General features: G+C 43.0%; 4 protein-coding genes and 1 long non-coding RNA gene across 10 annotated transcripts in view; 3 read left to right on the plus strand and 2 right to left on the minus strand.

The window, feature by feature from the left end:
• Window positions 1-48,181: 48,181 nt before the first annotated feature.
• Window positions 48,182-86,222, plus strand: Ppp3r1 (protein phosphatase 3, regulatory subunit B, alpha). The gene is given in 6 exon segments (NM_017309.3): window positions 48,182-48,430; window positions 67,577-67,616; window positions 80,681-80,857; window positions 82,018-82,077; window positions 82,436-82,620; window positions 83,954-86,222. Coding segments are annotated over 6 exon segments (513 nt in total). The 5' UTR covers window positions 48,182-48,427; the 3' UTR covers window positions 84,002-86,222.
• LOC134481791 (uncharacterized) lies at window positions 69,614-77,043 on the minus strand. 2 transcript variants are annotated; one of them, XR_015637155.1, is made up of 2 exons: window positions 76,839-77,042; window positions 69,614-73,469 (listed from the first exon to the last, which is right to left on the minus strand). It is a non-coding gene; the product is annotated as an uncharacterized LOC134481791 (long non-coding RNA). The 2 variants fall into 2 exon arrangements; XR_015637154.1 differs by lacking the exon at window positions 69,614-73,469 and adding an exon at window positions 75,628-76,130 and having other exon boundaries at window positions 76,839-77,043.
• Window positions 86,223-89,561: 3,339 nt separating the features above from the next.
• On the minus strand, window positions 89,562-98,052 carry Pno1 (partner of NOB1 homolog). The gene is given in 7 exon segments (NM_199083.2): window positions 89,562-90,347; window positions 90,858-90,928; window positions 94,989-95,106; window positions 95,337-95,397; window positions 95,575-95,658; window positions 97,541-97,690; window positions 97,812-98,052. Coding segments are annotated over 7 exon segments (756 nt in total). The 5' UTR covers window positions 98,016-98,052; the 3' UTR covers window positions 89,562-90,279.
• Window positions 98,053-98,420: 368 nt separating this feature from the next.
• Window positions 98,421-119,668, plus strand: Dnaaf10 (dynein axonemal assembly factor 10). Its single transcript, NM_001127559.2, is given in 8 exon segments — window positions 98,421-98,645; window positions 104,356-104,456; window positions 106,787-106,917; window positions 109,002-109,103; window positions 111,312-111,427; window positions 112,293-112,427; window positions 114,803-114,900; window positions 118,521-119,668. Coding segments are annotated over 8 exon segments (1,074 nt in total). The 5' UTR covers window positions 98,421-98,462; the 3' UTR covers window positions 118,729-119,668.
• Window positions 119,669-140,771: 21,103 nt separating this feature from the next.
• C1d (C1D nuclear receptor corepressor) overlaps window positions 140,772-144,179 on the plus strand; it is a 12,210-nt gene continuing 8,802 nt past the window's right edge. For 2 of the 5 annotated variants that reach the window (XM_087582667.1, XM_087582668.1), the window contains exon 1: window positions 140,809-144,141. The gene's annotated coding sequence lies outside the window, so the exon portion shown is untranslated. 5 annotated transcript variants of the gene reach the window in all.

Consider the following 144,179-nt stretch of genomic DNA (forward strand, 5'->3'; position numbering starts at 1 on the left):
CTTTCATTGTGTCCCATAAGTTTGGGTATGTTGTACCTTCATTTTCATTAAATTCTAAAAAGTTTTTAATTTCTTTCTTTATTTCTTCCTTGACTAGGTTATCATTGAGTAGAGCATTGTTCAATTTCCACGTATAAGTAGGCATTCTTCCCTTATTGTTATTGAAGACCAGTTTTAGGCCGTGGTGGTCTGATAGCACGCGTGGGATTATTTCTATCTTTCTGTACCTGTTGAGGCCCGTTTTTTGACCAACTATATGGTCAATTTTGGAGAAAGTACCATGAGGAGCTGAGAAGAAGGTATATCCTTTTGCTTTAGGATAGAATGTTCTATAAATATCTGTTAAGTCCATTTGGCTCATGACTTCTCTTAGTCTGTCTACGTCTCTGTGTAATTTCTGTTTCCATGATCTGTCCATTGATGAGAGTGGGGTGTTGAAATCTCCCACTATTATTGTGTGAGGTGCAATGTGTGTTTTGAGCTTTAGTAAGGTTTCTTTTACGTATGTAGGTGCCCTTGTATTTGGGGCATAGATATTTAGGATTGAGAGTTCATCTTGGTGGATTTTTCCTTTGATGAATATGAAGTGTCCTTCCTTATCTTTTTTGATGACTTTTAGTTGGAAATTGATTTTATTTGATATTAGAATGGCTACTCCAGCTTGCTTCTTCTGACCATTTGCTTGGAAAGTTGTTTTCCAGCCTTTCACTCTGAGGTAGTGTCTGTCTTTGTCTCTGAGGTGTGTTTCCTGTAGGCAGCAGAATGCAGGGTCCTCGTTGCATATCCAGTTTGTTAATCTATGTCTTTTTATTGGGGAGTTGAGGCCATTGATGTTGAGAGATATTAAGGAATAGTGATTATTGCTTCCTGTTATATTCATATTTGGATGTGAGGTTATGTTTGTGTGCTTTTCTTCTCTTTGTTTTGTTGCCAAGACGATTAGTTTCTTGCTTCTTCTAGGGTATAGCTTGCCTCCTTATGTTGGGCTTTACCCTTTATTATCCTTTGTAGTGCTGGATTTGTAGAAAGATATTGTGTAAATTTGGTTTTGTCATGGAATATCTTGGTTTCTCCATCTATGTTAATTGAGAGTTTTGCAGGATACAGTAACCTGGGCTGGCATTTGTGTTCTCTTAGGGTCTGTATGACATCTGTACAGGATCTTCTGGCCTTCATAGTTTCTGGCGAAAAGTCTGGTGTGATTCTGATAGGTCTGCCTTTATATGTTACTTGACCTTTTTCCCTTACTGCTTTTAATATTCTTTCTTTATTTTGTGCGTTTGGTGTTTTGACAATTATGTGACGGGAGGTGTTTCTTTTCTGGTCCAATCTATTTGGAGTTCTGTAGGCTTCTTGTATGCCTATTGGTATCTCTTTTTTTAGGTTAGGGAAGTTTTCTTCTATGATTTTGTTGAAGATATTTACTGGTCCTTTGAGCTGGGAGTCTTCACTCTCTTCTATACCTATTATCCTTAGGTTTGATCTTCTCATTGAGTCCTGGATTTCCTGTATGTTTTGGACCAGTAGCTTTTTCCGCTTTACATTATCTTTGACAGTTGAGTCAATGATTTCTATGGAATCTTCTGCTCCCGAGATTCTCTCTTCCATCTCTTGTATTCTGTTGGTGAGGCTTCTATCTACAGCTCCTTGTCTCTTCTTTTGATTTTCTATATCCAGGGTTGTTTCCATGTGTTCTTTCTTGATTGCTTCTATTTCCATTTTTAATTCCTTCAACTGTTTGATTGTGTTTTCCTGGAATTCTTTCAGGCGTTTTTGCGATTCCTCTCTGTAGGCTTCTACTTGTTCTCTAAGGGAGTTCTCCACGTCTTTCTTGAAGTCCTCCAGCATCATGATCAAATATGATTTTGAAACTAGATCTTGCTTTTCTGGTGTGTTTGGATATTCCATGTTTATTTTGGTGGGAGAATTGGGCTCCGATGGTGCCATGTAGTCTTGGTTTCTGTTGCTTGGGTTCCTGCGCTTGCCTCCCGCCATCAGATTATCTCTAGTGTTACTTTGTTCTGCTATTTCTGACAGTGGCTGGACTGTCCTATAAGCCTGTGTGTCAGGAGTGCTGTAGACCTGTTTCCTGTTTTCTTTCAGCCAGTTATGGGGACAGAGTGTTCTGCTTTCGGGCGTGTAGTTTTTCTTCTCTACAGGTCTTCAGCTGTTCCTGTGGGCCAGTGTCTTGAGTTCACCAGGCAGGTCACTTGCAGGGGAAAAGTTGGTCCTACCTGAGGTTCTGAGGCTCAAGTGTGCTCGTGGGGTACTGCCTAAGTCCTCTCCGAGGTGGCAACAACCGAGGAGATCTGTGCCGCTCTTTCCGGGAGCCTCCGTGCACCAGGGTTCCAGATGGCGTTTGGTGTTTTCCTCTGGTGTCTGGATGTGCGCAGAGTGCAGTGTCTTCTGGTTTCCCAGGCGTGTCTGCCTCTCTGTAGTTTTAGCTCTCCCTCCCACGGGATTTGGGTGCAGAGAACTGTTTATCCGGTCTGTTTCCTTCAGGTTCCGGCGGTGTCTCAGGTGCAGGGGTCCTGCCGCTCCTGGGCCCTCCCCTACGGGAACCCAGAGGCCTTATACAGTTGCCTCTTGGGCCAGGGATGTGGGCAGGGGTGGGCAGTGTTGGTGGTCTCCTCCGCTCTGCAGCCTCAGGAGTGCCCACCTGACCAGGCGGTGAGGTCTCTCCTGTCATCCAGTATTTTAAGCAGCTTCAAACTTCTCATGAAATATGTGAGACACAGAGGGAGAGCTACTCCCCAAAACAGACCATTCTGGATCCAAAATACTTAAACAATGGCAGCTTCCCACCCTAAGAACTTCAAGTTGCTCTCTGCTCCTCCCCAGACCTTCTTGTCTCCTCTGCTTTCTCTAGAGCTAATAGCTTAGGCAGGAAAGTTCATGGACTTTCCTCCTCAAAGTTCACAGCCTTGAAAGTGGGAACTCTTGTAACATTTTGCTCATGGTGGTGTTGATAGCCAGCCTTTAACTCGTGAGACACCAATCTCTTGTCTTTAACTGTAGATTCTCACTGTGTATATGAGTGTGATGACGACATAACTGGTACCTGTGGAGGCCACAGGAAGGTTTCAGATCACCTGTAACTGGAGGTACAGAGGGTTTGAGCCATCATGTGAGTGCTGGTAAGCCTGTCCTCTGGGAGGCCAGTAAGTGTTCTAAACCACTGAGCCATCTCTCTAGTCTCACAGAAAATATATTTAAAGACACCACAGTATGTATATAGTATATTTCCATCTATATTTTTACAAACTATGTGGAGAGAGAGAGAGAGAGAGAGAGAGAGAGAGAGAGAGAGAGAGAGATTAAGAAAAGGGAAAGCATTAGTCACTGCTAATGAGGAAGAGCAGGGTTGGGAGACAAGAGGACTGAAGAACATTTTACAGTAGACCCTAATGTCTTATAACTTTCTGGTTGTTTTTAGTAGTAAATTTTCATGTAATTTGTAATTTTTAGAAGTACATTTTAAAAAAAAATGCTTACACATCTTGGCTACCCCTAGGTGGTACTAATGGTACAACAGAATGGATGGATTTTAAGCCTCCTGTATTCACCCATGATACCTGGATATGAGTCTAATTTCAGACACATGCACGTAGGTCTAGGTTTCTAAAGTTATAGGGTAAAACAAATGCCTTTGCCAGTTACTACTGGTGTGTTTCTTTAGAACTCCCAGTAGAGCGCCCCAGGACTTCATATTACTCTCCTGCAGATATGGGATGCAGAATTTTGGTATACTTTCCTCTCTAATCTAATTGACACAGCCCCGTTACATATATCAGCATGAAGCTGTGTGCCTACAAAGTGATGCCCATGCCAATCTAATATGTGCACAAGGAAAACTGAGAGCACCTGTGATGGCTGTTTCCCGTTGCCTACTTGACTGTGTCTGGAATGAACTGCAATCCAGAAATGGAGGGCACACCTGTGGTCCAGGTCTTGAAGCATACTGGGCATGAAACGCTTAGGCTCAGGCAAGGTGGCGCACACCTTACGTCCAAGGAGACAGAGGTAAGCAGATCTCTGAGTTCAAGGACAACGCGTTGGTTTGAATTTGCTTGGCACAGAGAGAGGCACTATTAGGAGGTGTGGCCATGTTGAAATAGGTGTGGCCTTGTTGGAAGAAGTGTGTCACTCTGTATTGGAGTGGGCTTTGAGACCTTGGCCCTAGCTTTCTGGAAGTCAGTCTTCTCCTAGTTGCCTTCAGAACTAGAGCTAGAACTCTCAGCTCCTCCAGATCCATACTTGCCTGGATACCGTCATGATTCCTGCCATAATGATTATGGACTGAACCTCTAAACGTGGAAGCCAGCCCCAAGTAAATGTTGTCCTTTATAAGAGTTGTCATGGTCATGGTGTCTCTTCACAACAATGAAACCCCAAGACAATCCACCTGGGACAGAGCAAGTTCCAAGTAAATAATAGCTTATATCCAGGCACGGTGGTACACACCTTTAATCTGAGCCATACCCTTCTGCTGGAGGCCTACATAAAGACAATGGAAGAAGGAAGGCTTGCTTCTTCCCTCTTGCATTTATTTCCCAGCACGTCTGTTAGAACTTCTTCAGGATTCCAGCTTACACAGAAGACCAGCTGAAACACCCAGCCTCATGGGACTGAGCAACTGCTAGACCTTGGACTTCCCATTCACAGCTGCCCATTGTTGGGTTAGTTGGACTACAGACTATAAGTTATTCCAATAATTTCCTTTAATATATAGAACTTCCATAAGTTCTGTGGCTCTAGAGAACCCTGAATAATACAGCATCCTTCACTTGACTCTCCAACTACGACTAGTGTGACTTCCATCGCCTCAAGTGACATGGGCATGACATAAGTAGTCCATCGTTTTGCCTTCTGAATGTACCTATTATTGAGCTGCATGTATGATTTTTCTCTCTAAGCAGGATCTATTTCTAATTATCAGTTGAGTCAATCGTTTAGATCAAACCAAAGAAGAGATGACCAGTCTCTTAAAAGTAGTAATTACATATACACACAGCCAAGTAAGCCACCAAAAGATATTAAATTTTAGTTGGACAGCTGCTATCTATAATTCATAGCAATGAAGCTAGTGTTTTTTCAAATTCTTGTTTGTTGATATGCCCTGTACTGAGTGCTTTGTTTCTTTAACGCTTTTGATCACCCTGTGAAGTAGAATTATCCCTCTAGTCTTACAGATATAGAAGTATAGTTAAAAGATGAAGGTGCCCATATTTGTCTTCTCAATCTAAAGATAATTAAGGGCTCTGAGTCTTCAAAGACCTTTAATAGGCACTTAATGAACTATTAAGGACATTAACCCTTTCTTCTCCTTTACCTTTTTCAAGGGGCAAGGCAAAGTCAAGGCAAAAAAACAGTGGGAGAGGGGGTAAACCTGTTCACATATTTTATTTTTAAAACTTTTTTAACTTTAAAAAATATATATATGGATGTTTTGCCTATGTGTGTGTGTGTGTGTGTGTGTGTGTGTGTGTGTGTGTGTGTGTGTGTGTGTGTATTGCTACATGCATGTCTGATACCTACAGAGGTCAGAGAAAGGCTTCAGATCCCTTGGAAGTAGAGTTACAGAACCATGAGCCATCATGTGGGCGCTGAGAAATGAACTAGGGCCCTATGGAAGAGCACCTGGGCCCCTCCAGCCCCTATTCAGCTCATTTCTAGTGAAGGGGAATATTAGCCAAAGTGTTATTTTCCTCATTTTGAGAATATTTGCCTCAAGGTTAATCTTTCCCTCACTCATTTTCCCTAGAAATTAAATGAAAATGAATTGAAATATTAATGTATGGTTGAGACTAATTTTATTAGGTGAATTAAATATTATTATTTCGAGAAAAGCTAATCAAGGGCTGGAGAGATGACTCAGCAGCTGAGAGCACTGGCTGCTCTTCCAGAGGTCCCACAGGGCTGATCTTGGCTCACAACTGCCTGTAATCTCCACTCCAGGGTATCCAGCACCCTCTTCTGATCTCTGTGGGCTCCTAAGTACATATGGTGTACAGACAAACGCTCAGGCGCGCGCGTGCACACACATACACACACACACACACAAAATAAACACCCTCTATAAGTAAAGAAAAGCTGACCAACAGCGGCTGCTTGAAAATAGTAAACAATATATCACAAAGTTCTTTGCTAGAAACTTTGAACTAAGATTATCTTCAGCACATAATTAGGCATGGAGTTCAGTGACAGTTTAAAGGTCTGACTTACAATCACACACACACACACACACACACACACACACACACACACGCATGCGCGCACGCATGCACACACGCACGCACTTTTTTGTCTTTTGTTTTTTTTTCAAATATTATTTTCTTCTTCTACCCTTGGATGAGCCTGGCTCTGCTACTCCAAATTCAGTGATGTCAGGTCATCAGGGACCAAACTCAAGACTATAATTTTCATCATCTGTTAGCAAGGGACCTATTTTCATCCCCAAGGTCCAAGTTCAGTTCTAAAGGGCATGTTTTCTTTTGTACATATGTGGTTATCTCTTGCTAACAGTAACAGGCGCTACCCATGAACGTACAGAAAACACTGTGCCCCTAAGATTGGCCCAAATATAAATTGCATGAGGCCAAAGGAAACACATTTTTGTCTCATGGTGCCATTCTCCTTCGTGTTAGGACAAATGCTGCTACAGAATGAGAATTTTAACCAATGAAATGCCAACATGTATTGCTTGTGCTCATAAGAAACAACTTTAAAATGTGTTTTGTTTTGTTCTGTGTTTTGTTTTCTTCCGTGTTCAATGATGAACCCGAGATCCATTACAGCCTTAGTGAATCTCTTAGGTGAAGAGATATTTCTAAATGGTTTTTTTTCCCCTGTGCACATTTCTCACAACTTGTGTTAATTTGTCTTCATTTGATTTCATTGCTATCAGATCCTCTGGTCATAAAGTGGAATTACAAACAGGTGTGGGGAAAAAAAAATCCCCGAATTGTGAATGCAAAGCTGTTGGAGACAAAACAGCATGTTCCAGAAGGCTGGCTACAGTTGAGAGTTGTGTGCCAAAGCCAAATCAGCCAGAGTAAGAGGCAGTCTTGTTTATACAGGACTTAATAAACCCCGGAGGGACGAAGGACAGCTAGCTTAATGAAACAATATCTTGCCCAATTTTAAAAATTAGGTTCTTAATTGCATGTAACTCCTGGTTTAGAAATATCTGCAAAACACAATGATTAAAAGAATGCTGCCCTGGCAATCCTCTCCAGGTTTGTTTAATGCGATGCCGTTAGCTCTGTCAGAGCAAGCCAGTCAGCAGCAGCAGCCAACATGTTTCTGGTTTTCCTCTGGCTGTCCTGGAACTCACTCCATAGACCAGACTGGCCAAGAACTCAGAGATCTGCCTGCCTCTGCTGCCTCTGCTGCCCGTGTGCTGGGATTACAGGCATGCATCACCACTGCCTGGCTCGTCTAGCTTGTTTTTCAACACGAATCTTTGTATGTGATGGGTATGACTGGGCTGAAGATGTAGAAAAGTTGTAGAGTGTATGATGAGCCTGCCCAGCGCCCTTGGGGTCAATCTCAGACACTACCCCCCAACAATATATTAAATTGGAGTTCAGCCCTACTGGAATGTACAAATTACTCCATTACCCCATAAGAGAATGTAAGTTGGAAATATTTCAAGTGGTGGCAGTAACAAGGTCTCCCTAACAGACACTTGCATTTTTCCCTTCAGTGATTTGAGTATTAGGACAATAAAAATCCAAAAAATCTGGAATTTCCCCAGGAGTCTCCTGCTGAGAAAAGTGTGGCCCAGAACCATCCTCCACCAAAGAGATTTTACCTCATTTTGGCAACATTCAGACTACTTAACAGGAGAGACTGGACCAAAGGCAACAGTGGGCAGGACACACCTTCATCAGGACTGGTTAGCGACACATACCTCCTGTCCCTTTTATTTCAACCTAATATGGGGTCAGTATCCTGAAAGTGGACCTGAAGACGTCACTAGGCAGAGACAATATAGACTAGGGTCATAAGTTAACATTTAGAAACTTAAAGGAAACTCTTACATATGGAACTTTCAGGCCCATGGTCCTAGTGTCTTAATTTGGGATTTATTGCTATGAAGAGACACAATGGCCATGGCTACTCTTATAACCAAAAACATTTAACTGGGGCTGGCTTACAGTTTCAGAAGTCCCATCCATTATCATCATGGCAGGAAGCATGGCATGGCAGCATGTGTTATTGTAAAAATAAAAAATATAAAAGTATCTTTTATCCCCACTAGGTCTACACTGCAATGCCCCAAGATATCTGCTGGATATCTTAGTTCTCAGTCAGCAAAGCCTCTCATATCTCTCTGCTCCATGCCATATCACACTGCCCATGGCCTCTCTCTGAGCCCGGCAGCAATCTCTCTACCTATCTAGTTCCCAAGGCAGGTTTCCATGCCAGAAACACACATCCCAACTCTGTGGCGGCCCAGACCAGCCAACACACACTTTCTTACACTTAAATCACTACATGAAAGAACACACAACACCTTTGGCCCAATTGAAAAGACATAATTGCCCACCTAAACATACAAAACCCAATATACATCCAACCCTTAAAAACATTCATAACAACCTGTAAAGGTACAGTGTGGAATCTTATCATCACCCGCCATGTTGTCCTGCCATGGCCTCTCTCCCTCTCCCTCCTGTCTCTTCCTCCTTTCTGTTCCAGTCTCCTCCTCTTCCTTCAAACTTCTCTCCCACCCATTCTTCCTTCTCCTCCAATGACAGCCCTCCTTCTATCCTGTACCTGCCCCTCACCAGTATTTTACAAATTCAATGGGGAGAAGGTTCTGGTGAAGTCACCTGAGTCCTGAGTAAGAGACTAGGCAGCTGTCCTTGGGCAGTGGAATTAGCATCAAAATACAGATAACTCCAGGGCAAACCACAACAAGCATGTAGGTAGGTACAGTGCTGGAGGAGGAACTGAGTGCTGAATGTTCTGAGAGCTGAGAGTTTTACATCTTGATCCACAGGCAGCAAGGAAAAGACTGCGTATCACACTGGGCATAGCTTGCCCATATTTGAGACCACAGTCCACCTTCACAGTGACACACTTCCTCCAATAAGAAAGGCCACACCTACAACAACAAGGCCTCATCTCCTAATAGTGCCACTTTCTGTGGGCTAACACATTGGGGCAATACCTATTCGAACCACTACACCTGGTAAATGGGGAAGGGGAGGAATTCCAAGACCAGGGGGAGAGAGAGCCCATCCTCAGGAACAGGTAGGTGGGGAACACAGGCTGCACTTCTCTGGAGTTCATTTGACTTGTGGCAGGTGGATCCAAGTCTCATGACTTCTTTGACTCTGAGGTTTACATGAATTTTGAGTATACAAAAAGAGGTAAAATTTCTAGACATATTATCATCAATATATTAATAATTAATCTATACTGAAATCCACATTGTAAGACAACTGGGATAGACACACAACTTTGAGTTCTAGCAAAAACTGTAGCTTTGGGGTTAAAAAGCATGAACATTTTCCCCCTGTCCAGAGAGCCAGATATATAGATTGGACAGAGCTGTGTTTAGGCCAATGAGAAGCACTTTTAAGTCGATACTTAGACAACCAAAGGAAATTTAAAATCTTGAGCTTGTAACTGAAAAGGAAGTAGTCAGTCCTCTACCAGCTTATGAGAACGCCACTGATCAATGTTAAGACTCTGAGCCTTTGAAATCTTAGCATAACAAAGCCTTTTTAATACCTTTATCACTGGTATAGATTTCAACCCTTTCTCCTTCTGTCTCGTCATTTATAGAGACATGAGTAGTTTTTGAGAACACTCACTGCAAGGCATGGTTCTTTAGTGAAAAGTTACAGCTGAAACCTGTTTATCCTTTAATGTCAACCCTGATAGCAAGGCAAACCTGTTTGTCTTTTCTCAACCTGATAGCTTTAGCTGAACTAATGAGGTAGATTCAGTGTCTGTCAAAGGAGCTGGTTTTACCTCATGCTGCCAGGCTGACAAAGCTACACTTACCCTAGCCTTCAATGACACCAGAGATCTGAGAAGGATAAATTATAGTAGGAGATATAACCCAAACGGCCTATGTATAAATTAAATGACAGAGACTGCTCCATAGTCCACTATCTAGACAGTCATCCCAAGTTCCCGTGGCTTTCATGGCACTGGGGACAGAGGAACCAAGACAGTGTTAGCCTTTGACTGTCAGGCCCAGAAGACAGAAAGAAGCTTTCCTGTGGGGAGGAGGGACATGGGGGACTGACCTTACTCTGCCTAAGCAAATGGGGCAAACATCTCTCCATCATCCTGCTTGTCTACAGTTTGAGCAGGATCCTGGTGGCAGGCGAGCCATTGGACCAGTCTTCCCCAGTGGTTAGTGTTACGATCCAGGTGGAGTCACTGTCATGCCCCATCCTCTTTTTGGAGACTTTGGGGTCACTGCTAGGATCTGGGGGAGTGTCTGTCACAGTAAGCTTAAACATCTTAAACGCCGTATTCAGCAGATTTCAGACAAGTTTGAAGACCATTACCCATTACGTATATATGAGCTGAACAGACCTTGCTTGGTTTTTTAGTTACTTGCTTTAGACTCTATCTTGAAAGCATGTGGGGTTGGGGATTTAGCTCAGTGGTAGAGCACTTGCCTAGCAAGCGCAAGGCCCTGGGTTTGGTCCCCAGCTCCGAAAAAAAGAAAAGAAAAAAAAAAAGAAAAAGAAAACATGTACAGGAGACTAAATAAAGCTTTTTTCCATGATGAATTATGTTAGAAGTCAGCATGACTACAAGTATAGTTCTAAACACATCAAAGCTTAATCGTCATTAACAGTTCAAAACAAAAATAACAACTTCTGGATTTAAGCTCTTTTCATAAGTACAGTCAACAGGGAGATTGGCATCTTTACTTTCCTGGTCCTTACAAAGTGTACCATGATAGAATATAACAGTTTCTTGCATCACTCAGTTTATCAAAATAGCTACAGCTTAACAATGCTAGCAAAGACAAGGAGGTTTGACATACATTCTAAATCAGTATCTGTTAGCCCCGACCAGACCTCAGGTAAGGAGAGACCCTTTGCCAGACTCTTCAGGGCATTGACTTGCTGCATCATAAGACATGAATACCCTAGTCTCTGCTGTTCAATGTTTGCTTCTTGTAGATGCAATCCTACTTCTAACCTTTTTAATTATCCGTTTGTCAAGATCACATATTAAAAAAGACACTATAATACAATGTCTTATAAACTTTAAAATGTCCCCTAGCCTTATAAACTCAATTTTTAAAAGCCTAAAGGTTCAAGGAAGTTTAAAAATCTCTCAACTGTGTGTTCCTCCAATATTAAAATAGACTACCTTTTTTTATTATTATTAAATTTCAAGAGTGAAGAGCAGGGTACAACCATAATCTGCACAGGGCAAGACAAATCTCTAACAGTGGAAACAATTCATTATCTTTAAAACCAATAGCATCTGGGTGACTCTTTTTTTTTTTTGGAGCTGGGGACCGAACCCAGGGCCTTGCGCTTCCTAGGCAAGCGCTCTACCACTGAGCTAAATCCCCAGCCCCTGCATCTGGGTGACTCTTATGTTACTAAGTTTGGCTACCAGCAAGGTACGTTCCTGTATATAATGCAGAGAGGTGTGGCTTTAATACCTCATGAAGCAAGGATCGTTTTTAAATCCTCTCTTTCATAAACTTTGTTTTCAAGACAAGACAAGAATTCTACAAAAGTCCATCCCATTCCAAGAGTATCTCCTTGGTTGACCCATACATACCACATGGTTGCCTTCAATCGAGAGGCAGGGAAGCCATAGGACATCTTTCCTCTGCAACCCTAGAACAATGACTGCTAACCATGTGGCTGCCTAAGGTGGCAGGCCACATGTTACTTATTTGCCAAAATTGCAGCAAAGCACACAGTTCCTTTAAGATTGCCTGCGCATAGGTTTTCAATTACCAACACTGTGTTACAAGTTTTAAGTTAACTTTTCTGTTATAGACAATGGATTTTTTTTTTACCATATAAATTTTATACAATAGTTTTAATCCCTTAATAGCTGTTTTGTTTTGCTATTTCTCCTGTCTTGACTCTTGACTCTGGACATAGAGCCTTTAAAAGCATGTCTGGGTCTGAGAAAGGGAGAGACATAACCTAATTTCAGGGCTAACCTTTTCCATAAAGTAGAGCTGTATAAAACGACTTAATGATACCCGTATCCAAATGACATTTGCATTATGGCATTAGATCCAGTGGCAGAAAGTCCGGAGATAAATTCTGAGCCCCGGGAAGCTAGAGAAGCAGCAGAGTAGCCTCACACATTCAAGAGCAGTCAAAAATAAACCCGCAGTGGCGATATATATACACGCTCAAAAAAGACAGAACTTTCTTGATCAAATCTTCTCTTCCAATGGTATGACTTGGGGGTGGGGTACCTTGGTAGCTGCTGCTCAATCCAATACCCCACAGGTCCTGTGGTGCTGTACTGGGGCTGGACCCTGGCTTCACTACAGGGACCCTGGGTTTTTTCAAAACTTCCCATGGGCCCGAAGCATTGTATTCTACCAAGACGCACTGTCATTGAATCTTATGCCCTCAAAGCTCCGCCATTTCCGGAGTAACCTCTTTTTTTTTTTTTTTCTTTTTTTTGGAGCTGGGGACCGAACCCAGGGCCTTGCGCTCGCTAGGCAAGCGCTCTACCGCTGAGCTAAATCCCCAACCCCCGGAGTAACCTCTTAAAGCAGCACCACCTTATCGGTCTAGTCCATCCATCCAGTCGCCCCAAGTCAGAACATACAATGGCAGTTACAGCTGTAAGACAAGAAACAGTCCAAACAACAGAAAACATAGAGCCAAACTACAACAGAAAACAAAACAACGATGAAAATGGAGTCCTCTGCGTAAGCGGTCTACCAGTCTGACCAAGAGAAAAAAATTATAGCCTTCTTGTACAGCCCAGATTCTAGAAACCCATCAGAGGCCAAGTCTCTCAGAGTCCTCCTCGGCTTCCAGATCCACACTGAGGCCTTCCAAACACTCAGCTTGCCCCACACCAGTGTCATGGAATGCCCACCTATGGTTCCTCAGCTCTGGCGTGCAGCCTAGGCATTGGAATCCTATTGATGGGTGCCAAGGACCAGGCGTCTCCAAGTACTTCAGCTCCTGGTTTCACCAAGGGGTTCTCAGGGCCCAAGGTCAGGAGAGAGAAACTGGTGGTTCTGACTGGATTCTCCCAACTGGCCATAATTAACCAATGGGCTGTGGGATATCTCCCTTTGTTCTGAATAGGGGAGCATAAGCTCCATAAGATCCTCCCTATTCCCAGATAGGGGCATCTCATGACCAGAATACAGAAACCAGGCAGAAAAATGTCACAGGAAGCAAGCTTTAAAACAAAAAAGCTTCTATGACTTACCTAAGTTCAATCCTTAAAGCCCATGTAAAGGTAGAGAGACAGACTCAACTCCACAAAGCTGTCCTTTGACCACCACATACATGCCCTGACTTGTGTGTGCCTGCACATAAGCATCATATACACACAATAATAATAAATTAAAACATAGTAATAGAATGGACTTTGGCTTAGGCTTTCATTATTGTGAAGAGACACCATGACCAAGGCAACTCTTACGAAAGGAACCATTTAATTGAGTCTGGCTTACAGCTTCAGAGGTTCAGTCCATTATCCTCCTCGTGGGAAGCCTGGCATCTTACAGGCAGACTTGGTGCTGAAGGACCCAAGAGTTCGAAGGCAGCAGTAGGAGACTGTCTTGTGCACAAAGATAGGAGGAGGGTCTGAATCACACTGTCCAGACTTGGAGCACGTATATGAGACCTCAAAGTTCTGTCTCCACAGTGACACACTCTAACAAGACAACATCTTCTCCAATAAGGCCACACCTCCTAATAGGGTCACTTCTCATGGGCAAAATATATTCAAACCACCACAGACTTGGAACATATCTCAGTGGTCGAGTAGTTGCCCAATATGCACGAAGCCCTGGGTTCAATCACCAAAAATTCACCACACAAAGAGGGGAGGAATGACAGGAAGATGGTTCAGGAGCATGTAGTTCTCTTACAGAGGTTCAAATTGGGCTCCCAGCACCCACATTAGACTGTTCACAACCATCTGTAACTCCAATCCCAGGGTAATTTGACCCACCTGGCTTCTGCCTTAAAAACACACACACACACACACACACACACACACACACACACACACACACACACACTTTTAAAGAGAAAATGTTAGGAAAGTTGTCTGTGTGCTGTGTGAGTGTGTATGTATGTGCAAACCATAAACAGGGAAATGATTTGTCTGCCAAGTGTGGAAGTCCATTTCATTTTTCCATTTCCACCTTAGTTCTTGTTCTTACTAAATTCCATTTTTAAAATCCACCTTTAGAAACAATTCAAAGCTTACTGAATAAGTATGGATCTGAAGGATTGAAGCTCTAAGTCTAAAAATAAGTTTTTGACTCCAGGATCAGCTGATGAGCAGGTGACATTAGGAGAGGTCTGGATAGTACAGACAGCATATTTCCTCTCCAAATACACCACGCAAGGAAAAGCAGAAAGTTTACACATGAGGAAAGAACTCTTCTTCCGACAATATACCTATAGATATATAGCATGCCCCAGCCTGCTGGGACCCTATTTCTGGCTATTAGTTAGGGTTTTAATACTGTGAACAGACACCATGACCAAGGCAACTCTTAAAAAGGACAACATTTAATTGGGGCTGGCTTACAGGCTCAGAGGTTCAGTCCGTTATCACCAAGGCAGGAACATGGCAGCATCCAGGCAGGCGTGGTGCAGGAGGAGCTGAGAGTTCTACATCTTCATCTGAAGGCTGCTAGCAGAACACTGGCTTCCAGGCAGCTAGGTTGAGGGGAATTTAAACCCATCCCTACAGTGACACGCCTACCTCAACAAGGCCACACCTCTTAGTAGTGCCACTCCCCGGGCTAAGCATATACAAACCAACATACAACATATAACTTGGAATTTATATGGAAGCTGGCCATTATTTAAAGTTTTGAAAACAACCCCCTTTTTGTTTTTCAACGTAGGAAGTGAATACGTCACTCTATTTTGTACTTCAAGTAGTATAATGCATAGAAGAATGGTTTTCTCTTCTAGCAACAATTATCTAGCTGCAGTGAAATACTAGCAGGTTACAAAGATTTCCTCAGGTTTAGGCTGTAAATTGAGTAGCTTTCATTTATAGTTTGTAACAGGCAAAGGGAAAAATTCCTATTTAAAAATAAAAAAAACTGATATTTGAAATCTATAATCCAAAGGATATCTCTTAATACATTTCATAATGTTTAATTTTTAGATGATGATCGACAAGGGCACACATGTGTCACAGCACACATGGGGAAATCAGAGGGCAATCCTCAGGAGTTAGTTCCTTCTCTCACAGGTCCTGGGGATGGAACCCAGAAGCCATTGGTTCAGTCTCTTTTGCCTGCAACCGTGGTGCTTCACGTCTGCTTTCGAGAGAGGCACTTTAAGAGTTTGTTTATTTATTTGTGTGGATGTGCAAAGGCACAGGTGCAGTCAGAAGACAGCTTGTGGGAATCAGCTCCTTCTTCCCACCACTGGGGTTGCACAGATTGAATTCTGATCATCGGGCTGGATTAGCAAGCACCTTACCTACCTGCTGAGCCATCTGGCAAGGGCCCAGAACTCTCATTTTACAGGGGATATTGAGAAACAGAACAAAGGATTAGATCACAGCCCATCCATTCCCTTCTACTATCTCAAATAGGCATCTCTAGGAAGTAGTTATACCCAAAGCTGCCCTAGGGACTCCGGTAAGAATTTCTTCTGCCCATCCCTGTTATCTTTCTAAACTTGAAAATTAAAGCAAGAATTTTTAACAAAACCTCAATTATACCTTTGGAAGCTTTAAGAGATTGCCGAAATAATGAGTTTATAGGCATTTTGAGGGACACAAATATATAAAATAATTTTTGATTATTTAATTTTGTATAGATTCTTTGTGAGTTTCACATCATGCACTCCAATCCCACCCATGCCTCTGACTTCATACCTGTCCTCTGCCCTTGTAACCACCCACCTACCCCCAAAAACATCTCACTGTGGAAACTGTAATGTGTCACAGTATGTTGTGGTGAAATTTTAAAAAGGTTTCTTTTACTCCGCACTAGTGCTGGCACTGTAAGGCCACGTGGCGTCTGTTAGACATCTTCATCTCACTCAGCAAAGCCTCTCACCCTCTCTGCTCCATCCCATATCACACTGTCAATGGCTACTCTCTGAGCCTGGCAACAATCTCTCTACCCATCCAGTTCCCAAGGCAGGTTGCCACCATGCCAGAAATACACATCCCAATTCCGTGGCAGCCCAGTGTGTCCAGCCACCACACACTCTCTTGAACTCAATTAAATCGCCACGTGAAAGAACACACCACACAATAACCTCTGACCCAACTGATAAGATATAATTGCCCAGCTAAACAAGATATATTTTGTTTATCTAGACACACAAAATTATGTATACATCCATCCCTTAAGAATATTCATAACAACCTGTACATGTGCAGAGAGAAATCTTCACATCCGCTGCCATGTTCTCTCAGCTGCTCCCCTCTCCTCCAATCTCGTCCTCCTCTCTAAAACTTTTTCTCCCGCCCATCCTTCCTCCTCATCCAATGACACGCCTCGTTCTATCCTGCACCTGCCTTCACCTGCGTAATGACGTCACCCTACAGCAGTATACCCTTTTGTCCACAACTCTTTGCAAATGTTCACTTCAATGAGTCAGTGGTCTGGCTCAAAGCCTCTGGCTTCTGCCACACTGTCAGTACTGGATCCTCACTGGGACTCCTCTTGGATACTCTGTTGGTGCCTTGAGTCATAGAGATCTTGCAGCTTTGGGTTTGTAGACCGGCCCTTTCACTCGTTCCAGCAGTTCAACGATAGGGTAAATATTAGTGTGGGCTAACTCAAAGCCCTCCATCTTGGCCTAGGTGATACCTGAGCTGGTTGCCCTGCCAGCTCTCCTGCATCCACACCACCAGGGATGGCTCTTCAGCACTGCCAGGGCTTGCTATCCAATGCCACAGCCAGCTAGTAGCCGGGCCAGGTCTCCCATGCTCATGCCCTTGGGGTTGACTCACCTCCAAGCCCCACAATCAGGGCAGGGTCTACTATGCTCTCACTTCTTCAGGGTCAGCTCTCCCAGGATACCCAGGTAAGGGATGGGGTTGGCTCTGCACAGACATTAGGCACCAAGATGGCTCCAGGTGGCAGCCCAGAGACATCCACCAGGGTGATATCAGACCTCCACTGCTGTCGGATCATGGATGCAAATATGGCCCTGGGAAGAAGGATAGACCAGAACCCCACCATAGCTTTAGCAGGCATTACCAGCTACTCACATCGGGCTATTCATAACTACCCTGGAGTCTCCAGTTCTGCCTCTCTTCGTTGTGCACATATCCTTCTACTTCTCTTCCTCTTCCAACTCTCTACCACTTACTGGCTTATTTTAGTGGTGCCTGGGGACTCTGGGTGTCTGGGGTCATCTCTGGAGCGGTCTATACCCAACCCATGCGGTATAGTACCAGGCAGGGGTCTCCTTGGACATAATCTGCCCCCCCAGGCTTCTGTGGCATTGACGAAGGGTCTTCTCTGCCTTGCTCCTGACCCAAGCCATGTGGCCCTGGACTGGGGCAGAAGGGGAGGGATTCATGCATAAAATAATTTTCAAGGGCCTGTCAGGTAAAACTACTTGCCACAAAAATCTGATAGAGATCTTGCAGCTCTGGATCTGTAGACTGGCCCTTTCACTCGCTCCAACAGTGAGGTAGATCATCGATGGGGTAGATATTGGGTGGGTTAACTCAAAGCTGTTCATCTTGGTCTGGGTTGACACTCGGGAATCACAGCAGGAGAAGAGAACTGAGTCCAACATGTCGTCTTAGGACCTCCACATGTACTAAAATGTGTACATAAAATGTGTTATTTACACATTTATACTCTCAGACAGGTAGACATGATGATAATAATGTTTATGCTTAGCAATTTTTAAAAAAAAATTAAAAAAAAAAGAAACAGAGCAGAAGGAATGGCCAATGGGTAGGAACATCTGAAGCTCTTGCAGGGATCCTGGTTCGATTTCAAACAAGCACATCAAGCAAATCTGACACCCTCTTCTGTCTTGCACAGGCCTTGAATGCATGCAGTCATCATATAGGCCAGCTGGCACATACATGAGCATAAATAGAAATAAATGGATTATTTTAAAGTTAAAAAACTGTTTTTAAAATTAATTTTAAAATATGCTTTTGTGTATCTTCTTGAAAAAAGCACATCGAGTTTGTGAGCCAATGAAATGCTTAGTGAGTAAGGGTGTGTGCTCCCAAGTCTGATGATTGGAGTTTGATCCTTATTTTTTTTTTCTTTTTTCGGGGCTGGGGATCGAACCCAGGACCTTGCGCTTCCTAGGCAAGCGCTCTACCACTGAGCCAAATCCCCAACCCCCGAGTTTGATCCTTATAAACCACGTAGTCAAGGGAGAAAACTGAATCTTGCAGGTTGTCCGCTGACATTCACATGGATGATGTGTATATATATATATATATATATATATATATATATATATATATATATATTATTATTATTATTAAAAATAAATAGAAAAAAATGCTGTTCCTGTTTGAAAGAACTGCAGGAACAAAAAATGGAGAAGAGCCTGAGGAAAAAGAGGCCTAAATTGAGATCCAGCTCAGGGGGAGGCCCCAAGGCCTGACCCTAATACTGATGTTATGGTGCGCTTACAAACATGGGCCTATCGTGACTGCCCTCTGAAAGCCCCAACAAGCAGCTGAAAGAATGAGATGCAGATATTTAGAACCAACCAACGGACAGAAGAAGCTATTGACCCTTGTGGTTAAATTAGAGAAAAGCTGAAAAAAGCTGAGGAGGAGGGCAACCCTATAAGAAGACCAGCAATCTCAACTAAACTGAGCCCCCTGGACCTCTCAGACACTGAGCCACCAACCAGGCAGCATACTCCAGCTGATATGAGGCCCCCAACACATATACAGTAGAGGACTACCAGGTCTGGACTCAGTCATAGAAGATATACCTAAACCTCGAGAAACTTGGGGCCCCAGGAAGTGGAGAGATCTGGTGAGATGGGGGGTGAGGTGGTGGGGAGGTGAGGAGGTGGGGGTGTGGGGGTGGGGGGTGGTGGATGGGGGGTGGAGGGTGGTGGATGGGGGTGGGGTGGGGTGGATGGGGTGGGGGGGCGTGGGGAGATCCTCTTGGTGACAAGAGAGGGGAGGAGATGTGGGATCTGGAACAGTCTGAGGGTGGACCAGGAGGAGGACAAAGTCTGGGCTGTAAAAAAAAAGATTAAAGAATAAAATAAAACAAATAAATATATAGAGAGAATTTTAAAATGAAAAAAGAAATCAAGTTAGTTCACTCAGTTTTAGTGATTTTTTTCAATTAAATTAACTTATATTGACAGACTTTAAAACTTCATTCTGAAATAGAATAAAACAAAAACGGAGGGCGCAATCAGACAATTAACATTTTGTATTTACTGCGGGAAGGAGAGCGGCAGGACAAGCAAATCATGAGCCCCTGATGCTTTCTCTGTTTTAGACCTTGTGAGTTTTACTCTGAATCCAGCCTGACCAAACCTCAAGTACCCCTCAACTTTTAGGACTGGAAAACTATTCAAGTCCCCCCTAATCTCAGCCAACAGGTGGCCAGAGTGCTCCTTAAAGTTCCCAAACATGGGGCTAGAGATGTATTCCCCTGTCCCCCAACCCTTCTGCCCCCTTCTCATCCCCACAAAGCCTTTAACAACTTCAGGCCAAGCTCAAGTGACTGAACCATCCTCTGTCCTGGGGGGTTGCTGTGGGAAGGCAGTGTTCTCTCAATGTGGAGGGCTCTGCCTTCCTTCCAAGTCCTCTGTGGTCTGGCCAAAGCTGAGAGGAGGAAAGGGAAACCCCACATTGGTTAAAAAAAAAAAAATACACAAGGAAAGGCCATAAAAGGCCATAAACAAAGACAGACTTGTGGTTTGTTTGCTTTTGTTTTAGTATATGTGCTGCCGAAGCGAGCACATGCTTTTGTTTTAAATAAATACACTTTACATTAAAATAAAATAAAAATGGAAACGGTATAGGAACTGAATGATGGGGCACAGGAAGGACTCCTGGAGAGGATTAGGCAAAAATAAAGATGGATGAAAAACTTCAATGGGAAACTACCTACTTTGTAAGCTAATTTTAAAACATTTAAAGGAGTGTTCTAGTTTGCTTCATATTACTGTGATAAATCACTAAACAACAGTCACTTGGGGAGGAAAGCGTTTACTACATCTTGTAACGTCCAGTTCGTCGTTCATCACTGAGGGAAGAACAGTATGAGACTGAGGCAGGACCAAGCCACAGACTGTGGTAGAGCGCTGCCTTCTCGCTTGCCCTCAGACTCATGCTCAACCCTTCCTATAGAGCCCAGGTTCACCCATGCAAGGGAAGCAGTGCCCGCTGTGAGCCGAGCCTCCCATACCAAATAACAATTTCTTAAAAATGTCCCCAGAAACAAGGCTGTAGGCCAATCTGATGGAAGCAGTTCGTCAATTGGGTCCCCCTTTCCCAGGTGTGTCAGATTGACAACGGAAGCTAACCATGGTGAGGAGTTTGAGCAGAAGCACACTGCATGGGTGGCCAATGCCAGTCTCCAGAAGCCATAGGTTATTAAACCAACACCCCAGTGCTAGACACAGGAGACACCCGCATGAGTTGTTGGCTAGAGAAGTCCTCCAGGCTCCCACAGCAGTTCAGGGCATTGCCATCGCTCTTGGTTGCCCACGAGAACTAGATGGTAAGAACCCATTAATGAATAGCCCTATACTTTCATTACTAGATATGGAGAAATCAAGCTGGGACTAAGCTAGAATCCCTCTCCCTGTTGGCCAGATTCCATGGGGTCGGAAGGAAATGTGGCCACCAGAGGAGAAAAATTGTCAGTCGTTTTAATCCAGCAGTGGACTCTGCGTGTTACAGTCCAGGCTTTCCAGGCAGGAAGTGACCATTAGGGCAATAGTGGCATGACTGTTATGACGTAATACAATGCTGTCTTATGGGATGACACCACACTGTCTCATGGCGTGATACAACATAGTCTCATGGGATAATACCACACTGACTTTGGGATAATGTAAGAACACTGTCTTATGGGATAATATGACACTGTTTCATGGGATGATACATCACTGTCATATGGGATAATATAACACTGTTTTTTAGAATGACATAACACCCCTGATTGCATTGGAGGTCCACACCACAGAAGAGAATTTATGCCTAACACTGTAAACATGTCAAAAGCTCATGGCTGGAGAGGTCACAGCATAAGACCCTTGACCCTCAGTCAGTGGTACTTACTTCAAGACGCCCCCCCCCCCCAAGTGAAACACCAAGACGCAGATGAAAACAAAAGCAAGAGGTTTATTTCCCAGCACAACGGGGTCAACTTTCAATTAGTCCCTCGAGGCAAGTGACTAGAAGGTGACCCCAAATGACTATTACAAGCAGTTTTTATACTTTTTAGGGGCATAGGTTACATCAGCAAGGTTACGGTTCAAACTTATTGGCTAAGCATATTGACCTTTAAATCTATTGGCTAGCAAACATTAGTCAGTACATTCTGAGAATTTTCTACTCCAGAATGTTCCTGTGGGTAGAGAATGGAACTTGGCCTAGCCTTAACCTGGCCTAACCTTGATCCAAGGCAGGTGGGTATAAGGCTGGTGAAAGCCCCTAGGATCCTTCAACTGGTCATAGGAGGTAACATACTACTGTTTTTTCACTAGATGGATGTGTTATCAAGCTGTCTTTTAAATGCTTACATTTATAGAGTAGCAATACTCTTGGTTTTGGTCAAAGAAGCTTCTTTTTGAAGTAATCAGCGGTTGAGGCTGACTCATAACTAGTTAAAGTGCTGAGAGTAAGTGGCTGAGTGCTGAGACTTAAATGGGACATCCGCATCACACACCCACAGAGCTCAAGAAACATCACAGAGTACATAAAGTCAGGGAGAATATAAGAGCTCCAGGGTGGAAGAGTGTGTTGTGAAACACTGTCCTCTGGACATAGCATGGTCATTGCACTCATGAGTTCATAGCAGCTGCACAAGACCTGCGCAATAGCATACCAGCGTCAATGAGGGAAGTTTATGAGGCCCCACTCCCAGCTAAGGAGCTATTGACAGTTCATGGCTAGTTGGAGAAGGATGGCACTGGTAAGTTTCCCATTGTCTAAGGTTCTTTGTTTGTTTTCTTCCTACTACTGCACTAAAATCTTCTGACAAGAGCAAATTTGTTGGGGAAAAGATTTATCTTGAGTTACAGCTCCAGAGGGATACAGCGATCCTGGCAGGAGAGGCGTAGTAGCAAACTAGGAAGGCACAGAGGTAGAAGCAGAAGGCTGCCAGGTCACATGGCATCCACACTCAGGAAGCAGAGAATGAATGGAAGGCTTGCCCCCAGTGAGTCACTTCCTCTAGTGAGGCTCCACCCCCTAAAGATTCTGCAGCCTTCCTCAGACAATGCCACCCTTGGGGTCCAGGCATTCTAACATGTGAGCCTCCTGGGGACATTTCACATCCAAATCATAACACCGTGTTCCATGCCCATGCTTATGCAAGCAACCCTAGATTAAACTCAGTCATTTAAGAGGACATGAAAGTAAGAGAAAACTTGCCTTGCCAGGAAGAAGGGTTCTAGAAGGACTGGGAGGAAATGAGAGAGGGTGAAGCAGGGCTGACTACAACCAAAATACATTACCTACTTGGATAATATCACCAGTGAATAACAAAATAGTCTTTAAAATAAAAAAGTAAAAATCAAAACAGTACGCTTTTCTTGAAATGTCTAAAATACCACTCCTGCTTCATTTTGCAATAAACAGGTAGGAACGGTTTTCATTTTGCATCTCAGAATAATGTAGTATAGGCAATATTGCATTCTCTACATACATTAGCTTATATGCTTAGGAACACCGAATTAAGGATTAATCTTAATATTTAAATTCAATACGATGACAAGGTATTATTGTAATTCTGATTATCATTTTAAATGGCAATGATATAGTTTCGTATGTCTTCAAGCAACCAGTCAGAAAACAATGACAACCTTAAAAAGTTGACAGGTAGCCATTGCTCTGTACTTGCAGTCATTTTGTTTTAAGCGTTAGGCATTGAACCTTAGGCCTTACACATACATGTTGATGAACCTACATTTCCAACTCACGTTTCATTTTGTTTCTAATATACAGGGTCTCCTGCAGTTGCCCTGCAACTACTTATGACACAGACCTGGCTAGCCTCCTCTCTTTGCCTCCAAGGACCAACTTCTGTCTTAGTTAGGGTCTTATTGCTGTGAACAGACACCATGATCAATGCAAGTTTTATAAAGGACAGCATTTAATTGGGGCTGGCTTACAGGATCAGAGGTTCAGTCCATTATCATCAAGGCGGGAGCATGGCAGCATCGCAGCACCCAGGCAGGCCTGGTGCAGGAGGAGCTGAGTTCTACATCTTCACCGGAAGGAAGCCAGGAATAGACTGAGTATCCTCAGGCAGCTAGGAGGAGGGTCTCCAAGCCCACCCCACAGTGACACACTTCCTCCAACAAGGCCACACCCTCTAATAGTGCCACTCGCTGGCACTATTACACACTCCTACATACTACCATGTCTAGAAATTATCACTTTTTCATAAAGATTCTAATCCACAGAATAGATTATGAGATTTGGCTCACACAGTTAACCTTCACATAAATTGCCTATTTTAAAAACAGTCTGTCTTTAAAGTACAGAGCAACTCAAGAATAGAAGAGTAAATCCAAGGAAATCTGGCCCAAGTTGATGGCTCTCTTTGTCCTTAATTAATATAGACTCATGATCTTCCGCCTATCATTCACTAACTGTTCAGTGGTGAAAGTCATCACAGAGCTTGTGACACCAGCCTTTGTTGGTCAATATCAAACCTCTGAACACCGATGTGCACGGCGTTGTTAGGCAAGAAATACACGATTAATAGGAGTTTAGTCTGTCTGAGCATACAGCTTTTACTGCCCTTGACTCTACCACATTTTTCACTCCACAGTGAATCAATTCAGCCCTGTCTTTAACTTAGAAAAAGGACGACCTAAGTCTACAAAATACTCTGCTTTTTTTGCCAGTTACAAAAAGACTAAAAGCTATTCCTTCTGCGCTTTCCAAGATAAACTTAAAATTTAACCCTACTCTCAGGGTTGATTACGGCACAGCAGGCACAAGAGAGGACCAGCCCCCCTGGGACTGTGTCCCAGCTGGGAAGCTCACTCCTGATCTTGAGTCTCTAGCACCATTAGCAGAAAACACCCTGTGAAAGTTCCCAAGGGACTGAATTCAGCACTTTTGTCTGCCTGGTGAAAAACATAATAATTCTCTAACAATTCCCTCCGGAATACTCCCTCGGGAGTATCACACACAACACAAAACTGACCCAATTGAATAACAGGTTAACAAAGGAAAAGAGTGTCCCTTGAAGTTGCTGGTCTTTCAGGTTCAATTTGAGTTTAGTTTGATATCGAACGTTAATTACTACCCCAGGCCTGGCGTATTTACTGAGGCAAGCCTATATCCCCTGCTACTTTAGAAGCTGAGGCAGGAAAATTGCCAAGTCCATGGCTTGTCTGGTTGACTTACTAAGATCCCGTCTCAAAATAGAAAGTTAAAAAAAAAAAATGAGGATAGAATGTGCCCCAGTGGTAGAATGATTGCCTAACATGCACAAGGTCCTGGGTTTGACCCTGAATTCAATGATCAGTACTGAAAAGAACAAGAGAGTAAGGGAGGGGAAGGAAGGAAAAGAAAGAGAAAAGGATTTAGACTAGTAAATGTGCCTGAATTTGATCCCTGAGACCTGCCTGCTTGGTGGGAAGAGAGAAACGATGCCTGACCTCTGACCTTCCTGAACATGTACTGTGACATACAACCTCCTCCCATTAAGGAAGTCATGAAAAAAAAAAGGGAAAAAACCTCACTACCGTTTCAGACTTTATTATCATTTACATTTTAGGAAAAATATATTAAGACAATATTAAATGTAAGTGAGTGCGGGTAGTAAAAAATATCAGAAAACATTTAAGAGCTTTGTTGAGTAACTGTGAAATTTAGTGTAGGCCAGGTCACGAACCAATATTTTATTTTCCAGGTTTTGTCCTTTAGAATGCAAATTTCTTAAACACTTGCATTATTTCATGTGTGTGGTTGCTTTGCTTATATGTGTATATCTGTGTATCACATTTGCGCCTGGTGCCCACAGAGGCCAAAAGAGGATCCCCTGAAACTGGAATTACAGAAAGTTATGTGCCACCATGTAAACACTGGAACTTGAGCCCTGGTCCTCTCTAAGAGCAGCAAGTGTTCTTAACCACTGAGCCATCTTTCCAATTTCGTTGAAATTTTTACACGAATTCTATCTAAAAATATCTCTGGGCCAGTGAGACGGCTCAGGAATAGGAACATTACCAACTTGACACAAACATAGACCTATCTGTGAAGAAGAAATCTTAGTTGAAAAGATTCCTCCATAAATTTGCCTACCTGGGCAATGGCGGCCCATGCCTTTAATCCCAGCATTTGGGAGGCAGAGGCAGGCAGATATCGAGGCCAACATGGTCTACAAATTGAGTCCAGGACAGCCAGAGCTATTACACAGAGAAACTGTGTTGAAAACCAAAAACCAAAACCAAAACAAAACAACACAAAAAACTTGCCTATCGGTAAGTCAGTGTGGTATTTATGTGTGAAGACCCAGCACACTGTGGGAGCACCTCGGGCAGGTAGCCCTAAATTGTCTAAGAAACAGGCTGGGCAAGCCATGAGAGACTAGGCAGTAGGTGGCATGACTCTATGGTGTCTGCTTCAAAGTTACTGCTTCCAGGTTCCTTCCTTGAGTTCCCATCCAGGATTCCTTAAGTGATAAACTGAGATTTGTAACATTAAGTAGACCCTGCCTCCCAGGTTGCTTTTGGTATCGATATTTTATCACAGCCATAAAAACTCTATTAAGACAGACACTTGCTTCAACAACTGATGGACTGAGTTCTTCCCCTGGGACCCACAGAAGAGAACTGACTTTGTCAATTTGTCCTCTGACCTCCTCACGAGCACCTTTGCACATGCACAAACACACATACACACACACACACACACACACATACACACACACACAAATACACAGAGAGAAACGCAGATACAACCCCACACACAGTCACACACACTCACACAAACACAGACACACACTCATACACACATACACACACACACACTTTCACAAAATAAAATATTTTATCGAAACAGAAATATTTTAAATTTTTTTCATTTTATAAACACAGTACAGCTCCAGAGATTAAAACCTTAAATAATGGGGTTGGGGATTTAGCTTAGTGGTAGAGCACTTGCCTAGCAAGCGCAAGGCCCTGGGTTTGGTCCCCAGCTCCGAAAAAAAGAAAAAAAGAAAAAAAAACCTTAAATAAATGACCAACAAAAGAAGAGTTTGTGGGATAAATAGCGGGGGAGACTTCTTGGAACGAACCCATCAGTTACAAAACAAGTTCTTTCCTTGCTAAATCAGAGAGATTATAGGACAGCAGATAAAAAGGCTGTCCTATATAAGTGCATGTTCATGGAATAGCTCCCACCGCTAGAGAGCATTTTAAGGCATCTATTGTTTACGATAAAGAACGAGGAATTATTATTTACATGCAAACACTATTTTTAATTTTTTAACGTTGTATGTGTGCGTGTACGTGGAGGGATCCACACATGTGAAGGTCAAACGACAACTTGTAGGAGTCAGTTCTCTCCTTCCAACCTATGGGTGCCTAAGACATAGTTCAGGCTGTCAGGCTTGGTAGCAAGTGCCTTTACCTGCTAAGTCGTGTTTGCTAAGCTTGTTTGCAAACAACTGAAAATGAAACAGACATTTACATAAACCTATGGTACAGGTGAAATCTCTTGACTAATCCAAAAGCTTAGGTTCCCCACCCTGAATAAAGTCACTGGGTTTCTTTAATTTGCCTGGTTATATAATTGAATCTGTCACTTGTAAACAAACAGCTCTATTGCTTCACAGTTCTGGATCCGTGGGTTGGTAGCACTGTTTTCCTGTGGAGGCCGAAAGCTTCACGCTGATTTATTCTTTCCCCAACCCTCTGCCTTCCTTCCTTATTTTTGCCATTCCTCCTTTGTTCCTTTTTGGTAAAAGTGGGTTGAAGACAATTAAAAGGAATTAGATGTGAAAAGAAATGCAGGCTCTAGGACTTCCCCATACAGAGAATATAAACACGTAATGACTTTTAATATCCTCTGTCCGCCTACCCATATGCTTTCTATGCAAGGTAGCTGATTTCCCACACACGGAACTCTCCCTGGCTTTAAACAGAGCTCGGCATGCACAGGACACATGGGGGTGTAGTTCAGGAGGAAAATGGGGGAGTAGGCAGAAAGAGTGTGGGTGAGTTAACATTCACATGCAGTGTTGATTCCAAGGCCACCTTCTGCTGCTGTTCTGCAATAATTACTTTGACTGCTGGCAAACTAGAAGACTTTTTATATTGGTGTTTATGGGAAACATGTGTAAGATATACTGTCTTTTCTTTCAAGGGTGTTAAGCTTTCGAAATGTACTGTAGAGGCTTCCACAGCCAGATGCAATCTGCATCAATTTTCTCAGGTTTGCTGTTCTCAGTAAGAGACTGTCATCCCAAGGGCTGTGAAGTCTGGTCAGACTCATAAACTAGCCTGTCTATTAATCAAAGTACGGCTCAAGATTGCATCTTGTTCTCAAAAGTTGATTGTCACTCATCAACTGTGCCACTTTGAAGGTTTTCGTTTTTTTGTTTCTGCAGACAACATAAGAAAGTAAGGCTGGGACCTGAGCATGCAGAAAGAGAAGCAGAGTCCCCTGCGTATTAGGAATAAAACCCCAGTGGGACTTCTTTTGATGTGCCTGACTCCCTCCATGATCCCACTTAAGATGTGGCACCCTTAGGCAGAGGCCACTTTGCTTTGAATCATGTGATCATTTTCGTGAGACCCCCCCTCACACTCATTTCTAACAGCAATTAGTCCTAATCGGTTACCCACAATTAAAACGCAGGAGAGATAGATGGCTCAGAGGCTAAAAGCACTTGTTGCTTTTGTAAAGGACCTGGGGTTCAGTTCCCAGAACCCACAAAGTGGCTCCTAGCCACCCAGAAGTTCAGTTCCAGAACACCTGATATCTCTGATGAGTTCCTTTGGCACCAGGCGTTCCCACAGTGAAGACTTAACATGAAAGCAAAACACTCATGCACATAGAAACAAAATCAATAAACCTAAAGTTAAAACATCTCCACAGACGTTAGATGGTTAGGGTGCATATTTGATTTTTTTAAATTTACTTTTCATGGTGTAAAAGTAAATAGAGACCACAAACCTTTAAGCCCCTCCAACAATGACATGAAATTCTAGAATGTTCTCTATCCCTCCTGTGCTGCCGGTGTTCAAATATACACACAGATGTGTACCACTACATACACACATACCAGATTTTTATTTTCGAACATTTTCGAGCTCCTCCCGTACATCCCTATTACTCTTAAACCTCTGGACATGGTAAGTCATTTCTATGCCAAAGAATCCCTTAAAACATCCCGGTTTAATGTACTGATGGCTTTTCTTCTTCTGAAACAAAATGCTCTGGGCAGAATCCTAATGGCTGCGTCATCAGGGTGGAAAGAAGGATCCTTGGAAACTGAAAAGGGTTGCTCGAATGCCATCTTTGAAGGCTTGATCTTACGTCCAGGAATATAAGTAATCTAATAGTATAGGACATTTGATAGGGATGCTGGTCTTATAAAGTCATCTTGCTCTTGTAATGTTTTACAATAAACTATCTCTTATTAGTTGACAAGTTCATACATACAAATGATGCGTTTTGATCATGTCCACCCCCAAACTCATCCCATTCCTCTCCTCTCAGGAACCCCCCACACACTCCTCTTCCTACTCTATGTCTTTTGTTTTGCTGCTCTTTGTATTTTGGTTCTGTGGAACCTACAGAGTCCATTAGCATTGCTTACTGGAAAACTGTCTCTGGCAAACAGGATTTCAGTGGCCTAGTAGGATATAAATGTTGTTAATGAGAATTTGAATTTTAACAATGGCTTAAAAATAATGCACACAGCTGGGCATGCAGATACAAGTCTGTACTACAACACTCGAGAGGTAGAAATAGGAGGATCAAGAGTTCCAGGCCATCCATGGCTACAGAGTGAATATGAAGACAGTCTGGGCTACATGAGACTCTGTTGCAAAAGATGTATTACGGGGTTGGGGATTTAGCTCAGTGGTAGAGCGCTTGCCTAGGAAGTGCAAGGCCCTGGGTTCAGTCCCCAGCTCCAAAAAAAAAGAACTAAACAAACAAACAAACAAACAAACAAAAGATGTATTATTGACTTTACCCGGAGGCCAAGCAAAAGTTCCAGTCTCATAGAAAATAAGAGATATCAGTAGAATGTCTAATTACCACAATGTTAGAGGAATGTTTGTCATATATATAGTTTCTATGTTGAGACATCTTTCTGTTCTCAGAACTTTTAATGTGAAAAGATGCTGGAGTCTGTCTAAATGCCTTTCCTACATCTATGGAGATGACTGTGTGATTCTGTCCTTGAGTCTCTTGAGATAATTTATAATATTGATTGATTTAGTTGTAGCCAGCCATCCCTGGAGCTCTGGAGAAAACTCAAGTTGATCATGGTCATCTTCTTGAACTCACTTTGCAAGCCCTGGGGAAGTTTTAATGTTCACACATCTCCTAGATGTCTCTTTAACTTACATGTTCATATACGTATATTTGAAAAGGAAGGTTCATCCTCTAGGACACTGATCCATGTGACTTAGCTAATTAAGATGAGGTGCTGAAGTAGAATGGTTATGAAGAGTCTCTGAGAAACTAGGAGGAGGCTGATGAGAGCTGGACTTGGCTGCTCGGAGAGTTTCCTGAACTGAGGAGCGCACTCGTGGAGCAGAAGTTACGATGCTTAACAAGTGTGAGACTGTAATTTTATAGATGAGAAAATGCACCCCACAAAGGGACCCACACTGGACCTTGCCAAGTCTACCCACTGGCAAGGACACAGAACTAGGTTACTTTGGTGCTTTCAACAAGGCCTCTGAGAAAATTTTGGGTCAGCCTAGTTCTCAAGAGCTCTCATATAGCCCAGGGTAGATAGGTAGCTGAGGATAACATTATGCTAGTGATCGGTCTGCTTCCACCCCCAGGGTGTCGGGACTACAAGTATGTTCCTGTTGTGTGCCCCATTTCATGTGATGTTGGGAATGGAACCCAAGACGTCATGTTTACTAGGCAAGTGCCTGACCCTCTGAGGTACATTCTTAGCCCCTCCATAACTACCTCTGAGGACTCTTCCATTGAGTAAACTCCCTATAGTAACTCATGCCAGTAAATACATATTAATATTTATAATTATAAGATATGGTAGGTGTATTACATTCTGTCCTGCAGAATCAGGCCCAGTCATCGCTCCTCTTTAATTACACATCATCCAACAATTATCACAGTCTTGTGTGACTCTTTTATCCTCGGTGTGGACAAGGTAGCATTTCATTGTGTAGTATTAGCCAGCCTCAACATGCCATGGAGACCATATGACTTTGAATTTGCTGTTAATTCTATGGCCTCTGTTCTCCTCCTCCAAGTGCTGGGATTAACGTGTAATTCCTAGGACAATGTTGCAGTGTTTTATTCAATCTATATATAGGAGACAGAGCAGCATATGCACAAAATGTCACTTTTGAAGACTGGAGCGTTTTAAAAATTTAATTCAATTCAAGAATTCAATTGACATTCAAGCAATCAAGCAGTAGGGACTTAGCTCAGCGGTAGAGAACTTACCTAATGTACCTGAGTTCCACCCTCAGTACCAAAAAAGCAAAAAGAAAGGAAGAAGGGAAAAAATGGTAATTTTGAAACACACAAATCAAAAGGACAATACGTTTTATGATATCAAGTCTCAGTGGCCCAAATTTGTGCTCCGGGGCTCATAGCCAGGGCCTTGTACCATGACTGTCAGGCTGTGTTAAGTAAATATACAAGCCAGGCATGGTGGTGCATGCTTACAACCCCAGTATGGGAGACAGACACAGATCAGCAGCACGTGCTGGCCGGCCAGCCTAGGCTAATTGATAAGCTCCAAGCCAGTAGGAGACTCATTTCAAACCACAACGTGATGGTGCCCGGAAAGAAATAACACCCAAGCTTTCACTCATCTCCACGTACGTGCACACACGTGCATACAGGGATGCTTCCCCACTTTGTATTTTAATAACTTATTTCATATAGATCCAAACTCCACTTGAGCAGGGCACTTCATGCCTGTAATCCAGCACTCGAGAAATGAGGCAGGAGGATCATGTACTGAAGGTCACATAGCAAGTTTAAAGCTCACCTGGCCGACATGAGACCCTGCTCAAAAGAAAGGAAAAAAAACCTGCCAATTGTACAATATAATAATAAAATGACATTATGGAGGACTAAATGTTCAAACCATGGAAACATAGCATGTCTATAGTTAAAACTTTAACAGATGGTTTAAAATTTTACTTTTTCTTAAGTCAGACATAGCAACATACGGCTGTAATCCCATTGGTGGTAAACTAGAGGCAGAAGGATCCACTATACAAGGTCATCTTCAGTGAGATAGCGAGTCTGGGGCGGTCCCAGGATTCTCCATTGTACATGAGATCCTGTCTCAAAAAACAAACAAACAAACAAACAAACAAACATTTACTTCCTTACACATCTGTGACCCATGTACCCCAGACTCATGTAAACAAAATTGTAACGAGAAAAGTCTGCGTTACAAACAATACATGGTATAATCTAGTGAAGAGGGATATTATGTTAAAAAAAAACAGAGAAGTACATTTCTGCTATTTCTGTATGTAGCCCAGAACATTCTAAATGAGAAAACGGTGAGTTTGTGACTAAAATCTGTCTCCATGACCTGATCTGACCATTCTTTTACATAAAAACCTAATGAAGCTGCATTATTGGACCTTACTTTGTTCCCTCTCTTCATTTTTTCTTTCTTCCCTCCCTTCTATCCTTCCTCACCTTCATTCCCCTTCTCCTGCTCCCTCCTCCTTGTGGAAGGTGGGGAATGGGGCGTGACTTTATTTTGTTTGTGGGGTGGGCAAGATGGCGGCTTGGTAGTGCTAAGAACTTGAGAGCCCAAGGCTGCTTCCTCAAAGTTCCTTCTGTTGAGGCAACAAACGCCAGAAGGTCCACAGACAAAGTGGTGGGAAGCCTACTCCACCGAGGCCAGGAAGTCCAAATCTTGGGCCTCAGGCCCAGACCGCCTCCAGAAGAATTCCCTGTAGATTTAAATTCCTTCTCCTATGCTTGAAGCTGCACAGTGCATTCTGGGTTTTTTGCCTTCCTAGCATTTCTACAGGAGGACAGCTTCTTGTGCTTCTTGTTACGGCGCCTCAGGTCACTAACTGCAGTAGAAACCAGGCGGTCAGGGATGTTAGCCAGGTACATCATCACCTAGCAAGGTGCGAAGGCAGGTCACGGCAAAACAGCCGGAAGTCACTAGGGTTGTTTCCAAAGTATGTCTGAGCTTCTCTCAGCCTCTGCAGCTCCTTTTTGACTTCCTCCTGTCTTGCCTCCCAAGTGGCCTGTTAATGACTGGTTGCCTGTTGCCCCTCAGTAATGGCAGATGCCTCCTCCATCTTCTCCATTTGGAGGCGCGCGCACACACACACACACACACACACACACACACACACACACACACACACACACACGGTGGGGAGGGAGGAGCATCACCTTATAATGTGCCCTCTTCTTAATCCCCCAACAGCTCTAATAACCTTATAGATAAGAGGCCTCATTCCACATAGAGATTATCCACTAAACCTTTAATATTTACAAATTTAAGTGTGACAAATTCTACTACAAAATAGGTTTCATTTTACGCAATCTCTTTTTACACTCTACCATTGAGAATGTCTTGTGTTGCCCCACTATTTAGAAAATGTCAAAATATAAGACGTAATCACACGGTTCTAGGTTTCCCAGACACACAAAAGTTGTTTCTTGTATTACATCAAGAAGTGTGCTCAATAAATGGCATACTTCAATGCGTCATGGTGAGCAGTATTTTACTTTTTATTTGATTCAACCCTATCACAGCCAGTCTTGCTCGGTCTTATCTAAGGATTCACCCAGCACTGTAGACGGTACAATCTCACTTAAGTATTTCCTGTGGTCTGCAGCAGTGTCTAAATAAATCCAACCTCTTACTCTTGGGTAAATTCACTATAATTGCTATTTTCGTGCTTTGTGGAATCCAGTTGTTTTGGTTTGGTTTTGGTCTCTCAAAAACAATTAAAAATAGAAATACCATATGACTCAGTTCTTTCAGTCCTGAGCTTGTACCTGAAGATATGCTGCCTACAGAGAGTCAGCACAGATATGCACTGTGCTGCATTCGAAAATAGTGCAGAAATGGAAGCATCCCGATGCCCATCAATAAATGGATGGAAATTTCAAACAATGGTGTATACACAATGGAATTTTACTCAACTGCAAAGAAAAAATGAAAAATTCAGGAGAATGAGTGGATCAGGAAATTACATTAAGTGAGGTAACCCACACACAGAAAAAAAAGTGCATGTTCTCTCTCATGTGCATATGCTACATTGTAAAACACACACACACACGTACACACACATACACACATACACACACACATACACACACATACATACACACACACTCACATACACACACACATACATACATACACACACATACACATACACACACATACACACACGTACACACACATACACACACATACACACACATACACACATACACACACATACACACACATACACACACGTACACACACATACACACATACACACACACATACACACACATACATACACACACACTCACATACACACACATACACATACACACATACTCACATACACACACATACACACACATACACACACATACATACACATACACAAACATACACATACACACACACATACACATACACACACACAGAGACACACACACATACACATACACACACAGAGACACACACACATACACACACACACACACACACACACACACACACACACACACACACCACCGCTGGGGATTAAATGAAGTTATTCGAGGTTGATTGAGAAATGCTCCCAGCCTCCACAAACTCAATTTAAGTTCTTGGCCCCAGATGGTCTTACTGTTTGGGTGAGATACAGAACTTTTAGGAAATGCAGCTTTGCTGGAAGAAGGATGTCACTGGAGGCAGGCTTTAAAGTTAATAGTGTCACCCCATTCACTTCCTGTTCCCTCTCTCTCTGCTTCCTGGGTATGGATGACACTATTAACAGGCAGCTCCCTGATCATGCTGCCACGTGATGCCTTTTCCACCATGATGGATTCTATCATTCTAGAAATACAAGATAAACCCCTTCTTTCTTACGTTGATTTTGTCAAGGTATCTTATCACATCAGCATAAAGGAAGCAATACAATGGGTAAAGAAAGCCTAAAATACTAAAACAGCGGCTGACTTGATTACTTTTTTTTCTTGCTGTGATGAAATACTTGGACCAAAGCAACTTAAACAGCTCACTTCGGTCCACAATTTGAGATGCATAAAGTCCACCCTGCTGGGGAAATAAAGCAGGCGCCTGAAGCAACTGGTCATGTTGTAGCCACAATTAAGCAGAAAGCAGCTGAGGGAGAGGAACGACTGTGATCGAAATATAATGCACAGTTTTAAAAAAAAGATTTAAAGAAGCAGAAAGCAATGATTGGGTTTTGTTTATATTCTCTTTTTTATGACGTCGAGGACCCCAGCTTAGGGAATGCTACTGCCTCCAGTGGGCAGGTCTTCCCATTTCAGTTAACCTAAAAAGGAAAATTCCCGTAGGCATGTCTGGAAGCACATCTCCTACGTGATTCCAGATTTCAGGTCACAAATATACATGATGATACTCAAACTACCACTTTATCCTTGTTATTTTAATTTTTATTATTTGTTTGCTTACTTTTGAGACAGAGCTCCAGTCTGGTTTTAAACTTTCAGAGAGATCCATCTGCTTCCGCTTCCTGAGTACTAGAATAGTACGTGTGTGTGTGTGTGTGTGTGTGTGTGTGTGTGTGTGTGTGTTCCCTCCTTGTGTATTTCAGGGATTGAACTCAGGGTGTCGGTGTCTTGGCAGTAAGCACCTTGATTCGATGAGTTCTCTAACCATCCAAAACACGTCACTTTAAGTCATAACCTTCCAGCCCTTTCTGCTGAGGTCCTATCTTTATTTCATAATGTAAAATATAATACAACTTCAAAAGTCTCCATAGTTTGCAACCATTTCAGCAGTATGGAAGTCCAAAAGTCCAATCCCATCCAAAACTCAAAATAAGTTTTGTGAACTCCAATGAAATAAAGAACAAGCTATGAACTGCTGACAAAAATGGCGAAGAAGAGATATTCCCATTCTAAAATTAAACAATTGAGGCACGGCAAGGAATCATTGGAGTAAAGAAAGGCAAAAATCCATCAGGAGAAACACTCAATTCTGCAGCACTGTATTCAGCCCCTGGAATTCATGATAGAACGGGCCGTGCTCCACTTGGTTTAGGTGGCCTCGACCCTCTAACTCTGCAGCCTAGAATACATGAAGTTTATTAGTCCAGTTCCACTTCACACCTGCGGCTTCCATCAGTGACTGTTTCCTGCTCCTGGCATCTCCACTATCCTTGGCTCTACATTGCACCTCAGGCTCTACCTTCACAGCTTTACACAATGGCCTCTGTCCCTGCCACACATTGCCTGCCTCTGGTTACTTTCTGAAAGTGTTGCATCGTCCAGAACTACAGAGGCGGTTTCACAGGATGACACTGTGGCATTAATGTTTCCAGCTCCAGACATGGTTCCTTTGTATCCTTTGGACCACAGCTGTGTAAGCTTTTATGTGCCAATCCTTTGGAAACACTTCCCCGGACTCCTCTCCAAGAAGCAGTGGACCCCTTTAGTGTAGGCTTTCTTCCTTCAAATAAAACTTGATCATCACAAGACAGAGTCTCCAACGGAAGAGGCTTTGCCTTAGGATTCCTTTCCTATTTCTCAGTCTAAAGCAGGAGTTTTTTCCTTCAGTCTGATGGAACCATTACAATTACTTTCTCTGCTACCACCGGTTTCTTCCTGTGCAGAGTCCCCACTGGCAACGTAGACTGTGTCCCCTCAATCTGTGAACCAAAAAGATCCATCTTTCCTTAACTTGTTCATCAATACTTTTTACTCTAGTGGTAAGAAAAGTAGCTATACACACAAACAAGGTCTTTTCTTGGTGTTTACTCTTTCAAGATTATAAATGAGGGTACAGTAAACAAACCCCAGAAATGACCACTCCATAGTTAGGAAGGTGTTTATTGTAGGTGAGAGAGAGACAACAGTCAGAGGCATCTGGAAGGGTCCAAAGCAGAGAGAAAAAGAAGCAGACTGGCCAAACCCATGTCAAATTCATACATTTTACTATTTATTTGAGGCAAGGTCTCACTATGGCTGGCTTAGAGCTCTCTATGTAGGGGATGGAGGTGGGGAGAGAGGGGAACAGCCTGGTCTTGAACTCACAGTTACTGACCTGCTTTTGCCTCCTGAATGGATTAAAGATGTGTGCTACTATGCCCAGTTAATTCATATTTTAAGAGTATCATTTATACTATCAAGTTTCCATTAACAGATAAATAGACTGTCAGTCACTGTCCAGCTTAAGTAGGCTTTTGTAGGAAACCCACCGTCTGTGAGACAGTCTCTGTGCAATGGTTTCTATGGAACAATGAGTTTGGGGTGGAATTTAGAACCCGGCAGAATCCTTTTCTGCTGTGTACAGAAGGAATGCCCCATTTCCTCTGCCACTTCTGGCACTGGGAAACGCTTCCTCAGCCACACCATGGAGCAAGGAACGGACTTGCAGTCACAGATTTTCTTCCCTACAGAAAAGAATTTTTGGAAAAAAGGCAAAGACCACTTCAGGCAAAATAAGTACCCATTCTCGAGGGAACTTTATAACCTGATTTTTGCTGACAGAAAGGTACAAAGGTATTCTTAAGTCTGGGGTTCTTGGGCGGGGACCTATGCTTTATTTAGGTGGAGGAGTTGATGTTTCCTCTAAATCTTTCAACACCGCCTGTACCACAGCCTGACATTTCTGCAAGTGGTTCTAATTGACTCCCGTTTCTCTATACATGGCAAGCATATAAAATCAGACATGATTTCTAGTTTAGTAAGATCATGAACAAAGGTGAGTATTTTGGAGGAACAATATGCCAGAATATCTTAAAGAACAAGAAATGTTGTTTCTCCTTTAACCCAGATATTCCATATAGATAAATGGCAGAGATGACCGTTTGGACACCAGGGAACTTTCAGGTTATCACCACAATGCACAATAAGCTATGACGTATTGTGAAATTTCTCACTATTTAAAGGCAATTGTGGAGACACTGAAGCCTACTGTTGCTTATGATCAAAGATAGCTATCAATATGCCTCCCTTTTTCTTCTAAAAATTATCTTATATTTGAATTATGTATCCATGTATGAAGGCGTGGTGGACATGAGCACAGGTGCCTTCAGGAGCAAGTGGTGTCGAATACCTGGGAGCTGGAGTTACAGTTGGTGAGAGCCTGCCAGGATGGTGTTAGGAGCCTTCATGAGAGCAGCCCGTGTTGTTTACTACAACACCTTCTTTCCAGCATCCTTCTCCCAGTTGTTTAAAGCTTTCTTTTCCTATAATTTTCTTCTTCCCCCCAGTACCAATTATATCCCTGGGTTCTTTCTTCCATCGCTGAATAAGGAAAAGAGGTAGATATTTCAGGTCCAACTTATCCCAAGGTTGATTACAAGGTCTCTACTAAAATGACTTCCGACGTCTACTTGGGTGTTCCCATGAACTCAAGCTACTATCCTGCCTTTTCTTTTCAGTGCTGGGGATTAGGCCTAGGAGCTTTAGCACTAAAGGTTTACAGTTTGTCCTTGCACCAAATGTCCAGCTCAACACTTTAACATCTTCCTTTACATTCAAACTCACCTCTCCTCAAAAATAGCCAGACTTCCGACTTCTTTCTCTTAATGGTATCAGCAGTTTTGGTCCTCTTTATAAATTTTTTTTGTTTAGTTTATATGTATGAAATTTTTGTCTGCATGTGTGTTTGTGTGCCACATATGTATCTCATGTTCGTGGAGCCCAAAGAGCGTGTAAGTTTCCCTGGTCTCAACTGGGTTGTGATCCATCATGTAAACTCTGGGACTTAAACCCCCATCCTCTAGAAGTGTGGCAAGGGTCTTGACTGCTTCCAGCTCCTTGGAGTTTGAGGCAGCCGGTCACACTGCATCTGAAGCCAGGAAGCGGAGGAAGATGGTGCTGGTGGCCAGCTAGTTCTGTTTCCTTTATGTAGCCCAGTACCAGACCTAGGGAATGGTGCCTTCCTCTTTTAGGGTGCATCATCCCACTTTAATTACCCCAATCAAGCAAGCCCCCCCCCAAACAGGTGATTCTAGACCCTGTCTAGTTGGTAATCAACATTAACCATCTCAATGAGGTATTTCAAATGTTTGCTTTTATCAGGAACATTAGATTTCCTTTTGTACCATCACACCAAAACTTAATGGAAAGAGAAAAAAGGAAAGAATAATGTAGTTATTTGGTTTTAGCCATGTGTTTTTTGTTTGTTTGGTTTGTTTTGTTTTAATGTGTATTTTGGATTTATCTCTCAATGGGTTCGAAATCATTACTTTCTGTATCAGAGATTCTTCTGATTACATGCCTGTATTTTATGCAGGACACCCAACACTAACAGAATGTAAATTGTGAACACAGGAACACTAGCAGGGACAGTGGAACCAGTAAGCAGGCTACCTTTAGGTCCTGGCAAAGTTGGAGCTGGTCCTCCACCCCTGCCACTGCTGATAGGACACCGAAAATTAGCACATAAAGAAAATAAGATTCTCATAACAAGAATGTTAACAGACCTCCTTCAAAATGTCATTTTATTAAATTGTCACTGGGGAACACACTGTCCTCTTTTCAGGTTAATCGTCTTGAAAGGGATTTTAAAATGGGGCTGGGAAGGTGGCTCAACGGAGAAAGCACTTGCCACACAAGCCTACAGACTTGAGGCCAAATCTTACCTGTGCGATGATCTATAGTGAGGTGCAGAGCAGAGAGAGAGGAATCCTGGGAAACAGGATTGGATAGCCATCCTGGCCTATGTAAGGGCAATCAACAAGACAGAGACCCTGTGTCAAACACACATCTACATGTACACCATGGTATACACACACACACACACACACATACACACACACACACACACATACACACACACACACACACACACACACACACAGAGAGAGAGAGAGAGAGAGAGAGAGAGAGAGGAAGAAGAAGGGGGAGGGGAATGGAGAGGGGGAGAGGAGGGGGGGAAAGGGGGGAAAAGGAGAGGGAGAGGAACCCAATATACAAACATATAAAATAAAAAAGATGACAACCCGCTACTATTTTTTAAAAAGAGAATTTATAAAGAACCTCGAGGGCAATTTTAAGGGAGCTCAAGAGAAAGAAACAACAGGGTGGACAAGCTGGTAGTGGAATTATGGGTGTTTGTGAGAAGCTTGGTGTGGGTGCTGAGTACTGAACCTGGGTCCTCTGAAGGAGCAACGTGTGTTCCCAACTGCTGACTATTTCAGCCCTTCCCTCCCATCCTCTTAGTGATTCTGGAAACTCTGGGGAGCCCCACACTGGGTACTATATCTTACCAAGGAAATTAGCGGTTTCTTTGGGGGTCGCTACTCTTGACAATAGAACGTAATAGGAAACTTGAAGACGATTTTATTATGAGTTTGGGAGAAAGTAGCAGGACACTGGCAATACACCTCATCAGCTGCAGGGAAGTATCTTGTCAGTGTTCTATTACTCTGAACAGATGCCATAACCACCACAACTCAAAAAAGAAAGCATTTAATTGGTGCCTACAGTTTCAGAGGTTTAGTCCATTAACATCATGGCAGGAAGTGATACACAGGCAGACGCGGTACCAGAAAGGTAGCTGGGAAACCTGAAAGCCCCCACCCCAATGACACATTTCCCCTTACAAGGCCACACCTACTCCAACAAATGGTGCCACTCCCTAAGCATTCAAATCTATGAGCCTACGGGAGCCATTCTTACTCAAATGGCCACATATTCTGGCCACCACATATTCTGGACATATCATAATGCAAATACATTCAACCCAACCTCAAAAGTTCCCGTAGTCTATGACAGTCTCAACACCGTTTAAAAGTCCAAAGCTCAGTCTCTTCTGAGACTCAAGACTGTCTTTTAACTGCAGCCTACCCCCTCCACCCTGAGGAAATCAAAGTAAAAAACATCACACAGAGATCACATACTTCCCACATACAGTGGCACGGGATGTACATTACCATCCCAAAGCGGGGGGAAGGGAGCCTAACGAGGAAATGCTGGATCAAAGCAAGGCTAGACATCCGCAGGGCAAACTCCAAACATCTCCATGTTGGCAGTCGAAGAGCTCTTCGGCTCTCCAAGTCCTTCTAGCTTCGTTGACAGCAACGCACTTCTGTCTTTCAGACTGTTTTCCACATCCTGTTAGCAGGTTTTCTTGACAGGTATCCCATGACTCAGGCGTCTCCACAATCTTGAGGTCTCCGGTGAAATCCAGGCTTCACGTTTATACCATTACACAACGGGACACTCCTGCCACAGGCCTTGGCAGCCTTCCTCAGCTGCAGAGGGAGATTCCACGGCCCCTTTTCTTATATTCTTGACTGTAAAACTAGAACCACTATCTTCCATGCGTCTATGACCCATTAAGCCCTGCTTAAAGCATTTGATTGCTCAACTGGTCCACAATCCTCAAGGGCACATTCCGCCAACAAGCAGCACCATCAGGGCTATCACGGCAGTACTTGACTCCCGGTACTAACTTCCCTCTCCTAGTCAGTGATTTATTGTGGTAAGGAGACACCATGACCATGGGAACTCTCATAAAGGAAAGCATTTAGTTGGGCTTGCTCACAGTTTCGGAGTTTTAGTCTGTTATCAGCATGGCAGGAAGCATGGCAGTGCACAGGCAGAAGAGGCACCGGAGAAGTAGCTGAGAGTTCTGCACTTGGAACCACAGGCAGCAGAGAGGGCTGGCTTGGGCTTCTCCGGTTTCTGAAACCTCCAAATCCACACTTCCTCCAACAAGGCCACACCCTGAGCATTCTAATCTATAAACCTAACGGGGCCGTTCTTATTCAAACTACCACCAGGGGAGGGAGTTAGAGAGGAGGAAGAGAACCCTGCTTTTTGTAGGAATGGAGGTCAGCAAGCAGCCACAAGGCTAAAGGAGGGTAGCTTCACAGAAAGAGAAGCCAAGGTGTTGGCTACTGGTTTGCTGTACATGGCTTTTATTATATTTAAGTATGGGCCTTGAATTCCTAATCATTCCAAGGCTTTTAACATGAAGGGGTGTTGAATTTTGTCAAATGCTTCCTCAGCAGCTAATGAGATGATCATGTGGTTTTTCTCTTTGAGTTTGTTTATATTGAGGATTACATTGATGGGTTTCCAAATGTTGAACCATCCCTGCATCCCTGGGATGAAGCCTACTTGATCATTTTGATGTGTTCTTGGATTCCGTTTGCAAGGATTATATTGAGTATTTTTGCCTCAATATTCATGAAATTGAGGAAATTGGTCTGAAGTTCTCTTTCACTGTAGGGTCTTTGTGTGGTTTAGGTATAAGCATAATTGTGGCTTCATAGAAGAAATTGGGTAGTGTTCCTTCTGTTTCTATTTTGTGGAATAGTTTGAAGAGTATTGGTATTAGGTCTTCTTTGAGGGTCTAATAGAATTCTGCACTAAACCCATCTGGTACTGGGCTTTTCTTTTCTTTTTTTCTTTTTTCTTTTTCTTTCTTTCTTTTTTTTGGGGGGGGTTGGGAGAATTTTAATGACTATTTCTTTAGGGGTCATGGAACTGTTTGAATAGTTTATCTGATCCTGATTTAACTTTGATACCTGGTATCTGTCTAGAAAATTGTTCATTTCCTCCAGATTTTTCAGTGTTGTTGAGAAAGAGAAACTGAAAGCAATCCTACTAAAATCAGGGACTAGACAAGGCTGCCCACACTTTCCCTACTTATTTAATACAGTACTTGAAGTCCCAGTCAGAGCAATCAGACAACAAAAGGAGGTCAAAGGGATACAAATTGAATGGGAAGAAGTTAAAATATCACTATTTGCAGATGATATGATAGTATACTAAAGTGACCCCAAAAGTTCCACCAGAAACTCCTAAACCTGATAAAAAAAAACTTTAGCAAAGTGGCTGAATATAAAATTATCTCAAACAAATCAGGAGCCTTCCACTACTCAATGGATAAACAGGCTGAGAGAGAAATTAGGGAAACTACACCCTTAACAACAGTCACAAATAATATAAATACATTAGTGTGACTCTAACCAAACAAGTAAAAGATCTGTATGACAAGAACTTCAAGACTCTGAAAAAAGAAATTGAAGAAGATCTCAGAGGATGGAAAGACCTCCCATGCTCATGGATTGGCAGGATTAATATAGTAAAAATAGCCTTTATGCCAAAAGCAATCTACAGATTCAATGCAATCCCCATCAAAATTCCTACTCAATTCTTTATAGAGTTAGAAAGAGCAATTTGCAAATTCAGTTGGAATAACAAAAACCCAGGATATTGAAAACTATCCTCAACAATAAAAGAATTTCTGGGGGAATCACTGTCCCTGACCTCAAGCTGTATTACAGAGCAATCATGATAAAAACTGTATGGTATTGGTACAGAGACAGGCAGGTAGATCAGTGGAACAGAAGAAGTGAAAACCCAGAAATGAACCCACACACCTATGGTCACTTGATCTTTGACAAAGGAGCTAAAACTATCCAATGGAAAAAAGATAGCATTTTCAACAAATGGTGCTGGTTCAACTGGTCAGCATGTAGAAGAATGCAAATTGACCCATTCTTATCTCCTTGTACAAAGCCCAAGTCCAAGTGGATCGAAGACCTCCACATCAAACCAGATACACTCAAACTAATAGAAGAAAAAGTGGGGAAGAGCCTCAAAACATAGGCACAGGGGAAATTTTCCTGAACAGAACACCAAAGGCTTATGCTCTAAGATCAAGAATTGACAAATGGACCCTCATAAAATTGAAAAGTTTCTGTAAGACAAAGGTCACTGTTGTTAGGACAAAATGGCAAGCAACAGATTGGGAAAAGATCTCTACCAATCCTACATCCGATAGAGGGCTACTATCTAATATACTCAAAGAACTTAAGAAGTTAAACTCCAGAGAATCAAATAACCCTATTTGAAAAGTGGGCTACAGAGCTAAGCAAAGAATTCTCAACTGAGGAATATAGAATGGCTGAGAAGTACTTAAAAATGTTTAACATCCTTAGTCATCAGGGAAATGCAAAACAATCCTGAGATTCCACCTCACACCAGTGAGAATGGCTAAGATCAAAAACTCAGGTGACAGCAGATCCTGGTGAGGATGTGGAGAAAGAGGAACACTCCTCCATTGTTGGTGGGATTGCAGACTGGTACAACCACTCTGGAAATCAATCTGGTGGTTCCTCAGAAAATTGAACACAGTACTACCTGAGGACCCAGGTATACCACTTCTGGGCATACACCCAAAAGATGCTCCACCATACACCAAAGCCACATGCTCCACTGTGTTCATAGCAGCCTTATTTATAATAGCCAGAAGCTGGAAAGAACCCAGATGTCCCTCAACAGAGGAGTGGATACAGAAAATGTGGTGCATTTACACAAGGAGTACTACTCAGCTATTAAAAACAGTGACCATGAAATTCTTAGGCAAATAAATGAAACTAGAAAATATCATCCCGAGTGAGGTAATCCAGTCACAAAAGAAGACACGTGGTATGTACTCACTGATAAGTGGATATTAGCTCAAAAGCTTGGAATATCTAAGAAAAAATTCACAGATCATATGAAGCTCAAAAAGAAGATGACCAAAATGTGGATGCTTCAGTCCTTCTTAGAAGGGAGAACAAAATACTCATGGGAGGAAATACAGGGACAAAGAATGGAGAAGGGTCTGAAGAAAACATCATCCAGAGACTGCCCCACCTGGAGATCCATCCCTTAAGCTGTCACCAAACCCAGTCACTATTGCCGATGCCAAGAAGTGCTTGCTGACAGGAGCTGGATATGGGTGTCTCCTGAGAGGCTCACACAGAGCCCTACTAATACAGATGAGGATGCTTGCAGCTAACCATTGAACTGAACAAGGGGACCCCAATGGAGAAGTTAGAAAAAAGACTGAAAAATTCTTAAGGGGTTTGCAACCCCATAGGAAGAAGAACAGTATCAACCAACCAGACTCCACCAGAGCTCCCAGGAATTAAACCAACAACCAGTGAGTACACATGGAGGGACCCATGACTCCAGCCACATATATAGCAGAGAATGGCATTATCCAGCATCAACAGGAGGACAATCCCTTGGTCCTGTGAAGTCTTGTTTCCCCAGTGTAGGGTAATGCCAAGGCGTTGAGGTTGGAGTGGGTGGGTGGGTGTGGGAGCATCCTCATAGAAGCAGGGAGAGGGAGAGTGGGTATGAGAGAGGGGGAAATGGGCTAACATTTGAAATGTACATACATGAAATATCTAAGAAAAATAAAATTAAAAAAAATAATCAGAATTTAGCTAAAGAAATAGAAAAGTGAACAAAAGTACACTGAAGTTTTGTTATGGATCGTGGTCCTTTCACTAATTCATAAAAAAAGAAAAGGAAAAAGAAAGGTCCAAGCGCAAGATAAACCGTGTGTAGGCTTTGGCCAGTGTCTGAAAGACAGACAGAAAAGAAGAACAAGGAAGTTATGCTTTTCTGAATTAGTTCTTAGGGCTGTATGGTGACAGCTTCCCAAGGGACTTTTTGAGGGATCCTGGCAGGGAGAAGTGCGTGATCTCATTAATGAAGTAACCATTATTTCTAGCTCTTTAGCAAGGTGTTAAGTGAACCAGGTTTCTTGAGGGATAGCCTCTTGGCCAGGTTTGAGTGGCCCAGATGAATTAACTGTTAAGTGAGGAGATAACAGTATGAAATGTTCTAATCTTTTGAGCAGATCAGAATGTCTTGTCTCTAGTCAAGGCCTGAGGTATTCTGTTCTTTTGGTCAGGCCTCAAGGAGTGACAAATCTGATGTTTATCTTGCTAGAGAAATAGTCAGGGGATCCAAAGCTTCAAATACCTTCAAGGTTACTGTAACTGCCCCTGACACAGGGCATAATTCAAAAATCGTTTAGGAACCTGACCAGAGATATGGAGCCCACAAATACTTCTCGTATTTCTGGCCTCCATGTAGGACAGAGCCAAGGACATTTCTGAATTCCAACTTAGAAGAAAATTGTTTATTTTGGGGTCTTTCTTCCAACGATCTATCCCATTTCTATTTCCTGTCCTTATGATTAACACATTTTCGAGTGTATCATGTTCCTTAAAGTTTCTGAAGCAGGCAGCTTTTCAAGACTACTTTCATGTCCAAGTAATTGGCTAACCTATTTTAATTAACTCTTAAAGAATGGGACAGTAGCTTGTTTTTGTTCAGTACGAGCAAACCTCTGCAAGATATAAACCCATGACTGTTCAGACTGTCATGTTTCAATTCAGGTCCTATTCTTTTGACAATAGCAGCAACAAAAACAACAACATAATAATAAACTTAAAGATCATGTAACAAAGTAGGCTGAAAAGAACTAAAGAATCAAAACAAAACAAAACAAAAAACACCACAGATCTATAAAACACCTGTGCTTTACCAGGAGAAATAGCCTTTTTTCTCTCTCTCTTTTTTTTTTTTTTTTTTTTTTTTTGGAGCTGGGGACTGAACCCAGGGCCTTGCTCTTGCTAGGCAAGCACTCTACCACTGAGCTAAATCCCAAACCCCAGAAATAGCCTTCTTTTAATGAACCTTAGCAAAACCCTGCTACCTCCATCTCCCTTTTCATGTGATATTTTACACAGGGGCAATTATGATACATTCATGTTCTTGAAACTAGTGTTACCAGAGCCACTGCAGGTGAGGCTCAAGCTGGTTATGACCGAGGATACTTCCTTAACTACCCTTAAGTCCACTAATGTCTGAATGCCATGTTTCATGAGTGTACTATGTTAGAAACAGATACATTTGTGTCTTTCCACAACGTCTTCATTTATTGAACAAAAGTCTTAAGGCTTTGTGGTTTCAATGGCAGCTGTCTGCCAAATATTTCTGTTTTCCTTGGTCACCCTGGCTGAGGCAAACAGGGGCTTATCTTCTAATCTTATCTTCTACTCTCAGATCATGCAAAAAATATATCTGTATATACATCCATTTGCAGCTGCAAAAAGCAAGAGGACACAACAGAGTTCACAAGGTTTTATTGGTATGATAGAAATGTTGTTTGTTTGTTGAGACAGGGTTTCTTTGTGTAACAGAATCCTGGCTGTCCTGGACTCACTTTGCAGACCAGGCTGCCCTCAAATTCATAGAGATTTGCCTGCCTGTCCCTACGGAGTGCTGGGATTAAAGGCGAGCAACACCACTGCCTGGGCATCAAGGATGTAGTTTGTTTTGATGTTAAATAGACACCCAGGCTTTAGGAAAGATGCTGGAGCGGCTGTTGGGAGTGTCATTGGTTTAAATGGAAAGCTATAGAGTTGAGTTCAGCTGTAGAGGCCAAAGAGCCAAATCCAGGCCCAGATGAAGGGATGGATGGGAGGTAGAGAAGGAAGAATAGAAAGGTGGACAGTTGGCCAAACATCAGTGATGACTTAACTGAGTTCAAGCCTCAGGGACAGTCAAGTGTTCTTTGCCTATCAGGATGGTCAGATGACAGATTGGTAGGGTTGTTACTGTTCCAGTGCTAGATGACTATTTCTTTACGGAGTCCAGGCGAGGAGGTTGCACCCTTTTCTTGGCATCACGTGCCCACCACGTTCTCGGGCCTGGTTTCCCAAACACAATTTTAACAATCCCATGTGTTGTTACAGTTTACCCTGATAAATTCATAGGGTGACACCCTTTCTGCTCCAAGCTATAAGGTATTTATCAGTCAGTGCTGTGAGTGGGGCTGGACACGTGGTACCATTTGTGTCCCCTCTGGTGCGGGCATCCCCCCAATCCTCAAAATGGAGTCAAAAGTTGGTCTCTCAAAAGCTAAAAAACAAAAAAAACTACAAAAGAACCCTACTTTTACAGAAGATGAAGCAGAAAAGAGCAGGGCATATCCTGATCTTAACTTTCTAACCATTCAAAATCTGATTAGAATAAATAACGAGAACAATTATGTTATCTGTATCACATCTCTACCAACTTATCTTTCCCTCTTAAGTATAACTTCTCTGCGTGGACGTCATTACCTTATTTCTAAGGTAAAGTAACTGACCATTACGGACATACCCTTACTACACGGACAAGTGGATAGTCTCTTAAAAGTTTCTGCATCAGCTGAAAGGCAACCTGGAGGTAGTATCTGGTGGAGTGGGAAGCAGCCTCTTGTCAGTGGCTCCCAGGGCCTAATCTGCAGCTAGCTTTGCTTCTATTTTTCCAACGGCGCACTTGACTCCACAGTGTGGGCTTGCCCGTGCCTCGCCATAGTGACACGGTGTCCCCAAGAGCGATGCAATTCAGTGGCAGGTCCTGTCACTCGCCCCATTTCCTCCTCCCAGGAGCCTTCCTCCTGCCGGCCTTCCTTCGGTCACATGACAGGAAGCGCGGCTCCCCCGACGTCAAGACGTCTGCCCCCCCCTCCATGTCCCCCGGCGCACGGTACGCAAAAAGCGCTGGCAGAGCGCTAGCGGTGCTCGGCGAGCAATCCGGTTGGAGAACGTCTGCACGGCCCGGCACGGGTTCCCGGATGTCGGCCTCCCGCAAGCTCCGCCCCGCCCCGCCCCGCGCTCGCTCCGCCCTCTGCGCGCCCTGTTTCGTGCCTTGAGGTTGCGGTCAGCGCGAGCCGCTGCAGCGATTCGGGGCCGCCCGTGAGCGTGAGGCTGCAACCCTCTCCTCCCGCCGACGCATCTCCAACCGAGACTCCGCCCGCCTCACTCCGGGCCCAGGCCCCGTTGCACCCCGCCCGGCACCGGACAGCAAAGCCGCCGTCGCCGCGTCCCAAGGAACCTACAGCCGCCGCCAGCGCCGCCCGCCTAGCAAGATGGTGAGACCTCGGCTCCCGGGTCGGGCGAGGGAGTGCCCGGGGCGTCCTCCTGGGTAGAAAATTCCAGAGGCCTGGCGGGTGCAGGTGCCGGGTTTCAAGTCCTCGGACACTTGCGCGCCCCCCGGCCCTGCGCGCTCCCGGGCCTCTGAAAGCTGCAAGGGCCCTGCAAGTCCCCCAGCCCCTGCGTGCCTCCTCCGGGCCTTCGCGCGCCCCCGGCCCCTTGCAAACGCCGGACGGCTCGGTGTCCCGGGCAAGCCGATGGGCCTCTGCACGGCCTGAGACTCGCCGCCCCCGCCCTCTGCGCGACCCTGGGCCTCCGGGCGCCCACAGCGCCGCCGCCCCCGGGTTCTTAAGTCCGTGGGCCTCCACGCAACCCGGGCCCGGCTGCCTGGCTCGCTAGCTCGGCCTTTGCCGAACCCTTGTCCGGAGGGGCTGCGCCCTCGCTACCCTCCTCCACGTGGAACCCACTTTCCGCCCCCAGATGGGTTTCCAGGTTGGGTTTTCTGAAATCCGGTGGAAATGATAGTGTACGGCAAATGGCGCTTTATGTAAGACCCACTTCTCCAGAGTTGTGCTTCCTCCCACTCACTCCGCATTTTCCAGCAGCGAGCCTTGGCAGGGATCCTTCCACTTTCTTGCCTTCGCTGGTTCTCGTATTTATTTCGCTTCTGTTTGCAACCTTAGGGCCTTTTTTAATCGTGGTTGCTTTTCTCTGTGTTGGTGAACATGAAAGGACCAGCGTGTATATTTGTTAAGACACCGGACAACTTGGTCCTAGAGAAATGCTTATACCGGTTTGTTAATGTTTTCTTAGTATTTTTATTTCTGTCTTTCCGGTGCTTGTGGTAGTTGTTTTTGGACGATGGCGATTTAAATTTTCTCTTCCTTCCCTATTAATCCGTAGGTGGAATTCACCCTGTAGTGTTTCTGGCTGACGCTAGGGGTGTGCCTCCTGCCTGTCACCATAGCCAAGAAATCTATGACGCCTTTAGCTTGTTACCTTACTGGTTCTGTAGCTCCACTTGGCCTCTGTTTCGTCTTTGCAATCAAGAATTGTGCTCACAGAAAAACGTAGCCGCGCTGCGCGCTTTATGTCAGTTACTCAAACACGATACTGGATTGTAACACTTCTTGTGAAATTCTTTTCTGTACATATCAAAGAATTTCAGGCGGGTTTGGGGTACTCACACCCTTTAATTGTACTATAAGCCCCCTCGCATGTAAGATTTAAATGCTTCAAATGTGGGTTGTTTATTGCAATTGAAGACTAATTAGGTGGTGGTCAGAGAAAGTAAGTTTAAAATATTCAAGTAAGTCAGCTTTTGTTTAAAATAATTGGGCTTACCGCCATCGTTAAAACCCATCGAAGGAGCAGCTTTAATAAATAGTTCATGATTTTGGAATGTAGAGGAATTTTTTTTTCTTAATTTGGGAAGCTGTTGAAATGACTTGGCTCCTTGAAGGTTTTAAAACTTTAGCCTTTTCCAGACCATTGAAGAGCGTTTAAGAAAGATCATTATCTGTTCATAATACAGTTGTAATACTTTGAAGTTAAGAGTTGCACTTAGGGCTGGAGAGATGGCTCAGCCGTTAAAGGCTAGGCTCACAACCAAAATATAAGAGTTGCACTTAATATTTGTTTGATTTGAGGCTTTTTTTTCTCTGTAGCCCAGGCTACCCTGGATCTCATTGGCTGGCCTGCTTTAGTTTCATCTCTGAGATGTATACCATCATCCTATATCAGAGGAACCAATGAAAAGGCCTAGTTGTTCAAAATAGGACTTGATTCTGTCCTCACACTCATACTTCAAATGTGTCTTGCGGCTGTTACGAGGTTTATATTTTGTACAATATACAAATCTGCCAAATTGGGATATTTTGAAGCACAGTGACTGGAGCTAAGAAATGCAACGTGATTTGGGGGCTGACAAGGCTTTGGGGGCTTAATGGAACTTTGTATATATTTATTTGAAGATCAGTGTCTATTGCAGTGATTTTTTTTTTTAATATTTTAAGTTTTAACTGTGTATATATGGGGAGAGAGGGTGCTTTAGGAGACCAGAAGAGGGCCAGATCCTCTGGATTCTGAGTTACATGTAATTGTGGGGATCAAGCCTAGTTTCTGAAAGTGTGGTGTGTTCTCTTAACCACTGAGCCTGCCCGCTCGAGTTACCCCCCCCCCCCCAATTTGTACCTCTGGTACTAAAAATTAAGTTTTGGCATCTGTGTTGCATGTTCTTTACCACAGCTGTTCCCTCAGACCGTTGACTTTGTTGTTTATTGAGACATGATTTCTCTGTGTGGCCTTGGCTGTCCTTGGTCAGGTTGGCCTTGAACTTACATACATCTGCTTGCCTTTGCCTTATGAGTGCTGGGAGTAAAGGCATGTACCACCATCACTGCGCAGCCCACTGATTCTTAAATTGCTTATCTTTTGGGGACTCTGTTTCTTAGTCTTTCACAATATTTTCAGATTCGTTTTATAATATCTAACAGGTCGTTTCCTTGGTTTTTGTTTGTTGGTTGGTTGTGTGTGTTTGGTTTGTCGTCGTCCCCCCCCCCCCCCCCCCCCGCTTCCTTTAAAACTTTCCCAGTTCACATTGGCCTTGCTCTCCATCTTCCCAGTTCTGCCCTGGCATGGGAACAATCGTGGTGTGATCCCCACTATATCGGTTTGGTATCAAGACCATGTGCATAACTTGGCTTGGCAGTGAAAACATGTTGGGCTTCTAAGTGATCTGGGTAATTTTCCATGCTTAAGCCTGCATTTCTGGAAAAAATTCATTACCTTCAGAAAAGCTAATTCCTAGTGGGTACCACAGAATTGTTAGATTTTCATAATAGATTTTGTAGTTTTAATTTACCGCCTGATTGATTTAAGTGGGAAAGTAAATGGGATTAAACTTCTTATGGAGTCTGTGTTGTGTGTGTGTGTGCCTGGATGCCTGCTCACTCACGACCCTGTAGAGGTCAGGGGTGGACATTGGGCGCCTTCTTCCAGAGCTCACCACTTTTGTTTTTGAGACAGGCTCTCTCACTGAACTTTGACCTTCCTGACTGGTCTGTGCTGGCCAGTGAACTCCAGAGACCACTCCTGCCTTTGCATCCCCAGCTCTGACATTACACTTGTATTCTGCTCCTTCTGGTGTTTTACATGAGTTCCGGGGGAGATCCGAACTTGAGCCCTGATGTCTGTGTGCTAAGCTGTTTATTGGCTGAGCCAGCCCTGTAAAGATTCATTCTGACAAGTGTTTTATTTGCTGCTTTAAAAGCAGTCAGTTTGAGCCTGGTGTGGTGGTGGACAACTTTAACCCCAGTGCTTGGGAGACAGGCAGGTGGATCTTAAGTAGTTTAAGGCCAGCATGGTCTGCCTAGCATGCTCCAGACAGTGGCCTACAGTTAACTCCATTTGCTTCACGAGTCAGTTTGTCCTGCTTTCGCTCTGTTGTAATTGAACATCCAGGATGGTGAAGCCTAGGTGTAGTACACGGTCTGTGAGTATAGAGCACCTAGGAAGTTTCCTCCATTAGGTTGTTTGTGTCTCAGTTGGATTAGATAGCATGGATTTGGACTGTTGAGCCATCCCGGGGGTAAAGGTGCTTTTTTTTTTTTTCTCCCCAAGCTTGACGACCTGAGTTTGATCTCACACTCAACAATGGTGTGAGAGCATGGATGTCTGAATCTGTCCGTGGACTGGCATGAGACCTTCGCTCCACTATACACACGAATGAACAAAAATCAGTAATGTATATGAGCATTATCTTAAGTCTTAAGACTTAAATTTAAATTTCGAAGAGATTTTAGTCATTTTTTTTTCGATTCTTATTAAAGTTCGGTGCATCAAACCAGTTTTATCGCCAGCAGAGCTTAAATTTATACACATTTGGAGGAAACAGTTTCTTCTCTCATTTTTTTTTTTCCCATTATGGATGAGAAACTTAAAATGGATCAGGCTATGAGTTACAGAAGCCCACTAAGAATCAGTCAGCTATGAGAGGGATGGGCAGTATGGAAGGACTGAGTTCTGCTACAGACAGTGAAGCAGGATGAGTTAATCAGGAGAATTAAGCAAGGCTGACTATGGACTTTAGTCTGGGGAAAGCAACCGGGATGCATGCAGTCAGACCAATGAATACTTGCAGACTTTGTCGTTGGTCACTGCTTACTGTTTTCGTTGTTGCACCTCTGGTTTTTTGGTCATGACCATAGTTGGGAAATAGCATGTGGTAGATGTCATGAATAGTATAGACTGAAGCCTAACAAAAATGGAGCAAAGAATACCATGAGTTTAATAGCTGAGTAGTACTCCATTGTGTAAATTACATTTTCTGTATCTGTTCCTCTGTTGAAGGGCATCTGGGTTCTTTCCAGCTTCTGGCTATTATAAATAAGGCTGCTATGAACATAGTGGAGCATGTGTCTTTGTTGTATATTGGAACATCTTTTGGGTATAACTGGGTCCTTAGGAAGTACTGTGTTCAATTTTCTGAGGAGCCTCCAGACTGATTTCTGGAGTGGTTGTACCAGTCTGCAATCCCACCAACAATGGGGGAGTGTTCTTCTTTCTCCACATCCTCACCAGCATCTGCTGTCACCTGAGTTTTTGATCTTAGCCATTTTGACTGGTGTGAGGTGGCATCTCAGGGTTGTTTTGATTTGCATTTCCCTGATGACTAAGGATGTTAAACATTTTTTAAGTACTTCTCAGCCATTCGATATTTTTCAGTTGAGAATTCTTTGTTTAGCTCTGTAGCCCATTTTTAATAGGGTTATTTGACTCTCTGGAGTCTAACTTCTTGAGTTCTTTGATTATATTAGATAGTAACCCTCTATTGGATGTAGGATTGGTAGAGATCTTTTCCCAATCTGTTGGTTGCCGTTTTGTCCTAATGACAGTGTCCTTTGCCTTACAGAAGCTTTCGGATTTTATGAAGTCTCATTTGTCGATTCTTGATCTTAGAGCATAAGCCAATGACTTCATGAAATTCTTGGGCAAATGGATAGAACTAGAAAATATCCTGAGTGAGGTAACCCAATTTCAAAAGAACACACATGGTATGTACTCACTGATGAGTGGGTATTAGCTTAAAAGCTCAGAATACCCAATGTACAATTCACAAACCACATCAAGCTCAAGAAGAAGGAAGACCAAAGTGTGAATGCTTTAGAACCCCCTTCTTAGAAGGGGGAACAAAAATATTCACAGGAGGAAATACGGAGACAAAGTGTGGAGCAGAGACTGAAGGGGAAAGGCCATCCAGAAACTGCCACACCTGGGGATCCATCCTATACACGGACACCAAACCCAGACACTATTGCAGATACCAAGAAGTGCTTGCTGACAGGAGCCTGATATAGCTGTCTCCTGAGAGGCTCAGCCAGAGCCTGACAAACACAGAGGCAGATGCTTGCAGCCAACCATTGACTGAGAACAGGGTCCCCAATGGAGGAGTTAGAGAAGGGACTGAAGGCGCTGAAGGGGTTTGCAACCCCATAGGAAAAAAAATGCCAACCAGTCAGAGCTCCCAGGGACTAAACCACCATCTCAAGAATGCACAGGGATGGACATATGACTCCAGTCACAAATATAGCAGAGAATGGCCTTGTTGGGCATCAATGGGAAGAGAGATTCTTGGTCCTGTCAAGGCTGGATGTCCCCAGTGTAGGGGAATGTCAAGGTGGTGAAGTGGGAGGGAGTCAGTGTGGGTGAGGGAGCACCCTCATAGAAGCAGGGGCGGGGTGGGGGCAGGGTGGAATATCGGGTTTCTAGAGGGGAACTGGGAAAGGGGCTAACATTCGAAATGTAAATAAAAAAAATCCAATAAAAGTAAAGAATTCCATGAGTTGGAATTTAGAGAAAGCTTTGCGAGTAGAGAGTTGTGCTAGGCCTAAAAAGATTATTAGGACTACAGAAGAGATGTGAGGGCGTCCCGGAACTGTTTCGTAGCCTGAAGGTAGGAAGGGAGTGTGTGTGTGTGTGTGTGGGGGGGGGGGGGGTCGTCACTATTTTGGAAACTTCGTATGTCCTCCCCTATACAGCCTGACAATGAGCCAAGCAGTTCCGTTTTTTAATAGGACTTCAGGTGATTGTGACGCTAAAACCTGAGAGCCACTGCTTAGACTGTTACTTACCTAATTGTAGTTGGGTCTGATAATCTGCTTAGCACTAACAATGTAAACATCGAAGCCCTGATTATGATCTCTAAGCAGAGCCAAGGTGGGTAAACAAGACGTGATTATTATGGAGTGTGTCTGCTTTAGCAAACTAAATGCTGGGTGCTTGCAAGACAAGTGGGGGTGAGGGCAAGTTTAATTCCGATTGGGGTGGGAGTCACAGCCTCTTGGAAGACTGGGAACTGTCTTCCAAGGATGAGTAGGCAGTCAGAGTCAGAGAGGCATGAACATAGAAAACTGTTCAGGGACCGGAAGTGCAGGCCTAACATGGTTTTCTTAGGATTTTCTAATTTTATAGGAATATGTTCAGTAGATACCGTACTTTTATTAACTATATGTTAAATGTTAACAGTTGTTTGCTTCACTCCGATACAGTATTCAACAGTTATAGTAGACTTTTACTTTATTATAAAATAGACTTGTGGTAAATGGTTTGGGCAGGCTAGGTTGGATCACAGTGTTCCCTAGATTCAATTGTTAATGTATTTTTGAGATTTATTCAGTGGTGTTTATTTGTCCGTTAACGCCATTGTTTTAAGCATCAGCATCGTCTTTTAGCAGTAGAATGCCTCAGTACTGCTGGGAACTGAACTCGGGTCTGTCAACAAGCATACTGAGCCAGCTCTCTCCAGCCTAACTGCATATTTCTACCAGCATTCTGGTGAGGACCACTTAACCACTGAGAAGTGTCAGCTTTCCTTACAGCTCTCTGAGCCGGCACCTACAGTAATGAGGTTAATCCATTCCGAGGGCAGGCTTCTCATCTAATGTCTTTTTAAGGCCCTTTGCAGTACTGCAATGGCAGTTTCAGCCAGCTTTGGGAGGGAAAATCAAAGCATAGTATTGTGTTCTATAGTGCAGATGTTTCTCTCAGGTAGTGCTGGTCTAGAATGGTTATGCCTCTCTGGTAGCAATACCCTCTTACTACTAGCATGGGGTAGGAGTTGGGGAAGATACGAATTTGGATTCTGGCTCTTGCTTTTGTGTGTGTGTGTGTGTGTGTGTGTGTGTGTGTGTGTGTGTGTGTGAGAGAGAGAGAGAGAGAGAGAGAGAGAGAGAGAGAGAGAGGAGAGAGAGGAGAGAGAGAGAGATTGATTCTGAATAAATGCCATAAGCTGGTTAGACTTTGTCTAAAATAGGAAGAACTCCACTTCCAGTAGAGTTGGTATACATTGTCTGGAAATCTAGTTGGCAGCCATTTAATATATTTGGGTCTTCATTCTTTGTACTATTGACCCTTCCTGGAAGCTCTTAAGAGTTCCGTCCCCCAGCTTCTGTGACTCATTTTTCTAGCTACTGTTCTACCACCCTGACTACCATCAGTATTTGTTTCTACATTTTCATCTTCTGTGTCATTTGGTTAAAGATTCTTTGGTATCACTTTCCCATTTTTAAATCCTATATATTTTAAAGAGACAACTTTTTTAACATAAAGACTCCAGAATTATTTTCGTTGGTGGTGGTGGTTATTATGATTAGAGATGTTCACACTCAGCGTGAAATGGTCTGGTCAAGGCTTTTTCTCCCGGAAATTACTTTCTAAGCTATTAGGCAGTCAGTCATGATGTGCAGTTCACACCATACTTAGGTCTGGAACACAGACGGGCTCAATACTGTTATAGACTAGGAAATGAACGATGTTGTCAGTGTGGAAGTTTTTCCCCACCAAGTGATGGCAGCTGAATCCAGGGAGTGCCAGTGTACCTGAAGACGCAAGCTACAGAAGAATGCGCCGCTGTGTCCAGTACAGAAGAACACAGTGTACTATTTGTTTAGTCTGCTTTTTTCCTTGTGACTCAGCTCTTTGTGTCAGAAGACTTTATCTCACAGTTCCCATAGATGTTACAGACCTACTCCATGTTGCCATACTTAGCTGCAGCTTTCCCTCACACCCTTTAAGTTATTTATGTGTGCCTGTAGAAAGCTATCTGTTTCTATGTTCAGTTAAAAGTTCTGCTTCCCTTCCAGATCTAAACTTTAGACTCCTTGTATAATACGTATGTCCTGACTCTTAATTTCTTGACATTTTGATCTTTAACCAAGTCAGGCTGTTTCTCAAACACTCCATCCTTTCTCACTTTTTTGGTGCTTTGCTTGTACTCTGTTTTCCCAGTGTGGTTTGCCTTCCTTTTTGACAAAAATCTGTGCCAATGACATGGAATGAAAACTACTCAATTCCTCTGGACAGTTAGTGATCAACTGTTTGTAAGTAACTCTGCAGCCCATTCTGTGTTATAGTATGTTTATCTGCCTTTCCTAAGTTCTGGGTTCTTCTGCGGCAAAGGGCATTTTTATAAATCTCGTCCCATGTAACATTTTTTCTCATGTAAATCAGAGGTGCAAGGAGCAAATTACATGTGTTTTCTCATGTTAGGCTGGCGTATGCAGCTACTGTATGGAAACGCCTCCATGGCCTTCCGGCCGTTAGGCACCCTGGGAAAGCAGCCCTGGAGGGAAGTGCTGCTGATTTTGAAAGTTAGAGAAGTGTTTTGCTTAACGATTATTATGTATTTGAATAGGGAGTTATATAAAAGTGTTATTTTTGTTTATAAGTAGTAAACTCTTCAGTTTTTAGGAAACCCAAAATATGAATAATGATTACTTTTAATTTAAGCTGTTTTTGCATTTTCTACACAATCGTGGAACAAATGATAAACTAAGTATAATTCTAAATGTTTGATTTCATTGAGCAAACATGTAATATTCAGTTACTACATAGAGCAAGCATTGCCAAGTACAAATATGGAAAAAGAGAGGATGGTGCTAGAGAAGTTCATAGCATTTGGGAGCCAAAGCGTGATGGAAGGAAGAAGTATTGATAAAAACACCGCTGCAGTAGACTTATCACAAGGATGTCTGCGCTTGCCCAGTTTGAACTTCATAGGTAGCAATTTGAGAATTTTGCTACATTGATTCTAGTCACATTATTCATGCAGTGTATACAGTCAAGTAATCCTTTAAGTGCTGAGAAAACACTTCACTGTTACATAGTATTACATAGTTTCGAGTGATACTCTGTAATGTTCCTATGTTACCAGCCTTGGGCTTGTTTTGCTTTGTTTTTCTCCCTCCCTTTATAGCTGTAAAATACCCACTAGGTGATTTAGAGAGGGGTGTGCGCGTGCATGCGTGCGTGCGGCCCGTCTGCCTGCCGCTTCCCCCCCCCCCCCATTTTTATGTTGACGTTTACATGTATCTTAGTTATTTTTCCTGTTGCTGATAAAATTTCTCAACAAAAGCATCATAAGGGAGACTGGGTTAGTCTTAGCTCACGGGTAGAGTCGTCTTTCCAGAAGTCAGGGCACAGGAGTCTGCTCAGGGGAAGGGCATGGTGGTGCTTGAGCATAGTCACCTTTTCCTTTTACACAACCTGGTACCTAAGCATAGGAAGTGATGGCCTTTAGGAGGTCTTCCTTACTCATTTTATCTAATCAAGGGAACTCTTCAATCAATGGATTGTCTTCTAGGTGGTCCAAACCCTGTCATGTTAGCAGTCAACATTAGCATTTCACAGTATGTGTGCAGGAGGAGCAGAAGTGTGGGTATATGTGCATTGTGGAGGCCAGAGGTTGACATTGAGCCTTTGCCTGGACTGCTCTGCACTTCAGATGCTGAGGCTGGGGATCTGTCCATTGAACATAGAGCCTCCCTACTGGGCTAGTCTAGCAAACCAGCTTTATCCAGGGGTCTCCTATCTGCCTCAGAAACACTGGAATTGCAGACTCTGCCCACCAGGTATTAGGGATCTGAACTTCAGTCCTCACTCTGGAGCAGCAAGGGCTTTGTAACCCACAGAGGCCTACATAGTCTGATGATGTAAACGGAGCTCACTGATTACTGCTGAGCTTAGAGTGAAAACTGCATCTGCCTTTCAGTGTCTGACCTTGTGTCATCCTCTGGCATAGCGCTGTTTATCCTCCTGTGGTCACCCTTGTCATTAAAATGCTGGATCAAAAAGGCCAGCATATCAAGCATGTGAAAATTTTGGCAATGGAAGTGTAAATGTTATAATCGTTAAGGAACGTTCATCAGTTGCTAAACATACAATCACTATGTGGTCTGTGAATTCCAGTTGATACGTATTATTCTTTTGTTTCTCTGCGACTGGCTTTAGCAAAGTATTCTTATAGTGAATTATGTTACATGAACCAGAATGATAGCTGGGCATGGTGGTTCATGTCTGTAATAACTTAAGCATTTCAGAGGTTGGACAGGTTTGTGAATTTGAGGCCAGCTTGGTCAAGGGTGTCTCAGAAAACCAAAAAAGAATCAGTAATTTTTTCTTTTAATTGTTGAACAGTTTTGTTATTGGATATGCCACTTTATTTATTCATTGGTCAGGCCTTCCCTCCTCCTCTCTCTAAGAATAGTAAAGAAGAAAATTTGTTCATGAATATTTGTAATAACATTATTCAGTGTAGGCAAGAAGTGGAAACAGTCCAAATGTCTGTTTTGACAGATGAGTGGATAAATACAATGTGATGAAGCCATGTAATGAAATATTACTAAGCATTAAAAAGACACATACTGCCTTAGTTAGGGTTTTACTGCTCAGAACAGACACCATGACCAAGGCAACTCTTGTAAGAACAGCATTTAATTGGGGCTGGCTTACAGGTTCGGGGGTTCAGTCCATTATCTTCAAGGCGGGAGCATGGCAACATCCAGGCAGGCATGGTGCTGGAGGAGCGGAGAGTTCTACATCTTCATCTGAAGGCTGCTAGGAGAAGACTGGCTTCCAGACAGCTAGGATGAGGGTCTTAAAGCCCATGCCCAGAGTGACACAATTCCTCCAACAAGGCTACACCTACCTACCTCAAGGCCACAACTCCTAATAGTGCCACTCCCTGGGCCAAGCATATTCAAACCACCACACATACTGATTCTTTTAATGTATAGCTGAGGCTGGCCTCATACCAGCAATCCTCCTGACTCAGATCCCAAATTCTGGGGTTATAAGGGTGAGCCACCATGATTGGATATTGTATTGGTTTCATGTAGCCATTTTGAACTAATCTTGGACATACTGTGCTAAGAAAAGCCAGTTACTTTTGTATATGTTTTCATTTATATGCCATAGACGGAATGTGTCTAGAGCCAGGAGGTAAATCACATTTTTTTATTTTCCATTGGTCTGTGTAGGATACTTCTAGCCTGGCCCCATCTCCTTGCTATTAAGAATATAGCACTGAAGAACATGAATGTACAAGCATATCTGTGATAATTTAGGAAAGCCAGGAGTGATATTCTGGGTCATAGAATAGTATTTGAGATGCCTTCATACTGATCTCCGTAATATTGTACTGGTTTGCACACTATCAGCAGTGAACATGGGGTCACATCCTTGCCAGCATTTGGTTAGATTTCTTGATGCTAGCCATTCTTAACGGGGTGAGGTGGTACTACGTAGGCATTGCTTTGGCTAGTCATGGTTCCAGTGAGTTCTTGGATTTCCCCCTACTTCTCTGAAGAATGACGTGGGCATTTTGATAGGCGTTGGGTTGCTGTTGGATTGCTGTTGTTCCTGTGACCACATACAATGCTGATTCTGTCCGTCCAGGAGTGAGCAACTGCTTTCTACTGTCTAGTGACTTGGTTTCTTTTTTCAGTGTTTTGAAGTTTTCGTTGTAGAAGTCTTTCACTTCCTTGGTAATGTTTATTCCTACGCACCTTATTTTGGGGGGAAACTATTACGAAATATATCTATTTCCTAACCTCTTTCCTGTATATTTGAAGGCCGAGTGCTGACCTTGGTAAACTGATGTTGCCTTCTGCAACTTTACTGGAAGTGTTGGTTCAGAGTTTTTTTGTTCACTCTGTGGGGTCTATGAAACACAATTGCCTTGTTTACAAACAAAGTTTGGTTCTTTCTATTATTTCCCTTTTACATCTTTCTTCTCCGTGCTGTTATAGTTAAGATTTTGGACACTTTGTTGAGTAAGGGAAGAGCGGGAACATCTCTTTTCCTGATTTTGGAGGAAATGCTGTATTATTCTCTGTTTAACGTGGTATGGGTCACGGGTTTGTTCTATAGGCCTTTTATTATTATTATCTTCTACTTCTAACGTCTCTAGGGCCTTTATCATGAGAGTTTGTTGAACTCTGTCAAGTGACCTTTTCTGCATTCATTGTAATGATTTCATGATAATTGGTCTATTTATATAATGTATTTTATATATGTCAATTTGCATGATATCTGTTCTAACTTTATTTTACAGTGTGATGTATGTATGTATGTATGTATGTATGTATGTATATCACTTTGCATGTGTTGAGCCAGCCTTGCATTTCAGGGATGAAGCCCACCCGTTCATCGTATATGATCATCCTAATGTGTTCCTGAATTAAGTTTGCAAATATCTTGTTGAGTGTATTTGCATCTCTGCTCTGTTCTTCAGGCAAATGATCTGTGGTTTTCTGTTTTTGCTCTTTATTTCAGTGGTTATCAACTTTCCTAATATGTTGCTACTTCATAGCAGTAATTTTGCTACTGTTAGGAACTGTAGAAAAATGTCTTTTCTATTGATCTTAGGCAACCTCTGTGAAAGGGTTGTTTGACCCCTCCCCAAAGGACTTAGCAACTCACAGGTTGTGAGAACAACTAATTCATTGTGTTTGGATGTTAGAATGATGCTGGTTTTATGAAATTAATTGGAAACTATTCCTTCCCCTTTATATTTGGTGGGACAAACTTGGTTGTTTGTATTGGTATGGTGGTTTTATTAGCTTCAAAGTTCGTTTGCATTTTGTCTCTGTCCTCTATACCTGCTGCTTACTTAGCCTTCTTATCCCTGCCTCTCCAAAGGAGAGCTTGAAGAGGGAGAACTTAAACAGCGTTTGACTTTTTCCTTCTAGTAAATGTTAGTGTTTCCCCCTTTCCATTCATCAATATCTTACAGAGCATTTTCTACATCTATAAGCTCATTGCTTTACTTTTAAAATGTCTTCATTTAACTCTAACTTAAAGGTAATTAAGGACATCTGAAGGATTTTAGCTTTAAGATTTTCTTTGAAGAACATCACTGTCGGGAGGGGCCAGCAGGTTGTGTCTCTGAACTTTCTTACGTAAAAGCTTTTGCTGCATCTGACAAATTCAACATGTGCTTTATACATTTGAACCCTATCCTTAAGTCCCGACACGCAAAGTCTTGTGCAGCAATAGCCTGTAGCATACCAGTTGCCTTGTAAAACACCATTTTGGATATAGTACCTCTCCCCTTTAATTTTTATTAATTATTATTATTTTTTTTGAGTTTGTTTAATTTTAAGGTCATGTTCCTGGACAGATTGATGGTTGGCCTGTAGAGGAAAGACCCATTTATGGATGGGCTGTTTAAAGTTTATCCACAGTGGTTTGGTGGTCAGCATTTTCCCATCACAATAAAGTTTGACTTCATATTTATGGGAGCACAGTTCACTGATAAGAATATTCAAGTGTTTGCTACTGCGGGGCTTGAAGTGTACTAATATAAACTCTTCTCTTAGGAGGAGGAACCTAGAATGATGCCATCTTACTTTGTATGTCTGATAAGTAGGGAAGCATGTGAGGGCTAGACAGAGTGGGGAGGGCTCCTGCTTTTCAGGCGACCTAGATATGATTCCTGGCACCACTGGGGCGCACTTGGGAGGCAGACGCAGGTTGATCTCTGAGCTCAAGGAGAGCCAGGGCTACAAGCAGAGAAACTGTGTCTCAGCTGAAGGAAACCAAGTCAACCAACCAACCAACCAACCAACCAACCAACCAAACAAACAAACAAAGACAGTTGACAGGGAGGAGGGGAATGGGTAGTGTGGGTCACTTCTTGTTGTCTAGCCAGCAGCATGGTTTATAGTTACTGATCAAAGTCAGTTTGTGCTGTTCTTGTAGTGTATATCAGTCACAGAAAATCTATAATGAAAAGAAATTGGGATTTACTGTCCTTGTTTTTACTCTTAACCTCTTCCTACGGAAACCTGTTCCTTAATTTGTTTATAATCCTAATATATGAATTCTAGTAGTAGATGATGTATTCATAAAATAAGAAAATATTAAATTAATAGAATAATGCAGTTGATATATTATTCAAAACTTTTACCATTGAACCTTGATCTCCTGATCTTCTGGGGCGGTATGCTGGGATTATAGACCTAAACCATAGCCTGCCCCCGCTTCTTTTTCTCAGTTGATTTGCAGTTAGTTGACAAATCCTTAAATTTTGGTTTGTTAATCTTTTTGATGGATGTTTTAGTTTTAGTTTTACTTTATTGTAACTGTTTTGAGACGGGGTCCCACTGTGTAGCCCCAGCTGTCCTGACACTTGGCATGTCGACCTGGCTGGACATAGACTCACAGATTTAACAGCTGCTTCTGCTCCTGGTCTCTGGTGTTACAAGTGTGTGCCGCTGTGCTGACCCCTCCTTAGTTTCGAAACCCTCTCAGCCGTGTTTCATAGGCCAGGTTAAACAACAGGCTCAGATGATGCTCTTGCCTCAGCCTCCTGAGCACTGAGCCTGGGTTCATGGTGTGTGTTTGTTGTTTTAATGAACTCTGCTTTAGGTGGGGTAGGTTACTGTATATGTTAATACTTTCAATTTTCAAAGTTGTATCTTTACTGAAAGTCTTTTCCCTGGGTCTAGATTGTGTAAGTTCTTGACAGACACAAAATCCGTGGCTATCCATAGATGACTTACAGTCCCAAAGTTATGTTTTGGGGACAATATTTGAGAACAGTTTATACTTTGATCAGACCTACTCTACTGTATATATATACACACATACATACATACATACATACACACACACACACACACAGACACACACCTTTTTCCTTACAAATTGTTCTTTTAAGGAGGGATAATAGTGGACTCTTTTTTTTTTAAAACAGATTTATTTATTTATTATATATGAGCACACTGTAGCTATCTTCACACACACCAGAAGAGGGCATCAGATCCCATTACAGATGGTTGTGAGCCACCATGTGGTTGCTGGGATTTCAACTCAGGACCTCTGGAAGAGCAGTCAGTATTCTTAACCGCTGAGCCATCTCTCCAGCCCCAATAGTGGACTCTTTATGCAGAAAAAGTGTCCTAGAATATTAGTACACCAGTTTAGTGAGATGTAAACTTCTATGGCAAAGGTTACACCCAGTTATAACCATGAAAGAAGAATCAAGTGTGCTAGGGACTGGTCAGAGTATAAAAACCTAAAGTATGAACACATCAGATTAAATTAAGGACTTAAGAGTAGTTCTCTGTCTGAAAGGAGCTAGTTCCTTTGAGTAAATCATCGATTCCTGGCCCCAGAGAGGAAAATGTAATGTGGTCAACATGTTCTGAACGATGTGTGTGCATACTGGAAGGAAGAATGAGTAGGAACAAATGCTGCCCAGATTTGAAGTGGTTGAAGCATCAGGTTAGATGGTATTAGTGAATGATTATAACTCAGTGTCCTAAAACCCATGTCTATGCTAAGTGTGGTTGTGCACACCTTGAATCCCAGCACGTGGCAGCAGAGGCAAGGGGAGATCTGAGTTCAAAGCTAACCTGGACTACTATGTGAGTTCCAGACCAGCTAGGACCCTGTTTCGAGAAAAGAAAACCCTTGATACCAAACAAGTCACATTGGAAGAATCATAAACTTAGAGAACTGAACATTTTAAGTGTTTCTCCGCCATTGGGGATTCCTCAGGTTAGCCTCTGGAGCCATTTTTAAATTGGATCATTTGGGTAGTTGACGTCTAACTTCTTGAGTTCTTTATAAACTCGGGATATAAAGTCAATGTACTTTATACAATGTACTACCTACTCTGTCAGATGTAGGGTTCATGAACATCCTTTCCCAGTCTATAAGCTGCCATTTTGTCCTTATTGGAAGTGCCCTTTGCCTTACTGTGAGGTCCTATCTATCAATTGTTGATCTTAGACTCTGAGCCATTGGTGTTCTGTTCAGGACTTGTTTCTCCTGGACCCATTCATTGAAGGGTATCTCCCGTTTTCTCTTCTATGAGATTTAGTGCATCAGGTTTTCCTTAGGTTGAGGTCCTTGATGCACTTAGACTTGAGTTTTGTACAGGGTGATAAATAAGGGTTTATTTTCATTCTTCTACGTGTAAACATACAGTTAGACCAGGACCATTTGTTGAAGATGCTTTCTTTTTTCCATTGTATGGTTTTGGCTTTTTCAAAAAAAAAATCAAGTGTCCATAGGTATGTGGGCTTATTTCTGGGTCTCGATTAGATTCCTTTGGTTTGTTTCTGTACCAGTACTGTGGAGTTTTTATTATTATTGCTCTGTGGTTTACCTGGAGGTCTAGGATGGGGATTCCTCCAAAGTTCTTTTATTGTTCAGGATTCTTTTGGCTATCCTGGGCTTTTTAGTTCTCCATATGAAGTTGAATATTCAAAGTCTATAAAAAATTGTATTGGAATTTTGATGGGGATTGCATTGAATCTGTAAATTGCTTTTGGTAAAAAGGGCATTTTCACGACGTTATTCCTGCCTATCCAGGAGCATGGGAGATCTTTCAGCTTCAGTCTTTCACTTGCTTGGTTAGGAGTTACACCAAGATATTTTAGAGTTATTGTGAAGGGTGTGGTTTCCCTAATTTTTTTTTCTCGGCCAGTTTATCATTTGGTTAAAGGAGGGCTACTGATTTCTTTGAGTTAATTTTGTATCCTGCCACTTTGGTGAAGTTTGAGCTGCCTTGTCTGCCCTCAGTGGGGGAGGATGTGCATAGCCTCCCAGAGACTTGATGTGCCAGGGTGGGTGGATACCCAGGAGGACCCCCAGGTTGACACACCACCAACAACGATAAAACAGGACCAATCCTATTGAGGACCCCCACCCCTACCCCTAAAGACAGTGTCATGTAGTCTAGGCTAGCCTCGAACTCACAAAGTCAATGAAGATTACTCATTCTTCCCCTATCACCTGATTCCTGGGTCACCAATGTGCACCACTGTGCCTGATGTATTTTTGTTGGGCCATATTTATGATATGTATTATAGGAGATAGAATATATTATGTGGAGAGAATAGGAGAATATGGTATATGAATAGAGAATACTATAGGAGAATAGAATACAGATTTGCTTTATGATTTCTTTTTAGAAATTAGGTGACAGGGTATAATTATGGTCTTTTCTGCATGGCTTTTTTTTTTTCATTGAATTTTATGCCGTTTTGCTGGATTTTGTTTTGTTCCTTTAGAGTGCTTGCTTGTTTTGTCCTGCCCTCAAATCACTTGGAGTTAACTTACTGAGTTTATGGTTGATTTTAAAAAATCTTTCTTCAGGGTAAGCTCAGAATAGCCTTTTAATTCATGGCTAATGCAGACCTTCTGAGGACTGTACCCCAATGCCTTGTCTGCACACCCTCTTAAGTCACAGCCAGCATTCCCAGCTCTGTAAGCATCAGAGATAGTTTAACCCACTCAACTAGTTCTATCCTTGACTTTGGGGGATGGCCTAATGCAACTGAGAGCTCTCTGTAGATCCCAGGTTGCTACAGATTTTAGGTCTCTGTATCTTCCTTCTCTAAGTAAGGTGCTGTTCCCCACAAATACAACCTTGTACTTCTCAGTTCTCTGGGGACAGACCCCAGGTGCCTTTTTTTTTAAATTTTTTTATTTTATTCATAGATGGTTGTGAGCCACCATGTGGTTGCTGGGAATTGAACTCAGGACCTCTGGAAGAGCAGTCGGTGCTCTTAACCTCTGAGCCATCTCTCCAGCCCCCCCCCCTTTTTTTTTTTACACCAGTGACTGCAAGTCATTTCTGAAAAGTCCTGCTTCACACAACTTCCCGATTTGCTGTGCTGTACTAGCCACGGGGTTGAGGTGATATTACTCCCAGTGGGCAGATGTTGTTGGGTCTTTCTGGTCTGTGTTTTGATCAAAAAACAGCTCTTTGCCAGGTTTGCTGGTACACACCTTCAGTACATGTTAGACAGGGGCAGGCAGGTTCTTATGATTTCAGGGCTGGCCTGCTCTGCATAGTAAGTTGTGTGCTAGACAGTTTCTTTCTTTATTTATTTTTTTTTTTTCGGAGCTGGGGACCGAACCCAAGGCCTGCAAGCGCTCTACCACTGAGCTAAATCCCCAACCCCACTAGACAGTTTCATAGCAAGACTACTATTCAAAATGCCAAGTACATAGCTCATCGCCAACACCAAGCTAATGGTTTTACTCGAGGGGTTCATTGTCAAGTGATCTTGTGAATGACTTGGTCATATTGGACAATGCTTGAATTCTGCAGTCTTATGTAAGTTTAAAACATGTTGGCTTTAGGAAACTTAGGCCTGAATTTTTTTCCTAGAATACCCTTTCCTTCCTCTAGTAGGGAAAGTACATAAGCAATAGGATGGCTTCTTAAGTAAAGAAATGCTTGGAAGCAAGTTTTAAATGGCCGTTTTAGATCGGGCTCATTAGTGTTCCTGCTAACATCTTGCAGGATTTTGAAAGTTCTGTTTTAGTGAATGGATATAATTGGTGACAAGGATTTTTCTCCTTAACAGTTCATATTGCAGTCTCATTAAACTTTAAGTGGAAATGATCAGAATGTTCTCACTCTGAGACTTTTTACCAAAAATAAATTCATTAGCCTGATGTGTTGGCACAAGCCTATAATCCCAGGACAGGAGATTCAGAAGTTCAAAGTCATCCTTAGCTACGCTGGGAGTTCAAGCCAGCTTGGGCTTTGAAACTGTGTCTCGGAAAAGAAATCAAAAAACAAAGAGCTCCTCCAGAAAGACAAGCAAGTGCCTGCCAGTCCCTGATTTGTGGGATTTTGTGTGTGTCGTGTTGATGGTGTTAACAAATACTTGATATGTTTTCTTATCAGTTAAAAAGTAAGTATAGTTTATAATTCTGGACATAAATTTATGTTTAAAAGGTGTGGCTCATTTGTCTCTTGCCACATAAAACAGTTGTTTAATGTTCTAAAGATGTTTATGTGTACCTGATAACTAATTGATTCTTTCTTCCTTCCCCAGGGAAATGAGGCGAGTTACCCTTTGGAAATGTGCTCACACTGTAAGTCAAACGTAATGGCGACAAGCATTTGTTTTGCTTATGAATCTGGGTGGGAGGGGGGCAGGCATAATCTCTATGATGTGTACTTGTTTCGTATCAAAGGTAGCATGCATTTAAAATGGAGAAGGCATGGAACACACGTTCTTTAAGTTAACAAGTGTAGGGAATATTTAGAAAATAGATTTCATTATTAATATATGCACAATGTTGCAATTACAGATTAAACCCCCAAATCTCTATGAACTAAGGAGGGTTCTTTTCAAAGTGAATTTGTTATCGTGTTTTTTGTTCTGGTTTGGTTTTTTGTTTGTTTGTTTGTTTTTCTATTTGTTGATCTACAACAAATTTTGTAATGTGAGTAACTGTCCCCAGAATTCCCCAAATCACTGGAGAAATGGAATTGCAAGAACACGAAAGCTGTGTTTCGTGGGCTAGACCTTGTCACATAATCGGATCAGCTGCCACCTGGACTAGAGGGAGGGGAAACAGATGTGTTAAATTTGCATTTTGCCATTTGAAAGTTGACATTTTTGGACCTTGATGGAATGGGGCAGGGTAACTGTGAAGACTAGCAGATTTCTAGAGCGAAAGTCGGTTGTCAAATACTTCTTCAGCTACTATAAATGTTTCTTTAGAAGCTTGGGGATGGCTTCTTATTTTTAATTGCATTTTACTTTATCTCTACATATGTGTGGGTGGGGCAGGGCAGGGCTCACAAGTTTGCCGAAGGGTCACTGTAAGGGTAGAGATCAGCAGTTTGTGGGGATTTTTTTCACAGAGATCTGTTCTTCTTTGCTTCTAAAATGCTAGGATTAAACGCATCCATTAGTCGGTGCCCTATTGCTGTGAAGAGAACCTTGACCATAGCAGCTCTTATAAAGGACAGCATTTCATGGGGGCTGACTTAGAGTTTCAGAGGTTTAGTCCATTGTCAAGGCAGGAGCACGGAAGCATGCAAGCATACATGTCATGCTGCTGCATGTGTAGCCGTGTGTTCTATGTCCAGGTCCCCTGGCAACAGGAATGGAGAGCCTCTGGGACGAGCATGGGTTTCCCCTCCAGTGACACACTTCCTCTGACAAAGCCATGCCTGCTACTCCTTCAAAAGCGCCACTCCCTGGAGGCCAGCCATTCAAGGCTATGTGATTATGGGGGCCATTCTTATTCACATCACCACATCATGACTGGCTATTGTAGTCTTATTACTGTGTTTGGATGTGTTTGTACATGGCCTGCCTGTGTGGTCACGGGTGCCACGGCATGTACATGAAAGTTAGAAGACAACCATAGAGTCTGTTCTTTCTTACCTGTTTTTACTCCCTCAAGCCCCTTTACCCCCTCAGTCATTTTTGCCAGTCCAGGTCTTAACTTTATTATATACATTAGATGGAAGCTTAATATTTGAAAGGCTGGATGTTAATTTAGAATTAGAGTTGTGTCTGTGGTTGCAAAGTTCTAGAGCGAGAAGCTTGACATTTACTTTGTAGTTTCCTAATTTTAGGATAGGCAGTTTCATAGTGTGGCTTATAAATGTTCTTAAAAGTTTAATGCAGAGTTGGAGAGATGGCTCAATGGTTAAGAACACTGACTACTCTTCCAGAGGTCATGAGTTCAATTCCCAGCAACCATAAGGTGGCTTACAACCATCTGTAATGGAATTTGATGCCTCTCTCCCCTCCCTCTTTCCTTCCCTTTTGTCCTCTACCATTCAAAATCAATGTCTGCACCCAGGTATAGTAGCATACATCTGTAATTCCAGCCTTTGGGTGCTGTGAAGGAGGGTTGTCATGAGTTGGAGGTCATTAGAGTATGTAATGAAACTGTGTCTCAGAAGCCTGTCAGCTAATGCGTTTGGTTTAGTTGTCTGTGGTAGAACCCTGGGTAGCACAGTCGTTCGAGGGAACATGTATGTGCACTCACAAAGGAATGGAGCACTGGTTTGATCTGCGCCAGATGAGGAGTAAGGAAGGGCCTGCTGTAGAACAGACGCTGTGCAGTGTATTTCTCTAGGCACATTTATTAAGAGAAAACCTTAGTAACACCAAGTAGCCGTTTCAGAACAGTTGGGCATCAGAAATGAAGAACACGAACGTGGATAGTCTGAGGTCTTGATAATCAGAGAACCAAAAGAAAGAAATGAAGTCTTAGTCATTTTTGTTCTAAGGACTGGTGGTGACCAGGTGGCTGATGTCCTCTTGGAAGTAAGTCAGGTCTCAGGTGAAAGGGCATTTATCAGGAAAGGGTGGGCAGGCTCTTTGGAACTGGAATGGAGACCATGGTAGGTTAAGACAGTTTGAAGCTTCTAGGGTTCCAGGTCATGCTGTTCTCAGGACAACCCCCGTTGGCCCTTTTACTATGGCTGGTTCTGTTTGCTCTGAGTCCTCTTGCTTTGGTGCTGCTTCAGTTTTGCAGTATTAAAACTGTTCTTCTCAGTTTGAATTCGTTTGTACTGTTGTGTTTTTGCAATGTTATGAAGCCAGTTTCTACTTTTGCTTTGCTCTCTAGCCCAGATCGACCTGCAGCTATGTAGGCTGGCTGTGAATTTAAGTTCCCTCTGGTTCAGCCTCCCATTGGCTCATAGGCATGTGCCACCACATCCAGCTTAGTAGTAATTCTTGGCTTTTTTGAGACAGGATTATGTGTGTATCGGGCTGGCCTTGAACTTTCTCTGTAATCAGAGAGTTGTCAGCTTCTGATCTTCCTGCCTTGACATTCCGAGTACTGGAATCACAGGCATCTGCCGGTATCCAGTTCATGAGGTATTGGTGATGTCTGGCTTTTATCCATTTGACTGTTACTTGATAATTTTTAAGTATCTAAGAATTTTAATCTAGAAGTACTGAAAGCCCACATGAGTACTTGGTTTTTAAGTTTGTGGTTCCTATCTAAAATCTGGCCGTTTTATTTTTGTTTTTAATTATGTTTATGCTTAGGTCTCTGTGTGCAAGTGTTTGGGAGATCAGAAGATGTTAGTTTCCCTGAATCTGGGGTTAGAAACAGTTGTTAGCTACCGAGATGTGGGTACTGGAATCTGGCCAGGTACTCTACAAGGGCAGGGAGTGCGCTGAGCCATCTCTCAGGCCCTAAAGAGTCTTCAAACTGTGGAGGTTTCATGTTTAAGAAAATAGACGGCTATCCATATGATAATATACCACTTTAATCTTCACATTTGTAGTAACTTCCTTTTCTTTTGTACATTTGATAGTTGATCTGTTTTGTGCAGAATATTAAACTGCTGGTCTGTAAGGACTTTTTTATTGATTAGATTATACTCACTGTGTGTAGATAGTGCCAGGTTGCAGACATCCATTTCAATCCAGTATATATTGTGCTGTATTCACATCCCCCTGTTATTTTCTCCTCCCCCTCAGTCTATCTTGCTTCTACTTTCCTGTCCTATAAACTCAAAACTGAGAGGAAGCATGCCGCTTTCTCTCCTAGTTTCCGTTATTTTGCTTACTAGTGTAATCATCCCGTTCTTTCGTAAGAGTCCTGTGGGGCTGTGTTGGGTGGCATAGCTGGGTCACCTTGGCATCCACAGTGGCTTTGCTAGTAGACACTCCCATGAGCAGCGTAGTCAAGCCCCACCCGAGTCTTTGCCAGCATTTGATTTGTTTTTATGACAGTCATTCTGACTGGTGTGAGTGGAGTTCCCCCATGGTCAAGGACATTGAACATTTTTTTCTGTGTGTGTGTGTTTGTGTGACAGTTTCATGTCATCTCTTGAAATCTTTTCATCTCATTTACCTATTTATTGATTAGCTGTTCGATATTTGTATTTGGCATTTTGTATTTTGAGTTCTTCATTTTAGATATTTATCTTCTGATAAATATATTATAGCTATCTATCTATAGATAGATCTAGCAAAGCTTTTTATCCATGTTTGCTGTTTAGAGTGTTTGAAATGTATGTTTGTTTGTTTGTTTGTTTGAGGGTTTCTCTGTATAGCCTTGGCTGTCCTGGAACTTACCTGATATGGCTTTAACAAGGAGATGCTGCCTGCCTCTGCCTCCCGTGTGCTGAGATTGAAGGCTTGGACCACCATCACCGCCTGGCCTTGAAATAATTTTTTAGTTCTAGTTTTCCTTCTGGCCAGTGTGTTTCCATAACTATTACCTCAAGAATGGAATGGCTGATTTTAAGAAATTAGTATCTATTGTCCAAATTGTAACTTATTTTTGGTTAATAATCTGAGATGTCTTACTGTTTTAGGACCACACCAGATTCCACATTGGAGAAATAAATGTTTAGTTAACTTCAGAATAAATCAGATTCATCCAGATATCATTAGTGACTAAGGCAGGGAAAATATGCCAGACTTGGTGTAGATTTTGGGGACAGAGACAAGTCTTGTTGGTTTTTCATTTGTTTACTTGCTCCCATGTGTATGAATCTGCATGCTCCAGGCAGTGTCCTTGCCTGTCTGCCTACAGGTTAGAGGACCAGGCAGTCATTTTTCTCCTTCCAAGTGTGTTCCAAAGATAGACCTCAGGCTTTGGTCGTCTTTACCTGCCAAGCCAACTTTATTTTGCAGTCAGAAAGAGGAATTCCAGTAGGACTTGTTTTTTAATGTTGCCTTTACATTTTATTGGCAAAATACGCATTTTGTATTTTTCTGAATTATCTAGACCTGACCTGTTAGATATCATGAGGATTCATTTAATCAAGAAAGTGCTTTAAAAGAAATAATATGGTTTCTAAGGTTGTAAATTTCTTATTTCAAATAGTTTTCTGTGCCTCCTATTTTTGAATATGCAGCCTTTTCTTTGGTACGGTGTTATTGTGTTTAGTAAATTCCCGGACCAGCACCCCCAGAAACATCTCTTGGTGTAGCACTGGGACAGTTCTGAAAAATTTACCGTGAATGCCATTGCCCTTGGAGACACAGTGTTTTTGTATACTTGGGATGCAAAGCCAACTCAAAGCATTGGGTATTCCTCACAAGGTGACAGGGTGACAGTTCCAGGGAACTGAAGGCAGAAGTCTGAGCATGCCTAAGGCTTCCCAGAGCTACACACACGTTGTCTGTAGTGTAGCCATCCGCTGGAAGCCTGAGAGCCTCTGCTTGCTCCTGACAGAGTTTATGTAGTTAAGGGATGTGCTTCTGGTCATAGCACAGGGTATGTAGTCAGATCTACAAGACCATTCATTCACAGTGGTCTTCAGAACAGGTTATATTTTAGCTGGAACAGATTGACCACCACATGCAACATTTCTAATATCAGGACAACGTGTAGTCACTTGGTTAGACTCTATGAATACCTTTTTGTTTTGTTTTGTTTTGTTTTGTTTTTTAACATAGCAAGGTTTTTTGTTTTTTTTTTAAAGCCATGGTCTCTAGAGTAGAGACGTTTTCTCAAATAGAGTTCTTCTTAGAAGACTTACATGCCTGACTTTTTAATTCCTTACAAGTTTCATTCATTATCTTATATCTTGATTACCCTCCAGCTCCTTCCACATTCTCTAACATATCTCACTCCTGACTTCACATCTTCCATTAAAATGAGTATTTTTACCCTACCAAGTCCATTCAGTGCTACCCCTATGTATGTGGGTTCATCACAGGGCTCTGGAGAACCTACCAGTACCAGCCATCAGTAGCTTCAGCTCAGGGTGGAGCCTCACACCCCTCCTCCATGCTGGAACTTAACTGGCTTGATCTTGAAGTTGGATTTTTTTTTTTTTTCAAAATCCAGGTTATGTTGAATAGTAAGAGAATTCTTTTGAGAGTGGAGAGAACTTGGAGTTGTGAGCATTTGGCTAAGGTAAAAGGTCTTCCCTACCAGCTGTTCCAAAGCATGGTGACAAGGACAGCCTCCTGTATTCCCTTGAAGTCAAGACCAGCTCTATTCCTGTTGGTAAAAGATTACATATAAGTAATCATAAAGGAATTAGAGTAGAAATGCAGTCCAGAAGGTGTGGGGCTTTGTGGTATAGTTAAGACAGTGTAACTCAGTTTTGACAGTCACTGAAGGTGTCCACACAGGGAGTTAGCACATATTTGAGGTGAGGCATGGGAATGTACAAATTTATCCCTGCATGTGCGTTTGCTCATGTGTGTGTAGAAACCCAAGGGAAAAAAATGCATGAATCAGTTATCAACCATGTGGGTTCTAGGGATCAAACGTAAGGCTTGGCTATAAACACCCCCACCACTGAGCCATCTTGCCAGCCCAAACCTAAAGTTTTATTACATAAAAAGTGGGTGGGAGTACCCGATGTCATCCTCGTCGGAGAAGCTGGGGCCTGGGGACTCTTTAGTGTGATGTTTTTCTAATTGATGACATCAGCTGGTTCAGGCTGTCTTAGATTTTTGTCTCCCAGGAATTCCCATAGAAAGACTAAGTACTTATAATAGCATATGGTATCCCATTTATGTCCAGCTTGATAGAATGGCCATTAAATTTTATTTTAATTTTATGTAACCTTGATTAGCCTGTAGTGCACTGTACAGAACAGGCTGGCCTCAAACTCACAGGGACCACCGTACCTGGAACCTGTTAATTTTATGTAGCTTTACACTTAGAAAAATTAATGGAAGAATTAGGCTTAAAGCCCCAGTTAGTTTTGAAAATTGATCTCATACTGAGCTATTCTTTCATTTAGCCACTAATCAAGAGATTTAAAGATCATAGGAACAAGGAAAATCCTATGTAATTAGACCAAATTTTGCAAATAATTTAAATATTTGTCCAGTAAAATTATTCTGTGGCTACTATGAGATTAGCAGGAATACACTAAGTAGGAGTAATTATTTCCAGTAGGATTTTCTTCCTCTAAGGCAGCAGCTTTCTTTCAGTTTGCAACAACCCAAAAGAAGGTTTCAAGGGGGAAACATTTTAAGACATTATTAGCTGTAGGAATGTAGCTTAAAAACCACCTCGTCATGGAGTTCAGTGGAGCATTGAGTACAGAGCGGGGCTGCAAACACAAGAGTTGGTCCACGTTGAAAATAGACAAGAATGGAACTTAAGGGTAAAGCGTGTTACAAGTAGGTTTGTGAAGAATAAAACTGAAGGATGCACCCAGGACACTTTACTGAGCTCGTAAGCGTCCTCAGTGCTGACATAAACTGTTGTCTGCCTTTAATTTAATCCTGGTATTTTGGAGGCAGAGGCAGGTAGATCTCTTGATCTAGGCCAGCTAGGGACAGTGACTGTTTATTTGTGCTACAGAGACGGCTCAGCAGTTAAGAGCAGCACGTATTGTTCCTGTGGAGACTGGAGTCGATACCCAGCATCCAAGCCAGGCAGGTCACAGCTGCCTTTAACTCTAGATCCAGGGGCTTTAACCTTACCTCTGACCTCTCAGGGTATTACACACAAATTTACACTTACTCGGAGAGAAGGAGGGAGAGAGACAAGGTGTTACCAGTTTTTAAGTCTAAACCTGGGTCTAAAACAGGTTGTTAAATATACCTAAGGAAGGGCGGCAGTAATGGACTCCAAAGCCACAGTGTTTCAAGAGAAGGGGACCATGACAGAAACAGTGCAATGGTGATCGGACTATGTTGGAGCCTTAAGGGAAAGAGAGCTTCCCTTTAAAACACTAAGAGGAACTTGACAGAGTGAGGGGGGTGGGGGAGGAGGGGACAGAAGAGAAACCCAAGATGCAGAGGTGGGTGTCTCTGAAGCATAGCCCGGAGGAGCTGGGCTGGTTAGGACCAGAAGTGGGGATTGCTGCTGCAAGGAGCAGGGCCTGGTCTCAGGCTTGGGAGCCGGCCCTCTGCAAAGCACTGCTGTGTGTTAGGGGCAGGCCCACATTCTAACAAAAGTGAAATCAAGGTCACCCATTTATTATGAATTCTTCTGCCAAACCAAGCCTTTGTTTCTGTCTTAAATAAGCCTTATTGCTGTGTATATTAAGTCTGTCTTCCGCATTTCTTTCTTTAGTCCCTCGTTAGTTTGGTAATCGGCTTGCAAGCCTGTACTTCAGTTAGGATGGTGTTGATCAACCAGTTTCTTAGAAGAGGTAGAATAGGGTGAGGAAAAAGAAAACAAGGCCAGGTAGACTGAGACAAAGCTGTATCGTATTCACATGTATGTACACACACACACACACACACACACACACACCGCACATCACTGGCACAGACTAACAATTGCACCAGTAGATAAATGGAATTACATGAAATCAACAGTGTTAGGAGAGTAAATTTTCAGGAAACTAAATCTTACTAATTTGGTGTGCTTCTGAGTCAGAATAAGGTAATAAAATCACAACCTAAACACCGTGTAGTGCGAGCCAGAGGTCAGAAGGTGATGTACTTGGGCTAATATTTGGCTTGATTCAGGGGCTAATGAATAGAGAGGGAAATGCAGATGGACAGTTCTAACAAATAAAACCAGAGAACCCTACAGTTCTTTCACAGATCAAGGGTCCACATGCGACTGAGGAAGTTTCCAGTGGGTTTTGTTCGGGGAATAGAGGTGGCATCAAGTTTCACCTCCTCATAAGCTCCCCCAATGTTGATATAGCACTGTCTTTGAGAATTTTTCTTTTCCTGGAGGTTCCTAGAGAAGAAGGGAGGAGAGAGTGGTGAGGGAAAGCCAGAGAAGAGGCAGAGCTAAGCTAAGCTGGGGCCCTCAGAGCTCACTTTGAGTTCTGGCAGTGTCTCTAAGGTGCACTTCCAGTAACTCAGTATTTCTTTCCACTAGATGGCATCCCACCAAAGGGACCCAGATATTCTACCTAAAGGACCCAGAACCAGAAATAAGCACTTCTCCAATAGGAGCCAGCAAGGAGGCAGGACGGCTCCCGCCTTCCTTCTGTCCCTAGGAGAGCTCTGAAAAAGCTTAAGCTCATTTTCCGTCTTTCGCCCAAACATCTGTGGAGAGCCCGGGAGGACTGTTTTTCTCAAACCCATTCTCCCCCTTGTCTAGGGTGGAAACTTTCTGGTCAGGGTCCAAAGACTAAAAGCATCTATGAGAATTGACTTCACGTCTCTAGATTTTAGCATAACTCTGAAAGAACACATACACAAAAACATTTTACCATTATTACCTTGTCCCCTTTAACCTGTTTCCAATCCGGAATATTCAATCCGCCATTAGCTATAAACCAAGGACTTACTTGTTCTATAGCTTTAACAAAATCTTGGGCTGTCTTTACCTTAATACCAGTGCCTTGTTGTTTGAGTAAACTCACAAGCTGATCTACGACCAATAACGAGGAACTTGTAGTTCCCATGGCTAAGACAAAACCTTTGTAGCGATACTTACTTTCAGTTTTGTCCCGTGGTCCCCAATATGTTCTGCTTCCTTGCCAGCTGGCCTTTTGGAACAATCCCATCAGGTTATCCTCTCTTTCCCTGATCTCCGTGGGACCTCCAAATGATATTCATGCCAGTGTGTGAATATCCAGCATAGGTCTGCAGGATTGAAAGAAACACATACACGGGTCATCCGTTTCCAGAGAGTGCCACCAAGGCTTAGCTCTGATCTCCTTATATACATACCCAAGGCAAAAGCTGTGGAAAACAACAAAGCAGGTGAAAATCCCCAAGCAGGAGAACAGGAAAAATCTGTGTCCTGGAAAGTCCCTGACCCAATCAGGGGCATAAACAATTTCTTAATAGCGAGGGAGAAGGTTGCCAGGGAAAGTCCTGGGCTCAAATCAGGGCCTAGAGCAGCTGCCAAGGGTGTAAACAACTTCTCGCTATAGCAGGCTAAAAGGCTCAGCAAGGGAGGGGAAACACCCCAAAGTAGGGCCCTACACTTTCCTCCTCAAGTTTGAAATTTGGCTAACAGCATGAATTGCATTTAAATTTGTAATGTATTTCTTAGGTAGCGTTTAAAGTCCTGTTAGACTGGCTGTTTTTCATTTTCCGATTGTCTACAGTTGAAACTTGTAATATGTGAAAAAGTAAGTGAATAAAACATACGGGGATATCAGCTATTCCCCATTTCCCTAAATGCTTGCAAATTTCCAGGTAAAATGATTAACTTTAAAATATAAAAGCAGCCACTAATTAGCTTCCCCCAGCAAATGCTTCCTCTCCTGGAGTTTTGGTTCCCATTTTAGTCTTTTTTTCCCTCTTTCTTGAAAATTGTGGCCTTTTATGTGAGCAGATGGGATGTGTTGGGTTGGATCTCTGCGCTGCTGTAGTAGTTTCCTTGCCTTCACCCTGGGATATTTGGATCTTCCCATGCTGTAGTGAAAGCTTTTTCTCACACTTTTGGGGATATCATGAGACAGCCCAATACTCAGACTGCCTGTAAGTGTGTCTTCCTGACACACATGAAGTTTTTCACAATTTAGGAGGGAAATATATCATCTCGGGACCCTTTGAGGCCATTCAGTGTCTTAGGATGTTTCCCTTGACACCTACCCTACAGGACTAGAGAGATTCGCCTCTTCAATGTTTCTATGATTAGCTGCTCAGAGAATTTCTATACTAAAAGCAGCCGGGTCATAGGAAACAGAAGAGACAAGCAAATGCTAAGCTAGAGGAGTAGTAGGGGAAAAAGACAAAGAAGGCTGTGGCAAACTTTCAAATGAGTATCATGTTTAAAAACAAAAACAACAGAAATCCCTGTTTAGAACAACACAGGGGAGTATGGACCATAGAGGAAGTCCAGGCCACAGGGAGAGCTTCTTGCTTACCTTCGAAGGCAGCGAGACAGCTGGGTGCATGGTATTTGCTGCTGATTAGTGAGTGACTTCCTGAGAGTAGATAATCCTTTGAGTCGTAGGTTGGGTTGTAAAAACACTAATGTGGGTTGGGGACTTAGCTCAGTGGTAGAGCGCTTGCCTAGGAAGCGCAAGACCCTGGGTTTGCTCCCCAGCTCCGAAAAATGAACCAAAAAAAAAAAAAAAAAACACTAATGTAGGGCGGGTTGGTCATGCTTCACTTTAGTCCCAGCACTTGGGAGGCAGAGGCAGGTGACTCTGAGTTTAGGCTAACCTGATCTACAGAGTGAATCCTAGGATAGTCAAGAATGCACAGAGAAACCTTGTTTTTTGTCTTTTTTGGGGATTTTGTTGTTATTGATGATGATGTTTGGGGTATGAATGGGGCAAAAACAAACTGTCTATCTTTCTCCCTCCCTCTTTCCTTCCCTCCCTTCCTCTCTGTATGTACGTAAAGCACAGATCTGACTTCAGTGGGAATATAGTTTATTCTCTATTCTCTATATAAACACAACTGGCTGTAGTTCAGGAACAGAGAATTAGGATACCGAGCACATTCACTATTCAATTCTTTTCTTCATAGCTACAAAGCAAAAGCAAGTTAGAAAATTAATGTATTTACCAAATATATTGCTGAAGATCCGTGGTAGATGGGTTACTATAAAGTATTCGATGCTGTCTGTTGATAGATAATCTGTAGCTCGTGGGTTCCTGGAAGCCAGTGATCTGCTGAATTAACGGACCCCAAACGGGACTGTCAGTAGGGCGTTAGGTCAGGGACAGAGATAGATGGTAAGTGGTTATTAAAGTCTAAGATATTTAGACTGTACCTGGAATATACTAAAAGTGTAGAGTCATGAAGTTTTAATCAGTCAGCTCCTTTTTAAAGAAATCTTTAGCATAAGTGTGGCATTCACTTCAGTTCACCATAATTTATATTTAATAGATAAGCTATTTAAAAAAATCTACGCTCAGGAGGCAGAGCCAAGCAGATCTCTGAGCTCAAGGCTACATAGTGAAACCTTGTCTCAGAAGAGCATCTTTCTCTTTTGAAAGAAAATTTAATCTTTTCAAAGCTATTCTTTTAAAAGGTGGCAAAGTTACTGCCCACAGTTTGTTGAAACATTGAGAAGCACAATAGATTGAAGACTATTTTCCTTTTTTTTAAAGGAAGAATGGGATGTTTGAAAGGTGGTATCTATCGGATGTTGAAATATGCTTCAGTACTTATGCAAATGATCTATGACTATGCCACATACTGAAGGAAGGGTGCTAACAGGATTGAGTTCAGTCTGTTACAGAGCTGTCTGCATGGATGGTAGATTTGTTAACCTACCATTTCAAAAAGTGAAGTCATGTTTGATGTGTTACTCTGCAGCTTGTTTCGTCCACTGCTGGCCATAGGAGGCAGTGCTTCTGTGGAGATGGTAGTCACACCGCCTTACACAGTGCATTAAGAGAACTAAATTTCCTGTTTCGCTTTCCAAGTGTGTGTTGTCTTATCTTCAAATGCTCTTTTTCTCGTTTTGTCCTCCACCCCCAGGCACTGTTCACTGTTCATGGTTTTGCCTTCCAAACTGGCTTTAAATATTCTAGGTAATTAGGGCAGGCGCCATGCTTTTGAAATGAGACTTTTCTGTCTTCCCTCAGAGAAGTAGTACATACACCAGCGTGCACTCTGTTACTCCTCTGAAGAGTGCTAGGCAGTGCAGTCCGCTGTAATTCCCAGCTGCCACTGTGAACACCCTGTTCTGCCGTGTGCTCCGTTGTAGAGGCCTCGGGCATAATTTACCAGATTACATGATGTGCTTCACTGTGTATCACAGAGCAGGCTTGGAGAGTTAGGGGACTTTGGCTCTGCTGTCGACTGAAGTGTATTTGTTTGGAGCATTTTTAAGGTGCGTGAGGCCAACTGTGATGGCCATTAGATTTGTTGTGTGCATCCCCGCAGGTTGGTTGGGGTTTTATGGCATCTGTAAGTTCTGGAGCATCAGTACCGGGAGAAGTCTCCACACACCCATACGTTTGCATGTTTACTGACATTACTCTGCTCCTTTTGACATTACTACAGTAGATGTTAGTGGTGGTCGCGTGGTCTGTACTTTAGTACTGCAGGTGGTTTTTGCAGTATCCATCTGAATATGGTCTTATATTTTAAACGCACACTTTAATGAAGATGTAGATAAAGGTGCCATGGGGCACAGCAGACATGACTCAGCCTGTGTCACGGTCTCCATGATCCGCTTGGTAAAGCAGCGTCACCTTGGGGTAGTTGGCTGCCTGGCGTGCTGTTGGCACTCACCGGATGGGAGGAACAGACAAATGCCGCTGAAGGAGAGGAAGCACTTCCTGTACTTACTGACAAGAAATTTGAAGCTTCTGAGATCAAACTGAAAATTAAAGTTTTGCCGCTTTCTTCATTTGCTTTTAGTCGATGCTGATGAGATTAAAAGGCTAGGAAAGAGATTCAAGAAGCTTGACTTGGACAACTCTGGTTCTTTGAGCGTGGAGGAGTTCATGTCTCTGCCTGAGTTACAACAGAACCCTTTAGTACAGCGGGTCATAGATATATTCGACACAGACGGGAATGGAGAAGTGGACTTCAAAGGTAACGGTCATTTTGTTTTTAAAGTTGTCTTAAAGCACTCTTCATCAGAATGAAACTAGAATTTTTTAAGGTGTCTCTATCTTTGGTGGTCTTATAAAGATTATGGTAAAACGCTAAAGTCTGTTACATCTAGATTTTTATTATTCTTTACTTTTGCTTCATAAGTTATCAGGAGATCTATTACAGTGTAATCTACTACAAAAAGGAACATTGCCTATTTCCTTGTTTTAAGAAAATTTCCTTACTCAAGGACAGCTTAACGATATTAAAAACTGTGTTTTTTTTCTTGTTTCTTTATATTATTTTAAAGACTGAGACCTGTACTGATCTGCTTTATTTTAGCCAGACACCAAGGAATCTTTGGTGCAAATATTGATTAATTTATATATAATTTTATATTTGATCTTACACTTCTAGATAACGTATAACTAGTATTTTCAGTGTTCTTGTTTTTTATTTGTTTATAAATTATTGTTTGCCAAGTAGTAAAGAAATTACTTTTCAAGAACTTTCCAACAGTGTATTTACATGATTTTAAAATTTGGAATGGAAACAAAATAATTTTTGTTTTGTTAAAATAATGTAGTCTTGCTTATCATAGTCTAAAGAAATTGATTAAATAAATGTCCTTAAAGAGTGTTTTTGAGTATTAATGGCTCACAGGCCTTAACACATAATTCAAATTGGTTAATCTTGACAACTCAAATTAAAAATTAAATAAAATGAAATAATTGTTTGGAGCCTTAAAAAAAATGACAATATTGGAGGCCAGAGAGATGGCTCAGGGGTTAAGAGCACTAACTGCTCTTCCAGAGGTCCTGAGTTCAATCCCCAGCATCCACAACCATCTCTAATGAGATCTGATGCACTCTTCTGGTGAAGCCAGAATATATATGTACATAAAATAAATACTTTTTAAAAATTAGCATTTTTGATTTTTCATTACTTTTAATACTTTGTACAAGAAATAGGCTTTTGAATGTTGCATTTCTTTTTTTTTTTTTTTTTTTTTTTTTTTTTGGGAGCTGGGGACCGAACCCAGGGCCTTGCGCTTCCTAGGCAAGCGCTCTACCACTGAGCTAAATCCCCAACCCCGAATGTTGCATTTCTTTATAAAAATTAAAAGTTGTGATTTGTAAATATTTTCAACTTCTATTTAGAATTCATTGAAGGAGTCTCTCAGTTCAGTGTCAAAGGCGATAAGGAACAGAAGTTGAGGTGTAAGTATTTTCCTCCTTAAACTGCCGCTCCACATTGTAATTCAGACTTCTAAAACCATTTTAAGACCCTTTAGTCACAGTAGGAGTCATCCATGATGTTTGCAGCTAGCATATTTGAATGCTGTGTCACCGTTAGTGATATAGTGGGAAGACATGTTTCTGAGACCAGGCGCACACAGGCTGGAAGCAGTGCTAGTCATCTCACTCTGTCGCTTAACCTTGTAGTCAGCTGTCAGTCAGACATAGGTAGCGTCTGTACTTTAAAAAGTGCCATCTTCATGTCCGGTAATACTGTTTTTCATTTTAAGTATTTGTTGTTTGTCCTTTAATTGCAGTGATTTCCCCCCTTTTTTTCCAGTCGCTTTCCGTATCTACGACATGGATAAAGACGGCTATATTTCCAATGGAGAGCTCTTCCAGGTGTTGAAGATGATGGTGGGCAACAACCTGAAAGATACGCAGTTACAGCAGATTGTAGACAAAACCATAATAAACGCAGATAAGGACGGGGACGGGAGAATATCCTTTGAGGAGTTCTGTGCTGTAAGTGAGAGGCTGACTGCTCTATTAACACTTTTAACGCACTCAAGGACAGTTTACCAGACGGTTTTATCAGCATGCTTTGCTTTGAAATTCATTTCAGTTTTGTCTAATTGCCCCACATTCAAGTTTTGGAGTATGTTTTAAGCACTGATAATTAAAAGCTGCTCTTCTCAAGAGTTAGTACACACACAGTCAGATAACGGGCCTCGGAAATGGCACCAGCAACTGTGGGCGATGGGAATCTCGTGTATGTGGAGGCTGGAGGGCAACAGCAGGTTTCTGCCTCCTGTGCAGCTAATTATTTTGCCCTCTTCCCCCACTAAACCTAAAGCTCACTATTTCTGCTGGACGACCTGGCCTGCAAGCCCCATGACCTTATGACTGTCTCATCTGTGCAGCCGAATCAGTAGATGCTGCCACACCCAGCTTTTTATGTGGATTCTAACTTAGGTCCTCAAGCTTAATGGCAGACTTTTTACCAGCACAGCTGTCTCCTCACAGGCCCAGTCATTTACTTGTTGGTAGCCTCTAGAAATTACAACTGGGACATGCTTTAAGGTTCGCTCAAAACCGTGCCTGTTCCTCTGACAATAACGTCTTGGAGAAGACTTGCCCACCACCATGCAGGAGGCCCTGGGTCAGGGCACATCCAGTACTGCAAGGAACAACAACAACAACAAAATCATCCATAACGTGCTTGAAAATGCTTTGCTGGTGGCACTAGAGAGGTGGCTCAGTGGTGAAGAGCAGCGGCTCTGTTCTGGAGGACACTCTTCAGAGGAGAGCATCTGCTTTCAGTTCCCAGCACCCACATGGCTGCTCACCCCGCCTGTAACTACAGTTCAGAGCTCCTGACACCTCCACACACTCGGCCAGTGGACATAAAATAAATTACATATCAATATTAAAAAAATGCTTCTGTGAAAAAGAGCCCGCCTTATATATCTGTTATACTTTTGGTAAAGTAGTATTCTACTTTGCTTTCTATCGACTGATAAAAAACAATGGCCAAAAGCTGAGCTGTAATCTACGGTGGAGAAATTGGGGCCTGAGCTCAAGGCAGGAACCTGTAGGCAGGAGCTGTTCCCCATGGCTTGTTTCAGTACCCCCACCTGCCCAGGAGTGGCACCATTCACAGTGGGTTGGGCCCTCCCACATCAGTCATCAGTCATCAGTCAAAGTGCTGCACAGACTGGCCCGTGGCCAATCCGATGGAGGCGTTTCCTCAGTTAAGGTTCCTCTTCCCAGGAGATTCTAGCCTGAGTCAAGTTGACCCCCCCAAGAAAGAAGGATGTGATTTCCATACAAAAAAACCTGTTTTTGTCTCTTGCAGGTTGTAGGTGGCCTAGATATCCACAAAAAGATGGTGGTGGATGTGTGACTCTTTGAAGACTCTACCACCCAGCACTTTTGCTTTCTTCTCCATCTCTGAAGATCTGCTCAAGACGTCCAGCAATGCTCTCTGTGTGTGTAAATGGAAGTATTTTTCTCTGTGAAGCCACATTTTCCAACATGAGCCTCATGAAGCCAACGAAGTGTTATTGAACTCCTACCCTCTCAATAACTCAGTGTAGCACTTTCAAGTTTGAGGGGCAGCAGCATGAAAAGAGCATATCAGTATGGTGGAGAAAGGGAAGGGGTGGCTCTTTAATTTATTTTTCTTCATCTTTTATAACAAGAAAGTATCTATATATACATATGTAAATATTTATATATAGATATATGTAGCTTTCTATATATTTAGTAGGTTGGCTTTAATTTAATATACTTGATTCAGAAACAAAATGTTAGAGTACAAAAGTGCCAAGCAGAACATATACCATCCTTACTTTTATTTCACACGGTTTTATATGTAGATAGAGGATTGTACAATTCGCGCCAGGTATTAGGCCAGCTAGTTTCCTTTCTCTGTGCTTTCTCCTTTGAGAGATTGACAAAGCATTTGTTAATGCCCTATTATTTACCTTAATTACACTTTTGTAACGAGTCTGTAACTTTATTTATATCTCTGAGTATCTTTCCAGGGACTGTGTCTTACTGCCGAGCAGCGTTTAATCCATCTCTGTTGGAGGTCTAGTTCAGTGCTGTTGCCAAGAGTGGGTTCTTGTGTCCATAGAACTGCATACCCTGTGGCTGCTTCAGGCTGATACTTTTTAAGTAGTCGCTGTTAATTTTATTAAGCGTCCCTGAGGAAAAATGTAATTAGCAGTTGTGATTTTATCAAGGTCAGAAGTTTTCTGAGGCAGTCATGACTTTTTTAAACGTTATTATTTAGTGAAGAAAATCCAAAGCAGTCATGCAATGGCTTAAAACATCCTTGTTTCGTTGTACACAAGGAAACACTTGTCACTAAACTACAAATCCTGGGTTTATTCATGCATTTCAAAAGACAGTTAACCGGAAAAAAAGTCAACTGATACTTAAAGAGCACATATTTCTGTAAAATCCCGTTTGTGGTTAAAATGGGGGAGTATCCTGCTAATCTATATGCCGTTGGAGAGCAGATTTTGCCCACATTTACATTTTTAAAATTTCTTTGCCAGATAGAAGGCAAGATAGCACATGATGGATTTTGTTGTTTTGCCTGCACAACTAGCAATGGCTGATGATGTAATAGATTTGTGTGACGTAAAAGTACGTCATGGTCTACCACATGACGTTATCCCTTCCCTTCTCTGCAAAGGTACTGGAAGAGAGACATTCTGGATAGTTTTATATGGCAGTCTTCCCTATACAGTTTTTCTATATAAATTGGTTTTGTAATCATGAGTGGTAAAGGGCGGGTCGAATCGAGGTGAGGGAATATTAAATAGAGTACACCTGCCTGCCACCGCTGTCCCCTCAACTGAGTGCTGCACACCATGGGCTCTGTCTGTGAGAGAAAAATCCCGGTGCTTGGTGTCTTTGCATGACATGGAGTTTTGCATGTAGATCAATTTAAAATGTACCTCTTGTTTACATAATTTGCATAATTTTAAAAGATGATGTTGCCAAACTTTGGAAATGTTAATACTCAAAATGAAAATCTCCACTCCATGTAACTACTTTCTCCCTCTGGATCAGCACATGGCTTGCAATCCCAGCCAGTGGTGTGATCTGTCCCAGTGTCAACCGCCATGTGCTCTGCTTCAGGAGGGACTGACTAGTCTTTTGTGAATTTTTTTGTACATAATTATTTGTTACAAATATTTTAGCAAATGCTTTCTATATCTCTTGCTTGTGCATATCTTGGCTGGCGTTGTGGAAAAAAATAGTGCAAACTATTTCCTTACTGGGGAATGAAGGGGTTTCTTTTTTAGTTTGTGTGAGGGAGGTGGGGAGGGCATGGTTTATGTTGAATGTTTAAATTTTCTTCTGCATGATACATGTCATGTTGTGAAATCTTTAGAGAACTTCATACTGTATGAGTAAGAAAATAAAATATTTGAAACTTGGCTTGAATGTATTTGTTAGCTTGTATTTGTAGCAGGTGTACTGCTACAGTTGATAATCCTGTCCAGGCTTTTAGGGTTTTAAAAACTTGGATAAATGTTTTGTTGTTCTGAACCATAGACTACAGGTGACATAAGTTGTTTTATCTGGAATAAACAAGGCTAAATGTTGCAAAGCCCTGAGACTCCACTGCCCTGACCTGGGCCTATTACAAGTGCCTTGAGAGTGTGGCCTGCTTCTCACACCTGTACAGCGACCCATACCCAGTAACCAATGCCATGATACATTTGCTCACCTGTGTGCAGGCTCTTGGGTTTCCTTCACCCAGACTCAACAGCATTCATCGCTTCTTCCCCGCCTTTGTCTTCCTGGTTATAAAGACGTTTTAGTCATTTGCTTGTTTTGCACAAATCTAGGTTTTCAGAGCATCGCCTGGGCATCTCCGGTTGTTCATTAAAGTATTTAGTGAGTGAGTATGTGGCTCCTAGATAACACGTGTGCCGATTTCATTTATTTTTCTTGCCAACGTCTCGCTAACAAACTGGCCTTGAGTTTCTGTAATCCTGCCTCAGCTTTCTGAGTGCTGGGATTATTGAACTTTTTATAACTAACATGAAAATTTGAGGCTTTTTTTTTCAGACAACGTTTCTCTGTGTAGCTCTGGCTATCCTAGAACTTGCTTTGTAGACCAGAATAGCCTGGAAGTCAAGGGATTGCCCCTGCATCTGCCTCCCTAATGCTAGGATGGATTAGAAGTGTGTACCGTCATGCCTGTGTACCGCCACGCCCAACCTACTTGTGACACTTAAAACTACAAAACCCTTGTGTACTCAGCATTGTAATGGTTGGATGCTTGTGCCAGGTAAATGATGCCCCAGCAAAGTGCGTTTAGGTTGGTGGGTATGTTTACACCAAGATTTGTATTCAAGGGTTTCAAGGTCATGTGCATTAAACTGAGTGGCTGCTTTAGAGGATTGGAAGAGAAAATGGCTATTCAGTGTGAAATGAAAATTCTTTTAAGAGTAGAAGAAAATACTTGTAAACTATATAGGAAAAAAGTAATCCAACCCAAAGATCTACAGAACAGCAATAAAACACCTACTTAAAATATGGGTAAAGGACTTGAGTAGACATTAGTGCAGACACACAAGTGGTCCCTAAACACAGGAAGTGATGTTCAATAGCACTGTCCTTAAGGAAATGCAAATGCACGTCACCGAGAGATCCACAAGCATTAGGCTGTATTACTGTTCTTTCTCATCCCCAAAGCAAGAAAAATCGTATCAAAAGACAGTTGGGCCACCTCTTTGTTACTAGTGAAGTCGCAGGGACACAGTTCACAGCCAAAGGCTGGAAGCAGTCCAAGTATTCTGTAGAGGAATGGGTAATCGAACACATGCTCTAACATGAACAGTTGTTAAGCGAGACCGCTCCACTCCCATGTTGATGGGATAATGATGTTTCTAGAGACAAATACCGAACAGTTTGTGCCAAGGGCAACAGGGAGAAATGGAGTTGGTGTTAAAATCTTGTTCGGAGCTTAGGAGGCAGCATTCTCAGGGTGGTTGCACATTACAGTTAAGCTGTATTAATATCTACCAGTTACAAGTTAGGAAAACTAAGAAAGCATTTTTCCTGTGCAGAATGTTTTAGAAAGGTGCAGACAGGAGGGTAAAGATTTACTTCCTTGATAGTTCTCAGAGTGTACAAAATTAGATCCCCTACATTCCAGACTCACACTGATTTAGAGCTTCTAGGTCTTAATGCAATCCTTCATTCCCTATCCCCTAACAAAATCAAATGGCACGGTTCTCTGAAAGTTTCTGGTGATTGTGGTTTCTATGGCCAAATAAGCAGTGTTTCTCCAAGGTAAGTATTTTACACATAATAGGTACTTTGTAACTTACTGAATGGCTATGGACACTTTGAAAAATTTAACACTGTACTGCCCCAGTCATAACAAGGCTCTTGGAATGGAACAATTGAGCCTTTCTCCACATACCTGACAGTCCTTAACTTCCACCCTTATCCCTAGTGCTGAGAGTTGGAGCCCAAATCTGGGCTACCTAGGAATCCTCGAATTATACCATGGCTTTATCTAAGAAAATTCCTTTCTCTTTTAACCCAGCCTAAGTACTAATGAGTGAAGCACAGTGAGAGTTGTGATAGACGCAGAGGATCCAAGACTGTGTAGCTTTATAGCTAACAGACGAGTCCAACAGCAGGCAATGCCACAGACACCAGTGAGCTTTCAGGCTGGCTACACTGGACTGACATAAGGTATTAAGGGAGTTATTTGGTCCAGGTTAGTATTAACTACAAGTAAGACGCATGCATGCATGCATTCATTCATTCACTCACTCATTTATTCGTATTCCAAGAGTTACTCTCTAGCACGGTACCCCTTTTGAGTGCAGGGTAGTACTCAGGAGGGAAGAATACAAATACTGCAATTTAACAGAATCTAAACCTCAGGAAAAAATTACATTCTTAACTCTGCCCCAATTCCTTAGAATTAAACCCAGACACTGACTGTTACCTAGCTATGGTCACTTCAGACACTTAGAAAGGTATTAAATACACAGACCTCACTTCCAGAAAAGCACATGGTAACAGTCATCACAGTTTTGAGTATCTCACTGGGCAGAGTGACGGTGGGTCTGTACCTCTTAAATGCTCTACAGGCTCCACAGTGTCCCAATATGTCACCCTTTCAGCGAGGCCTGGTGATACTAAACGTTCTCCTTTGCTGAGACAATCCAGCACTACACTGTGGGTAGACGGTACATCCAGAGTCCAGAGCAGTCTGGACAGCAGCACCTCCTCCTGCCCGGAGAACCGACGCTTAACAAAACCACTCCCAAGCAGGGCTCGACAGCTCACATTTGTAACCCTGGCACATGCCAAGTTGAGGCATCAGACCGACCCAAGAACTGACCCAAGCTTGAAGCAAGCTGGCCGATATTGTGAGTTGCAGGCCAGCCCGGAATACACATTTTTTCCTCAAAAAACAGACAGGAGAGATTTCTCACTGTTTATGAGCACTTGCTGCTCCTCCAGAGGACTGCAGTTTAATACCCACTGCCCACATCTCAGTCTCAACCATCTGTAGCTCCAGCTCCAGGGGACATCTACACACAGGGTAGGCATACACACATAATGCACACATGTCCACACAATAAAAATAAAAGCTGTGCTGGATACGGAGGCATACAACCTGAATCCCAGCACTCAGGAGGCAGGAACAGGATTTCTGTGGGTTCAAGGCTCGTCAGGGCTACACAGTAATGCCCTACCTTCAAACAAACACACACCCTCTTTATGAGATCTGGTTCAGTGGTTAAGAGCACTTTTGACCTTTTGCAGAGGACCTGGGTTCAGTTCCCAGAAAACATGGGGATCCACAACCTTATCCCAGTTTGAGGGTTCTGATGAACTATGGCCTCTAGGGAATGCCAGGTACACACGGTACCATACCTACATGCAGGCAAAACACTCATAAGGCAATGTTAACTTTTTAAAAGTACAATTTTTAGTTACTGCATGAGTTTCCTGACCTCCAATCATTACAGTGTTTTGGTTAAGGCTTTTGAGAAACAAGGGATTATAGTATCTAAGTCACAGGTTTAGAAGGGGGTTCTAAAACAATGTAAAAAATAGCGTCAAATTCATATACAGACACTAGTTACAAGAATACACCGTTTGGAGAACAGTTTTACCTTTACCGTACAAGAGAAATACATCTAACATCTTTCATTACTTATTTGAAAAATATTTATTGGCCTTGGGATGCAGGGCTTTCGTTTTATAAAGTGTTCAGAAGTGCAGAAGAGCACACAGTTCAACAGTGCAAGCCACTGCCACGACCCAACCCGGAGGGAGAGTCAGTGCCCAGTACCAAGAACCGATTCATTTTTAATTAAAAATTTCAGAGTTTATATAAGTTTAGCTGTAAATCTATAATCAAAAAGTTTTAAGCATGTAAGTTGCCTCTAAATGACAGGGTTTTAAACTGCAAATCTGCCCCGAGTGGTTTACTTATAAACTGTTGTACTTTTCAGTATTACATATTTAAATTATCCAAGAAGCAGCTGAGTTCAAGTCCTGTTCAACCTTCCTTTTCTGCTTCTGCTCTGGCTGAGAGCTGAGAAGGAACCTGAGCTTTAGGTAGCTGGAAAATTCCTCCCGTGTGTGGCTTTATGTGAACATCTAAAGGGTCCATGGGACTCAGAACCGATCTGCTGATCTGCTGGCCACAGCTCGGATATTGCCATACACCTTTGATGGAGGGTTTCCTGTTTAAGGAAAAAAGCAGATTACATATATGAATATATCCAGACCCAGAGGAACTGCACAGAAGCAAATACCTTGCATTCCTAGGGAAAATAAACTGAGTTGTAAAAAGATTACTTCAAAAACAAGGCAGCTGGGCAGACCAGAACACGAGAGACAACCCACCAGTTCCTCTGAGCAACTTGCCGTGACTCTAGATCTAAATTAACCGGATCAACCAAGTTAACTGGCTATGTTCAGCTTTCCTCATTTTATAGAACTAATATGTAATGTTTTCAGTTATTTTGGAATGGGTTTTCTGTGTACTTCCTTAGGAACGGCAAGAGAGTTAACGATACTCCCAATACACCCTTTCTCCTCTAAGAATGGAGTCTAAGGTAATCCTGGTTTCCCTCTGCCAGCTCCTCAGCTTCTAGTCGCTATCTTTAACGATGTAAAAGCTGCTTTGGAAATGGCTTGAAGTCCTGTTCCCACCTTTCCAGAGAAAATGCCAAAGAACCAGCTGCTCTTACCTAGGATGAGGTTGCAAATGGCCGTCCTTGCCATCTTGATGTTTTGGAAAGAGCCCAGAATGTGAACTTTCCTGAAAGAAGGACAGTGAGTCAGCTTAGTCACAAAAGGTGCGCCCATGTCAAATCCTGGGAAACTGGAAACGATGACGATCACAACAGATCCAGCTCTGAAACTGAGGGTGGGGGATGGCAGGCAGTGCTCTAGACATTCTAAACTGAGGGTGGAGAATGGTGGGCAGTGCTCTAGACATTCTAAACTGAGGGGGATAATGGCGGGCAGTGCTCTAGACATTTTAAACTGAGGGTGGGGGATGGCGGGCAGTGCTCTAGACATTCTAAAACCACTTCTAGAGTGAGTGGTTTGTGGTAGAAGAATTTTTATACCTCCACAGAAAAAACTATCAAAAAAAATACGAATAATTAAGAACAAAGTAAGAATTCCTTCTCCTTTTCTTGGCAGATTCCTGCAATGCTGATCAGGCTGGCCTTAAACATGCAGTGAGCCTCCTGTCTGTCTCCTGAGCACTGACATTACAATATGGACCACCACTCCCAGATTACTCCTTACGGCAGGGAGAGATGGCTGTGTATAATGGTACTTGTCACCTAGTCTGACAGTTCCCGGAGGCCCACTTGGTAGGAGAGAACTAACTCCTGACCTCCACACAGGTTCTATGATTCACGACCTACTCATCCAAACACAGACTAAACAAAACAAGACTCCTGGTCAACAGCTGCTCCAATCAGTAAGTCCTCCGTGTTTGCTCAGATAATCCTCAAAGGAGTTTTACTAAGTAGATTATTATTCCCATCGTACACCAGGAAAGGAACTTGCAAATAATCAGGAGACCTAGCGGTAGGGATATAGCTCAGAGGCACACATCCCTGCCTAGTGTGAGGCCCTGGTTTTCATCCTGAGGGATTAGGATGGGGAAGGACGGAGGACACAATCTGGAGAAGACATAGAAATCATGAAAGCTGAGACCATGCAGATGCTCACTGCATGCCCAGAACTGTATTACTGATTCAAAGATTACAGTACCCTTTAATTACAGCACCCTTTAATTTCAACGTGTAAATCTATGAAAAACTATTTTAGAAGCTAAGCTTATATACATAAATGAATCTAGATGTCATCGTATACTTAGGGGCTGCAATGTTTCTCCCTGACTTCAAAGAATATCAAATGAGAAGCCCAATGCTAGATGTGAGACACTGACTTTGAGGTTGCTGGACGGGGACTATATTCCCTTGATAATATCTTATAGCTGAACACACAGCACACTTTGGTCAGAGGACACAGATAAATTGGGCCAGTATTACCTGGAAGCTTTCCCTCTACTTACTAGTTTACATAGTAATACAAGATGCTACACAGAAAAGTCACCAGGTTTTACTGAGCTGTGGACCCTACTAGCTTACAATAGTGACCAACCTGGCTCACTAACAGAATGGGGCTGTCAATGTCAGGGGCTAAGTAGCTGCTTTCTGATAGGCTTTAAGGCCCACTCCACGGGATGGAACTCATACCTGGCACTAAAAATTTGGACAAAACCTTGCTGGGAAGGACATAAGACCTGGGGAGAACCTACTATTTATTTTCCTAAACAGAGCAACAGGTTACCTTCTGAATATTTATCTGGGCACCCACAGATGAGTGCAGCTCCCAGCCCTCTTCGGAGAAGCTTCTTTTTGCAGTGCACAGTGATTAATGCAAAGGCTCCAAGTTGGTCAGAGCAGCAAGTGAGCAACTGCAGAAAGCTTGCCCTAACGAGACAGCCACGTCACTGGCCTCCCCGCATGGCTCAGGGAGCATCCAGAAGGCTGAGTCTGCTGCAAAGCACTGCTTTCTTTATGGCCATGTCGGGGGCTGTGCTCATGACCTGGTAGCAGCTGTCCTTCCCTGCATAAACCTGCACATAATCAGGCCAGGAAAACACCAGCATGGATGAGGCAGGTGCTCATAAAGGCCCACCCCTACTGTGTGCATGTTGAGATGCAGGAAGGCTCGGGAAACATAGGCAACATTATCTCCCCCTCTGGTACTTCAAATGTTATCTACAAAGCAAATTCTATAATTTTATATCTTACTCACATTGTACTGTGTATTGCCAATTCTTAACAACTTTATAAAAACACCAGACGTTCTCATCTGGGACTTAGCCTGGTAAGTGTAATCTTTACCCCTCATAAAGGAAACTTCTCTGTGCAATGAACAGAGACCACAACAGAAAACCACAACCAATGAGTTGTGAAGCCCAGTCCCAATGGATACACTGGCAAAAGCCCCATAATGCAGGAAACATTGTGAAGAGTCGTAAAAGTCAGAGGATCAGGGGGTTTGCTGTGAGATTACATCTCCTACTAACATCAGAAGTGACTCATAAAGTCTCACTAACACAATGGCCCAGTATGAACTGAACAAGGACAAAAGCAATGGACAAGTCAAAGTAGACTGGGAAAGCCCAAAGGGCCTCGCCCTGCACGAAGAACCACAGCCAGTGAGGACAGATGGAGTGGGAGACATGGTTTTCCATGGAAGAGCACAGCAGCTGCTGCCCAATACCAAGAGGACAGCTCTGGAAGCAGCTGTGAGTAACATTAAGAGGACTCAGCAAAATTGTCTTAAAAGGCCGTAAATAAGTTTGAAAGAGCAAGAAGAGTAAGATAGGGTTTGGAGGGAAGGGAGACATGTAATTGTATTATAATCTCCAAGTACTTTAAATGCAACAACAACAAATTACTGTTTACACCAGCATTGGTCACAATGGTTCCAAAACAAAACATCTCAAATGTCCATCAACTGCAATGACAATGCTACTTGGCTATACAAACAAGGAACTACTGCTGGACCCAACAGAACGAAGAAACTCAAAGCAGTATCATGAGTACACACTGGGAATCCCTTTACGTGAGTTTCTGGAAACAACAAAATCAGTGACAGGAAGTGGAGCAATGGCCACTGGGGTACCGTGGGGGAAAGACTGATTAAATGATGAACTCGGGGGGAGGGGAGGGAGGGCTGCTGGTGAGCCCTGTGGGCGTGGCTGACCCTGCACAGCACTGAGCTGCGCTGAGCAGCCCATTAGGCTGACAGTGCCCACAGACACGTTTTACTCATGTAAGCTGAGCCCAAATACTCTGTTTAAAACAACTTGTAGAGTAAATTCTAAGACATTCAAGTCTGTGGATTACAAAGTTAATGACAAATTAGCCCCAAGTACATTATAAGGGGTTCGAGCTTTGGACTTCTCAACCAACAAAAACCTTTAGGCTCGGTTCAGCCATTTTAAATGTTGTATTTCCACGTCTCTGAAATTTCTGGTAGAAAAAAAAAAAAAGCTAATTTTTTCAGACTCCGAAGGCCCAGTCCATAAAAGAGCAGAACTGTGATAATACACCTGGTTTCAAGGAGAGGGCCACCAATATAATACAAAAGTTACCCTTAAATAAAAAGAATGTCTACCTTAACGTAACCTGAATAATGATCATTATAGCAAAATGGTATTAAGTGAAATCCTCACACCCTGTCAGTCAGCTCTAGTCTACCTGATACCAACCTCCGAACAGTTCGACCTCAGAGAGGCCGGCCCTCGTAGCTCTGCAGCCAGTACCTCACCCTCACTGTAAGCAACTGAAAGTTTGCTCTTACCCAGCATGCAATACCTCCCTTCCACTGACGACGGTGTGGGTGTACCCCTACCTGAAATACAGGTATGTATTCAAAAAGAAAGCTTCATGACAGCATTTCAAACACCCACTTCTTGTACTTCCCAAAATGATTTATCAGATTTGTCTAAAATTAAAATCTTCCTTTGTAATCAATTACTTTAAGAGTGATTCTAAATATTTCTTTTATTGCTGAGGAAAAAATTACGATGACTGAATTTTCCTTGACTAAATCAGCAGCCTTACAAGGTTGGAGCGTAGTCACTCAGAACCACATGCCCACAAAGCTCCAACGCCAGGAACGTGGGCTGCATGCAGGATTATAAATATGGGGTGGTTCTTGACCAGAACGCACGAGGTTTCACATTAAACAATAGCATGCAATAGATAACAGCTATGACTTCTTGAAACTATGAAGATAAAATATAAATTATGACATTTCCCTCGAGAACAGATACTTACACATCTGCCAAGACAATCCGTGTCCGCGTCACATTCTCTATGGTAAACTTGGTTTTGCCTCCTTTGCCAGCGATTCTTCCTATTGCCCTGGACAGGTGATCTCCTTTCAGGGGCTTAACTAGAGAACAAGGACAAGCCATCAGGTGGGCTTAACTTGAGAACAAAGACAAGCCATCAGGCGGGCTTAACTAGAGAACAAAGACTACTGACTTTTATTACTAAGAGACACTAAATACACATTTTCTGAAAAGTGTTAATAGTGCGGCTCAATTGAAGCTATCACACAACAATCCCAACACAACACAATGAGAAACAACACAAAGGCTGGATGTTCACACATATTCTCACCATCAGTTATTTCAAAAGATTCTAGGAAGAGGTCATCTAGACGGATAAGGGCAAGCGCATCCTGTAAGACAAAAGTAAACACTGTGAAGGTCTTTTCAGATACACACCGGACAGACAAGGACAGTAATTTCACAACTGAACTTCTCAGATGCTACAATAAAAGGACTAAAAGTTTGGAAAATGAGCCATCTACTGAAATGTCCACACAGTGCATTTCACGTCTCATGAGATCACTCACCTCTACCTGAAAGCCAAGAACAAAGGCTTTCACAAAGTCGGCGGCTTTGGTCAGGGCACTGACATCCTTGGTGTCTTTACAAGTCTGGAAAAAGAGGTGAAGACATGGAGGGATGAAAGGAGGGCATTTCAACAAAATACACATACTAGAAATGGTATTTCTACTATAATTTCCTTCACCATCAGCCACCCTCCCCCAATATTGTAGCACACCTCCCCCCCCCCTTTGTATGTGATAAAGCACTCTTTAATTTGCATGAGAGCCGGGCAGTTCTATGCACACCCTCTCAAGTGACTAAACATACTGACAGGTCCAGGGTAGTGGCAACCTTCTCCTAGCACACCCCAAGGGCTCACATCCATTCTGCACTCTTTTAAACGTTCAGACGGGTCCACCTTGCCTCTCCATCAAGGCAGCCTCTCTCCAAGAGTCCTGACACGTTCTGCTGGAAAGGACTATTTATATGTTGTTGTTTCCCAAACCAACAAGTCTAGTTCTGACTCTTTGCATGCCTGGTTCTGAGGAAATCAAGAACAGCTTGAGTAGGAATCCTGTTCACAAGTGCTTACTTGAGCTGCAGAAATTACTGTTATCCTAGGATGCCCACCACTGTAAATAATATGCCACTCACATCTAGCTCTAAGCATCACCTTGACAGCCTTGAGTGTTATATAACGCAAACACGAATGAGGAAATTAAGGAACTAAAAGCACAAATCTAACTTCCAAAATACTACTTTGGGTCTTGCACACAGATTCACAATCATTTGAAGAGACTACACACTTGGCAAGTTTAGAAGCATAGAGGACTGTGTTCAGATTTTCACACCCAAAAAGTCCCCAGCAGGACATGGCAGCACACGCCTTCAGTCCCCACACCCTTCAGATCTCTCTACAGAGTGAAATCTCAAGAGAAAAACAAAGAGAAAACAACAACAAAGCCGAGACTCTGGTTCTCACTCTTGGCAAATCCCATAAATATGTAGGATTTAAGTTTTTTCACCTATAAAATATGTCAGAGTAGAAGATCATGAATGGTCCCTTCTAGCACTAGGATGCAATTAGCTTGATAACTCTGGCTAAGGCAGTAAATTTCTTAACCTTCTCTTCCTAATCCTCTGGTATGGATGTCTATCACCCATGTCATACCTTAAGGATCAAATGATGTGGTATAGGTCAAGCTACCTCTGTGCGTCTGATGTACGGTATCAGCAAATCGGTATTAGCAAATACTAAGAATACAAACTAATGAGCCTGCAATAAACAAGGCAGCTAAGTACAATAGAAATGGATAAACTTCTAAAGAGAGCTTGAGTTAGATCTTGAAAGCTGACTGGACCTGAAGAAGACAGCTGAGAAAGTGGCCTTCTCCAGAGAGCAAAGCCACCAAAGATACTGGCAGAAAAAAAAATGGGGGGGGGGGGCGGGGGGGGGGACGCACAACTGGATCTCCTACTTGAAAGGCAGGCTTAGCCAAGTGTCTGGCTTCTATCCCTTAGAAACGCTGAGGATCCTAGAATATCATATTAGAAGCATTATGATATGGGAAAATTAATTTCGTATTGACACAGATCTACTGAAGAAAAAAAGAGACTTAATTTACATTTTCCCTGTGACACACGTTTGCTCCAAAAAGAGCACTTACACTGAAGTAGGTACCTGCAGTTAACCCCTTACTGATGTACATCCGTGGACCATTCTCTACTTTTATCAAGTCAACACAGAGAAGACACTCAAAAGGATACACAATATTCAGGAGTGATCTTACAAGCGATTTAGGAATGCAGTCAACACCTGTTTTGAATGTAGTTTTGAGGGTATTTAGTTAATTTGAAATTCACTATAGTAAAACGGGGGTTGGGGGACGCTTAACAGAATAACTCTACGAAGGAAAAAAATGCACTCATTTATTTTAGTTTTGAAGGGGAAAATTCGGTAGGTTAAAAAGGATAAGCCCTTTTCCTTACCCTTATTTCTACATTCCTTGATTTCAGGTTAAAGCGTATCTGAAGTCCTAAATGTTCAACAATCGGGGTAAATATCTTCATCCAGTTTTCTTTTAATGGTGTGTATCTGTTAGCTGGGACGGGAATTTTTCTCGTTTCTTCTTTCCCAGTCTGCAATAAAAACAAACACACACTCAGAAGGCGAGTGAAGAGATGCGGGCTGGAAAGGTGAAAACCGAGAATAGACCCTTTCGTCTGCCTGGGCCCCGCCCCGTCCCATCCGGATCCCCACCAGGAGCTGATCTCCCGAGAGCGGCGGGAAGACCGGCCTCTTCGCCGGCCGCGCCTCCTCCGTGTCCATGCGTCCAGCGTCTCCATCCTGTCCCGCCGCTGACGATTGCTCAGCCTGTCGCTTCTTCGCCCGGCGGCCCCCTCTGTGCGTGACGGGAGTAAAGCCGTCCTCCGTCCCGGTGTTTTGCGTCTCCATCTCGGCCATGTTCAACCCGGATAAGTGCAACCACTGGAACACGTGCGAGGTTGTGCCGCGCATGCGCCAGCCTCCACCAATCAATTTGAAGGCTCCGCCCCTTTTCCGAGGCGGGGTCCATGCGGGGGGCCTAGGGCAGGATTGGTCCGCGGTTCGGAATGGCTGCCCTAGAATATGCCTGTTTGCTAATGTCTCCGTGCCGTCACGCGCTCGCAGCCAAAGCATTCACATTCTCTAATGTGTCTATGTGAAAACGTTGTGGTAAAGGCGGTAAATCAGCTTGTGCCGTGTGTGGAGAAGTATCTGGTGCGGTCTCAGCAGCTCACCCGGCATTTTCGGAGGCAGCCAAGCCCAGCTTGCTAAGGCGTCCGGGTTGAGTGCGGCTAGGGAGGGACAAACTGCCCCTGAGATGTTTGCAGTTTGGTTACCAGGTTAGCGTTTGGCTGCTTCTGCACCATGTCCACCTTCGAGAAGCCTCAGATCATTGTCCATATTCAAAAGGGCCTCAACTATACAGTGTTCGACTGCAAATGGGTGCCCTGCAGTGCCAAATTCGTGACGATGGGCAACTTCGCCCGGGGCACCGGCGTTATCCAGGTGTACGAGATCCAGCGCGGGGACCTAAAGCTGCTGCGGGAGGTGGGTGCAGGCTTGGATCTGTTTGGGTTTGCGTGGGTCTGCATCTCTCTTTGCCACAGCAGAAACAGAAAGGAGATTACAGATTGAGGAATACTTCAGAGTTAAAACTTTAACATCCCAAAATCTCCTTGCAGAGCTAGTACCTCGGCTCACTGCCAGCCTCTGCCTCTCGCCATTCTCGGTGCAGTCGATTGCAGGGTTTCTGGGAAGCCAAGTGGACATTGCTTGGCAACGTTCGAGGACCATTTAGGCTGTTGGCAATTGTTGTAGTCTACTAGTAGGTCTATGTAATAAACCCACGTGCCATGCCAGCAGAACCAAATGAGGCACCAGCAGGAGACCTACCACGAAGTTGGTGAAGACTAGTAAATACCCCATTCTTTCACAAAGTGTCAGTTCAATGCCTGGTAAGGCCCAGACATGGGAATTGCAATGCCAACGATCTTACGGAATTTATTTTCTGTTGGGGGAGACAGTCAAACAGCCAGACCAAGGATGCATAATGTAAATCAAGATGAGTTTTCTAATACACAGGTCTGTGAAAGTAAAAACAGATTTAGGATGAGTAGTAAGCAACTAAGGCAAATGCAGAGTAGAATATGACGTTTCCAGAAGAAACAACATGAGATAGTGGTGGAAGATCGTTATCTTTTAAAAAACAAAAACCCAAGCTGGAAGTGGTATTGCACAACTTTAATCGCAGCGTTCGGGGGTAGAAGCAAGAGAATTTCAGTTTGAGACCCTGTTTGCAGTGATCACAACCCCTGTTAAAAAAAAATTACCATACACATATAAAAGGGGTAAGTAGGGACCATTGCAAGATCTGTAAGACATTTAACAGATTTGTCCTTTTTTTTTCTTTAAGAAAAGCAGGACACCACTGAAGAACTTTTAGGAGGATAATGAATGACCAGATTACAGGTTTTGTAAAAGGCTGCCAGGTAGCCAATTACAGAATGGTGACAGTAATTGACATTTTCCCCCTTCCTTCCCCTCTCCTCCCCTCCTTTCTCCTTCCCTTTCCTGTACATGTTTTTTGTTTTTTTTTTTTTCCCTGCATGTATCTGTGTGTACCATATGCAAGTGCACCTGGTGTCCCAGGAGGCCGTAAGAAGGTATTGGATGCGCTGGAATGGAGTTCCGGTGGTTGTGAGTTACCTTGCGGGCCATTCTGCTCTTAATCACCAGGTTGTGTCTTCAGCCCACACTGTTCACGCTTTAAAACTCTTTCTTTCCTTTCTTTCCGAGATGGGTGTTTTCTGTTATCCAGTTGGCCTCAAACTGTTAAACCAGCTTCTCAGGGGGCTGGGATTCAGGCCTGGAGCCACAGTGCTGAGTTGTGGCTAAGGAACAATTTTATAGTTCCTTAAGGTTTTCAGAATGTTTCTATTTGGGTTGACTGAAACAGATAACAGTTTGTTGTTGAGGTGCTGAGAGTTGATAAGAAACTAGGGCAAGTATGAGATAAATAAACTTGCATGGCAAGCTATGTGTTCCTTCCCTGAGCTTTGCTGAGAGCCTGTTTTCTGGTTTAGTTCCAACTCTATAGCCAGGCATTGGACTTGGAGATTCTAAACATGGTTTGATGCTTCCCGCCTTGCCTTGTGTTCCTCACTGCTTAACGCGCAGTCAACTCTTGCCAGTCCAGGGGCCAGTTCGGATTATCTGATCTCTGCTCAAGGAACCTTTCAGTACATTCCACTCCTATAATACTGACTGTCTGTGGCAGAAATAAACAGTCTGCCGCATAAGCCAGAAAGCAGTGCCTTCTCCTGTGCTTTGTAAAGACCAGTCTCTCAGTACACATTCATTCAAAGAATGAAGACTGAATGAACCTGAGACCCAGTTTTAAATACTGGTGTAGGGATTGCCAATCAGTGTTTCTGGTAAGGACTCTGAACAAGGAAGCATTGGCATAAGAGAAGCCTTAAAGTGAGGGCCAGTCAGCCCTCAGCCAGAAAGCATTTACAGGCTTGTGTTTTGCTTTCCCAAGAATTACAATTTTTTTTATATAGTTTAGTAATAAGTTATTCGAAGTGAAATAGTGTTTATCTCTTCTAATTTCTGAAGAATGCTAGCAAAGTCTTGTTTATTTATTCATTTTTAGTGAAAGTAATATGTGTTTATGAGAGAACGTTTAGGAAATATAACTAGGGATAAGAAATTGTCATACCTAACCTGAACCACAAGAATGACGACTTTGATGTTTTGCTTCCTTTTCACTCCACTAGTAATTACTGAGGCTGCCATTAGAGGTACTGGGCTAAAAAAGAACATTTCTAAGGAACACGTTAGAAACAAAGCAACTTTCAGAACTTAATGTTGTATTCGTTTGCGCTGCAGCAGAAAAGCGTGCAGGTTAAATACAGTCAGTGGTTCTCACTGCATCAAAGTTTATTTCTGTGTTTGGTTGCTAATCATGGCTGTGTACAAGATTTAAAATACCCATGCCTTGCTTATTAGAAATGCGACCTTCTGCTAGTTGATTTTGGTGAGTGCCAGAGTTGAGAACTTTTGGACCAGGTAGATTACTTACCTAAATTTTAGGAGGCATACTCATTTTGTTATGATGAATTACATCAAGACTTGCTCCGAACCCACTGCACTCAAGATAGCAGAAAAAAGGCGCAGGTCGGCGATTGCCCGTGTCCTGCTTTATCTTACTGCTAAAGAAGTGGATAGACATGGAGGGCAGAAGGCCGGGAGTTTGGCATGCACCTTTAATACCAGCACTCAGGCAGTAGAGGCGGGAAGATCTCTGTGAATTTGATACCAGCTTGGTCTACACTGCTACTAGCCTCAGAATAGCCAGAGCTGCCTAGTGAGATCGTATCTCAAAAAAACAAAACAAACAAACGAAAATAAACAAATAAATAGAAATGGAGGGTCAGGAGTTAGAGAGATGACTCCGAGGTTAAGCACACCAGCTTCTCTTCCAGATGACCCAGGTTTGATTCCCAGCACCCTGGGTGGCAGCTCCCACCCGTCTGTAGCTGCAATTCTAGGGGCTCTGATGCTCTCTTCTGGCTTCCTTGGCACCAGCCATGCATCTGATGAACAGGTCTATTTGAAGGCAAGATACCCGTACACATAAAAATTAAGGAAGGAAGGAAGGACAAAGAGAAGGCAGGTTCCCTAGTTGTACAGTTTGTTGGGGCACATGACCAGAGTCTAGCCAAGTGTCATTGCATCATCCTTATCTGAAACTTCAACCTATAAGACATTTTTCCCCCGCTAATGAACTTAAAGGTGCCATATGACAAAGACAGCCCTGAAAGAGGAAATCACGGTAAAAATTGGTGGTAAGCTAATTTGGTGTTTTTGCTCCTGTGCTGCTGAAGTCACTGCTTGTTGGCATTTGCCTAACTAAACCTTTCTATGTTAATTAAGTAGTGCCAGGATGTGGAGGAGGAAATACTGACAAGCTGCAGTCGGCCCACCTACAGACAGAACAAAAATAGCTCTCATGGCAATTATTGATCTTGGGCTTCTGTAGTCACGCCAACATACACTCCTGGGTAAACTATCACTGATGGCCAGACTCAGTGTTTATCAATTTCATATGCCGATTTTATGTGAAGTAATTTTATCCAAGTAGATCATTATTTTACTTTTAACCAATTTGTTTTCTACCAAAGTAACCACTGGATTCTCCCCATCTTTCCACAGAAAATGTACTTACAGTGTAAAAAGAGAGCTCTTCCATATGCTGTACAAGTCAGGGGTTTTTGTAGTGTCTTCTGAGTTTCTAGTTTCTGTGAACGTCTGAAAGCAGAGGAAACAGGGCTGCTTTCAGAAGTCCGTGGACAACTGAGCCAGCCTCTGAGTGAAGTGGGTCACGCTGCAGGCGGCTCCCACAGTCTAATGTTTTAAATTGGTTTCACCAAATGTTTTGAGTTTGATTCTTGAGCAGTAAAGTAGTAATATCTAAGTTTCTGCTTCTTTGATTAAAAAAAACAAAAAAAAAACCAAAAAACAGAAACCCTGAGGGAAACATGATACTATATATTTATCTTGCAAAAATTATGAATGGGAGTTAAGACCAGAAGAGAAATCTAAAAATAGCTCTAATTCATTTCTGCACTGATTTTCTCTCCTACTTTTTTCATGCTTCGGACTTTCTTTTTTTAATGTTTCTATTGATTCGGGCTTGCAGAATAGGGCTGTGTAATAAACTGCTTCTTGGAATCTCTTACTGGCCTGGAAGCAGCTTCCCTTTGTATGAAGAGCTAGAAGTCTGCCTGACAATTGGGATATATGTAAGAGACATAAGTTCTCATTTTGAGAATGGTATCTGTGGGGCAGTGGCGCATGGTTGAGGGGCTGCTTGCCGTGCAAGCATGAAGACTGAGTTTTAATCTGTGGCAGCCATATAAAAAGCCAGGCACTTCTGCTCACCTCTGACTCATGCACTGTGGAAGACAGAGACACTGAGAAACCCTGTCTCAGAGGAATAGCGGAGAGAGTGATAGAGGATACCTGAAGTCCGCTTCTGACTTCTGCATGGATGTGCTTCCCCTCCCACCCACCCCCCACACACACATCTGGAAAATCCTGTGGAACGATGCTGCATGTTATCACGTGCTCAGTATATGTAAACAGTTTGCATAATCTTTTGCAAATGGCACCAAACACCATTGGAGGCACAGCAGGTAAAATCCAGGGGATGAAAAGGGCGGAGTGGGGAGAGTGCTGTGCTGCTGGCTTTGCTGTCTGTCCCAAGAACTGGTGCTGAAGGGCTAAGGGAGGCCTCCTTATGCCCTCAGTCAGAGAGCATTGACTGCCTACCTACCAGGTTCTATAGACAGGACTACGAGAGGCTCCTGGACATCTTTGTTCCTGTGCCTTCAGAAAACAATGTCTCCATTGTGATTGCATTTCTGCTGCGAGGTAGCACCTCTTTTACCTACACACCAGCAGAAATGCAAGCCCTTTCAGGATTATGAGAGGGAAGATTAAAAACCTCTTTGTAGCCTAGTGTGGCCTGAACTTCACCGTGTAGCCTTGCCTGACCTGGAACTCACAGCTGCCCTTCTGCTTCTGTACCTGAAGTGCTGGCTACAGGGGTGAGCCACCACACGGGGTTAAGGAGGCAGCATTTGGGTGCTTCAGAAGATGATTCTTTCTCTGTCTCTCTTCTTCCCTTTCCACCTTTCTCTCCTTCTGTCTCCCACTCCCGTAATCCTATGATCTCTGGGTTTTAGACCAGTTGGAATCATGTCTGATTTAGGCAACAAAATGAGAAACCTTGTCTCAGAAACTGGAGAGTGAGATCCGAGGTCCCTGACTGCTGTCCAGAAAGCCTGGGTTTGATTCCCAGCACACATGGCCACCACCAGTTCCAGGGGCTCCAATCCAATGCTCTCTTCTAGATTATGTGGGCACTGCATACACCTACATGACAGCAAAACATCCATACACATGAAGTAAAAATAAATAAACCCTACTTACACAGGGACCTAAGAGCTCAGAGTTTAAGGACAACCAAGGTTTTATGAAAGACCCTGTCTTGAAACAAAAACCTATCTTTTGACAATGATATGCTTTTTAAATTATACAAAATTAACTAAAGAAAGAGTATAATGTCTGTAGAAAACGTTTTATTGCTTTTATGTATAATGCGTTTATAACCCCCACAGCAAAGCTGTCAGTGTTGTGGTTATAAATAAGTGTTTACATAAGTAAAGTATCCTCTCTCCTTTCTGTCCAGATTGAAAAGGCTAAGCCCATTAAATGTGGGACATTTGGGGCCGCATCTTTGCAGCAGAGATTCTTGGCTACTGGAGATTTTGATGGGAATCTTCATATCTGGTGAGATCGTTAAACAGTACTCCAGTGGGATAAGTACTCTGTTCGATAGGCTTTTAGTCTTCTGAAAGAGAGTTCTAACTTTAAAATACTTACTTCAGATATTTTAATTCCTTCCAAAACTGAAGCCATGAGGACTGCGTTATTCCTCTATGTCACATTCAATGTTTACCTAAAATCCTCACCTTCATATTACATTCAGGAATATGTATGTATAACGTTATATGTTTGTGTATGTATATGCATGTAATAGCAGTGAACAAACAGGCCCAATGTGGAAGAGAAAGGAGGGATCTGTGGGAGGGCTTGGGGGGGGGGATGATATAATTATACTATGACCTCAAAAGGTAAAGGTCAGAGGTTTAGAAAGATGCCGAGCTCTTTGGTTTAGAACTTGAAACAGTGTTACCGGTTCTTACCTGCCCACAGGGTATTTGGGACTGGCAATTAATTAATGCCATTTTAGTAAGAGTTTTGACTTTTTAGAGCGATGCACTGATTTTAATTTTTTCCATGCAGAACTCCCAGTTAAAGTTTTGGTTAGTATTTAATACTTTATGATCTAGACATGACTTCTAGGAAAATGTCTATTGAACAACTCAGTAAAAGCCTGCTTTGAACAAAATCACAGAATTGTCCGTTGCCTTTATATAAATCTTACTTAGAATTGTTTCTTAATATTTAAAGTTAAATGAATTCAAATTTCTCTTTAATTACTTTGTGGAAAAATCTATTTTCTGCATTTAAAGTATACAGCAGCTCTCTTTCTTTGTTTCTTTCTTAGCTGCTCATTTCACCTATGAGCTGTTTGTTTTGGTGACAGGGTTCCCATGTACCACTGGCTGGACTGGGACGCACTGTGTATTACTATGTAGACCAGGCCAGCTTAGAACTCAGGATGAAACTGGAGGAGGGTGCCAGCCTAGGGCTTGTGGCAACCCGTTTTGGTTGTCATTTGTATTGTACTGCTTCATAGTTAAACCGTGTTCACATCTACCTGATTTTAGAAACGTAACATAAAAGTGAAGCTAGTGTAACTCCTTGCTCTAAAAGCTAGTGCAATTTTCCTTCTTCTGACTCCTGCTATTAAGTTCATATTTATTCATCATTTTACATACTTTGTCATAGAGCTTCAGAAAAATGGAAGGAGAGGCCAGTGTCTTACTTTCTGTATTTTATTTATTTTTCATTGTTTTGGGGGCTTATCATACAGACTAGTAGATGTTCATTATTTTAATTGTATATGTATATATGCATATGTATGTATCGATATGCTTTGGTCATACTCGTTTCCCTCTACTTCTGCTTGTACTTGTGTGCCTGCTGCCTGATTGCGGTTCTCTTCCTGCCGGATAGAGCCACGTTTGTCTGTCTGTCTGTCTGTCTGTCTGTCTGTTTTGAGACAGGGTCTCTCTACATGGCCCTGGCCGCCCTGGAGCTCACAGTGTAGATCAGGCTGTCCTGTAACTCACGGAGATCTGTCTGTCTCGCCCTCCTGAGCGCTAAGGTTAAAGGTATCCCCACACTCAGACTAAATACATCCTTACTGTGTTTGTTCCATTGCCCACTCCCTCTGACCCTATTTAAGTTTTGTTTTGTTGTTTTTGTTGTTTAAATTATTTTCACATTTTATTTAGTGTGTGTGTGTGTGTGTGTGTGTCCTTCTGTGTGTCTGTATCTGTGTCTGTGTGTGTTCATGTACATGCCCTAGTGGAGAACAAATGTCCTTCTGTCTGAGTGTCAGTGTCTCTCTGTAAATGCACATGCACTAGTAGAGAGCAAATGTCCTTCTGTCTGTATGTCTGTATCTGTGTCTCTGTGTGTGCATGTGTGGAAGATGACTTATGGGACTGTTTTCACTTCACACCTTGTATGATCTGGAAGTCAGTGCAGGTCGTCAGGCTTGACCTATATACACACATATATATACACATGTGTATGTGTGTACAGTTTTAAATTTATTTTCTATGCATAAGAGGAAACATGGCATTTGTTTTCCCAATTCTGGCTTATTTGCTTAACATAACAACTGGCCCCCTTCTTACAAATATCCTTGTTCCATTTTTCTTCATGGCTGGATAACCTCTCATTGTGTTAACCTTAACCACTCATGCCTTGATGGGCCCATTTCCGGTGCTGTTGAGTCTGTTTCCGAGACTCCTCACTGAGCTCCTATCACCAAGTGTTTTACTTGTGTTCTCCTCAAGCTTTTTCAGAGCCTCTCTCTTACGTTAAAGTCTTCCTCCAGCTTGAATTGTCTGGGGTTTTTTTATTTATTTTACTTTGAATTGGTTTTTAGGGCATGTGATAAGTAGTTGTGTTTTTTTGCTTAGGAATTTGGAAGCTCCAGAGATTCCGGTGTATTCTGTAAAGGGGCACAAAGAAATCATAAATACCATAGATGGTATAGGTGGACTTGGAATTGGGGAAGGAGCCCCGGAAATCGTGACGGGCAGCCGAGATGGTGAGTCAGCTTAAGTACTGAACAAAGGTGTAGTGGGCGGGCACCTTTGTGCATTGCCATACGCTCTGCCGTGGAATCGCCTTGTTGGTCTGACTGTGTAGCTGCCGTTTGTTTGTGCATCTGCATTTTAAGGGACAGGTTTCACTGTGCGTCCCCAGTTCCTTGCAGGCTTCTGTGTATTTTCAGATGGAAACCCAGCGCTGAATAGGTTAGTGTGGACTTAGTTCAACAGCTAGGCGTGAGCTGATTTGAATGGCTTACAATGTCTTCACAGGTTTCTGAAGCAGCCAGTGATGTGATGTGTGTGGCGGCTTCTCATACTCTTTCTAAAAAGCAGAGTTAGTCCTTAGCACGATGTCAGGTTGACAGGTACCTGAAGACGTATTCTGGGATGTGTCTGAGTTCCCAGCACTGGCCTTAGGGACCAACAGACCAGGTCTGGATGACTACATGGACCTGGGCTTTGTTGTCTCACATGGAGATATATTAGTTGCTTTTAAAAGGTTACCGTAAAAGAAAAACAAAATATAATCTTCTAGTAGTTTCTGGAGAGCAGAGGTGTGTTAGAATTACCATTTCACAGGAGCCATGTGAAACACAAGGGAAGATGGCAGGCAGTCCATCATGCCGCCACAGCGCTGTGCTTCTCCATCGTACCTTACAGTTCGCAGATGCAGACGCTTCTGCTTCCATAACTCTTACTTTAATGGCTGTAACATGCCATCGTGTGGCTATAACAGCATGCTAAACTATGCTTCTGTAATACCCAATCAGTGTGCTCCATGTTTTCTGGGTAGTCTTAGGACAGTGGCTTGAAGCTTTGAAGAAGTGGTTGTAGTTGAATATGTAAGTCCTTGCGGATATTTTATGACTTATAAAATGTATTTCTTTTTTTTTTTTTTTTTTTTGGTTCTTTTTTTTCGGAGCTGGGGACCGAACCCAGGGCCTTGCGCTTCCTAGGCAAGCGCTCTACCACTGAGCTAAATCCCCAACCCCATAAAATGTATTTCTAAATAAACCATAGTACCCATTTCCCTGGCCAGCTGTAGTGGACAAGAGACTACGAGTGGCTAACATTGCTCTTTCCTCCTGTAAGGTCGTAGATTAGAAACTGTCCTCCGTTTCCATGTACGCTAGTGTCAGTGCCTGAGCGTTGATTAATTCTGCGTTTTGAATTGTCTTTACGTTCTTTGCTATGTCAAGTGTGGGAAACTTACTAAGATCTTAGTGACTTGTATAACCCCACAGCTGAGATGGTAATCGCTGTCAGATTTGTGGGAGTCCCTCCACAGAGATTGCAGCCTTTCTGATGACCAGCTCTATCCCTGGTCTCTTTTGGGGATATTTTTTCCCTTCCCTACTCTTGCTCAGATGTAGGCCTTTTAGCCACCTCATTACATGCAATCATGTTGACTGTAGGCTGTGACACTAGTAATCTAGTTAGTAATCCTATAGTATGAATTGATTTAAGTTAATTTTATTGATAGTTTCCTCCTCGTTAACTTATGCAGGAAAGTTGAGCTCGATCACATCTGAAAGAGGTGCGATTGATTGTTTCTTCTTCTGGGTCAACAAGTGAAACTGGACCTCGTGCATGCTGGTCACTCTGCCATGAGCTGCCTCCCTACAATGGAATGGCATTTTAAAACCCCATACAAAAGTGTGTTGACAGCGCTTATTCTTCTGTATAAGAAAAGAACCAGTGGTTCTATGTGTAGTAAGAAAAGTAAAGTTAAAATGATACTCTCACTATTCTAAATGTGTTTGTATGTATTTGGTGCTAACCCAGACAATAAGGCATGTTTTGAATTGTGCACTTATATTTGATGTGCCTATCATCACTTACAGATAACCTAGGAATACTTTTTGGGTTTTCTCTGTATAGCTATTAGTTTAGGAATCAATTCTAATACTAACATGGGGTTATGTCTGGTATCAAGGACAACTTAACCACTCTGAACAGTTTTCAGATGTTGTAACAATTATTGTCACGTGTACAGATAACTGTAGAAAGAGAACATAAACAGGAAATATGATCGATCAGTCACCATTGAATTTTGCCCACTCCCTTTTATCCATGACAGGAACTGTAAAGGTGTGGGACCCGAGGCAAAAAGAGGATCCTGTCGCTAACATGGAACCCGCACAAGGAGAAAACAAGAGAGACTGCTGGACTGTGGCATTTGGTAAGTTGTCAACAAGAAACCTCGTTTCAGGTTCATCGTGGCTCAGGAAATGACAGGCAGTCTCCGGTAGCCGCTCTGTAGACTCCTGAGGTTTGTCTAGGCCGGCATCATGGTCTTAGGCAATCTCAGGCAGGGTTTGCGTCTTCACCGTGCTAGTTACTGTGTGGCCGGGGGAAGTTACTGTACGTACAGCATGGCTATGTACAGCATGGCTAATAGCGTTGAAAAGCCAATGAAGTAAGTCACTAAAGCTCCTAGAGTGGGCATGGATTACTGAGTGTTGAAAGTATTTACTATTATTATAATATTTTTCTGTTTAATTGGTAATATTGGCCTAGTTTAGTACCAAATTCCATTAATAGAGCTAAGCCTCAAAGTGATAACCTAAAAAAAAAAAAAACCCTCACACTGCATTTTGCAGTGTTTCTTTTCTAGAAAATAGTTGTGCCATTGCACGATTATTTCATATAAGTCTGATAACTGTGACCTGTGTTAATATACTCATAGTGCATTCTGACCTTGTCAGTGTTGCTGCTTGTCTTTGATTGTAAACGCTGCAGGCCGGAGCCCAGGCTAGCCGCCTTCCCAAGCATGTACTGCTGCGTGCTGCTCCGTATTTAGATTTAAACCTGTGTTTGCTTTTTGATAAGGCTGGCTCCAAACTGTCAGAGATCTTCCTGCCTCTGCCTTTCAAGGGCTGGGATATGGCATGTGCCACCACGACCTGGCTTTTGTGATTGTTTTGTTGTTTTGAGACAAGAGTTCACTGCGTTGCTCAGGCTGGCCTCAAACTTCTAGTTCAAGTAATACTCCTGCGTCAGCCTCCCGAGGCCCTGGAACTGCAGCCGTGCACCTCCATGCCCGACTTTAGATTTTTTTTTTTTTAATTACTTTAGCGTGAATATGCAGCAGTGAAACTGGGTTGTCCTTGAGACCTGAAGCATATGGTTCAGTGAGGAAGAGCTGACGTCTGCTTTCCTTACAGTGTAAAACATAAGTGATACACCATGGCAAGAGGCGTCAGTCACGCAGACAGACACAGAGGCAGACAGGGAGGGAGATCGTTTTGATCTCAGAACAAGGATTCAGAGGATTTCTGTCTCAGAAATAGGGAAAACTTTGCAACATAGGGAATAGCTTCAGAGTGCCCCAGAAGGAGATGGTGGAGCAACTGGCCACAGACATGACTCTAGGCACAGTTATTTGTGGGGCCTGGAGGTAGTGATCTGCCGTGGACGGTCCGTGCGGTCAGGATGTCACTGCTGCTGTGCAGTGGGGGTGGAAGGCACAGTGGTGATGAGTTGAAGTTTTAGGGGGGTTCCAGGTAAAGAAGGCAATGAAAATGATACACAAGACAGATACAGAGTAAATAGTATTTACAATTTTGTGTGCATTAAATGGAGAACAACATAAAAGATTCTGCCCAAGATGATCATGAGATTTGATCATGGAGGGGAAGATGCTTTTCACTGAAAAGTTTCACAAGCAGTGGGGCAGTGATAAGCTGAGAACTTGGGACCTAGAAGGGCAAGATACTGTACCATCAAGAGCTCACAGTAGAAACGCAAGCCTGGAGTATATGAGGAGGAAGCTGGAGGCAGTCGAGAATGAAGACATTGGATTGGAGTCAGGTATCACCCAGGTAGCGTCACACATTGGTAGCACCTTCCTCTTCCCTCACAGTTCCTCTTTCAGTACGAGTTATGCAGGAAAACCATCCTGGAGCTAAGCAGGCTGAAATTAATGTCACATTTTAAACTTCAGGTGTGGTCATCTACACCACTAAAGATGCATTCCAACTCATTACAGAGAATATTCTGCAAAATAATTTTAAAACATTTGCATCCATATATTGTCACTACTCAGGAATGGAAAAGAAGCATAAATGTCTTCCCAGGCCCTACTCAACGTGAACTGTAGTTGGTCTGTCTTTGCGAGTATTAGAGTAGATTATAGATTATAGAGAAGCCCTAAGCCATATCTGAGCCGGAGGGAACATTGCCTTTTTATTTAGAATCCAGTAAACACTCTCAAGTAGACTTTTGTCGTAGAGTTTCTAGTAAGTATTTTTTTAAAAAGTTATTACTCCTCATCTCCTGTTAGGACTGATGGCTGGGGTTACCCCAGTAATTTTTAAAAGTGAGATTATTTTTCTCAGCAGCCTTTACCTTGGACTTATGAAGCCCTGAAATGTACCTTGATTTCCAGGCAATGCTTATAATCAAGAAGAGCGTGTGGTTTGTGCTGGCTACGACAATGGGGACATCAAGTTGTTTGATCTGAGAAACATGTCACTGCGGTGGGAGACAAACATTAAAAATGGGGTAATGTGCATTGCTGTCCTGTCCACTTCCCTGAGTGTGTTTGTACCTGCTCCTACCGCCTAGCCCAGCACAGGCCTCAGATCCCTTCTCTTAACCCATGCCTCTCAGTCTTCTACAAAAGGTAGCCTTTCAGGGCCAAGCCATCTTGAATCTAATGGCAGCCATACATCCTTTCTTAACAAAGTGAACTCATGGGCTGAAGGGATGGCTCAGCCACTAAAGGCTCAGCTTACAACCAGAGTATAAGAAAGTGAACACGTATTCAGATGTGGTTTGTACAGAGTCCATGGAGCCTCCAGCCCATCTGAGGACCACACGGATGATATGGAATTGAGTAAATAAGAGGCCTTTTTCTTGCTGGAGTAAGAAAAGCTTCGCCAAATACCTTTGGACTTTTGGTTCTTCAGTTGTTACACCTTTTTAAAGGTATATTTGGTTCCTTTCTGATTTTTGAAGGCAGTGCTAAATAATGAAAACATGGGTTTGTGACTTTCTACTAAGCATGGGAACCCAAGATGGTTTTGTTAATCAAATTAACTCAAAGGTTTAATAATTATTCAAGCACCTCCCCATGGTCTTCTCACTTTTAAGCCATTCAGATAACTTAAAAGAGCCAACAGGGTCTGGAGAATCAGCTTGGTGATTAAGAGCATCGAATGCTCTTTCAGAGGACCAGGGTTTGACTCCTAGCGTACGCATGGTGGCTCAGAGCCATCTGTAACTCCAGTTCCAGGGAATATGACCCCCCCACCCCCACCCCAGTCTGGCCTCCTGGGCGTTATCAAGTGCCCACCTGGTGTGCGTATATGAGAGCAGGCAAAGCCTATAACCCCCTCCTCATTACATGCACATTATGTGCTCTCAGGTGTGCAGCTTGGAGTTTGACAGAAAGGACATAAGTATGAATAAGTTAGTGGCTACGTCCCTGGAAGGCAAGTTCCACGTCTTCGACATGAGAACACAGCATCCTACCAAAGGCTTTGCCTCTGTAACGGAGAAGGTAAATACGGGGCTCTTTCTGTGGAGGGTGGTGTTTGTTTTAGACAGTACTAGAATGTGTCTCCAGGCTTCCTGTCTGCCACGTATGTGTGGGATCTTAAGTGATTTTGTGTACATTACTTTTCCAAAAGTTGACAGCTTTATAATTCCTGATTGTTGTTATTATCTTGGTTAGCCTGGAATCTTAATTTTATTGTTTAAAAACAAAACGCTTGCCGATGCCAAGAATTTGGTCAGGAAATCCTAGCCTAGTGTTTTCTAATAAATGCATATTTCTGTTAATAACTAGCAGTGTACTTTCCAGAAATAACATTTTCACTATGTCACTTTATCCCACTTTATTTTATGTTATCATTTGCTGTAGTAAGTGAACTTACTTTAAAACACTGACTTAGAAAATGGTAGATGTTCAAGAATGTTCTGTTTCTTACACTTTGGCTTCTGCTTAAGATAGCTTAGTGGGGAAGATTTTTGGTTTGGAAGATTAGAAAGTAGGTAAGGAAAGAAAAAGGGAAAATAACTCACAAAAAAAGAGAAGATGTCTGGAATAAAGTAGCTATAAAAGCCCATGTTGAAATACCCTGCCTTAAAGAGACAGGCAGGGAGTGTGACCCTTTCCTAAACATAAGAAGGAAAACAGCTGCAGGTTGGTTGTTTCCTGAAGATTCGAATGTGCAACTTGCTCAAGAAATAAGGTTATATCCCACCCCTCCCTACTGTGGATGCTATGGCATTTCATTCATTTCTTGCCACCCCTCATGATGCTGGGGGATTTAAACTAGCACAGGCCTTGAACTCAGAAATCAGCCTGTCTGTAACTCTCGGGTGCTGGGATTGAAAGTGCGTACCCCCACCACTCAGTTGGGGTTTTTTGATTGTTTGTTTAGCAAAACCATTATTGGAAATTCAAAGGATGTTGAATTTCATGTATTAATTGTATATTCTGATACTTTGCTGGAAGTATTGACTAAGTTTAGTAATTTTCTGGTAGAGTCTTTAGAATCTTTTAAGTCTAGCGTTCTCATATATTACATGAGGGAGCCCTGGGGCACCATGAGAAAACCTGGTCCTGAAATTAAGGGAGTATAAGAAAGAAAATGCTGTACCAAAAGCACATTTCACTAAATCATGGGCAGTTTTCTGAGTTTAGAAAAGCAATGCTCAGGCATTGTCTAAGGAACCTGGAGAACAGCAACAGGACGAGAAGAGAAGTTCCCATGACATTTTGTAGTTAAAACACTGAGAACACACAAGGAAAGGGTGTTGGACAGTGCAAAAGAGAAGATTCAGGTCACTTACAAAGGTAGGCCATAGAACCTTCAAATTTCACAGAAACATTTCGAGTCAGGACGCTCCAGCAGGCCATACTGCTGACCCAGACTATACTCAGCAAACCTGCCTGCTAAAATTAAAGCAGCAATAAAATGTTCTCCAGTAACAGCTAAAGAAAAGGTGGTTGTTACAGTTCTTTGTTTTAAAGCCCACTCTTCAGGCTTCCATTTAGTCTTTAACCATTACATGTGTACTGTCTGACTAGGCCCGCAAGCCCATTACACATTACATGTGTACCGTCTGACTAGGCCCGCAAGCCCATTACACATTACATGTGTACCGTCTGACTAGGCCCACAAGCCCATTACACATTACATGTGTACCGTCTTTGTCTGACTAGGCCCGCAAGCCCATTACACATTACATGTGTACCGTCTGACTAGGCCCGCAAGCCCATTACACATTACATGTGTACCGTCTGACTAGGCCCGCAAGCCCATTACACATTACATGTGTACCGTCTGACTAGGCCCGCAAGCCCATTACACATTACATGTGTACCGTCTGACTAGGCCCGCAAGCCCATTACACATTACATGTGTACCGTCTGACTAGGCCCGCAAGCCCATTACACATTACATGTGTACCGTCTGACTAGGCCTGAAGCCCATTACACATTACATGGGTACTGTCTGACTAGGCCCGAAGCCCATTACACATTACATGTGTACCGTCTGACTAGGCCTGAAGCCCATTACACATTACATGGGTACTGTCTGACTAGGCCCGAAGCCCATTACACATTACATGTGTACCGTCTTTGTCTGACTAGGCCCGAAGCCCATTACACATTACATGTGTACTGTCTGACTAGGCCCGCAAGCCCATTACACATTACATGTGTACCGTCTTTGTCTGACTAGGCCCGAAGCCCATTACACATTACATGTGTACCGTCTGACTAGGCCCGCAAGCCCATTACACATTACATGTGTACCGTCTTTGTCTGACTAGGCCCGAAGCCCATTACACATTACATGTGTACCGTCTGACTAGGCCCGAAGCCCATTACACATTACATGTGCACCGTCTTTGTCTGACTAGGCCCATAAGTCCACTGTATGGCAAGTCCGGCACCTGCCTCAGAACAGGGAGCTCTTCCTGACCACGGGCGGCGCCGGGAATCTGCACCTCTGGAAGTAGTAAGTCTCTCAGGTTATTTGTGGGTGTGAAGTAAGATGATGAATTTTTCTTTTCTTCCCTTAATATTTGATTTAATTCATTTTGCCGGGATGTATACTTTCTGGGTGTTATATAACTAATTTTCAAAATATTTTCTTTTAATTAATTTAATAGAAATCTGCCCTTTTCTGTCACAATAAATGTATTTGTCATGTTATGTCTCTGTATATGAGAACTACTTAGAAATATTTTGGATTTTCCACTCACCCCCAGCCCCCCATAAATTTGAAATTGTAGATGGGCATGTTCACACTGTTAATTCCAGCACAGCGAAGATGGGCCAAGAGGATTGCATGGTTTGAAGTTGGCATGAACTACATAATGAGTTCCAGGTCAGCCTAGCCTACCAGATATGACCCTGTCTCAAAAAATAAACAATAATTAAAAAGAGGGAGGGATCAAGGGATAGAGGAGATGGGAGATGGGGGATATAGCTTTTTCCAGGTTTGTTTTGTTTTGTTTGATCCAAAACTTTAGTTAAGTTCTATGTTCTAATCATTAGAACATTGCCTCCGGAGTTGGGGAGAGGGTCACAGTGCTCAGGGCTGGGAAATGAGTTTGCTAAGTTCACTGTGGTAGAACGAAGGAAGGCAGCCCGAGGCTCCTGGTTGGTCTCCAGGTGAAGCGTCACCACCCCTGTCTGCTTCCTGTACCCTGTACGCCGGGGCAGGCTGAGTTCATGTGGAAGCTGTACCATGTGCTGTGGTTCATGTTTCCCGAAGACACTGAAGTGCTGCCAGGTCAACTGTCACTTCAGCGCGTCTTCAACCAATTGAAAACTTCATTAGAACCACAAAAAGCCTTACGCATTATTCAGAAAATGACATGCTTTCAGTGGAAGGATATTTCAAAATTAGCATCTGATTACTAGTGTAAAAAATCCAAACCACAGCATTTACAATGTAGCTTGGCCTTTCAGGTTTACAAACCCTTCTCTAAGCTCCTTTTAAAAGCTGACAAACAGGACTGCAGCCAGATAGTGCTTGTTAGAGAAGCTATTACCTGACAAACCTGTGATTGCTTTTGAGTGAAACAACATTTTCTTTTTCTTTCTTTCTTTTTTTTTTTTTTTTTTTTTTTTGGAGCTGGGGACCGAACCCAGGGGCCTAGCGCTCTACCACTGAGCTAAATCCCCAACCCCTTGAAACAACATTTTAATACAGTCTGTCCAGCCTTGTCTCTTAAGTTGTGCTTTCTGTCAGTAGAAAGCAGTAATGATGATCCAGGTGATCTGGGAGGTGTTGGATAGGTAGATCATTTGATCCAGGTGGTCTGGGAGGTGTTTGGATAGGTGGATCATTTGATCCAGGTGATCTGGGAGGTGTTTGGATAGGTGGATCATTTGATCCAGGTGATCTGGGAGGTGTTTGGATAGGTAGATCATTTGATCCAGGTGATCTGGGATGTGTTTGGATAGGTGGATCATTTGATCCAGGTGATCTGGGAGGTGTTTGGATAGGTAGATCATTTGATCCAGGTGATCTGGGAGGTGTTGGATAGGTGGATCATTTGATCCAGGTGATCTGGGAGGTGTTTGGATAGGTAGATCATTTGATCCAGGTGATCTGGGAGGTGTTTGGATAGATGGATATTTGATCCTCGAACCTTTGCCCTTTACTTTTCCATGGTTCTAGTCCAGTCTCGCTGCAGTTTAGGCTTTGCCAGGCTCATTAGCTAAGCTGTGCCTACTCCTCGACTCCCTCTTGAGACTGCTAAAGGAAGCAAGTACCAGTTTTCCACATGTGGGTGGAGTGGCGGCTGGATTTTTTTTTTACCTTTATGTTAATAAGTCTGGATCTATATGCACTTGGAAATTTGGAGTTTATTTCTTGGCTTTTTCCCTCAAGATTAACCACTGTACCCCGTGTGCTGACCCAAAGCCGACATCCGGTGTCTTTCTTGATCACTGTCCACTTCATTTGTTGAGCCGGGAACCCCCTGGTTATGGCTGGGCTATGTGAATGGGTGCAGCAGGGCTGACTCTCCCTCTCTGTCTGCCTGCCAAGGAGTAAGAAAGATCACGGGCAGCCCCGAGGCAGCCTGGTGTTTACATGGTTCTGGGAATCTGAATCTAGTCCTCCTGCTTGCAGAGGAAGCACTTTATCCAGGGAGGGATCAGCCCGACTCTTGGCGGTTATCTTAGGTGAGCTTCGATCATTATCACAACAGGCAACTTGGTTACTTTGTAAATGCTTTGGAGCTTTGCTGGGAAGCTTCTCGTGCCAGCAGAGGGAAGTGGCTGGAATAAAATGCACTTGAGCTAGGATTGTGCTTACCGCTCTGGCCTGAGGGTACAGCCAAGCTGTGAGATTCACAGGGCGCCTTCCAGGCATTCCGAGAGGATGCAGACTTTAACAACACACAAACAGAAAAATCTTACGTAGATAATGTGGAGAGGATAGAACCATTACTTATGTTCTTGTTGTTATTGTTCTGGGTTTTTGAGGTGGGGTCTCACTATGTAGCCCTGGCTGGCCAGCAACTGTTAAACAGACGAGGCTGGCCTCAAGGTAGTGGAGCCTCTTGGGTGCTGGGATTAAAGGTGTGCACAGCCATACATGGACTTTATGTTTTAATGCTAAAGAACTGCAAACTCTGCTAAGAGATGTGAGGAGGGTATCAGACGTGCCACTGCACGAGAGAGACAGACAGACAGACAGACAGACAGACAGACAGACATAGTGTGTGAACATTTTATTCCTTTTAAGTAAAATAGTATGTTGGCTGTACAAGGAAGAGAACGTGTTTACTACCTGTGGTTTCTCCTCCATTTCTACTGTGTCGGATTGCTTTGTGCCTCTTAGCCTCTGGGTCTGGATACCATTTTGTTCTTGGATGGCTGCAGGGTTTTGGCATTGGCAGTGTCGGTTCTGAGCTGCCCTGTGAGGAGGTGTTTCTTAGAGCCTTAGAGAAGGTTGTTTCTTTCTTCCCACCTTTCAGATCTACACCAGTTATTATTTAGGTCTTTGGGTCTTTGCGTGAGCTTTCCCTCTTCTTGCCTTAAAATATTATAATTTTAGCCGGAAAAAAAAAAAACCAGATATTCTTAGCATTGTTTTCTCCACTGTGAAAGCACTAGTTTTTAAAACGTCTCCGCAGTGGCATTCCCAGGGTGATAGTACAGAGGTCCTCAGGCTAGGTCTGAATGGCGGACTCTGCAGTGGGGTGTGGTACCAATTCTTTTGTGGATGTGTTAAATGGGCTTTCGTAAATGTCACTTATAGCCTTTTCTGTTGTACACACCTTGCCCATGGTGTCTAGCCATCCAAATTTAGGAAAGAACTACCACAAAAGATTATGGAGAGCCCCAAATCAGACCACCCTATAGCATTCATATTAAAAAAGTACAGGCAGATGCTGAATCGAGATGCCGTGTAGTTTGCAGGAAAAGTCACCATTGCCTGAGGTGTGTCGGTCTAGGGCTGAGCACGAAATCCTGCCTTTACTCGTGTAAGGTCAGTGTTGGAAGGCCCTGAGCGCTGCTTCAGTAATCAGCTGAGGTAAAGTCACTGGAGCTTACACAGAAGAACACCACAGTGCATGCCACGCTCGCTCTCACCACTCTGCCTCTTGTTTCTAGTGAATACCCTGCTCATCGGTCAAAGAAGGACTCGGAGGGCCTAGAGATGGGAGTCGCGGGTTCCGTCAGCCTTCTGCAGAACGTGACCGTGTCTACTCAGCCCATCTCCAGTTTGGACTGGAGTCCTGACAAAAGGGGGCTCTGCATCTGTAGTTCCTTTGACCAGATGGTGCGCGTGCTGATAGTTACAAAACTCCAGACCATTTGACCCAAGGCTTGAACGTGAAACTGTCCAGAGGGTTACTCAGAGAATTCAGCTCTGTGTCCTCTGGCCTTATTGAACACGGTTGGATTTGAGGGATGAATGACAGCCACAGGTACACAGCCAGCCAGCCAGCCTCTAGTGTCTTTGGGTGTTTGGTGACCTGACGGGCACGCTGCTGCATGTGATGGTGCCACACACCAGGACCTGCTTTGTGCCTTTCCCCATGTTTCTGTTCAAACAATTAGAACCAGAGCTGTGGTATTTGCTTGTGGAGCCAGCTACTTAACTGAGGCAGGAGGATTAAGATAGCCCATAAGATCAAGACTAGCTTGGGTAACATTATGAGACCCTGCCTTTAAAACCAGTTGGATGCTGGCACTGAAGAGACAGCTCCCTGAGAAGGCTTGCCTGATGCTCTTGCCGAGGACAAGTTTGGTTCCCAGGAGCCACATCAGGTGGCTTACAACCCCTGTCACTGCAGTTGAGGGCGCCTCAGACCATTTTCTGGCCGTATTGAGCACTGGGACTCACAGATACAGGCACATTCTTAGACATTTATTTTAAAAAATGTATTTAAATTTAAAAAATATTTTTAAAAGCCAAAGTGAGTAGTTGTTATTTAAGTGTATTTTAAGTTTGTTCTGTATCTCCATAGCTCCATGGTTTCTCTGTACATTCGTGCTTCGTTTTAGTGTTTCCACTAGGAGTCACTTCACTTGCTCTGTAAGTACCAGAAGCGCACAGTTGGCTGGACAGCCTGGAGAGCTGTTTTCAGCGTAGCTGGTAATACTGTGACTTCCCGTCTCTCTTACTCAGATTCAGGCCTTGGCTGTCTCTTGACTGTGGTAAGTGATGATGAGCGTTGAAGATTGGAGTGATTTTTTTTTTAAAGCTTTTTGTTAAACCTTTAAAATATATTTTTAAAATAAACAGGTTTTTTAAATATGTGGAAGCTTTTATTCTTTCGCTTTGTTTTTCCCTCTCTCCCTCCTTGTTAAGTACACCTTAGTTCACTGTTCTTGACTCTGGCCCCATCCTAAGCGGAGCCTCCAGACAGCCCGGATTAATCATACTTGCATTAAACGTCTGTCCCCCAGCTCAGTTCAAAAGGACAGAGGCACCTACAATATTCATAATTTACAAAACCAGTTGATTCCTTATTCCCAAATGCTTGTATACAGAGCACAGCTGTGGGGGCTACGTGCTTGCTGTGCAAGGACGAACCCCTGAGTTCTGAGTCTCTCAGTGAATAAGGTGAAAAGAGTCACACACTCAGCGCTGACCACTGGTGCATGCACACACACAAATACAAAGCACATTTTAAAAGAAATGAGGTTGTGGGTGTAATATCACAAGAAAAATAAAATTGGCCTTTAAAAAGGCCACTTGGATTTTTTTCCCCCCAGTGTTCAAAAAAAAAAAAAATAAAAGATAGGAAATACATGAAAATCTGCCTTAGAATATTTATTGATGATAAAAAAAAGCTTTAAGTAGAACAATTAATTTATTTCATTAAGTTTAAGATGTTGTCAGTTGTAGAATTACCTTGTACCACAGAGAAAAGAATGTGCCAGCAATGCCATAGCCGCCATGCTTTCTTACCCGTCGCACTCAAGTTTTGCACTATTTTACCTCAGTACCAGGTATCGTTCCCAAGGCGTCTTCCATGCTCAGCACACTAATACTTACGGATTAGCTTTATTATAATTTGTATATTTTTATTTTTAGGCCATTTTAAGGAAAATGCACAAAAATAACTTGATATAGTTCTTATTTTCCTCATTTTTATTTTGTTTATGTTTTGAACCCAGACTGCCCTTGAACTCTTTATCACCTCACTCTGCCTTGGGTGTGTGCCACTGTACTCAGCTCCCTCAGATTTCTCTTTCCGTTCTCTCTCTGTAGCCCCCGGCTGTTCTGGGACTTGGTGTGTACATCTGGCTGGCCTTAATCGGCAGAGATCTGTTTGCCTGTGTCTCAAGTGCTAGGATTAAAGGTGTACACCACCACACCTGGCTTTGGCTTCCTATTAGTGTAGGGGAAGCTTCCCTAATTGTCTCCCTAATTGTTTGATTGGCTAATAAATACACCAGAAGCCCGTCGCTGGGTGAAGACGTGGAGGTGGGTTTTCCCGGTCCCAGAGAAGAAGAGGGGAACTGAGAGGGTTGGAGTCGGAATAGGCAGTGAAAGAAAAGGAAGCTGCAGACATATAGGTCTCTCGGGGCACCCATAGTTTGTAGCCTCTGCAAGGGGCTGTGAAGGCCAAGGAGGATGGGGCAGGATATTCTTCATCCAGCCTTTGAGTTATCTGGTCAGTTTTAAAATATAAAGGTCTCTAGTGTTTTCCTTCCATGAAGCCATAGGGACCTGGGTGAGACAGCAGGTCAGGCAAGGGCAAGGACCAAGCGAGACCAGGAGAGCTAGTGTGGGAGCTAAGTGAGACGGGGTGGCTGTTGGTGGCTTAGTGGAACCAGCTGTGAAAGGTTGGAAGAGCATGGGTAGAGCTCTGGAGAAGGAGCAAGCGTGGTTTTTGTTTTGTTTTTTTAATCACACACAATACTTAATATCCAGATTCTGACCCTTTAACTCACTTTAAAATTTTTGCTTATTTCTTTTAAAAATATTTCTTAGTGTTTTCTAATTTTCTCTTAAACTCGGAGTCATTCGTATTCACGCTTATGGTATTGAATTCTGTAAATAGCCTGTTGGTGATGGGGCTGGAGAGATAACTCGTAGCTTAGTACTCCTTCGTGACCTTCCTATCATCTGGTACAGACAAAACACATATGCTCCAAATTGCTATTTCTTCCCTTTTGAACGATGTGCAGGATACTGTATGCACAGCCTATTGGGCTTTTATTAAAGCCCAGTGCAATAGAGAACATGACAGGAAACATGGCCTTTTCGCCTAAACCTTTTTTTCTTGAAAACTCACATTTCCTTTGTATTTTCTTTCGAATCTCAAATATGTGTTGCAGCTAGGGCAGTCAGTCCCAAGGCTGGTGCAACGCTGGAGAGAAACACCTTGCTTCTGGTGTCTGTGTAAATCCACTAAAGAATCCTTTTAAGGCAACTAACTAGAGCATTCCTGACCCAGCCTGTGCTGGCACCCACCTGAATTCCCTTCTCTGGTGACTTAAGTGGGTGTGTTTTGCATTTCTACAGTTTTTTGTTTTGGCTTTTTTTTTCTCTCTCTCACTGGTGTCTAAGGGGTATGCAACAGTTTTTACTCCCACCTCAACCCTAGTAACAGCCTGAAAGTTTCTGATAACCACTGAGTCCTTGGGAGCCACAATATTCAGTCATGTTTGTGGGCTTCGACCTGCCTCTCACCGCTCGTGTCCTGGTGACATTCTGTCCTAGAGATGACATGTGAAGCCTAAGCTTTGGTTTAACTGGATACCCATACTGCACTGCCTCCTCATGGGTGATGGTCCCATCGCAGACCTCTGATTAAAAAAAGAACATGGTTTTTAACCTTTTAAATCCAGCTGGGAAAATCTGCACTGTTTAATTCCCAGAAAGCACACGAAACAAACTGAACCCCAAGAAACACACTATCTTAAGGGTCTCTCTCTTAAAGCACAAACTCATGAAAAAGCCCACATAACATCTGTGCTTGTTCTGATGCAATGAGATCAGCTGTATCTTTGCCAGTCTGATGTCTAGCACCAGGAATGGGTTCTTCCTAGAGAAAAGACTTGCCTTTGTCTTTAAAGCAAGTAATTCTTTTGCCAAATACACATCATATTCCTCCATCCCCCTCACCATTTCTTTACATGGAAATTCTGATTTTAGTAAAGTATCTTCAGTTGAGGACTTCTTCACACCTCCCTGAAGGACGCCGGGATTTCTCCCCATCTTCCTTGCTCCAGATTTACGTGGGAAAGAGCCATATTCTTTACATCCACTCCTACACTAGCAAACTTGATTAAAAGCCCCCAATTGGCCCTGTGGTTCTATGGACCATCCAGCTGAGACGAAGCCCACTAAACAACCATGTTGTCAAGACGCAGGTCTCCCACAGGAAGCTGAAGGCACTTTGGTACCTCGACTTTGCTCATGGTCCTTTTTTTATCTTGCCTCAGCTGCTCATTTGTCATTGGACGTCAGCTCTGGAAGATGCCTCAGAGATTCTCCCTCCAATTCATTTATCTGGAGATAGACTGAACCCGGATCTAAATCCCGTGATCTCCCTGAAAGCATGCGTTATTCTGAGGTGTCCTTCAGCCCTGAGGATGGGGGAACCTCTTGGTTAAGTACGTAGAATCTGAGAACGGCCACGCAAACGAGACCGCCTCGCTGGCAATGAGAGGAGGTGAACAAGCCAGGTAGCAACAGGAGCGGGGCTCTGGCTCTCTCTGCCGGCAGATAAGAAGGTGTCTGATCTGCTGATCCCTTATCTGGTAGGAGATAGCATTCACACTCATGGGTGTCCGTTCTTGTAATAAGGAGGTGTGAGTCCTGTTAACTCCCGATTCAACGCACATCTGACTGAATCAAGGCTCTGGAACAATGCTCCTACATAATACTGTAACTCCCCAAGTTAGGGGACTCAGGATTCCCAAGCTACCATAATGCAGACTCCTGAGAAGACAGATGACAGTCTATTGAAGCACTGGGACCTGAATGAAACTTCCAGGTCTGCTAAGTGACGTGTCATAGGAGAAATGACAGGCTTTGCACTGTGTGGTGTGTGTGTGTGTGTGTGTGTGTGTGTGTGTGTGTGTGTGTGTGTGTGTTTAGGTTACTGAAGCTGAGGATGCCACAGAGGAGTCAAGACAGAGGGAAAACTGCTAGCCTGTCTCTAGAGAGACTTGATAAGAATCTCTTCCGTAAAGATAATTCACGGTTTAGACAAGTGTCTCCAAAGGTTTATTTGCTAAAGACTTGGTTCTGTGTTGGGGAGGTGCTATGGCATTTTGAGATAGTGAAACAGGGACCCCAAAAGAGTAGACTGCCCAGAGTTTGAATGTGTCCAGGAAGCCGAGTGCTCACAGCAAGAGCAGCCTAAAGCCTTGGTACCAGGAAAGACAAGAAAGAGCCTCTCAGTATTGATAATTTAGCTCACTCATAATTTATACCTCGAGTTTCTGCTTTTGTTTCATCTTAAGTAAAAACAGTCCAACTGGAAAGGTTGATCAAACAGATTTTTGCATTGCCTTAGTTCTGACTAAAGCTATACCAGCCTGTGTGTTTTTATTGATTTCACTTTCCCGTTTTTTTTGTCATATGACAAGCAATAAGACTCCTAATGGTACAGAAAGTGGGTCTGAAATCACTGAGGCATGCCCTCCAAAAAGACTGTGGGGCTCTAGTCTTTTCCCTACCCTCTCTTCTTGCGTCTTGGACTATGTGTACTGTTTATTGTTGGTTTTTTTGTTTTTTGTTTGTTTTTTTTTCCCATCTTACGCTCCACTGCAACATGTTGCCACTGCCAGAAGCACAAAACAGTAGGGCCACCAACTTAATTTTGACTGTCTAAACTGTGAGCCAAAGTAAACCTTTTTACTTCCTAAGGAGCCTGTGTCCTGTATTTTGTTATAGTGATGGAGAGCTAACTAACGCAAGTCATAACGCAGGCTGTCTCTGCTGTGGTTAGGCAGGGTTTGGGTTTCTACCCAAGGCACAATGTAGGCTCTGTGGGTTCAGTATCGGGAGCACACGATCAACTCTGCACATGTCAGCCTCTCTTTCCACTAGGTGAAGCCAGCTGAGATCATGTAAAGAAACCTCCAGAAGGGTGGGACCAAGAGGGTGGTGGTGACCCAAGAGGGGAGCACCCTACCCATCCCAGATAATTTGCCTCAACTACTCACTGTGAGAGATGAATAATTCTGTTTATGTACCAGTCATTTTGAGCTGTGGATTTTGTCTGATGGCTTTGAATACTGTAGCCCAGCTCTTGTGTTTCCTTGTACAGAGAAGAACCTTAGTCAAGAAAGCAACGTTGTCCAAAGCTACCCTGACATTATCTAGGGGATGGTCCTGGGATGCTCCCCATCTGTCTGTGTCCCATAGGTAAAGTGCGCAGTATGTGCATGGAATCTACCTGGCTCCTTACATATTTTAAATCATCTCTAGATTACTTGGGATACTAATATAGTGTGGATGCTACATGGGCAGTTATGTAGTCAATAACAAGACATAGAGCCCATAGATGTTTTGGTCAAGTGTATCAGCTGGAAGAATTTTGGGGTTTTAATCACTCTGTCTGGACTCAGACAAAGTCTGTCAGGCTATAAGGAAGTACCTGACTTCCCCAAAGCTAATGAATTCCGGTCTGTTTGCTGTGCCACTGGGATTCTGTGTGTGGTTAATAATCCATATTCACGAAGCGTTCGTGTAGTGAATAAGCTAGTGGGTTCTGGAGCCCAAAGGGTATAGGTTAGAATCCTAATTCTATTTCATAGCCTATTTTTATAGCTTGTGAACATGTCCCTTTCCTTTCTGAATGTCCTTTCTTCATCCGTATGGGGCGTTAGTAATAATTAATTACCTCACAAGCTTGTGAGGCTCAGAGTCCGATAGCTTCAGAAACTCTGCAGGCATACAATTCACGCTCAGTAGAATTCCGTTATCATTTGACAGCAGGTCTTCAGATTTGGGGCTGTGTGAGACATTCTCGCCTCATGATGAAGAGCTTAAGATAGCGTCGAAGAGCCAAGATCCACCAAAATTTTATTAATTTGTTAAGCGTGTGGTACTAAGCTGGATGGGAATCAAGAAGAATCAGGGCTGGGCTGTAGCTCAGCTTGTCGGGTGACTGCTAAGCCTGCATAAAGCTCTCTCTAGTTTTGAACCCAGCACCACATGCATGCCATACCCCTCTAATCCTAGAACGTAGGAGGTAGAAGGAGGAGGATCAGGAACTCAAAGTCATCCTTGACTGCGTAGAAATAGCAAGTTTGACTAGGCTGGGCTACATGAGAATTTGTCTCAAAAAAAGAACTCACGAAACCAACAATGCAACGGGGAGGGGGCTGAAGGCAAAACCAGCTCGACAGGAGGGAAGTGGTTTTGATGTGAGCTTGAGGGGTGAGGACTGGCCAGAAGAGGTGGCTTGGAGAAAAGGTGTGCACATGGCTTGTCGGGGAGAGAAGCAGAGCGGGACAGCTGTGCACTGACGGCTCGGTGGAAAGCTGTGGTTTTATTAGTGATTCCACACAGGAGCCCAACTCACACTGGGAGAAGGGATCCCACAATGACATGCAGGGGTGAAATGCTTTCTGGTACGGCTGGACCAAAAGAGGAAGTTCAAACCATGTTCCCAGGACAAATTTGTCTTGGATTCTTGTGCCCTTCCCTATTCTGAGTCGACTCAGGCCGGCCGGCTTCACACAGCTGCAAAAGCAAACAGCAAGGTTCCACTATAGGCAGAGAGCTTTCTTCTAATGGATGCAACAAAGGCTTGGGATGGAGATTCTCTGTCTTGGAGGGGAGGGTTGCACAGCCACTGCTGATAACGTTTGTTCATCAGACATACCTGTGTTTAAAATGTCCAAACAACACGGGTCGCACCACAGCGTCAGCCTGAAGTAAGAGAGACTCTGTGTAGAGAGCGGTGCGGCGAAACAAAGATGGCGCCGACATCCAGCCTTGTCTGGATATAAACGACTTACTGCGCATGTGCAGGCTTGTCCCCTTGCTAGGGCTCCCTCTAGTGGTGAACAGCGGTACTGCACATGTGCGGTTTATGCACCAGGTGTCAGTTGACGGTTAATATGCTAATGAGGTGATTCATTCTCCGCCAATCCCTGGAGGACAAGTAGTGGGGTGATAGTGGGGTGATCCATGCCCCACCAATCCTGTTGTCTATATAAGCCGAGCGATTTTGCTGCTCGGGGTCCCTGTTCAAGAGAGCTGTAACACTAAGAGAGCTGTAACACAGTAAAGGCTTGCTTGCAGAAGAATCCTGTTGCCGCGCGTCGTTCTTACTGGCGGGACATTAGGCGCGCGACAACTCTGAGCAAGTGGATGACTTTAGAAGACCCAGCCACATGCTCCTACCCTTTCAGAGCTTGGATTCTGGATAAATTGCTCAACATTTGCAATCTTCTACCTTCTACGTGTCAGCAGCAAGTGAGCTAAAGTATGTGCAAATCCTCTAAAGAGAGGCAGAGCCCCTCTCAACTCCAGAGGGGCATTGTGAGGCGAGATCACCCCTACACTGGGCAGGTGAGAGAAGAGTGTTAAAGGAAGAATATGGGAAAGAAGGCCAACAGAGTGGGTGTGCACAGACCCGTGAATGTGTCGGAGAGACACCAGAACCGTGAAGGTGCGGGATAAACGCAGATTCCTCAAGGGCCAGGAAATATGGTCCCAGGTGCTACACGAATGTCGAATGATGGTTTGATGCTGGATACCAGGCCATTCATTACTAAATACTCAACAATTTACAAGAATTAGAAAGGTCGTATATATAAGTGTGTCACAACTTAGTTGAAATTTTCAATCTCAGTGGCCACAAGTAGATGAAACATCGAAGAACAAGCAACAGCAAAATACTGGGGTTTCTTATTAGCTGTCACTAAGACTAACTTAAAATTAATGTTTCAATTGCCAAGATAGTAGGAAAGGCAGTGGGTTAAGGGGTACCTGTTGGCAACCATCTCTAACACCATGAGTACACGGAAGCCTAAACCCCAATGTCATAAACTGTCAATCATGACACCATGTGAAATCAAATAACTCAAAGTGGGGACAGGAAAAAATTGGCAAGAGCGAAAGTCAAAAATTAATTTAACACCGAGAGAGTAATGAGTGTGAGGTTTTTTCCAACAGTGCCCCCTGTTTGCCTCACCCGGCCTCACTGCTGCTTTGGTGCTGAGCACACAGTAAGTGCTTTATGTGTTGCGTGGCACCATGCGTCCAACGCTCTGACTCTTAACTGTACATACAAGCTTTTCTGTTCTTGTAGGAACACAGGGCACTGGGGAAATAGTTTTGTCAGCAAAGGGCTTGAGGATCTTGTTTTTATCTCCAAGATCTACATTAAAAGAAGGGGGGAAAAAGCAATCCCTTGAGGCCTGCAGCCACCAGGGACCACCAGGTGAGACTCCTACCCCAATTTTCTGCCTGTGTGTGGCCCCCCTGGGCAAATCCAGCAGCAGCGAGTTCAGTGCCCTGTTCCCTCTGCACTGTAGGGCCATGCTGTGCCTGCATTCCTGGAAACCTGCTGTCACCCAGGATAATCAGATGAGATCCCTATGCCTCAATTCCAGGCAAGCTTAGTAGCAGTGAGGTCTGCCCCTTCTCCTCAGCACTTCCTCTTCTGGTCCATAGGTCTATGTGCAATCCTGGAGGCCTGTAGCCATCAGGGTCTACCAGCTCTGCCTGCTGCGTTAGGGACTACAGGCCTGTTAACACCCGGAACAAATAAGAACACAATTAATGAAAGGCCAGGGCAATATGGCACCACCAGAACCCAGCTATCCTACTCCAGCAAGTCTGGATATCCCAACGCACCTCAAGTGCAAGAATAGGACCTGAAATCTAATCTTATGAGGATTATAGAAGCATTTAAAGAGGAAATGAATAAAGCTGTTCAAGAACTGAAAATGGAAATAGAAGCCATAACGAAAATGCAAACGGAAGCAACCCTGGAGATGCAAAACTTAGGGAAGAGACCAGGAAGTATAGACACGAGCATCACCAGCAGAATACAAGAGACGGAAGAGAGAATCTCAACAGCAGAAGATACAATAGAAGCGATTGATGCATTGCTCATTATCATCGTGGTAAGACGCGTGGCAGCATGCGGGCAGGCATGGTGCTGAAGGAGCATCCCCAGAGGTAGCTGAGAGTTCTACATCTGGATTGTCAGGCAGCAGCAGAGAGACACTGCAATTGGCTTGAGTATTCATAACCCCAAACCCACCCGCACTGTCACACTTCCTTTAACAAGGCTACACCAACTCCAGTAAGGCAGCACCTTTTAATGGTGCTACTTCCTAGGGACAAAGTGTCCAAATCTATGAGCCTAAAAAGGGGCCTTCCTATTCTAACTACCACAGGACGTGTAGCCTTGTTGGAGAAAGTATGTCATTGAGGATGGGATGTGAAATTTTAAAAGCACAGGCCGGGACCACCCAGTCAGTCAGTCAGTCAGTCTTAGAACACTAAGATAAGACACTGGGGATATAGGAACAGAATAAGGCTACACACGTGTGCACTGGCTGCTATAAAATTATACAAAATAAAATGCTGTCTTTTACCCCCCACTAGATCCGGCACCGCAGTGACCCAAGATATTTGGTAGATATCTTAATCTCAGCCAGCAAAGCCTCTCTCACCCGCTTTGCTCCATCCCATATCACACTGCCCACGGCCTCTCTCTGACCCTGGTAATAATCTCTCTGCCCTCCAGTTCCCAAGGCAGGCTGCCACCATGCTAGAAACAGACATTTTAATTCCATGGTGGCTTAGTGCCCCAGCCACCACAAACTCTCTTAAACTTAATTTGCCACAAGAAAGAACACACAGCACAATAACCTCTGATCCAATTGATAAGATATAATTGACAAGATATAATTGCCCACCTAGACATACAAAGCCCTGTACACATCCATCCCTTAAGAACATTCATAACAACCTGTAAATGTACAGTGCAGAATCATAACGTCAGCCTCCACGTTCTCTCCATGGCTTCCTCCCCAGACTCCTTCTGTTCCAGTCTCCTTCTCTTCCATCAAACTTTTCTCCCATCCATCCTTCCTTCTCATCCAATGACAGGCCTCATTCTATCTTGTACCTGCCTTCAACTGTATGACATCATCCTACATGAACTGATACTGATTCAGTGACATTGTTTCTTCTTTGTCCTGGGAGGGCCTCTCTAGAAGACTTTCAACACCTGCTTCAGCACCATGATTTCTTTCCTTCAGTTATGCCCCACGTCATAAAACTTCCACTGATTTCTAATAGTGCCATCAGATATATATCTGGGCATGGTGGTATATGCCTATAATTCTCAAACTTGGGAGGCTGAAACAAAAGGTCACAAGTCCTAGGCCCATCTGAGATGTATAGCAAGACCCTGTATCACATAAATGAAGCATATACATATATAATATTATACACCAAGAGCTGTGCTAAGCAATTTTGCATAGATACTTAATCCTAATCCTTAGGAAAAACCTCAAAGGCAGTTAATGATATTGTCTATATTTTAGAAGTGAGGGAATAGAAATGATTAAGGGTATATGTTATGGAATATTTGGTCACACTGTGAACACTGAGGTGGAATTATTTACTGGAAAAACCTATTTCTTTCTTTTTTTTTTTATTCTTTTTTTCGGAGCTGGGGACCGAACCCAGGGCCTTGCGCTTGCTAGGCAAGCGCTCTACCACTGAGCTAAATCCCCAACCCCGGAAAAACCTATTTCTACTTACAGTGTGGCTCAGCCTTTGAATACACTTTTAATCCCTCTGGCTGGAACAGAAATGCCCTTAGTACATACCTTTAATCCCAAACAATGAAAGTAAAATCAGTTTGTAGAAGGAAGCACCCATGTTTGAAGGTGATGTCTAATTGAGTGGCAAAAAAAGTGCCAAATCAGAAAAAGATTTGACAGAATAGGATAACCCTAACTTTCAGAAGAACGGAGAGAAAACAGAGACTATTTAAGAGATCAGTACAGAGAGAGAGGGCAGTTTTACTGAGACAGTTGTACAGAGGCGGGTTGCAGAGAAAGAGAGAGAACAAATTACACACAGATAAGACAGAATAAGCCAGAGAATGAGAAGAAGCCAGAAGATTAGAACAGATTGCTAGAGTTAGTTTGATGTCAAGCAGAGTAATTCAGAAGAAACCAAGAGAAGCCAGATTGAATCAGTCAGCTTGGAGAGGAGTTTGAACCAGGACAGCTGAATTGAACCAACCAGCCAGGGATCAGAAAGAACTAGAAAGGGCAAGCTTATTCAGCAACGAGTCTCAGAGGCTGAAAACATTCTAGGTCTAGGTAACACAGGGGCTAGAAGCTACAGGGACTAGGCACAGATTAGCAGACCGAGGCTGCAAGCCTCCAAGATGATTACGTCAGGTGAATAAAAGATACGTGTACAATTTCAACAGTTCAACCAACACTGTGACGCTGATAATACAAATAGGTTGAAATGCAGGGAGTCTGACTCCAGAGTTGAAGACTCCCTCTTTTGTTGTTAATTATTTCTTTATCAAACTTAACTTGGATGTATTCGAGGATTTTTTTTTTTTCCTGGGCGTTTAGCTCTCATTTTAGAAATGGAAACCAAGGGCTTGTGAAAATGGCTTAGTGGGTAAAACCAGACAACTTGAGTTCCATCCTTGAGCCCTTATGGGAGAAAGGGAGAACCAACTCATAGAAATTGTCTTCTGGTCCCTACAGGAGCTTTCTGATACACATTGGACAAACACAAACACGGAATAAGTAAATAAATACACGGATATTAAACAATTCAGGGCCAGGGAGATAGCTCGGTAGTTAAGAACGTGTTCTTTGTAGCAGATAATCTGCGTGCATGTTGGGCTACTCGCAACCCCCTGTAATAGGCATACGTGCACACACATAACTACAAAGCTTACTTTGTATTCCAGAGTCTTGTGAAAGACCACATTTTTGGTTCAGACTCCATCACAGAGAACCCGACCTAAGTTTGAACCCAAGTAAACTAACAGGCTCCAGTTTTCAGTCTACTCCCCAACAAGACCTGAGTCTCCACGATACCCTCCCCAACAAACCCAGCATCTAGAACCAGTCTCTAGGTTATTCCTCCAACAAATCTGCACCCCACCCCCCTCACCCCACACCTAACAACCACCAATCAGGAGGAAAGCAGAAGTTAAGTTTGTGGTTTGGCTCCCAGCCCTAACCAATTATGCTAAAAGCCACAGTAGCCCCGCCCCCAATTAGGTGCCTGCCAGGCTAGAGCCTCTCACCCCTCGCTTGCCATTTTCTATAAAACCTTGTCCCGATGAGTCTTGGGGCTTTTGCTCCACCGGAACTATCCTGTGGGCCGGCAGCTGGTTGAGCCCATGCTGGAGCTTGAATGAAGAGACCCTAATTCGATTGCATTAGATTCGTCTCCTTGGTGATCTTTTGGGGTTGACGGACGTTTCAGCACAACATTTGGTCATAGTTGACTCCAGCATATACATTCTCCTATTCCACTGATGTGAGAACTGTGTTTCTGTGTTGAGATCATATAATCTCTCGACTGTTTTCTTTCGCTGTGTCACACATGGAACAGGTTTCTAAACCACTCTCTTGTTCGGAAGGTTTACTTTTTATTTACATTTCGTGATTAATGTATTAATTTAAAACTATGTGATGATGTGATTACAATGTTCCACCGCTTTGTTATTAAACAATAATACTAAAAGTAATACTATAATCAATCTTCATTCACTCACATGTATGAACTCTAGCCAAAGGCGGGTAGGAAAAATATTCATTTGAATAGTGGTGTGAGATCATGAAGGTGAAAATTCAAACACCCTGGTTTTCCTTCACGTGTAACTGTTCTGTCATAATCAGTCACCCATCTACAAAACTTCTGAGGAGGGGCCGGAGAGATGGCTCAGCAGTTAAAAGCACTGACTGCTCTTCCAGAGGATCCTGGTTTCATTCCCAGCACCCGCATGGCAGCTCACAATTGCCTGTAACCAGTTCCAGTGGATCCTACACCTTCCTACAGACGTACATGCAGACAAAACACCAATGCAAGTGAAATAAAGATAAATAAACAAATCAAAACAAAACTGTGAGGACAGCTATTGGCACCTTGATACATGATGCCCTTGCTGCTTTGTCGTCCTGGAGATGAAGTTCACAAACTCCAACTAGTTTTCCCAGAAAACTTGGGAGGGTGAGCAAAATGAACTGTGAACTGTTTAATTTTAGAAGCCATTGCTCTCAGAGCCTGGGAGAAATGCCTCAAACAGAACAGTTACTTAACACTAACAACCTCAAGAACTAAGTTTTCTTGGAGGCCAGTCTAATTGACCTTTAACACACAGGCAGGAGCAGTCTGGAAACACTTGGTCTCCCGTTTGTGACACTTCCTGGGCACACTAGGCTTGTCCCAACAGCCTCATAAACTGTGTTTCTTGTTCCTGAATTAAGGTCTTGCAGAGTTTATACTATGATTATGATTCAAAGATGGACGGGGCCTTTGTCAGGACACAGCGGACCTTCTCATAGGAAGAGGGCTGAAGGCTCCACGTTGTTGGAGAAAATAGTGTCTCCTGGGGCTTCCTTAAACTTCTAAAGGAGAAAAGTCTCAGACTTCTGGTCTCTACAATTATGTGGGGGAAAGTTTCTATTGTTTAAACCACCCAGTTTCTAGCCCTCTGTTACTGAGGCTGAACAAAAGTTCTCCTGATTATAGAGGCTTGACTGTTTATAGAGGTTTATCTTAGTTTTATCAGGACAAAATTCCTTCATAAGCCAAAGACTGTCTGTAGATTTACTTTTGAGGATTAATGGTTTCTCTAAATTCTCCTACCTGTTGGTTGTAGCTGGACTCATGCATTTAGTCAGCTCTGAGTCAGCTTTGGACTGACAGAGGTGTGGACCACTGGGCTCGCTTCCATGTGTCTCCCATCCTGGTGCAATGTGCTTGTTGGGGACCTAACACGCTCATGGGAAGGATAGACGCCCAACACATCAACCACTGATTCATAAGCCTGTATCCTAGCCACTGTTACCTTATTGGCCACAACAAACCAAGTAGTCAAACTCAGAGTCTGGGGTTTGGAAACTATACACTACCTCTTCATGGGAGGAGGTGAAAGACAGAGAGAGATGAAAACTTATTGATCAGCAACTAAAATGTGGGAAATTAACTATGAAAGGTCTTATAAAGAATACAGGGGCCATTTATTTATTTATCGGTTGAGGAAAGGTGTCTGTTGAAGGTTAGGAAGTGCACGCAGCAGACAAACAGAGAAAAAGACTTTCTGAAAAGCAGAGGGTTGACTCGGAAAGCTGAAAAATCCCAGTGCATTGTTTTAAAACCCAGTACTCAGGAGGCAGAGACAAGTGGATTTCTATGAGTTCGAGGCCAGTCAGTTCTACAGAGAGGGTTCCAAGATAATTAGGACTATGTAGAGAGAACCTGGAGAGAGAGAGAGAGAGAGAGAGAGAGAGAGAGAGAGAGAGAGAGAGAGAGACAGAGACAGAGACAGAGAGACAGAGACAGAGAGACAGAGACAGACAGAGACACAGAAATAGAGATAGAAAGACAGAGAGACAGAATAATACATTTCATATCCTCGAGTTTACAAAAACACAGCATCTACCTCATAGAATAAAGAATAGAAAAATATTACTGAGAAATACAGTCCTTCCATCCCAACTTTAGCCTTTTAGCCTTCAGATAAATAGAGAACTACAGTCACAAATGTGAAGACTAAAATAAAGTTAATTTGTAATGTGGGAAATCTGAATAGGACATGCACACTGTGTCAGAAGGATTCAAAGTAATTACTATTCAGTTTTTTTTTCTTTTCTATTTTTCGGAGCTGGGGACCGAACCCAGGGCCTTGCGTTTGCTAGGCAAGCGCTCTACCACTGAGCTAAATCCCCAACCCCTACTATTCAGTTTTATTGTACAGTTACCAGTCATTTAGCAAATTATTTTCTGTACTCGCTATAATTGTTTTTTTTCAATAATTGGGTTTTTCAAGGTAAATGAACTCACTTATCAGGAATCTTCGGTCCAAGTCAACACGGGAGTCTAAATCATACTTTCAGATTCATTCACAAATTGCTTTCATGCGCAAATCAATCCCTTAAATAAACTGTGTGATCTCTCCCCTTTCACCACCAGCTCTGGCTGGTCAGTTTCTTCAGGGGTTTCATGGTTCACATAGAAAACACAGAGTTTATGATTTGGGGGAGTTTTCAGGAACATGGGGTGCCTAAAGGAAAGCAAAAACCTGCTGAGAAGGGGTGTTTTCATCCAGGCCTACTTAAGATCCGAATAGTTTTGCAAAAACAGTCTCCCGTCCATGTCTTACAAGTGTCACGCATTGACACGGTTTACAGAACACTGAGATTGTTTGCAATAATAAAAAAGTAGGTGAAAATTATGTTTACATTTTGAGTATTTACTACACGTTCCTAACCCAAACAGTATCAAATCGAGAAAGGTGCATATACGTCTAAGTACCACACATCAGCGGCCAAGGAGCAGTGGGCCATGAAACAATACCCAGTGGCCAAGGAGCAGTGGGACACTTCAACGTGCACCAGTCGGTCGTACTTTCAGTGTCCAGTGTGACTCCACACTTGTATCATTTTCCTTTATAACAGTTCTCTTGAGAGGAAGTATCCTTGTAACATTAGGTGAGGAACCATGATTTCACAGGCTCAGGCAAAGTGTATGTTGCTCATTACACACATGGCTCACATTGTCTGTGGCGTAAAATTTCCTGGAACAAGCATTTTCAGATTATTTTTTTCTTTATCATCAATTTTTAATTTCAGTAAATTCAGGTTGATCTTGATGCGAACATTGCAGATTTGCAAAGAGCACAGCTCTGCCTGAAGTAGAAGTGTTCATTCTGATTAATGCATACATCTATTTCACTATGCCAATAAACATTTTTTAGGTGTGAACCGTCCTATGAGATCTTAAAAGGGTCTTAAAAGTAAATAAAAATGGATTTTACACATGTGTGTAATGTTTTCATCAAATCCACCCCCATTTCCACTTCCAATACCTTTCTCCTCCCCTCCCCTCCCTTCTCTCCCTACTTCTCCCACTTTTATTTTCAAGCCCACTGAGTCTAATTGATGTTGCCCGTACGTTCATTGGTATAGGGCCATCTGCTGAAGCATGGGTCACCTCTGACCCATGGGTCATTTCCCTGAAGAAAACTGACTCTCCCCTTCCCACTGCCATCTCTGTGTTCAGCAAGTTGTGTGTGCAGGTGTTATTTTAAGCAAGAGGGCCTTGCCTTCAGTCTGTGGAGAGCAGGTTGTAGCCTTAGCAACAGCCTGGGTTGTCTTTGGGTTCCCATGGGATCCCCTTTGGCCAACAACTCAATTAGGCATAACCCAACCCTGTACTGAAAGCTTCATTTGGTGACACGAGATAGCCTGTTGGGGCTCTGTCCCCCATGATGGCTATTCCCAGTTATCAACTCGACTGGATCTGGAAGGAATTACAATCCAGAAGTGGATGGCACACCTGTGATCCAGATCTTGAGTCTGGAAGACACAGGCTTTCGATAGTCTTGAAGCATAGTGTCTGTGGAAAGCTTAGACCCAGGCAAGGTGGTGGCACACACCTTTAATCCCAGGAGACAGAGGCAAGCAGATCTCTGGGTTCAAGGCCACCCTGGGACAGAGCAAGTTCCAAGTAAAGAACAGTTTGGATCCAGGCACGGTGGTGCACACCTCTAATCTGAGCCACACCTTCTACTGGAGGCCTACGTAAGAAGGAAGGCTTGCTTCTTTTCTGCCTGTTTGCACTTACTTGCCAGCACGTCTTTTGGAGCCTACTTCGTCAGTCAGGATTCCAGCTTATACAGAAGACCAGCTGAAATACCCAGACTCGTGGGACTGAGCAACTTCTACTAGGTTCTTGGACTTCCCATTCACAGCTGCCTATTGGTTGGTTAATTGGATTGCAGCCTGTAAGTCATTCCAATAATTTCCTTTAATATATAGAGACATCCCATAAGTTCTGTGGCTCTAGAGAGACTAAGACAGTCCCCCGTTATTCAGTACCCTCCTTTAGATCACCTGCATATCTGTATATATTTTAGGAAGCATTTACTGTATTCGGTTTCCATATTACCCATCAAATGGCCCTCAGTTTTGGCTGTCTCACCCATATTCCCTCAGGTATTCTCATCGTCTCTTCCCCTCCCCACTTCCTGTCCCAGTCCCCACCCATTCATAACTATCTGTTTGATTTCCTTTACCTAATGAGATCTATTTGTCCCCCATACTCCCTTACTCTATACCTATTGTCTTAGTTAGGGTCTTACTGCTGTGAACAGACACCACGACTAAGGCAACTCTTATAATAAAAACACCCTTTAATTGGGGATGGCTTACAGGTTCAGAGGTTCAGTCTATTATTATCAAGGCCAAAGCATTGGCAGCATCCAGACAGGCATGACAGAGGAGGAGCTGAGAGTTCTACATCTTGATCTGAAGGGCGCTAGAGGAATGGCTTCCAGGCAGCTAGGTGAAGGGTCTCAAAGCCCACCCCCATAGTGCTACACTTCCAACAAGGCCACAACTACTCCAACAAGGCCATACCTCATAATAGGGCCAAGAATATTTAATCTACCACACCTACCCTCTAGTTCTGTGGATTGTAGCTTGGTTACCACTTCACAACTAATATCTACATATAAGGGAATACATAAAATATTTGTCTTTCTGGTTCTGGGGTACCTAACTCAGGATGATTTTCTCTAGTTCTATTTACCTGTGAATTTTATAATTTCATTTTTTTAACAGGCGAGTAAAACTCTATTGTGTAAATTTACCACATTTTCTTTATCCATTCTTCTTTTAAGAGATATCCAGATTGTTTCCAATATTTGGCAATTATGAATTGAGTAGCAATGAACAGGGTTTAGCAAGTGTCTCTGTGGTAGGATGAAGCATCCTTTGCATATATGTCCAAGAGTGGTGTGAAGGTTATTCTCGGTTGTCAACTTGACTACATCTAGAATTAACTAAAACCCAAATGAGTAGGCACATCAGGGAAAATGCTTTTCTTTGCCCTTTTTGTTTTCTTTGAGACAGGGTTTCCTGGCTGTCCTGGAACTCAATTTCTAGACCAAGCTGGCCTCAAACTCAAAGATCTGCCTGCCTCTGCGTCCCAAGTGGTGGGATTAAAGGTGCACACAACCTGCCTGCATTGGTTTCATAATTAAATCATTTGAAGTGGGAAGATCTACCTTTAATCTGGACCATACCTTCTGCTGAGAAGTTTTTGATTTTTCCCTCATTGCTCTTGCCATTGTTGCCAAGTCTATTCCTTCACTGGCATTAGAGTGCACATCCTGAGGATTTCAGCGTATACTGAAGACCAGTAGAGACATCCAGTCTTGTGACTGAACAGCTACTGGATTCTTGCTTGGACCTTCCATTTATAGGCAGTCATTGTTGACTTAGCTGGACCACAGCCTGTAAGTCATTCTAATATATCCCCCATCTATCTGTCCGTCTCTCCATCCATCCATCCATCCATCCATCCATCCATCCATCCATCCACCCATTGACTTTGGCCTTGGCATGGGTTTTTGAAACCACTACAAAGAAAAGTACTGTGTTTACAGGAATTGTGTGTTTAATCAAAGTACAAGAGCTTTACAGAATGTCATGGTAATAATAACAGTTTGAAATAATTTAATGTCAAAAAGTCGGGAGCCCAGCAATGTATAAAATCTGTTATTAGCATATACCTCTGATCCCAGGACTCAGGAGGCAGAGGCAGGCAGATTTCAGAGTTTGAGGCTAACCTGGTCTGCAGAGAAACCCTGTCTCAGCTCTCCTGCCCCCAAATCTGTAATTGATTATCATCCACATGAATACCCCCAAGTAATTTAGTTGTGACTAAATGAAATTCAGTAATTTTAAAAGGTAATATTAAATGATAAATCGTTGGAACTGACAACTGCATAGACGCTGATGATGAATACTGACGATATAGTGTTACATGTTTCATCTTCGATGAATGTTTAATCTGAGGGCCCCATGGGATAACTCAGCTGAGAAAGGTGTCCATCACTAAACCTGGTGACTTGATTGTCGAGACTCAAAAGGCAGAACTGCCTTGCGCCGAAACAGCTTTGAAGTACTTTATTCTATCAGTGTAGCTGTGGTAAGTGATTCTTTATGAAAGTGTGAAAACAGAGCATTTTGTACAGCAACTTCTTCAAAGTTCACAGCGAAGTAGAGGCAAATCATGGCCACTTTAAGAACTTTGTGCATCACAGGATGATGGCTCACGGTGACTTCACGGACATGCCATAGTTCATGTTACAATTGATATGTCGTTTTTGTATTGGTTGCTCCTGTTACACCAATTGATTTACATATACTGACAAGTATCTTTTAAAAACCAGGGGCTGCAGATGGCACAGTGGTTAACAGGGCTCTCTGCTCTTTCTAACATGGAGGTTCAGTTCCCAGCACCCATTTCAGGCAGCTCATGGACCCCTGTAACTCTAGATCCAGGGGGTCCAGTGTGCTCTATTGGCCTCTTCGGGCATGTTCCCATGCACTTGCAGGCACACATACAGGGATTTACTTTTCTATTTTTTTTAATTTATTTTATTTATCTGAGTACACTGTAGCTTGTCTTCAGACACACCAGAAGAGGGCATCAGATCCCATTACAGATGGTTGTGAGCCACCATGTGGTTGCTGGGAATTGAACCCAGGACCTCTGGAAGAGCAGTCGGTGCTCTTAACCGCTGAGCCGTCTCTCCAGCCCCATACACAGAAATTTAAAACAAATCTTGGCACAGCTTGCAAGAAGAAGAAAGGAGGAGGAGGATCATATGTACGTACATACATAATACATACATACATACATACATACATACATACATACATACATACACATTAAAAAGGCAAATCTTGTTTTAGGGTTTCTATTGCTGCAAGGAAACACCATAACCAAAAAGCAAGTTGGGGAAGGATGGGGTTATTTGACTGACACTCCCATGTTATTGTTCTTGTCTAGGGAAGTCAGGACAGGAATTCAAACAGGGCAGGAACCTAGAGGAGGGTGCTGCTTACTAGCTTGCTCATCATGGCTTGCTCAGCCTGCTTTCTTATACAGCCTAGGACACACCAGCCTAGGGGTGGCATCATCCATAATTGGCTGGGCCTTCCCTGTCAATCACTTAACAATATGCCTTACAGGACTGCTTACAACCTAATCTTATGGGGCATTTTCCTAATTGCTGTTCCCTTCTCTCAGGTGACTTGGGTCAAGTTGACATAAAACTATCCAACACAGGAATGGTGGGACAGCCTGAAACCCTAGCACTGGTAATCCTGAGTTCAAGGCCAGCCATATAACATAGTGAGACCCATTCAAAAACGAAAGTAACATAAATCTGGTCTTGTACTTTGCATATATTCACATCCTCATTTAATATTTTTAAACTGTATTTTCATAACTAGCCCCTAACCAAGTATCAGGCACTTCTCCAAGGAGGCCCCTCAAAAGATTCATATGCGGCTCACAGGCCTCTGGGCCCAGCTTCCATCAAAGCAAAGACCAAAACAAAGGTCTAAGATACACTCGGTTTGCAGAAGTCTAATCTAGACAAGATGCCAGGGCCTTCTTCCTCACACTTGCCACCCTGGTGGGAGACCTTAAAGACCTTTGCCTAACCTGCAGGCTCTCCTCTGAGAGGCCCTACCAACAGCTCAATGAGACAGATGCTGATACTTACACCCAACCATTGGACTGAAGTCAGAGACCCCTATGAAGAAATTAAGGGAAGGACTGAAGAAGATGAAGGGGAGGGCAATCCCATAGGAAGACCAGCAGTCTCACTTAACCTGGAACCCAGGGAACTCCCAGAGACTGACCAACCAACCCCCACCCCACGCCCTCGCCTCGACGCATGTACGGCATACATGTAGCAAAGGACTGTCTGGTCTGGCTTTAGTGGGGAAAGATGCGCCTAATCCTCGAGAGACTTGAGGTGAAGGGGAGCACCCTCTCAGATTTAAGGGGGGAGGAGGAATGTTGTGAGGAACTGGGGGTGGGGGAGACTGGAAGAGGGGCGTAATGGCTGAAATGTAAGTAAATAAAATAAACTGATTAAAAATAAATGTATCAGTAAATGAACCAAAAAGAACAGAGAGAGGAGAGGGAGAGATAGAAAACGAAGGGAGGGAAGGAAGGGAGGGAGGGAGAGAGAGGCGGGGGAGAGGGAGAGAGGCGGGAGAGAGGAAGAGAGAAAGAGAAAGAAAAAGAAAGGAAAAAAAAAGAAGACCGTGGCTTTTAGCTCCGGGATGATTGGAGGCGGGGCGAGCCACGGAACGCGATCGCACGAGTACGCACGCGCAAGACCGGGAACGACGCATGCGCGGGAGGAAAAAAACCGTGTCATGGCGTCATCATTGCGCGACCTCTTTTCCGGAGACAGGCGTCCACGGTATTGAGGTATTGTGCTGAACCGAGTTCGGGTGCTTGTCCTGCTCCTGTCACAGTCTCTTTCCCCGCACCCCGGGATCACGTCCATACTGTGGCCGACTGGGAGGAGCCGAGCGGGGCTTCTCGCTGCAAGCGTAGTCACCAGAGCCTGTCAATGGCGGCTCTCGGGCTTTGCCTTTGCCTTTGGTTTCTTAGTCAAAACCGTCTTCCTCATTTTGCTTCGATTGTTGACGTTACCTTTCAAGGGTTGAAAAGCGACAAGTAAAACACCTAACGGCATCATTTTCTAGCCGATTCTAAATCCAAACGGAGACAAAATGGATGGTAGAAAGAGTAACTTTCCGTGCAATTCGTACTGTTCCGCCCAGGGTCGGAATGCTTGCGGTGTCAGTGTTAGACCTTTTGAAATAATGGTTTCCTTAATTTTATTTTTTCTTTTCCGAGACACGGTTTCTCTGTTGTAGCCCTGGCTGACTCGGAACTCGATCTGTAGAATGGTTGGCCTCGAACTTAGAGATCTGCCTCCCTCCATATTCCAAGTGATAGGATTAAAGGCGTGCGACATCATGCCGGGCCAGCAGCTTCATACTGTAGTGGATTATGTTGAGAGTAATTTTTCTTTGTGATCTGGGAAAAAAATTCATCGTAGCTCAAAATTTCTGTTGGGAGATAGTTTTAGTGACTTAAAATTTGTTGACTACAACTTAGTTTTGGCTTGGAAAAGGTGTATTTGCCCTAGTGAGATGTTTGTGGTGTCGTTATTAACTTGTTCGGACTAAGTAGATAGAACTAAGTATCAACATTAGTTTTTACTTATATATAATAGCTAAGCCTTTATTGAACTTTAGAAAACTACTCCTGGTTGGTGGAATTGATAGACTGAATTGTTTTGTTACAAGATAAAATGACAATAGAAATGAAATTCCCAAATCAGATATGCTTTCTAGTACCTATAGGGCTGCAGTTTTCTCTTGTTTTTAACTTTTAAAAATTCTGTGTGTAAGCAGTAGCTATTGTTTCCAAGCATTTAACTCTTTCTGTATGGCTCTAAATATTCTACACTGGACTACCTTTTGATTATTTCCACCTTTATAAGCAATAATATGAGCTAATACCTTGAGCATTCTACTAATGGAGTACAGCTTTAAGAGTTTTATATTTATTTGTCTGCATCACAACCTTATATATTATTATCATTACTTTTTGTAATAAACAAGCCCCACATTTTTGAGAAGATAGTTTTTGCTGTTTCCTGTCTTTCATTTTGAAAACGTGTCGAAGTGAGCGTCAAATAGAAGTTGATTCCAGTGTGGCTCCAGTCTTAATGAGCTCCTTGTAATTTATGTACTTTAAAATATTCCTATTTATTTATGTGTATGTGTTCATGCCTCTTTCTGTGTGCTTGCCACATGTATGTGGGTGCCAACAGAGGCCAGTAAAAGGACTCGGATCCCATGGAGCTGGTTGTGAGCTGCCTAAACTGGCTGCTGGAAACCAAACTTGGGTTCTCTGGATGGTGAACAAGTGCTCTTAAATGCTGAGCCATCTCTCCAACCTTGTAATTTATATAATTTTGTTGCTAGACTTTTGTATATGTATATGTATTTTTTGTATATGTGTGGTGTTTGTGCATGTGTGTAGAGGTTGGAAGATGCTGTTTTTTTTCCATCACTCTCCACTTTGTTTTTTGAGGTAGGGTTTCTCATTGAAACTGGGACTCACTGTCTTCAGCCAGTCCACCTAGGCTGCTAGGAGATTCCATGTTTTGGCACCCTCCACACACAGGAGATCTGGATTCCAGTCTTCAAGCTTTCAAGATTGGTGGTGTGTGCTTGTGCATGTTCATGTTTGTGTGCGTGCGTGTGTGTGTGTGTGTGTGTGTGTGTGTGTACATACACCTTATCCACTTAGCCATTTAACTCCTGTGATGTACTTTTAGAGGCTGGTACACTTAGGAAAGGAAGCTTAATATGTTCTCAGATTTTACTGAAGATTACAAGTAGCATTATCAGAATCATTCTTTGACCAAGACAGTAGTATTTAATGAGAACATATATATACATTTCACCATTGTTTTCAAAGGTAATGCTGTGTAAAACATAATTATAGGAATAGAATTATAGTGCAGAACCTGCAAATTTGTCTCTTGTTCTAAAAATCAATTAAGTATATGTTGGATTTTCTTTCTGTCATTAATAAGGTAACTGTGGAACTCTAATTGCTATAGAGATGAATGCAGCTTCCATCTATATAATTTTAATGCATTTTTTTGTATAAATTTTTCTCTTGGATTCATGTAGTGACTTTGTAACTTATGTAAGTCCAAACTGGAGCATGATGTTAAGATTCTTTGAACTCAAGAGTTGGCTAGTGGGCACAAGGAAGGTTGGATTTGTGGCAGCAGCTTTGAACTAGCTGGAAACACTGGAAGCTCAGTTAGAAGAGGCAATGAGAATGAGGAAGAATATACCTTTATTTTTCGAGAAATCTCAGCTCTAGGGAAAAGAAGACGTTTTGGCTCTTTGACTGCAGTAGAGGTAAAGAATAATAGGTTTGAGTATAGCTGCTAAGAAGTGGGACGTAAGCATTTGTTATCTCCAGTGAAGTTCAAAATGTCAAACAGATGAACTCTTGTTCACAAAGCTAAGTCCTAACCCCATAAATCTCCTTCAGTATGGTACAGATGGCATAATAGGGTGCCCTCTCACTTCCCTGCTCTGCCCTTCCCTGGAAGTAGCTACAGTTTAACAGTTTATTTTGTATGTTTAAAGAAACTCACATGTATGTATAAGCATGTTAGTTTTCTGCCACAGAAAGGTGAGATAAACTGAAAAAGAGGAAAGGCTTATTGGGCTCACATTTTAAAAGTTTCATGCCATGGCTGGTTGTCCTTGTTGCTCTTGTATGTGACAGGGAGAGGCGGGGTGGGGGGCAAGAGAAGGGAAGTGTAGGGAGAGCCACAAAGTGTTCTTGAACTTCCCCACCCCAATATGACCATAAAGCTGCCAGCCCAGTCTTCCCTTTTAAAGCCCTGGTTTCTTAAACATGGTAAAGGTTTTGCTGTCTCCCAAGAGTGTCATGAGCTGAGGACCACAGCATGACATGGGACTTTCCATGAATTGTACCCAAGCTGTACAAGAAGTATATCCCTGACTCAGGCTGTTTTCTTAAATAAAGAGAAGGAAATAGGAGGGTGGGCTGGGTACCAACACAGGCAGTGATGCCCACACATGGCAGTGTCGGAATGAAATCATCGTGGACACTGACGCTTTAGGGAAAGAAGTAAGTGAGATAAACTGTTTGTGCTGCTCGTCACTTCC

This window comes from Rattus norvegicus, chromosome 14, assembly GCF_021556685.1.
Source record: "Rattus norvegicus strain SHRSP/BbbUtx chromosome 14, alternate assembly SHRSP_T2T, whole genome shotgun sequence".
Lineage (NCBI taxonomy): Eukaryota > Metazoa > Chordata > Mammalia > Rodentia > Muridae > Rattus > Rattus norvegicus.